At 54.0% G+C, this 129,873-nt stretch overlaps 6 protein-coding genes across 8 annotated transcripts; 2 read left to right on the forward strand and 4 right to left on the reverse strand.

Annotated features, from left to right (window-relative positions):
- Positions 1 to 13,463: 13,463 nt before the first annotated feature.
- Positions 13,464 to 26,313, forward strand: GZF1 (GDNF inducible zinc finger protein 1). The gene is made up of 14 exons (XM_050314400.1): positions 13,464 to 14,761; positions 15,392 to 16,273; positions 17,027 to 17,121; positions 17,523 to 17,690; positions 18,340 to 18,497; positions 18,980 to 19,215; positions 19,551 to 19,675; positions 20,486 to 20,512; positions 20,709 to 21,161; positions 21,206 to 22,040; positions 23,308 to 23,402; positions 23,863 to 24,030; positions 24,383 to 24,540; positions 24,657 to 26,313. The coding sequence occupies exons 1-14, from the start codon at positions 13,464 to 13,466 to the stop codon at positions 24,897 to 24,899; spliced, it is 4,941 nt and encodes a 1,646-aa protein (XP_050170357.1). The 3' UTR covers positions 24,900 to 26,313.
- A 489-nt stretch (positions 26,314 to 26,802) lies between these two features.
- NAPB (NSF attachment protein beta) lies at positions 26,803 to 36,029 on the reverse strand. Its single transcript, XM_050314933.1, has 11 exons — positions 35,863 to 36,029; positions 33,623 to 33,702; positions 33,222 to 33,338; positions 32,334 to 32,380; positions 32,134 to 32,211; positions 31,366 to 31,421; positions 31,073 to 31,157; positions 30,364 to 30,468; positions 30,047 to 30,115; positions 29,802 to 29,852; positions 26,803 to 28,532 (listed from the first exon to the last, which is right to left on the reverse strand). The coding sequence occupies exons 1-11, from the start codon at positions 35,958 to 35,960 to the stop codon at positions 28,428 to 28,430; spliced, it is 891 nt and encodes a 296-aa protein (XP_050170890.1). The 5' UTR covers positions 35,961 to 36,029; the 3' UTR covers positions 26,803 to 28,427.
- A 9,437-nt stretch (positions 36,030 to 45,466) lies between these two features.
- On the reverse strand, positions 45,467 to 59,013 carry ZC3H6 (zinc finger CCCH-type containing 6). The gene is made up of 12 exons (XM_050314901.1): positions 58,432 to 59,013; positions 54,494 to 54,674; positions 53,885 to 54,010; positions 53,330 to 53,585; positions 52,974 to 53,095; positions 52,765 to 52,881; positions 51,839 to 51,952; positions 51,208 to 51,315; positions 50,534 to 50,787; positions 49,307 to 49,809; positions 48,710 to 48,949; positions 45,467 to 47,888 (listed from the first exon to the last, which is right to left on the reverse strand). Exons 1-12 carry the CDS (start codon positions 58,521 to 58,523, stop codon positions 46,390 to 46,392), a joined length of 3,612 nt encoding a protein of 1,203 aa, XP_050170858.1. The 5' UTR covers positions 58,524 to 59,013; the 3' UTR covers positions 45,467 to 46,389.
- A 973-nt stretch (positions 59,014 to 59,986) lies between these two features.
- FBLN7 (fibulin 7) lies at positions 59,987 to 67,681 on the reverse strand. 2 transcript variants are annotated; one of them, XR_007628877.1, is made up of 8 exons: positions 66,179 to 67,513; positions 65,713 to 65,883; positions 65,265 to 65,390; positions 65,054 to 65,191; positions 64,280 to 64,417; positions 63,237 to 63,375; positions 61,124 to 63,123; positions 59,987 to 60,996 (listed from the first exon to the last, which is right to left on the reverse strand). XR_007628877.1 is itself a non-coding variant. In XM_050314932.1 (8 exons), the coding sequence occupies exons 2-8, from the start codon at positions 66,294 to 66,296 to the stop codon at positions 62,751 to 62,753; spliced, it is 1,203 nt and encodes a 400-aa protein (XP_050170889.1). In that variant the 5' UTR covers positions 66,297 to 66,338; positions 67,594 to 67,681; the 3' UTR covers positions 59,987 to 62,750. The 2 variants fall into 2 exon arrangements, 1 of the variants encoding a protein (XP_050170889.1); XM_050314932.1 differs by adding an exon at positions 67,594 to 67,681 and having other exon boundaries at positions 59,987 to 63,123; positions 66,179 to 66,338.
- A 1,180-nt stretch (positions 67,682 to 68,861) lies between these two features.
- MERTK (MER proto-oncogene, tyrosine kinase) lies at positions 68,862 to 86,891 on the reverse strand. The gene is given in 20 exon segments (XM_050314904.1): positions 68,862 to 69,278; positions 69,281 to 69,392; positions 70,527 to 70,663; positions 70,955 to 71,114; positions 71,259 to 71,368; positions 71,599 to 71,717; positions 71,835 to 71,927; positions 72,191 to 72,271; positions 72,618 to 72,713; positions 72,807 to 72,892; positions 73,996 to 74,149; positions 74,462 to 74,615; positions 76,851 to 77,002; positions 77,230 to 77,413; positions 79,774 to 79,889; positions 80,515 to 80,601; positions 81,845 to 82,018; positions 82,171 to 82,271; positions 82,498 to 82,822; positions 86,616 to 86,891. Coding segments are annotated over 20 exon segments (2,871 nt in total). The 5' UTR covers positions 86,686 to 86,891; the 3' UTR covers positions 68,862 to 68,918.
- A 5,310-nt stretch (positions 86,892 to 92,201) lies between these two features.
- ANAPC1 (anaphase promoting complex subunit 1) lies at positions 92,202 to 116,815 on the forward strand. Of its 2 annotated transcripts, XM_050314899.1 has the most exons (47): positions 92,203 to 92,487; positions 93,224 to 93,385; positions 93,487 to 93,538; positions 94,130 to 94,239; positions 94,437 to 94,519; positions 95,261 to 95,334; positions 95,588 to 95,733; positions 96,122 to 96,342; positions 97,006 to 97,215; positions 97,474 to 97,569; positions 97,811 to 97,901; positions 98,018 to 98,083; positions 98,227 to 98,364; positions 98,578 to 98,718; positions 98,965 to 99,025; positions 99,336 to 99,523; positions 100,035 to 100,109; positions 100,495 to 100,760; positions 101,005 to 101,096; positions 101,755 to 101,903; positions 102,879 to 102,957; positions 103,037 to 103,073; positions 103,173 to 103,243; positions 103,351 to 103,529; positions 105,106 to 105,332; positions 106,509 to 106,627; positions 107,045 to 107,316; positions 107,711 to 107,945; positions 108,416 to 108,507; positions 108,665 to 108,799; positions 108,928 to 109,010; positions 109,127 to 109,205; positions 109,764 to 109,838; positions 110,047 to 110,123; positions 110,387 to 110,477; positions 110,586 to 110,639; positions 110,887 to 111,080; positions 111,348 to 111,434; positions 111,567 to 111,684; positions 112,209 to 112,286; positions 112,649 to 112,716; positions 114,167 to 114,305; positions 114,615 to 114,701; positions 115,034 to 115,129; positions 115,268 to 115,466; positions 115,917 to 116,051; positions 116,585 to 116,815. In XM_050314899.1, exons 1-47 carry the CDS (start codon positions 92,272 to 92,274, stop codon positions 116,698 to 116,700), a joined length of 5,859 nt encoding a protein of 1,952 aa, XP_050170856.1. In that variant the 5' UTR covers positions 92,203 to 92,271; the 3' UTR covers positions 116,701 to 116,815. The 2 variants fall into 2 exon arrangements, with proteins under 2 accessions (XP_050170855.1, XP_050170856.1); XM_050314898.1 differs by lacking the exon at positions 116,585 to 116,815 and having other exon boundaries at positions 92,202 to 92,487; positions 115,917 to 116,573.
- Positions 116,816 to 129,873: the final 13,058 nt, after the last annotated feature.

Here is a 129,873-nt window from a genome sequence, read left to right on the forward strand (position 1 = left end):
TGCCTTTTGGGATCAAGTGGAAATGCTGTGCCAAGGTCGGGCTTTCCATTAACTGCTCCCGCTGGAGCTGATTCATTTCTCTGTTAAACAGCTCGTTCTGGGAGGTTTGGCGTGGTTTCCCGAAAATTCTCAGGAAAAGCTGGAAAAGCCTTATCAGGCAGCTCTGTCTCTGGCATTTGTGACACCCTGGTAGGACAGCAGGAGCCAGGGACTCTGGACAGAGGGATTATCCCTAGGGAAGTGGGAAGCAGGTTGTACCACGCATCCCCTGTAAATGGGGCAGCTTGGAAAATAAAGAGGATGTCATTCCCATCCTGCAAAGAAACAGAGGGAAACGTTACTTCCCCAAATAGATGGGATTATTGCTGGCATTCCTGCAGAATCCATGGCTCCCTTTCCCACCCGTGCTCACCCCTCTGTTATCATGGATGTGGGAATCCCCCTCAGCTGAGCTCTCCTTTTTAATGCCATTTCTGCACTGGCACGATTTAAAACAGGCACCGTTTCCGTGACTTTTAAGAGGAAGGGGTGGAAAAGTGGCATCCCGCTGTTTTTGTGGTTGCAGGAATGTGTGGGGCTGGCACCATCCTCCCTCGGAGCTCTTCCCAGCCCTCCCTCATTTACCCTCAGCAAATTCCCATCATGGCCACAGGATGGGATTCCTGCAGCCCCCCACCCCTGGCCACAAATCCCCGGATGCAACGTGGCGCTGCGGCCGGAATGTGGGATGTGGGATCCTCCTCGGACGCGTGTTCTGCGAGCACGGAGCATTCCGGGCTGGCCTCCTGTGGAATTCGGGCTATAAATTTCCCCGGCAGTTCTGGCACGGAGCGGGAATGACGGTGTTGGAGCTCCCACCTGGCTTTAGAAAAGAATTTGGCTGTGATTAAACGCTAAGGGTGGAGAATCCGCCCCATCCCAGGGTGATCCATCCTGGATCAAACAGCCACGGCTCCGGCAGGGGGATGAGGAATGAGGGTATCCTTTAGGTGGGATCAGTTTGGGTCTCCAGGTGTTGCAGCTGCTCTCTGGGAGCACCGCTATGTGTGTTTGGGAATTGCTGGAGCTACGCAGCCGCTCATTCTTCCCATTCCTGTGGGATTTTAGGGACTGTCCTTCCCTCCTCATTCCCTGAGACTGAGCTGGTGGAAGATCACGAGTCTGCTCTGTAGCTCTTGGTGTCAAACTGGGGAGACCAAACCCCTCCGTGGGAACAGCCTCTCTGGAATGAACCCAGAGCTGCTGGAAAAACACCATGTCCTGGTCCTGGCTCTGTTACCATGGTAATGAGCACTTGGATTGCATCAGCAGAGAGGATGGGGTCATTCCTGGTTTGCCAGCCCGTCCAAGGAGCTCCCGTTGGTGACAACCAGGACTCCAGCAAGGACAAGGCCCCTCTTCTGTGCCTCCCCATGGCCTGCATCCCTCCTCATCCTCCTTTTCCATGGAGGAATGCCTGAGGAGCTGTGCCAGCCTCTGATGCTGGACACGGTGGGATCTGCTGGTCATTCCCTGCCTGGGCTGGGATGGCAGGGCAGACCTGGAGCAGCTTTTTGGGAAAAGCTCCTTTTTTTCCAGGGGATTAGAGGGAGCAGCCTCTTTCCCTCACAGAAACAGCGTGAACGCATGACCCTAATTCCTGCAAACATTTCAGACCGGGAACAGTTTGAAAGGATTACAGAAAGCAGGGAACACGGATCCCCATGAGGGTGTTGGAGGCAGGAGGCTGCCCTGCTCCGTCACAGAGTGCATGATGCCTCCGTCATTCCCGCCTGGATGTGACTTTGGGCTTACTAAGGAGTGAAGCAGTGCGTTGGCAGCGCGTGTGTGTCACGGACGGGAACCCCTGGGGTGGGATGCCTTGGCTGATTTCCATGTACAGAGCGTTGACATCCAGCTGGGATGAACTTTATTTTTCCAGGCCCTGGATAAGCAGGGTTATCCCGGGTCGTGTGTAGCTGTGGGGCCGGGGCCGGGCAGCCCCTTCGGAAGGAGCGTGGTTTTCGTGTCGATGCACCATTAGTCCCCAGGCACTGGTGTCTTCGCGCCTCCAGCTGCATTTTTGGGACAGTTTCCCTAAAAAAAAAAAAGCAGCCCCAGACCTCCCCAGGGAGGTGATGGACATGATGTGCCTGCAGCACGCGGGGGTCACAGCGAGCCCGGCGGGCGTTGCGGGTGGATCAGACGAGGAAACTCCACCCCAGGGCAGCACATCCCTGCCAAAACAAACAGGCGGGGGTGCTCCGCTGCCCCAAGGCTCCGGGACAAAGAATTCCCACCCTTGTCTTTGGGATCGGAGTGTTCGTGCTGCTGCTGAGGGTCCTCCGGGAGGGCACCCCCCAGAACAGCCCTTGCTGAGTGTGATGCTGTTTTTCCCAAGGGAAAACGCATCCCATGCACACCAGGAGTGTTTCTTGGCTCTTCCCAAGGGACACTTGGAGCAAGGTGTGAAGACACTCTTGGGTTTACCTTTGTGTTTCCCAGCAAAATAACCCAGGCGACTTTTTCAACTTGGAAAGTTTGGAGGGAAGGAGCGGAGCGTGCCGAGCCACCTTCCTCTGCTCCGTTCCTCCTTGTCCTGGGAACAAAAGGACGATGTTCCTGCTTCACAGAGAAGGTGGGATGTTCCTTCCCACGCACTCACATTTTCCAGAGGAACACAACTCCCACCCTGACCCCTGTGGCTCAGCCCGCAGTGACGGGCATGGCGTGACTTTGCGCACCTTTGTCCCAGCTCCGGAAAAAAGGCAGGAAAGCTCGGCACAGCCCCGCGGTTGGCATTTTGACGTGGGAATTCTGGGCCTAGAAACGGCTCTTTGCTCATATCTCGGCTCTAGGTGTGTGTCTTGAACTCTCAACCTTTTGCTTTGGACAGGGAAGTGCTATTTGTGGAGTCACGGATCCACTCCGAAACTTTTCCATAACCTCCGTGTGTTCCCTTCAGAAGTTTGCAGTGTCACATTGTGCATCTCCTGGCAGCACGGGGTGAGGGAAGCAGTCAGTCAGCTCCCTGGCTCCAGAGTCCATCCAGGAGGGACAGATGTAAAAATCCCATTGAAGTAATTTGGGATCTTTTTCTGCTTCCTTTCGGCTTCTGACTCCTTCCAAGGCGTTTATGTCTCTGCCAGATTTTTCTCTGACACTTTAAGGATCCAGCCTGTTTTCCTTTTATTATTCTTTTTTTAAGGGTGGATATTCTTGTCTTCACATGTCTGGGAGGGAGGCAGGGCTTAAAAATATAGACCTGTCATATTTTGGGATGTTGTCTCCAACACAAGCCTGGGCTTGGCGGTCCCACCTGCGGAATGCCAGCTGCAGCCAGAGCAGCACCATCCCGGTGTTCCCAACCACTCAGGCTGATTTCTGGGATAAACAGTGCTCTGGAAATCTGTTGCCAGCCCTTTCACAGAAGTGCAGTCAGGATGCTTGGGCACATCCATAATAAATATCCCACTGGCACCGATGACCTGGTTAATCTTCATTACATTTCAGCGTGTGAGCTGAACATTTTCATCCTCTCCATAAAAAACGTGTTTAATGCACTCGGAGAGGCTCCTGAAGCAGGAGCAGCACAGCTCCAGGGGAGGTTTGTCATTCGTGGAGGTGCCTCCCATTCCCAGCTTGACCACAGCTCCACGAAGCCTGGGGAGGGTGTGCCTCTGAAGCTGAGATGCACAAAATGTCACCTGATTCTTTTGTCACCTTTGGGGTATTGTAAATTTTAGAGGTAATTAGGTGGCATTTCACACCTGCTTTGCTCTGCAAACCAGTAAAATCCTCTCCCCCCTCCCCCACCCCCAGTAGGTTTCTCATGTTCAGCCTCTTTATTTTCCCCATCTCTGAGGGTGCTGAGAAATAAACCAAGCGGAGGTTTTTGCTTGTTCTAATTCCTTTCTCCCCATGGAAATAATTCCTATTTCCCTTTCTGTCTGAGGAGAGTGAGGTGGAAGGATGGCCAGAGGTCAGATCCATCCCTTCAGGCACTGCAGTTCATCTTGCCTGTGCCTATCCCAGAAAAATTCAGCCTCACCCGGAGCCTTCTCCGTGTTTGCAGCAACATTTCCTGCAATCCTGGCTTATAATCCCATAAAGGATAATGATGGAGCACGATGTTCTGGGATTTTAATTGAGGTGCAGCACAGCTTTTATAAACCCCAGCTCAGTCCAAAGGGATACTTTATCCACTCTGGCATTTCTACAGCTCTTGAATTTGTGCCTTTCTGGCTCTTTGCAGTCAGTCCTTCAGCACCCCAGAGTAAAAGCAGATGCTTCTAACAAAAGTCACAGCTGCTTTTCCAAGGGGTGTCTGGGCATTCCTAACCCCCATGCTCTCTAGGAATATTGGTACTTTAGTGCTAGTTGGGAAAATATCCTTTCAAAGCTGAGCTGTTCACCTGGAAACACTTCTGTATGTTCATTTTTGTATTTTTAAAGGGCAAGGTGGCCACGGTTCTAAAAACCACCCCCGAGATTCTGTATAATTATTAGGAATAAGCACAAAGCTGGTAATTTATTGGGGGAAAAGCTCTTCAAACCCTCCTCCTTCAGCTGGAGTCCATCAAGCCCCTCGCCTCAGAGGTGGATTATTTCTGACTTTAGGGATGTGCAGAGGCGGAGCTTGACAAAATCAGATCACAGAATCACCTCAGTTGGAAAAGATCTCCAAGGTCATCAGGTCCAGCCTTTAGATGTAAAAAGCAGGTTTTGGTTCAAGGTGTGGTTCTGCCTGCTCAGCCCACGAATTCCTGCACAGGCAGAGCCACATTTCCCTGAGGCTTTCTTGATCCCCTTGGCTTGTCATTATTTTTTTTGGATAATTTTTATTAATTTTCCAGTGCTCAGGTGGTGCCATCTCACAGAAGGATGGCAAGCAGGGGGAAGCCCTTACCCAGGTAAGTGATGTTCGCTGACCTGGGAGTTAATCAGTTCCACAGCCAAGGATATGAGCTGTAAAAATAACTGGAAAAGAGGTAGAATGACACAGATCTCAGGGAGCTGAACAGCCAGAAATCCCTAATGCTCTCCTTTATCCCCAAGGCTGGCATAACCCTGAGCTCCACGTGGGCACCGCGACCACAGGAGGCACATCCAAGCCTCATTCCAGTTGTTTGGGCTTTAAGATTTTCTTGGAATTCCAGGAAGATTAGAATCTCTGATGGCTTCAGTTTTTATGCTGATTAATGTCTGTAAGAGTGATTAGCCCTGTGGGCTCTGAGGTGCAGCAAAGGAGCGGCCCTGCCCATTCCCACCTCCCAGGCGAGCCCGACCACCTCAACAACAACTCCTTGGTTCTCCTTGGTTTCCTTTACTCTTTGTTGTTATTCTACAAGGGAAATAATGAATTATTTCCCCTCCAAACCGGGCAAGGAGGGCTTGGGGGAAAAGCCAAACTTTGGGAGGAGTCCAAAAATAACCCATTTGTTCACTTCCAGCACGGAACCTCCCTCCCCACTCCTCCTCTGTGCTTAATGACCGTGCTAGGAACAAATATTGATGGCTAAAAGGGGATTAATTGGGCTCTTAATGAGCTTGAACTGCAGCTTGATGTGCCTTGTGATGAGACCACGATGTTCCACTGGCACTCAGGGTGACGGGGACAGATCTCAGACTGGCCCTTTTCCAAGCAGGACAGCTGAAAGGAGCAGGCAGAGATGGAAGGAGAGATGAAAGCAGACGGGAATGTTTTCATGGAATGGGTTGTTCAGCGTCAGGAGGTGGTGGATTCATCACCCCTGGAGGTGATCAGGGAATGACTGGACGTGGCACTCAGCGCTCCTGTCTGGTTGGTGATGGGTCTGACAGGTTGGACTCGATGATCTTGGAGGTCTTTTCCAACCTTAATGATTCCATGGGGCCGTGTGTGACCCCCGAGCCGCGCAGCTGGGACCGACCTTGCCCAACACGCAGACGGTGACTAAGAGTGAAATTCCGCCAAAATGTTTTGCCAGGTGTTTGTTTCTCCAGGCAGCTGCTCCTCGCATGTTTAGTCACCCCAAGCCAAGACTCCACGCCCGAGCTGGGGATAAAAAAGGGCATTTTCTCATCCCTGCAACAGCACCTGGAGGTGGGAATACGCCCACGGAATGATGCCCAAAGGCAGATCACGACTCCCTGGAGTCACTCAGGTTCAGGATGCACAGGGAGACCAGATATAAACCTAAATTCTCATCGTTTTTCCCCAAATAATTTGGATTTTCAGATCATGGTGAGCACTCTAAGGAAAATAATCACTGGGGAAAAATATTATTGCTCTGCAGACAGATGTTTACATTAAAAAAAAACAAAACAACAACACCTGGGCTAATTCCAGTGTCCAAAAGTCAAGAGGCTTCTGTAGGATGACATGAGGTTTGGGGGCTTGGGAGGCAACGCTGCTTTCCGGGGAAAAAGGAAAAACACAGCAGCCCGTTGCCAAAATACCACTTAGTCCAGTGTATTCAGACCCATTTTCTTTAAAGCTGTCCCCGGTTAACAGCTGGGATCAGGTGGAGTTTGTCTGGCAGCACCTCCATCAAACCAGCAGCTATTTTAACCGGGGCCTTGGCCGATAAGATCAGCGAGGCTGGGACTGTAAACCTGGCAAGGAATCGCTCTTTTCTTGCCATCAGGAATAACTTTGGGGGTTTGTTTTGCTCTGTTGCTTTTGGCTGGGAGCAAGGTGCTAATGTTAATTTATTCTCTGTGATCCCCTGCAATCCGTATGGCCTTAGCACAGAATGGCCTGACTTGGAAGGGACCCAGTGGAGGAGAGGAGAAAAAAAAAAAAAAAAAAGGGTGTTTTTTTCCCCCCTCCTTTTGCTGATTGAATATTTGTTTTATATTGAAGTGCCTGTAGCTAAACAGGAGGAGGTTGTTTCCAAGAAGAGAAAGCATTAACATCCTGTCCCTTAGATTGAGACTAAACATCATCCACCTGCTTTTCTAGATCCTTGATGGAGAAACAGGATCTTTATGGTCTCTATGAACCCCCAGACTCAACTATTAAAAATTCAGCTATTTAAAACTCAATTAAAACTATTTAAAGATGAGCTTGACTTTGACTTAACTATTTAAAACTGTTTAAAGATAGGCTTAACTGGTAGAGTTCAGGAGTTAAAAAAAAAAAAAAAGGAGGGAAATGCTGTCTGAGAGCTGTAGCAGACCTTCAGGATTCCCTGGAATGGGATAGAAAATCAGGCACTTCCACAGGTAACTGTTGGGTTCCATGCCTCAGGTTTAGCAGGGGTTAAAATATTTTTGTTTCTCTGGAAGAAGGAGAAGAAAAAGAAGTTTACAATGTGCCAATGGCTTAAAAATGTGCAATAAACAAGGGCACATAGCAAAATGAGCTGTGCAAAGGATTTATTTAGTAACAAGAGGAAGCCATCACTGATACACTCCCTAAATTTGGGTTTCCATCGCCCTAACACGCCACTTGTCACGAGTGGGGGTCAGGATGGGAGCGAATTAACCCAAAAACAGCCCTGCCCCCCTTCCCCGAAGCTGTGGGAATACATCCTATCACAGGCAGGAATGAGCCACCAAGAAAAACGAGATGGGAAAAGCAGCAATCCATGGGCCAGAGCCAAAATCCCGGGCGCCTCAGTGCCCAGGGTGCTGCTGACCTGGCTCCAGAGAGACCCTCTCGAGTGAGGGTCTGGACCTCGGTGGGAGCCCTTCCAGTGACTTTTGGATGTGTCCCTGGAGCAGGAACATGAAAATGGGATCAAAACTGCTGACTCGAGGGCACAAGGGAACAACAAGGGTTGAAAAGAGCTTATAACTTAAGTTTTAACCACACTGGTTAAAGTAAATCACAGAAGGGAATGGGCACTGATGGTCCACATCAGGAAGGTGACAAGAAACATGGAGACAGACTATTTACAAGGGCCTGGAGTGACAGGACAAGGGGCAATGGCCACAAACTGAAAGAGAGTAGCTTTAGGTTGGGCATTAGGGGAAAATTCTTGCCTGTGAGGGTGGGCAGGCCCTGGCACAGTTTTCCCAGGGAAGCAGTGGCTGCCCCATCCCTGGGAGCGTCCATGGCCAGGTTGGACAGGGCTTGGAGCAACCTGGGATAGTGGAAGATGTCCCTGCCCATGGCAGGGGGTGGAAGGAGATGATCTTTAAGGTCTCTTCCAACCCAAACCATTCCACAGTTTCATGATCTTGGACTTTGATGGTGGGACTTAAGCATTCTCCACCAAAACAGATTGTACTTTGCTGTAAATAAAGTTTTGCTTCTCTTAAGTATTTTAATATCTCCTTTTAAGACAAAACACAAGGATTTTTATCAATTTCCGTGTTTTTTTAAGTGACACAAGGATTTTGGAATTTTTTTGGCCAGAATACACATAACTCCTGGTTTTTGAGACTGACCATAGAACAGCACGAGGGGGAGTATTTGTGGGACATTTGATTTGTAGAACAATCACATGCCAAAATTTATTATGCAGAATAGCAGGAGAGCCTAAGCAGAGCTGACACACGGAGCAAGGGCCTGCTGTTTGCTTTCCATCAGGAGTTCGTCTGGAATTTGCATTTTTAGACTATGCTGAAAGCTCTGTCTCTGTTTGGGGGACAACCCAGAGGTTTGCTGAGTGCTGGCTTGGCTCCCACCCAGGAGAGCTTCGGGAAAAGGCTTTTTGAAGCCCTCCCTGCACTTCCATGGTGGGATTCTTCCCGATGCAAAGATCAGCTGAGCAGCAAGAGATAGGAATTGTCCACCAAGGGAAGCTACTTGTACCAGCCTCTTTCTATCCTCCCCAGGATATCCTCACTCCAGGATCCTTAACTGCTTAACTCAGGTTGATTCCATGCATTTCCTAGTGCATGTAAAGAGGTCCAGGTTGTGCCAGCGAGCCACTGGACACGGACCTCTGAATGCTGGAAGGGATGAGCAGGGCTGCACTCCAGGCTGCTCTTTCCAAAGTCTGCAGCATCCTCTGGTGGAGCTGTAAGGAAGGGAGAGCCATCCATGGAAGAGGCACAATGAGGTTTCTCATTTGGGGTCTCCAAAGACATACACCAGTCTGGCTCAAAGTCACCAGTGCCCCGATGCCAAGCAGGTGATGCTGTGTAGGGAAAGCTTCCCTCCACCTCCTGCTCTTAGTCACCACCATCAGAGCCAGGGGTATTTCTTCACTCCCAACCAAAGGAAATGCTCAGATAAAATCTGAGTTCTCAGCCTGTGATTCTTTCCTGGATTTTGTTGTGTTTTGGCTTAAGGGGCAAAACAAGTTGCTTCATTACGACATCCCTGTGCCTGGAATGTTTGACCCACCACAGGGCACCCGGGTTCGGTGTCTTCCTCAGAGTGAGAGGGTTCAGACACCTCTTGGCTTCCTCCCACCCATTTTCATCCCTCCTGTTGTAACTCCAAAGAAGCATTAATGACCTAGAGAGAGCAACTATGACACCCTTTCTCCCTCTTCCCACACAGCAACCGGGATGCTCAAGGGAGATGTGGGGAGTGTGGAGACCTCCTCCTGTTCTAGGAAGCTCCTGAAGTGCATGAGAGAGGACGGAACATTTGGAGAATCAAGTGAATCTCCTGAGAAACAAAGACTGGTGGACGAGGGCAGCGTGAAAGCCAGCCTGGAGCCACGCAGCAATTCCAGAACCCCTTCTGGGCCGCTCGGCAAAGATTGACACGCGGACACGACCCGGCGCTGCCAACTTCTCCAGCAATTCACTCAATCCTTGCGAAAGCAGGACTAAATTGGCCGGCAGCCTTCACTTCATCTTCCCTCCCAACTCCTCTGGGTGAGAGCTGTTGAGCAGACCAGGTTTCTGATAAAGTAAAAGCAAACACCATTCCCTCGCGCTGAGATACAGGAATATTATCCTGACATTTCAGCGCGGATCACTCATATTGCTGCTCGTTCTCCCTGCTCCGAGAGCCATGTCTCGACAATAGAAACATTCCCCGACTACAAACAAAATAATCAGGGTTGAAAACCAAATTCAGGGTGGAAACATTCCCTCCTCCGTGGGAGTGATCCATCAGGCTGGATTTACCTCTCAGGCTCTCACAGTCCAAGCAAATTGAGTTGGCATAAGTTATTTCCATCTAAAATATTTTGATTTGCAATATTTTTATTCTGTCTTTCCTATAGTAGTCTTGTTTTCAGAGAAATGCACAAACAGTTTCTAATATCAGGCCAAAAGCCTGATAATTACAGGGTCAAGGCTCAAATCTGTGTGATAGAAGTGGGGAAAAAAAAAAAAAAAGGTAAACAGCATAGATGTCAGCCCCTTCCTGATTTATTTTTATGAAGGAATTTCTTTTACATTTCCTCAAGGAATTACAATCATTCAACATTTTTTACAAGCCATTAAAATTTTAAGATTAAATCTGCACTTAGGTTAGGGGGGGGAAAAAAAAAAATGCACCAAAGGAGGAATTTATCTTGGAAACAAGACTGGTGTGTTGAAGTACAGATTTGTCCCATACGTCGGCCGTTTAAAATGATTTTATGTGATAAAAAGCAGGGATGTGGGATCACCAGTGGGAAATAGCAGTTCGTGCTTCTCCTAAGGCCGGATTTACCCCATCAGAGTTCAGAGCTGGTTTGTATGAACATCTCTCTTAACGCGGCCAGGGTTTTATCTCCCAGCGTGCAGAGGGGATGTTCCGGTACCCACACCGGGACACGGCAGAGAGCTGGACGCGGCTCGCACAGCCCCACTGCACTGCGAGTAATTCACACGAGGAACACACACACACGCCCGGGGCCATTGAAACTGACCCAACACCCAGACGCGGCGCTCGGAAAGCGCGAAAACTAATTTTTATTTTATTTCATTTTATTTGTGTTGACTGGGGGTGCGGTTTTTTTTGCGGGTCCGGGGTGGGTTTTTTCCCCCCCGGCTCTGCCGGACCCGCCCTGCCCTCACCCAAGATGGCGGCGGGGCCGGGGCCATAAGGCGGCGGCGGCCATGTTGGCTGCGGGCGGGCAGGGCGGCGGTGGCGGCGGGTGAGGGACCCCCGGGATGCACCCCCGGGAGCGATCCCGGCTCCTCCTGCCCGGCGGGAGGGAGACCCCCGGGCCTCGCCGCCTCAGGGCCCGGCGGGGGGCTGTGCCCCGTGCAGGTGGCAGGTGCCCCCGCCGCCTCCCTTCGTGCCCCCGCGCCCTGAGGCGGCTCCCGCCGGTGCCCGGCGCTGGCATAAACATTCCCGCTCTCCGGTTTCCTTGCAGGATTTCACGCACTCATAGAAATCTGCCGTTTTCACTTAATAAATGAAAGCGCAGAAGATGAGCCCAGCTGTGCCGGCGGCACGGGGAGCAGCGCGGCGCGGGATCCCTCCCGTGGGATGCTGAGCCTGGGTCCCATTCCAGCCGGGAAGCGGGCGCGGCCTGGATTTCCTCGTGGGAGGAGCCTTTCCAAGGGGGAGCGAAGGTAATTGAAGGGCTGCGTGTCTTAAAACAAACAAACAAAAAAAGTTTAAGACTTTTGGAGGAATTTGGCCAGCAGTGTGCTGCGGGATGGATGGGAGATACTGTTCTGGAGGATAAATGGAGATTTTTCTGGGGGATAAATAACTGGAGGTTTTTCTGGAGGGTGAATGGGGATGCTCCGGAGGGTAAATGGAAATTCTCAATAAGATAAATGGAGATTTTTGTGGGGCACAAATGGAACATAAGTGCAGCTGCTCTGGATGTTCCTCGGCTTATCCAGAAATCCCCAAACAGGTTGGAAACCTGTTACTATTTGCTCAGTGTCCTGACCTACCTAACTTTATGTACCTGCATCCTGTGGGAATTCCTGTGAGGAATTTTCCAGGGGATTAACATAGTGGAGCAGCTCCGGCTTTTATTTATCTCCTGGTGATACTGTTTCTTACCTGTTACCTTGTTGTCTCACTGCTATAAATATATTTTTATTATTACAATCCATCTTTAAGGCTCTTCTGGTTGTTTACCCTGTCAATATTCCAGGGATTCTCATTTTGATCCCTGTTGGAGCCCTTTATTGTTTGTGCACATGCAGGTACTGAGAGTTTAAAGGAATCCTTCCTGGAAAGATAATAAATTAAGGAAAAACTTCCTCATCCCCTCTCTAAAGAGAAACTTAAGATGTAATTGGAAAGATTTGAAGGAAAAGCAGGGTGGATTTATGTGGATAATGGGAATTTATTTTGGGAATATTTATATTACAAAAATATAAATATATAAATATAAATATTTAGATTATATATATATAAATATAAATATCTTCTTGGACATTGGGAGCCACTGTTGGGCTTTATTTTTCAAAACAGTTGCACTAATTCCACTTGTACCAATTCCAGTTGCACTTATTCCAGTTCCTTATCAGGAGTTGTAATTGAATTGAAATATGGTTTGAGTTTTGCATCAGTTCTGGCAAAATTAAAGTGCTTTTGCAATTAATCTGTTGGAAGAAATATGTTTTCTGCAAATCTTGCACACATGCACATTCTTTAAAGTATTTATTTGCTTATTGCCAGGCTGGAAAGAAGTTACAAACAAATCCATAAAATATGTGGAAAAATATTGTTGTCATTTAAATTCTTGAAGTGAGTGTTTTGGAGACACAGAGACTCAGCAGCCCTTTGGGAAACTGAAGATCAGTTCCCAAATTGGGAACTAAACCCCTAAGCCTCATTTTTTTTTTTATGAAGGGAAAAATGGTGGGAATGGATTAATTTGTGGGATTTTTCATTGGAAAGACACTTCAGCCAACAGTGTCTGGGGTGGTTTAATCCAGAACCAGATGAACTAAGAGATGATCTTGGAATGTATCTCTCCCATCTGGCTTTGTATCAGATCCTGGTGTTAGCAGAGCTCCGGTGGGAGCGCGGATCGGGATCTTATCATGGATGGGGATCTTACAGAGGAGCAGCAGGAAATTAGCACGTGCTGTGCTCATTGATTTCTTTAAGCTCCACAGCCCCGGGGTCAGCACAGAAACCAAGGATATCCTGTTGGAAAACATTAAGGGAGCAGATTAAGTGGGAGCTTTTGTGGATTTGTGGGCCGAACCTCCGGACCTGCACTTCTTTCTGCAGCTTCCAAGAGTGTCGGAGGAGCTAGGGAGGGGGTTGTGTCTCCACGTGGGGAGTAGTTGGGAGTGTTGCAAAGATCCCTGCTGGCTGTGGGAATGACACGGTCTGAGTCTGGATGTGAGGAGTCCTTTTCCAGTAGAATTTAGACAATTTTGTTTTGCCCCTGTCCCCTCAATTTGCAGCTTCTGGGGGATGGTTTTGTTGCCACGGTGGTGATCCATCAAAGGTTGGACTCAGTGATCCTGGAGGTCTTTTCCATATAATTTTTCCATAAATAAGCCAAATGCATTTGCTGATGGTGGTTGTGTTGACAGGGATAACCTCAAGGTTTTCACCGCGTCTCGCAAGGAGGAATTAGAGTATGGAATTCTACTGGGCTTTCTGATGTCATACTGGAATGGAAAACTGGGAAAGCGGGGGCCCATTCAAACATTTGCCTGTTTCTTCTGGCAGGATGGAGAAGAAGAAAATCCTGATGAAGTCCAAGGTCGCTGCTCCCAACCTCCTGAGGGCCCTGCACTCCCTGTACCAGTTCGGGCACCTGTGTGACGTGACGGTTCACACCCAGCACCTGGGAATTCGGGAGGAGTTCCTGGTTCACAAAGCCGTCCTGGCAGCTTCCAGCAACTATTTCAAGGGGCTCTTCCTGCACGAGGAGATGCTGGACACCAAGACCTGCACGGTGACCCTGCAGGACATCTACACAGAGGAGTTCACCTCCTTCCTGGAGTTTGTGTACACGGCGGAAGTGGAGATCGAAGCGGAAAAGCTCCAGCGGATGAAGGAGATAGCCGAGAGACTGGAATGCAAGGATTTGCTCGACATCTGTGAAGAAGTGAAAGCAGAGGGCAGGAAGGGCTTGGATTTGAGCCTCCACCTGAAGGGACAGAGCGGTGAAAGTGGTGGGTCCCAGTGGCCTCACATCCAGCACGAGGAGAACCCCAGCCCGAGGAACTCTTCCCAGGTCGTGGCAATCCCTGTGCAGAGGAAACTTTGGGACAGGCAGAAACATAAGAAGTTGCTGGCGGGCTATGAGCTCATTGGAGGCCAAGCAGCAGGTCTGGAGCAAGAGGACACTGCTTTTCCAGACCCAAAGCCCAGGACAGCAAGGCTGCTGAAATGTAGCGAGCCAGATTCCACAAACACCCTCGGTGTGGACATCGTTAGTCTGGAAGACGAGGATAGTCACTCCCTCCTAAGTCAGCCTGAGGCACAGGGAGCCTGTGTCGTGATTAGGAGCGCTCTGCCTGAGCAGTGGGAAGATGGAAAGAGTTTAATTTCCCAGTTTCCCACTGAGACAGGACGCAGGAAATCACCGCGGCCCGCGGTGAAAATCCCCGCGCCGGTGGCGCGCGGGAAGCGCGATGAACCCTTCCGCGTCCCGGAGCGGTACCGGGAGCGTGTGGAGCTCCAGCACGACGCCGGCCTGGCCCTCAGGCCCCGCTGCGAGGGGTGCGGGCAGCGATCCCCAGCCCCGCGGAACCTGCGGCAGCACCGCCCGCGCGCCCACGGCCACGAGCGCGGCTCCTCCCGCCGCGCCAGGCTGGCACCCCGCAGGGACGCGGCCCAGCGCGTCCGCAGGGCGCCCGACGGGAAGCGGGAACGCCGGGCCTGCCCCTGCTGCGACAAGGCGGGAGGCTCCAAGCGCGGCCTCTCCGGCCACGTCCGGGCGCACGGCGGGGAGAGGCCCTACAAGTGCGAGCGCTGCCCCGCCAGCTTTGCCCACAGGTCTGCCTACAGCACCCACCTCAGGTACAGCACCCTCGGGAATGTACGGGGATAAAGGCATTGCCAAAGCCCTCCCTGCTCCAGGTCCGGAATTCCTTGGATCTGACATGGAGTGTGTTGAAACTGGGACTGGTTTTTTCAGTTAGCTTCACTGAGCTTGCAGTGCAGATGACTGGGTTGAGGTCTCCCAGACGGGGAATTCAGGGAATTTCCCGTTGAATTAAAGGGGACTTGTGCAACCAGACCCAGGAAGCCTCAGACTTGGGTTTTCAATAAGAATTTTGTGTCTCCATATTGGCATTTAATCTTTATTTCCCTTGGTTTAAGTCTGTAATTTCTTATCCCATCGACCATTCCGTTGAAGGAAAATTTACAGTCCATCCTACGTTCCCAGTCAGGTGACAAATATAGATTCTTGATGAACTGAGACATCTTAATTGCCTTTAATAACCTGGTCCAACTCTACCCAAAGTTTCCCTATTTTTGGGCTTTCCAAATACCCTGTGAATTTCTTAAATGGTGCAAAGAGCGATTCAGAGGAAATGACTCTTCCCCCAGAGCCAACATGTCTGAATTGAAACAATTAAACAATTAATTTTAATTGAGTCTCGTTTAAACACATTGAAGTTGCGCTCTGTTTGTTTATTTTAACAGGAAAATCCACGAGTCTGGGCAAGAGAGGAAACTCCTGCCTGTCTATTGGATGGTGGTTCCACCTGCAGCTGGACCAAACGCCGCAAGCTGTGACAAAGATCCCGACAGAGAGCCTTGGGATGGGACATCTGAGGCCACGAGGAGTGAGGAGGAACCCGGGGGTTCACCCACTGCTGAAACAGAACGGAGCACAGAGCAAGAGGAACAGGATGGGAAACACAAGGAAGCTGAAGCAAGGAGCGAAGAAGGGAATGAAGATGAAGGTGAGATGAGCGTGAAGGGCGAGGAGGAGGGAGATTACGAGGTGGGATACTCGGAAGTTGAAGGAGGTGCAGCCAAAGAGGTGCATCCCGAGGAGGGTGGCCAACACCCACACGAGAAGGACGGCGAAGAACACGAATCAGACGAGGAGTCCCAACTACAGAAGGCCAGTAAAAGCGGGGCCAGCAAGAACCCCCGCTACGTGATCCGGTGTGACAAGTGCCACGAGCAGTTCGTGTCCCGCAAGAGGTACGTGGATCACTGCCGGGACGCGCACCAGTGCCTGCCCGGCAAGGTGTACCGGTGCGACGTGTGCGGCAAGCGCTTCGCCAGCTACACCAGCTGGAAGGAGCACCGGGCGTGCGTGCACACGGAGGAGCGGCGCTTCTCCTGCCCCCTGTGCAGCGCCACCTTCAAGCGGCAGCGGGACGTGCGGACCCACTCCGTGCGGAAGCACGAGGGCCGCGCCAAGCGGCCCCTCTGCTCCGTGTGCGGGAAGATCCTCAGCTCCCGCACGGCGCTGGTGTTCCACATGCGGACGCACACCGGGGAGAAGCCCTACGAGTGCAGCATCTGCCACGCCAGGTTTGCACAGCCCTCCCAGCTGAAGATCCACACCAGGTCAGCCTCCGGTCTCCCCTTCCCCCTCCCTGCATGCACAGGGTCCTGTCAGCACCTTTTTCCTCTCCTGGCTTCCCAGCTGTGAGTCGCTCTCCTTAGAGCGGGAACACCGGGATATCACTTGGATTGTAGGATCAGTGATTAATCCTTTTACGCAAAGGCTTCGCTTCCGGGGGTTGTTGCGTTGCCCGTGGTCGGGATTTCAACACGGATGCCCCGTCCAAACTTGCAGGCAGGAGCCAGTCATTTGGAGCCGGCTCTGAAATCCCATGGGATTCACTGATCGAGAGTAGTGTAGACTGAAGAGTGAGTCAGGGACCTCTGAGACCATCTCAGAGTGAGGAATTAGTGTGGGACTTTATGCAGCACAAAATCTGTGCTGCTCCTCAGGGCTCCTGCTGCACTCATGAGTTTGACAGGATGAGTTGCCCTCTGGTGGTGTCTGTGTCAGATGTGTCCTCTCCCAGGAGAGGGTGAATCATCCCATGGAAAATTTCCCATCTTTGCCTGAAAAGATTGCATAGCAGATGAATTATAAGCCTCTTGCTTGACAACTCAAAATTAGGAATGATTTTGCTTGGATTTCCTGTTTGGGTTGGAATAAGGGAAGTCAGCACAGTGTAAAGACCAAATCTCATGTCCTAAATAAGGGGATATCATGCCAGGTGAGGTCTGCAGGACACGAGGTACTGGGAAGGCCCACAGGCTCAAGACCTGATTTATCAATAATCATCTGTGTTCTGCCTCCTTCAGGTCCCACACGGGGGAGAAGCCGTATATTTGTGAGGACTGCGGGGCTTCCTTTGCCGACAAAGGAAAACTCACCGGCCACAAAAGGACACACACAGGTGGGCATTCAATACTCCACGTGGTCCCTCCTGTAGTTTTCCCTTTTCACTGCTAGGAATTGCTTGTTGGGGTGTGGGCAAAGTGCCCTTTGCTTTTTTGTAACTCACAGAGTAGACTCCAAGTAGCAGGAAGGAATCAGTAGGGATAGAAGCTCTTTTAGCCTGGAGAAAAGGAGGCTTGGGGAGGACTTTTTTGCTCTCCACAACTCCCTGACAGGAGGGGGGAGCCGCTGGGCATGGCACTCAGTGCTCTGGGCTGGGTGACAAGGTGGGGATCAGGCACAGGGTGGGGGGACTCGATGATCCTGGAGGGCTTTTCCAACCTCAGTGATTCTGTGCTTTGAAGACCAGCCTTTAGAGTACAAAACTCCTGCGCGAGAATCCCGTTCCTCTTCCCCCAGGAGAGCGCCTGTTCAAGTGTGACGTGTGTGGGAAGCACTTTGCCACCAAGGAGTACCTGAAGTGCCACAAGCGCTGCCACTTGGGCGCCAAGCCCTACAAGTGTGAGGTGTGTGGGAAAGCCTTCGGCCTCAGGGCCTCCCTGGCCCAGCACAGCAACGTCCACGCAGGTAATGGAACCGCCCCTTGGCGCTGGGAAAACAAATCCGTGGCTCCTGGTTTGGATGGGGGCATTTCATTCCACAGCTCCTTGAATTAGGTGATCACAGAGGGTGGAAGAGACCTCCAGGACCATCGAGTCAAACCTGTGAGTGAGCACTGCCTTGTCACTAGACCAGAGCACTGAGTGCCCCATCCAGGCATTCCCTGAACACCTCCAGGGATGGGGACTCCGTGGTGCTGGAAGCAGGGCTCATCCCCATCCTGGCTCGTTAAACGGAGCACAGGAACACCTTGTGTCATATCAGTGGTGTTTTCCCAAGAAAACTGAGGCCTGGTTTGTGCCAGGAGTAGAGAAAGGCTGTAAGTTCTCCCTGCAGGATCAGAGAGCTGATTTTAGGGTTTCTTGGCAGCGGAGAAATATTTATCATGGAAGCAAAAAATCCCAGACTGGCTTGGGCTGTGAGGGACTTTAAAGATGGGACACCTTCCATATCCCAGGTTGCCCATCCAACCTGGCCTGGAGCACTGCCAGGGATGGGACAGCCACACCCCCTTTATCGATACTTTAAAATCCTTTTTTTTTTTTTTTTTTTTTTCTGATGGGGGCCAAAGAGCCCCTCTCCTAACGCCGTGTCCCCCGGGATTGGTTGTTCCCAGAGACCCGCCCCTATTTCTGCGAGCAGTGCGGGAAGACCTTCACGCAGCAGGGCGCCCTGCGGCGGCATCAGCGCATCCACACCGGGGAGAAGCCCTACAAGTGCCGGGCCTGCGAGAGGACCTTCACCGACATGTCCACGCTGCGCAGACACGTGGCGGTACGGCATCCCTCGGCATCCTCCCGGCCCTCGGGGTCACCTCGTGGGGTGGGATGGGGATATCAACTGCGGCCGCGCCTTCCCGGCCTCCGGGAGCGTGGAATTTTCCTCCGGCGACGGCACAGCAGCTCCCACTGCTGGCTGCAGAACCCAGGCGTCTCCCGGCTTTGGGAGAAGAGGCAGCATCCCGGGAGGCGTTCGGGGAATGGCCACACATGGCATTTAGTCATCGGTCAGAGCTTGGACTCCGTGATTTCGGAGGTCTCTTCCAGCCTAAAAAATTCGAGGAAGGACTCGGGATTCTGGGTGCCTATTATGAATTTAACTACAGAGTCCCCAGCCTTTTAATCCCCGTAACACGATGGCTTATACGACCCCAGGAATGCGGTTTTACATATTTGAAGTGATTTTAGTTAAAAATCAGATGTAATTGTTCTCCTGTCCCCCTCCCTTTTTTTTTTTTTTTTTATCTTTTTCCCCAGATTCACGATCGGAATGCTCACTGGCGAAGTTTCCTGATCGATCTCACCCCCAAAAAGGACCATAACTGGTCCAAAATAGAGACATTTGGGGAAGCCCATGCGGGAGGAGGCTCCGCCCCGGAGGGTTGGTCGGTGGACCAGGGGAAACTTTACAAACCAGAAGGTGCCAAAACAGCAGCGCGGGCGGCCCCTGGTGCTGGGGACACCGGGGGCACCGACCGCTCCCTCTTGTACTTGTAAGGTCAGTTCTGGCCCCAGAAATACGCGGAATGGGGGAAAATCATCCCTCAGAACGGGGGGGGGGGAGTTATCCCCAGCGCCGCAGCTGGATTCCAGGTGGAGGAGGGGTGTGTAACCCCTCCCGAGGGTATTCATTGCGGCGAGACGTTTAGATCTGCCCCAAGCGTTTTATTTTCCAGACGCGCGGATGCAGCTCAGAGCATCCCCTCGGCAAGGGGCGGGGCCGGGAGAGCCTGTGTGTGTGTATATGTGTGTGTGTGTGTTTATCGGGGCGCGGCCGCTGTACATCTCCCGTTTCTCTTCACTCAATAAAGGCGTGGGTTCCGCCCAGCCCGTCTCCGCTCCCCCCGTTCCACGCGCGTCACTTCCCGCGCGCCGCGGCCGCGCTCGGGGCGGGCGGGCCCGTGGAGCGTCAGCAATTCCGGCCGCGCCCGGCGCTGCGCGGGAGAGCGGTCGGTGAGTGCGGGCATCCCTGCCCCGTGCCCCCCTCATTGCCCCTCCAACCCCCGCTGTTCTTCCCTCATCCCGCCTCCTCTCCCTCTCTCTCATTTCCTCCCCTTCTTCCCCCACCACTCCGCTGGGATGCGCTCCCAGCTTCCCCTTGTGATCCAGAATCCTTCCCGAAAGGGATTGGAAGCAGGAGCGGAGCGCTCATAACTCCATCGCCTGCCCCAGCTCCCTGGGAATCCTCTCCCTGCTGCCCTTAAGGGGCTCCTGGCCAGAGCTTTTTGTCTCTTTCCAGCTGGATTTTTTGCCGTCTGGAAAGGGGACATATTCCCAGAGATGGGCGGTGCTCAAACGGGAATTGGGTGAATGGTTGTGAAATAACACGATAAGTGGTTAAAAATCATTTTATTGGGGTAAAAAAGCGACGTTTTGGTGACATTAGTTGTTTAGGCATTCGGTGGGTAGTTCTTAAATTCCTAGGAAAGGGAAAGGAATTCCCCAGATTCCAGCAGGCATTAAAGGGTTAAACTCAGCAGGTCACTCAGAGCCTCTTCAAACCCAGAGAAATGTGGTTGGTACACAGTTCTTTTGTTTTCGGGGTTTCGGTGTGTGGATGTGATTATCCATCATGCCTGGGTCGGTGAAGCACTTGGAATTTCATCTGGGAATGCTGTTAAGGCAGTGCTTTTTAGAATCGCAGTGAATTCTGCTTAATTTTATTTTCTATTGCCTGCTGAGGAGAGGAACCATTCCTTAACTCCATGTACCTTAACCAGAACATGCCCTCGATCCCTCTCTGTTGCTCCATCCCTGTTCCAGGTTCTGATAGTCCCAAGGGGGTCTCAGGTAAAATTACAGGTGGGATTCAGGCTAAAATTTACTCCGTGGTGTGGTGGAGATCAGTCCAAGGTTGGACTCAATCCCAAGAGCTCTTTTCCCAACCTGGCTGGAACACCCAAAACCCTGGCGGTGGCTTCCGGCCGCTGGGAACCCTCGGGAGTTCCGCTGGCTAACGCGGGCTGTCATCGATGGCTTCTTGCAGGGGGAAGAAAGATGGAAAGCCCTCCGGTCCTGCTGGAATCCAAGTCCTCTCCCATCAACCTGCTGAACGAGATGCACCAGCTGCGCCTGCTGGGCCACCTGTGCGACGTGACGGTGAGCGTGGAGTACCAGGGCGTCCGCGCCGAGTTCGTGGCCCACAAGGCCGTGCTGGCGGCCACCAGCAAGTTCTTCAAGGAGGTTTTCCTCAACGAGAAGGCCGTGGACGGGCCCCGGAGCAACGTGTTCCTCAACGAGGTGCAGGTGGCGGATTTCGCCTCCTTCCTGGAGTTCGTCTACACGGCCCGGGTGGAGGTGGAGGAGGACAGGGTGCAGCGCATGCTGGAGATGGCCGAGAAGCTCAAGTGCCTGGACCTCTCGGAGACCTGCTTCCAGCTGAAGAAGCAGATGCTGGAGTCGGTGCTGCTGGAGCTGCAGAACTTCTCGGAATCGCAGAGCTCCGAGGAGGAAGGCGCTGCCCACCCAGACGTCCCGCCTGAGCCCAAAGCCGTGGCGGAAGCCGAGCGGGATTCCTCGGATTCCCCCGCAGCCAGGCCCGGCCACGGAGCGTCCCCGGAGGTACCGGCTGCCAAATCGAAGGAGAAGGTGGACAAGAAGAAGGAAGTGCTGAAGGCTCCTTATGCCAAAATCCGGAGGGCGAGCGGGAGGCTGGCCGGGAGGAAGGTGTTTGTGGAAATCCCGAAGAAGAAGTACACCAGGAGGCTGAGGGAGCAGCAGAAGAGCGCGGAGGTGGCTGCCGGAGACGACAGATATCCCGAGGAGGAGGAGCCGTGCGAGCCGGAGGGAGAGGAGGAGCGGGGGAGAGCGCCGTCCAACCGGAGGGCACGGAGCACGACGACGGCCGCCCTGGAGAGAACCGCCCGAAGGCCGGCGAGGACAGAAAGAAGCGAGGCAGCAACTTCAAGTGCGGCACGTGCGAGAAGGAGTTCCTGTACGAGAAGAGCTTCCTGAAGCACATCCAGCACAGCCACGGCATCGCGGCCGAGCTGGTGCTGCGCTGCGAGACGTGCGGGCAGACCTTTGCCAACCGCTGCAACCTGCGGAGCCACCAGCGGCACGTGCACAGCAGCGAGCGCCGCTTCCCCTGTGAGCTCTGCGGTAAGAAGTTCAAGAGGAAGAAGGACGTCAAGAGGCACATTCTCCAGGTTCATGAGGGTGGTGGGGAGCGCCATCAGTGCCAGCAGTGCGGAAAGGGGCTGAGCTCCAGGACCGCCCTGAGGCTCCATGAAAGGACGCACACGGGCCACAAGCCTTATGGGTGCCCCGAGTGTGAGGCTAAGTTTTCCCAGCCTTCGGCACTAAAAACCCACATGAGGTACGAACGGCCTTCCCTGGCCTCGGGAGATCTGGGGGGGGAAATGAGCACAATCCCCTGGAGCCTGTCCCTGTTTCCCTTTTTCCCCCCTGCTTTGCCTCACTAGAAGGTCACAGGTCGAGCGCTGCTGCTGCTGCTGCTGCTGCTGCTGCTGCTGCTGCTGCTGCTGCTGGAGAGCTTCTCCCAGGGGATAAATCAGGACGGGAATTACTCCGGCTCATTTGCTGCCTCCTTATGGCCAAGACAATAATGAAGCGTGGAATTATTTGGGAAAGGCTTGGCCGGCTTTTAAATGGGAGAACACCAGATTTGGGGGGCTAAGGAGCGGGAAAAAATGAGGTGGGAATAGAAACAAGTGACAGATCATAGGGCAAAAATCCTCTCTGAGGGGTTTTACCTGATTTTCTCTCTGAGGGGTTTATAGCCTGATTTTACCAGTTATTTTGTCTGTCTCGGGGTGATTTTGTGAGGGTAAAAGTCATCTCTGAAGGGTTAAATCTCATTGTATCAATTCTTGTGTCTCTCTGGGAAGAGATGTTTTTATCAAGGCAAAAATTGTCTCTTGAGGGGTTGAACCTGATTTTATAATTTATTTTATCTGCCTCGGGGCATTTTTATGAGGGCAAAAATAATCTCTGAGGGATTTAACCTGATTTTATCCCTTGTTTTATCTGTCTGAGGGAAGAGGCATTTTTAGCAGGTCAAAAATCAACTGTGCAGGCCTTGGTCCTGAATTTACCCCTTAATTTATGTGTTTGATGGCAGAGACATTTTTATGAGGGGAAAAAAATCACCTCTTAGGGGGGTAGAACCTGATTTGATCTGTCTCAGGGCACCTTCATGAGGGGAAAAAATTATCTCTGAGAGATTTAACCAGATTTTATCCATTATTTCATTTCTGTTAGGTCAGAGACTTTTTTTATCAGGGGAAAAAAGTCATCTCTGGAGGGTTGAACCTGAATTCATCATTCTTTTCATCTGTCTCAGGGCATTTTTACGAGGGGAAAAAATCGTCCCTGAGGGGCTTTAACCTGATTTTATCAGTTCCCAGAGCTTCACCTGCCCTTCCCTAGCCCAAGGAAATGAGTTGATCTGCTTAAATGCTGTCATACCTTAAAAAAATACCTTTAAGCATTCGTGTTTACCCTGAAATTCCTGGCTTTGGGCGTTGATCCGGCGCTGCACCAGCCCCGAACGCCCCCAGCCCAGGTTGTTCCATGGAAGGAAGAGCCGGGCCTGGTGTTTGACCATTCCTTTCTCCTTTCAGAATCCACACGGGGGAAAAGCCCTTTGTCTGTGATGAGTGTGGGGCCCGGTTCACTCAGAACCACATGCTCATCTATCACAGACGCTGCCACACAGGTGAGGAGCCGTCGGGACCCGGGGCGGAGGAGGCTCGGAAACCAGGGGATAAAAAAACCCAAACAAGCCGTCCCAGGAAAGCTGGAAACCGCTTGCTTTCAGAAAATGCTTTTTTGTTGTTGGTTTTTTGTTATATCAAATGGGATGCTGTCGTCTCTGGATGTAGTTTTGCTGAGAAAACTAAAAATAGCCGATACCTTGGGATATCCTGTGATTTTAAGCTGAAGGAAGGTTTATTTAAATTAGGTATTGGGGAGAAATTCCTCCCTCTGAGGGTGGTGAGGCTAAGTGGAAGGTATCCCTGCCCATGGCAGGATTTGGGACTGGGTGACCTTTAAAGGTCCCCTCAGATCCTGGAGGGATGACACGCTCCGTAAGGTCCCTCAGTTTTGGCTGGGATGTTTAAGAGCATTCCCAAAGCGCTGTTGGCTTAATTCTCCTTTTCCCCCTTTTTTTTTAGGGGAAAGGCCTTTCATGTGTGAAACGTGTGGGAAGAGCTTTGCCTCTAAGGAATACCTGAAGCACCACAACCGGATCCACACGGGATCCAAACCCTTCAAGTGCGAGGTTTGCTTCCGGACCTTCGCCCAGAGGAACTCCCTGTACCAGCACATCAAAGTCCACACAGGTAGGACGAGCTCCTTATGTTTGACACGCACCACTGCAATATTCCAGCGAGGAATTCCCCAGCCAAGGGGGGGAATTCTGGCTTGAATTCTGACCCTGCATGCACTGGCTTTGTCCTTGATGCCAGCACTGCTCCTGCTTCTCCCTGAGCGCTGGCAGTTCCCTGGAGTACTTCCAAGGGCTGTGGAGGTGTTGTTAATAACCAGCCGGGGTAATCAGCGTCCAAGAACACTGGTTGAGCTCCGAGCTCCTGCCCTGGCCGGGGAAGGAGGAAAGCAGGATTTTTTTCCCGAAGGGAGGGTTTTTGGTGTTTGTGGGAGGTGCTGGGGCTCTAAGGCGGCGCTGTGTGGCAGGGGAGCGGCCGTACTGCTGCGACCAGTGCGGGAAGCAGTTCACGCAGCTCAACGCGCTGCAGCGGCACCACCGCATCCACACCGGCGAGAAGCCCTTCATGTGCAACGCCTGCGGCAGGACCTTCACCGACAAGTCCACGCTGCGCCGGCACACCTCGGTACGGAGCCCCAAACCGTTCCCCGATCCTAAAAACTCAATTTTCTGCCACCGTCAGACTTTTTTCCTTGCCATCTTGTGTGTCCAACCTTCTCTTTCCCGCTTCTTCGTTTCCAGATCCACGACAAGAACACCCCCTGGAAGTCCTTCCTTGTCATCGTGGAGGGGCATCGAAGAGCGACGACGGTCACAAGACGGAGCTTCCCGACGAGGAGTACGCCGTGTCCCCCAAAATCCCGGAGAAGCTGCTGTCCTTCCCTGAGAGCAGCCCCTACCAGAGCCTGGCGGCCGTCCCGGGTGGCGGCACCGCCGGCACGGACTGTAAGTCACCCGGAGGGCCGGGCTCGCAGGGAGCCCTGATGGGAAGCGCGCTGAGCGAGCTCACGGTGCTCCACGCGCAGCAGGACTCCATCCAGCCGCAGCTCCACGCTCTGGTGAACATGGAATAACGCAGGATTCACTGTGACTCCTTAAGCTGCACCCCTTGTATAGCCCTTTGCCTGAGGGAAGCTGGTAGTGGGAAGCAGGTGGGAGTGGATTTTCCCCGGATTCCTCTGAAAATTCATTCCACAGCTCCATCTCCTGGAGGTCGGCAGGGTGACACTTCAGTCGCTCCTCCCTGGAAGTTGATTCCCTGGGAGCGGAGAGGGTGGCTCAGGTACCATGTTTGGGTGGGTTATGAAGGTGGTGCAGGTTTGTTTTCCAGGTGATTTTGATGCCACGTGGACAATCAGGAGAACCGAGGTTGTGTTTCTCCGTGTCATTCACTGCATTTTCCCGGCAGGAATTCATCCAGGAGATAAGTCTGGCTAAATTGCTTTTCAGGAAACCTTGGTTTCTCTCTGCTTTTGCCAAAGACCCCAGCAGTGAGCCAGCTCACTCCTTGGGAATACGAGTGGGAGCTTTGGAGTTTCTTTCCAGGAGTTTTGAGTCTCTTAAATAGCAGGTGGGAGCCAAGTGCTGGTTCGTGTTTCCACAATTCCATGAAAACTGGAGCAGTCTGGCACTCTAGTCTCCACCTTCCAACTGCTCCAGCTCACATGGAATTGGGCACTTAGAGACCAAAACATCTCTTGGAAAAATGTCTGGGAAAACCAGCCATTCTGGAAAAGGTTCAATTCAGAGGCTTTTCCTGGTCAGCACCTCCCGCTCCATTTTATTGGAATAGGATTTGGGATGTTTTCCCTGGGTGGTGGGGAAGGAGCCTTTGAGAGTTGTCATCTGACTGGGGATGACTCTTTTTTTGGGAGCAGCAGCTCCCTGCTGTGGTTTAACGCTTCAAAACTCGGGATCAGCTTCCCAGATGCCACTGTGTAAAAACCCACATCTTTTCCAGTTAAATTTTCCCGTTCCTTTGCCTGTTACTGTAGTATTCCCACAGAAACTTTCTCAGCTGGAGCTGTGAGCAGAACTTTGGGAAAGGTAAGCACAATCCAGCCTGGTGAGGGCCTGTTGTCCAGCAATAAACACCCCCCACCCGTGGCACAGAGCTATTTTTTTGGTCCTAAAGGGATGCTGGAGGTGTTGCCATGGAATTCTAACATAGAAAAAAGGGAATTTTTTTTTTTTTTAAAGAGAACGTTTCCAAGAGGTTATATTTGAAATATTTATTCCTGGTGAAGCTCAGTTGTCCCCGGTGACCGATGGAAAGAGGCTGTAGATATATTTAAATCCTGAGCATCTGGAACTGGAGCCAGGGAAGTTTTGTACTCTGGGAATGTATGGAAGTGAGTTACTGTTCAACTGTTCTTATTAAAATATGGGAATATGGAGACCCTTCTGGTGACTGGATGATCTGATCAGGGGGGACACTTTGGGACAGGGACAGGCTGGAAACCTTCAGCCTGGAGAGGGTTCCAGGGAAACCTCAGAGCAGCTTTCCAGGATCCGAAGGTGCCTACAAGGAAGCTGGAGAGGGGCTGGACTAGAGGTAATGACTCAGGACAAGAGGTAATGGCTTCAAACTGAAAAAGGGGAAATTTAGGTTGGATATTGGGAAGACATTCCTCCCTGTGAGGGGGGGAGACCCCAGCAGTTTCCCCAGGGAAGCTTTGGCTGCCTGGAAGGGTTGAAGGTCAGGTTGGACAGGGCTTGGAGCAACCTGGGATAATGGAAAGGGGGTGGATCTGGATGGGCTTTCAGGTCCCTTCCAACCCAGCCCATCCTGTGATTCCAAGCAGGGATTGAAGGAAACACAACACCTACTCATCATCACACCAGGCTCCAGCCTTCTGCCCTTTCCAGAAAAACCACTTCTCCTTCCTTACATCCATGATTTTCACTTTATTCATGTACAGAGTCACACAAAACATGATATTCCTGCTAAGGCCATTTCATTAATAAGTTTTTCCGAGTAAGAGAGTGATGGAAGTGGAGGGGGAAGGGGGGAATACAGCAGAGTAGTGGTGGATTGTCACCTGGAAACCGTCACAGTTCACCATGGATACACCGGAGGACATGCTGAGCCTACTCACACACAACTAACAGGTGTAGGGGTGGTAGCAACAGACCCTCCTGCTCCACCTGCGTCCTACAGCCCCTGTGCTTAATACTGACAACGGGGAAAGGGAACGGAACAAGGCCTAAAAAAAAAAACACTGGGAAAAGTGGAGCCTCCTGGCCCCTAATCCTGGCTCCCCCTAATCCCGGCTCCGACAGTGCTGGACACAACAAAGCCATTGCTAAGGGTGGGAGAAAATTAACTACACTGAGCTGGGAGAGCACCCACCCCCCGCCCTCCTAAACCCGGGCTTTCCCATCCCCTTGGGATTACACAACAGCCTGTGGAAGATAAGGGAGAGGGGAGGAAGGGAAACATCACAACAATAATAATTTGGCATGGATCAGGTTTTTTTTTTGGTTTTCAGAAGCTCGTGGCACAGACCAAGTACCACTTCCTGGAGTGACACCCACCAAGCCAAGCCCTGCTCTATCCCAGTACCGAAACTCCTACCAAAGCAAAGTGCAGACCACCCCCAAAATTGTCCCTTTTTCCAGAGAAACGAGGGGCTGGGGCTGCCTGGACCCACCACAACAGCCCTTAATGAATGACTTCCTCACTCTTGGAACAGACAGATTGCACAGACTCCCATATATCCATGAAAAAAAGAGGCAGCTCGATCCTCTCTCCTTCCCCACGTGGTTCCAAACACACCTCTAAATTCCAGCAGGAATTTTTTCAACGCGTCTCCCACCTTTCCAAAGCGAAACTGTGCTCACCTGGCACCCACGTTCCAGCAAGGAACGCGGAGAGAAAGGTAGAAAAATAGATTATTACTCGTGTGGAGTTATTTTGGGGGTGGAGGGACGGGATACACCACAAAATAGAGTGGGAAATCCATCCACCCTACGCTGGACATTTGAGATACAAACCAACCCTGAACTGGGGCTCTGTGAGGGTCAACAGCGATCCCGGCGCTCCTGTTCCCGAGCCTTGGAATGCCTCCGGCACTAGGGCAGCATGTTGGGGGTGTGTAGGAGTTCCCAAATCCCAAAGCCTCTCACTAGCACCGGGGAAGAAAAAGCTTAAAGGACCCCAAATCCAAGTGTATCCAACAGAGGGCCACCGAGAACCGGAAAATGGGAACAACACAACGGGTCGGAAGCGATTACTTGTGCTGTGCTGGCCTGGACCAAAGGTGTTACATGCTGGAATCAGGAGAACAGCGGGAAAACCGGGAGCTGCGAGTGCGGAGCAGCACCAGAGCCGAGGAGGAAGCGGCTCCCGCCTCGGATCCGCCGGAGCCGCCCGGCCTCACCACGACGAGCGGGAGCTAAAGGAGCACACGGGGCGCTGGGAGTGGGAAGCGACGGGATAAAGCGGGAAGGGGGGAATGGGCCAGGTATCCCATAATAGTCCTCGGCCGGGCGGGGAGGATCCCGCGGGCGTCACTTGAGGTCCCCGTCCCCTTCCCCCTGGATGGTTTTCTTGATGCGCAGCAGCATCGTGGTGAGCCACTGGTCCAGCCGGGAGATGGAGTCGAACTCCTTCACCTGGAGCGGAGGGAAACCGGGATCAGGGACACGCGGCCCGGGAGCGAGGCTGGAATGGCAGCGGCACGCTCCGGGTCTTCCGGGAAATAAGGAGAATGGAAAAAGGGGGGGAAAAGGAGTGGGAATGGGGGGAATAAGGCGGGGAAAATAGGAGTGGAAAAATAAGGGGGGCGAAAAGAGGGAGGGGGAAAAAGGGAAGGGAGGAAATAAGGGAAGGGAAAATAAAGGGGTGAGAAACTGGGTGGAAAAAAAGAGGGGAAAATAGAGGGAAAAGGGGGGTAAAGCAAGGGGAATAAGGGGGGGATAAGAGGGGGAAGTAGGAGGGGAGAAAGGGAGGAAAAGGAAATAAGAGGGTAGCAAAAAAGGGCTGGAGAAAGAGGGGGGAAATAAGAGGGTGAAATAAAGAGGGGAAAAAGGGCAGGGAAAAAAACGGGAAAGGAAGAGAGTAAAGGAGGGGACAAGGGGGTGAAAAAAGAGGGGGGAAATAAGGGGAGAATAAAGGGGAGAAAAACGACATGGGAAAAAGGAAAGGAGAAGAATAAAGGGAGGGATGAGGGGGTGAAAAAAGTGGGGAAAAGGGGGGGAAATAAGGGGAGAATAAAGGGGAGAAAAAAGTGGGTGGGAAAGGAGGGGAAGGGAAAGAATGAGAATAAACGGGAAAAGTGGGGGAAAAGGGGGAGAAAAAAGAGGAAGATAAATGGGAGGGAAAGGGGGAGGGAAATAAGGAGGTGAAATAAAGGGGGGGGGAAAGGGGGAGGAAAAGGGTGGGGAAAAAGGGAGGAAGGGGAAAATATAGGGGTGGAAAAAAAGAAGGAAAAAAAGGAGGGGAAAAAAGAGTGGGAAAAGGGAAAAGGGGGAGCATAAAGAGGGGGAAGAGGGGAGAAAATATGGGGGGGTGGAAATGGCAGAAAAAATGGGGAGGGAATGGAGGGAAAAAAAGGGGAAAGGGGAAGAAAAAAGGAGAAGGAGGGAAAAAAAGGAGAGGAGGGACAAAAGTGGGAAGAGGGGAAAAAAAAGGGAAAAGGCACAGGGAAAAGCCTCTCCAAGCCCCTGTCAAACACCAAAGGAGCCAGAGCAAACCCAGGTGGGATCTGTACTTGACTCTCCACAAAAAACTGGGAATTCTGAAGTAGAAAGCTGGGGCCTTGCTGGAGCAGCTCTGCTCCCAGCCCCTCTCCACAGGTTCCCTGGCCTGGAACAGGGCACACACATCCCAAAAGAAAGAGGAGGAAGGAGCCACCATTCCCAAGGGAATCCACGCCCACTTACTGCCTCGGTGTAGGCCTCGCTGTTCTGCTCCTCGTGGGCTTCCAGCAGTTTCTAGGAAAACACCGGGGAAAAATGAGGAACTGCTCTGTCAGTGCATGTTCCCACTCCAGCACCTCATCCCAGGGAACGGGGAAAACACACAGGTCAGGGCCCAGCCCAGGGCACAGCGAGGCTGATGCCCTCTGAAATGTTGGGAGAAGTGAGAAAAATCATGGAGAAGTGTACAAGCACCCTGGTTTACTCACTTTCAATAGCTTGCATTCCCGGGAATCTGTGAATGCCGGGAACATTTCTTCGTATTTCTCCAGTGCGAGCTGGAAGAGAGAAGAGAACCCTTCACGCACAATTCCCGTTTTTTGGGATTTGCCTTCCCATCCTCAAACTTGGGAAAGGATCCACCAGAATTCCAAGGGCTGTCAAGATTCCACCCATGTGACAGCCACACAAATCCCTGAGAAGGAGGGATCGGGGCTTTTGGGATGAGGGCCGTGATCCCACTGAGCGTCTCCCAGCCGGCCAAGCTTCCTGAGGGGGGGGGATCAGGAATTCTGGGATAACTGACCTTGGCATTCAGCTCGTCCACGATGAAGTGGCAAAGGGCGGCTTTGAAGAAATATTCCTTGGCGCTGTACTTGAGCAGAGGGTTATCCATCGTGTTTGTCCCCACCTGGACACAAAAAGAAAAGGGTTGGGAAAGGGAAGCCTGGATTAAAACCAGGGCAGCCAATTAAAATTCCACCCGGCTGCGAATGAAACACGCGGGAAAAACGCCGGTGGCTGTCGGGAATCAGGGAGGTTTTAACTCATCCCGAGGGAAGTCGGATCCCACCAGGCTGGGGGGTGTATCCTGGCTGAGGAGGAAAGGGGAAAACAAGTCCATTTGGGAAAAAGCTGCTGCGATATAAACCCTCTGGAAGCAGGAAGGCAGCACTGTGGGTATTCCCGGGGAAATATCCGACACAAAGGCAGAGTTGATAAATCTGGGGCGGGGGGGTGGAATTTGCTGCCGAATGGACTCGTAAATACCATCCAAAGTGGAATTTTTACAGCCATCTCCCAGCCTTCTGCTGGATACAACAGCAAAAATGGTGGATGTGGCACCTGGGGGACACGGGGCAGGGGGAACAGTTGGACTCCGATCTCAGAGGGCTTTCCCAACCCAAACGATTCCACGATTCCAGGCCTCGGCAACTTTGCGAGCCCTGCCCACTGAGCCGCTTTCCCTTGGGAGCAGGTTTTGTATCCCATGGGATGGAGCAGCTGATCCTCACCTGCTCGTAGATCTCGATGGCCTTCTGGTACTGCTCCAGCTGCGCTGCGTAGGCTGCCACCTTCAGCAGACACTTGTTGGCTGAGCTGCAAATCCACATCCCAGAAATCACTCCCCGTGTCCCGGGAATACACCAGCCCACGCCCCAGCACCACCTCTGCCCCTCCACGTAGGGAAAACTGGGAGCCAGCAGCTGGGATTTAGAGGAATTCCCTTTGTAACAGCCCCCCTTGGTTCTGGGATGCCCGGGATGGATCCCTGCTCCAGCCCTTCCCACTGATCCCGACCACTTGCCTGTTGGACTCCTCTCCTTTGTAATAATCCGCGGCCTGTTCGTAGTGAGCGATGGCCTGGGGACAGAAACACCAGGATCAGTATTCCTGGGATCAATCATCCTAGGACCAGTCACCCCAGGGGACAGCCCTGGAGAGGCAGCACTGGCATCCATGGAGATAAATGGGATCCAGCAGAGTGGAGCCGAGGAAACAAATCATTCCCCAGAAAATAACACCTAAATCCCCTGATTTTTATCCAGCAAACTTCCAGCAGGAGATTTCCAGTGGGATTCCTGCTCAGGTTGCTTGGGAATGGCAGTGGGGGAGTCAGTGCTCCACTGTGAGCTGGAAGTGACAGAAAGTAGCTCTAAAACTGCCCCACAACACTCCCAAAGCATTTTTCCGACAACAAACACAGTTTCAGTCATGTGGATTCCCACTGGAGCAGCAGCACTGGCACAGGAGAGGCTCGGCATTGCTCGGTTAAATGCCCTGTGCTGGGAAAACCACTGACTCCAAGGCATGGCTGGACTGCACCTACCTGAGGAATCCCAGTGCCAGATGCTGGGAATTATTGGCTGTGCTGAGCTCAGGGCAAGGATCATACAATCCTGGAATGGTTTGGGCTGGGACACCTTCCACTATCCCAGGCTGCTCCAAGCTCCGCCCAGCCCGGCGGACTGGACACCCCTGGACGCTTCCAGGGATGGGGAATCCACAAACTCTCAGGGAAGGCTGTGCCAGGGCCACCTCCCCTCCCCTACACGGACAGCAGCACCGCCCTCACCTTCTCGATGTCGACCAGCTCGGCCTCGTAGATCTCGGCGATGGTGATGTGGTGCTTGGCGGCGATGGTGAAGCGTCCCTAGGGAAGGGAGGGGAAGGGAGGGGAAGGGAGGGGAAGGGGCGGGAGAGGGAGGGAAGGGGCTGTGAGGCGGGATCATCGGCGGTGGCCCCGCTCAGTGCCAGGGTGTGGGGGGCCCTTACCATGTCGGTGTAGATGTCGATGGCTGCGTTTAAGCAGTTGATGGCCTCTGCAGCGTGTGCGGAGAGACAACAGCGTCAGCCGGCCCTGCCCACGCCTCCCGGCCCCATTCCCAGCCGGAACGGCCCTCCAGCCTGCCCAGGGAGCACCCCATGGCACCCCTGTGCCTGCACCTCCTGCCTGCAGCCCCCGACCCACGGCCCTGCCCGCCCCCATCCACTCTGCCAGCCAGCAATTCCCAAGGGGAACGCTCAAACAGCGGGATGGGCCAGCCACAGACCAGCTGCATCCCGGGTTTGTCGCTCCAGCGGAGCACCAATCCTGGGGGCTGCCATTCCCTTGGGAATTCAGGGGGTTTTCTGCCATAAGAGGGTTTTACCCGCTCTGAGTTTGTTCCGTCGGCCCCAGCAGAGGAAAACAGGGATAATGATGGGGGAAGGTGGGGGGTTTTGCTTCCACACCCTGAGCTAGGGAGAGGGGAATCGCAGCCCTTCCCAAAAAGCACAACCCTGCTCTTTGCAGCCAGCTTTAAGGAATCCCAGATCCTTTATTCTCCTCATGCCATCAAAGGTCAGGAGCAGGGAAAGCCCCAGGGACAAGGCAGGGATCCCGCTTGGATCCAGCCCAGCCACCTGCCTGAAGCATTCCAAGAAGCCACTGCTTCCCTCAAGCCAAGCCAAACCAGGATGGAAACTGCCGAGGGGCAGCACTTCCCAACCAACAGGGCATCCCAAATCCCGGCAAAGCTTTGGCACAGCCAAGAGGAGATGCCAGGACCTGCTGGCATCACCCCAAAGCCTCTTCCAGAGAGGCAGGAGCGCTCCTCCGCTGCCACTGAGCGCCTGGCTGGGAACAATCCCGGATTCCGCTCCCAGATCCCGCTCCCTTACCTTGCGGATCCGCTTTCTTGTAGGCGTTCCCGGCATCCACGAAGCTGGTGGCCGAGTCGTGCTTGCTCTGCAGCTGCATGTGGAGCTTGGCTGCCTGGCAGAAGGCGTTCCCTGCCGCTGGGAGAGGAGGGACACGGATCCCGTGAGCCCCTGGAATGAACGGGATCACGCCGCTTCCAGGCCCTGGGGGCTCTAGGAACATGGGCTTCCCAGCAGGATTAGCGGCTTAAAATTCATTGAAGACCCCTCAGGATGCCCACCCTCCCAGTATTTAAACAGGAGGAATTGCAGAGAGCCCATTCCCCATGGGAACAGCCTGGGATAACTCCCAGGAAGGCACTCGGTGCTCACGGCTCATCCCGGGATGAGTGACCCCCCCTTCCCCCAGGGACTGGACTCACCACTCCAGTTTTTGGCGATCTTGAACATGTTGGCAGCCCTGGTGTACATCTCACAGGCCTCCTCCACGCGGGTGTTGCCCCTGGAATGCAGTGGGAATATCCCTGAGGCCGGGACAGGAAGGAACGCCGGCCCCAGAGCTGAAATCGGGATGGGGGATTTGGCCCCTCTGGGCTCAGGGAGGCCCATCCCCCCACGTTAAAATGTGCTGCTGGCAGGGGAATCCTGGGTTTGGGGCCTGTCCCCAAATTCCAAGGTGCCAGGCAGAGAAGGTCAATCTTTTTGTTAAGGAAATGCAGATTTCCTCCTGGAATCCTGGAGAGAAGGAGGCTCAGGGGGGAGGACCTTCTGACAACTGCCTGACAGGAGGGTGGAACCAGGTGGGAGGCTCTGCTCCCAGGGAACAATCCCAGAATCCTTAAGGTGGGAAAACCCCCCTGAGAATACCAAGTCCAACATCCCAAAGCCACCCAACCCCTGTCCCCAAGTGCCGAATCCACAAGGTTCTTAAATCCCTCCGTGCCCCAGCTCACAACACGGATTATTTCCTTTTTTTTTTTCCATCCCTCTGGAATTCTGGCCTTTTTTTTTTCCCCTCCCTCCCTCCCTCCCTCTGGCAGCCGACCACGGTTCATTTCAAAGCACAGGCGGGATTTTTGGATCATTCCTTGCCCTTGAAAGCTGCCTCTGGAATGAGCCAAAGCCAAGGGAGGCGGCACCACCAGGTAACGCTACACCAGCGAGGCCTCCAAAACCCAGCCTTTTAAATCCCCCAAAAAACAAAAATAAAGGAGCAAAAACACTTATGTAAAGAGAATGGAGCAATTCCAGGAAGAGCCCTGGTGCAGAGAAGGTGTTTTCCAGGACACCAGCAGGCCTGGACACCCCATTTCCCGGGAAGATGCCAAGGGCCGAGTCACCCCCCACCACCTTTCCCTCCTCTTTAATTTTTCCTGCGTCTATTTTTAGCCACGAAAAATTAAAAATTCCCCCTCTCTCGAAATCTCTGCCGGTTCGCTCCAAGGATTTTCAGGAATTTGCCGCCCGGATTATGCCCCTGGAGCGGGCCCTGCCTGATTAATCTGCCGGGAGGCCGGGCCGGAATTTCTATTTAAAACTTGCGGTTTCAGGGCTGCTGCAGCCGATTTTTCCAGGCCCACGGAGAGAAACCTTCCAGGCCTTCACGGAGCATCCTCTCCAGGAATGCTCTTTCCTTAAAATCTGAGTCCGAGGTGGCCAAAACCACCACCCTGCTTCCAGGAATAGCGCCAGGAGCAGGGAAGAGGCAGCCCTGCCATTTTCTCCAGCCGCGGCAGCCGGAGCAGAGCCGGTGCCACCCGGGATTTTGGGAGAGCCCGGCCTCGCCAGGGTGAATCCCGGTGACGTGGTGGCCGGGAGATGATTCCCCCCCGGGGTAAAGCTGGGATGAGGGAGACCCTCACCCCCACCCTGGGGGGCAGGGATTGGGAAAAGGGGATGGAGATGGGGAGAGAGGGGGATGTAGGAAATGGGAAGGCGGGGGGGGTCCATCCCTTGGCGAGGGTTCAAGAGATGGGAACAGAGGGAATGGTGGATACAGGGGCTGGGAAGGGGAAAAGGAGATGGGAAGAGGGTGGCAGCATCTGGGAAAGGCGGGGGATACAGGAGATGGGAATGGGAGGCGGGAGATGGGGACGGGGGACAGAAAATGCGGAGAGTGGGATACAGGAGATGGGGGGGGCAGGAGATGCAGAGGGGAGGGACACAGAAGCTGGGGAGGAGGGATACAGGAGCTGGGAAAAGGGGGGATCCTGGACCTGGAGGGGGGGGGTTTAGGAGCTAGAGAGGGGGGAAGGAGATGGCGGGGGGCGGGCAGGAGATGGAGAGGGGGATACAGGAGTTGGGGGAATGCAGTAACCGGGAGAAGGATGGATGCAGGAATTGGGAGGGAGGGGATGCAGGAGCCGGGAGGATGCAGGAACCGGGAGAGGGGGGGATGCAGGAGTAGGGAGAGGGGGGATGCAGGAACCGGGAAAGGAGGGATACAGGAGTCGGGAGAGGGGGGGATGCAGGAGCAGGAAAAGGGGTGATGCAGGAGCAGGGAAAGGAGGGATACAGGAGCCGGGAGAGGGGGGGAAGCAGGAGCCGGGAGAGGGGGGGATGCAGGAGCAGGAGAGGGGGGGATGCAGGAGCCGGGAAAGGGGTGATGCAGGAGCAGGGAAAGGAGGGGATGCAGGAGCCGGGGCTCCCCCGGCGCGCTCACCCGAAGAGTCCCCTGAGGAAGGAGTGCGAGCCCTTCACCCGCTTCTCGGCCTCGGCCATGAGCTGCACGGCCTCCCGCTCCTTCCCCGCGCTGTCCATCGCTCCCGATGTTCTTCTTCCTCCTCTTCCTCCTCCTCCGCGGCACCCGGAGCGCGGCGGGCGCGTGCGCGGGGCGGGGCGCGCGCAGGATGCGGGATCCGGGATGCGGGATGGATCCCGGATGGATCCCCGGCTGCGCCCCGCACGTGGGAGACACCGGCTCGGCCCGGGGCGGGGGATGTGAAAGCTGGGACTCCTTTAGTCGTTCCCGAAGGTGGATTCCTTCGGGAGCTCTCAGCGCGGAACTCCCGGGCAGTGGGAGCGGGATCCGGCGCTGCCGGATCTGGGTCAGCTCGATCCCGGAGGTGTTTTCCTGCAGCTCCGATGCTGCTTTCGTTTGTGCCACTCTCCAGGTCTCCAGGGAATTAGCTCACCCGCGAGGCAGGACAGCTGAAGCTCAGGATCCAGGGAGGAGGGCTGCCCTTTCCTGGGAATATCCCGCCTAAAGGAAAAAAGCAGGAGAAGGGGCAGAAAACGGGTCTCGCTCGCACCTCTGTCCTGCCCCCGTTGCCTGAGCACAGGGGGCTGATCAGCAACGTCCCTGCGCGGGGGAAACTGGGACACTCCTGCCCGATCCTTCCCTGGGATGAGGGAATTCCATAACCCTGAGCAGCCCCTCGGGACTACAACTCCCGGCGTGCCCCGCGCCCCGCGCGCGGAGATGACGTCACTCCCAGCGACACGCCGTCTCCATGGCGACGCTGTCGCGTCCCGGTGGCCGCTCCCACGGGAACGTCCCGGGCCGGGAACACCGGCAAGAGCCCCTGGGGATGGAAGAGCCCGCGATTCCCCCGGCCCCGCTGCCCCGGGAACACCCTGCGACCCCCCGGGATCCCAGGAAATGCAGGTGACTGGCTGTTTTAGGGCTGGGAGAAACTAAACCGGGAGCCTTTCCCGAGCCGGGAGCTGCCATCCGCATCCAAGCTCGCTGGTAAAACTGGGAGTTATTCCACACCCGAACCCAAACAATCCCGAGTTTTGTTTCACTTTTCCAGGCAGGACAACGTGGAGCCTTTTCCTCTCTCCGAGCTCGGACTCCCAGCAGAAAACAAAGCTATCCAGGGAATCCTCTGCCCCATGGCTGTGGAGCTCTGCCATCTGCTCCTGGCCCTGGAACGGGAAGGTGGGATTTGTGAGGCCTTTCCCAATTTAGGGGAGAAGGCGGCAAAGCTGGCCAAGGCCCTGGAAGAACTCACTGCTGTGGCAGGAAGGTGAGCTGGGTGGGAGGCTCAGGGGCATGGGAGTCTCCCGGGTGGATTTGGGGGCTGGGAAGAGATGAAAATGCTGGCAGGGAGCCTGCATCCTCAGGAAGAGGTGGGATCGGGAATGGGGAATACAACTGGGAAGGAAAAGCAGGGACACGGCAAAGCAACACCTCAGCAAACCATGTTTAAAGATAAACACATCCCAAAGGAACAAACAGTGCTGCGGATTTAAGGAATGCTTTGGCAAACCCAGAGCCCAAATTCACAGATCCCGGCAGGCAGCACGCACCTGGCCAGAGGCAGATCCCATGGATCTCAGCAGCCCTGGTGTGGGGAAAGGTTGGGATAACAGTTCCCATCTGCGCCGCTTCCCAGAGCGCTGAGCCCATCCCTCCCATTCCAGGCTGGCACAGGAATCCAGCGAGGAGGGGACCACGGAGATGTGTCCCATGGCCAAATCCCTGGAGCAGGCCGGGAGGGATGTGCTGCTGGCAGCGCTCCGGCTCCAGGAGCATCCGGAGAGCCCTGGGCTCCGGGAGCACCTGGCAGTGGCTGCCAGGAGAGTCCTCACGGAGACAGCCAAGGTGAGCGGGAAGGTGGGAAGGGACGCCAGGTGGGGAAGCTCCAGCAGATCTGTGGAGCAAACCACACCTTCTCCCCCCCCACAGGATAAACCGGGATGGGAATTCCTGACTGGGCTTTGTGCCTTGTTCCCCGGTCAGGTCCTTCAGCGGGAAGAGGCCGCAGGGATGAGGCGGATCGCCCGGGCTGCCGGCCGGCTCCAGGAGTGCCTGTGTGCGCTGCGGGATGCCCGGGACACGCCGGGGCTCCGGGCAGCATTCCAGGCCTTCTCCGAGGCCCTGCTCCTGCTGAACTGTCTGACAGCCAAGCACCTCCAGGAACTCGGGGCTGGTCCTGCACGGAAGAGCTTGGCCCACACCCTGCAGCTCCTCCACCAGTGCGTTCCTCTGCTCCACGGAGCCGTCACACATCCCAGGGACCTCTCCGGAGACGACGCTTTCCAGCTGACAGAGGGCACTATCAGGGAGCTCCTCTCCCTGCTCACAGAGCCCCAGGACAGGAGCGGGATCTTCTCCCAGCAGGTGAATGTGCTGCTGGATCTCCTCTCCCACCCGGACCGGCTGCGCCTCTCTGAGGGTGGGCTCAGTTCCCACGTGGAAGTGGTCGTTCTCCATGGAATGCTGCTGGCAGACTCCTGCAGGCCGGATCTGCAGCTGGAGCTGGTGGAACGCTGCTGGGTCCTGCTACGGCTGAGCAAGAGCATCTGCAGCCGTGTGAGCCAGTTGGAAGGATGTCCAGGACAGGGCCAGGGACAACATGAATTGGAGCAGGAATGTCACAGCATGAGGGAGGAGCTGGAAAACCTGGACAGGACTGTGCTCAGAGCCACTCTGTGCCAAATCCTCGAGGGATTCTTCGAGGAGAAGGAGCCCCTGAGGCAGTTGGTTGAAGGTGCCCTCGCTCTTGCTGGTTCAGGATGTTTTCCAGCAGGACCAGGAGGAATTTTAAGGAAGCTCCAGCCCCTCATTGCTGCCCTCTTCGCTCAGGCCCAGCAGATGCTCCGGGCGGCTGATATGGTTCTGACCCAGTGCACCAAATCCCAAACTGCCAGGGAAATCCGGGAGGGGGTGGAGCACCTGCGGAGCCTCCTGGGCAGCCTCCCTTCCCTGCTGCTGGAAAGGAATGGGAACAGCACAGAGCAGCTCCAGGCCCTGTGCCATGCCTGGGCTGGAGCCACCAGCAGCCTCCTGCGCTGCTTCGAGGAGACGGTCGGCACACGGGAATTCCTGGAGCTGTCTGTCCTGGAGATGGCCAAGCACCGGGAGCGGTGTGAGGCGGCACTGGCACGCCGGGATCCCGAGGGATTCTCCTGGCACGCCGCTCGCCTCACCGGCTGGGCACGCTGGGTGGTCGGAGCCACCACCCGGCACGTGGACAGGGCCACGGATCCCATCTTCAGGAATGGTTTGCTGGTGTGGGTGGAGCAACTGGCCAATTCCATCCTGCAGCTGAGGGCAGTGCCAGCCCAGTGCCTCCAATCCCGGGATGCCTTCTCCCAGGCAGCGAGCTGCCTGATGGACGCTGCTCTCCGTGTCCAAGCCGGGCTGGACGGGTCCAACCACCCGGATCTCCTCAGCCCGCTCCGGCAGCGAGTGCGGAGCACCGAGGGGGCAAGGGGCCGGAGCTCAGCCCATCCCACACTGGGATACAAACCGGTCCGGATGAGGCCGCACTCCAGGGAGACATCCCAAGTCCTCCATCTTCGCCACCAGGCCCCTTCCAGCGGGATGTGCTGTGGGCAGGGGGTGCACACCCTGCCGTCACGGCTCTCCTGGCAGCATCCCGAGCCCGGGACGCGGCCACTGCCGGTGCCGCCGGCTCTGCCTTGCTGGAGCTCTCCGACGGCTGCGTGGATGCGGCACGGGAAGCGCTGCCCGTGGCCAGGCCCCCCCAGCTCCAGATGCTGGGACAGCACGGGGACATCGCAGCGCTGACCCCAAGGATTATCAGCCTGGCCATGGAAACATCTCCAAGCCAGCTCCGCGCTCCAGGCAGGCTGATCCACATGGCACTCAGGCTTTCAGGAAGGATCCAGGACACCCAGCAGTGCCTGGCAGCCATTGCAGGCTCTTGGAATAGTCTGTCCCAGCAGGTGCTTGGGTTTATCTCGTCAGGTGACTTTCCAAGAGGGAAGCAGGTTTTGGATGAAGCCATGCTGGCTTTAGCAGGAGCAGTGCAGCTGGCAGGAGACATTGCAAGCACAGCCTGTAATAAGGAAAATCCCACTGCCTCCCAAGTTTGGGATAGCTTTCTGCAGGTCCAAGCCAAGTTTTCCCGTGCTCAGCTGAACACCAAAGTGTTCCTGGAGAAGGCAGCATCCTTCGGGGGCTCCTGTGAGGTGGAAAAGGCCATCCTGGAGCTGCACGGTGTCCGGTGGGCCGTGGGCACGTGTGTCCTGCTGCAGGCCATGGATCGGTTCGTGGGAAGGGATGTGCTGTTCCTGAGGGAGCTCAGCAGGGCCGTGAGGAGCAAGGTTGGCTCACGGAGCCTCCTGGCTGCCGTGGCCGAGAATTCCCTGAGGCTGCAGGAGGCTGCCCGGCTCTCTTACCTGTCCTGTCCTGGAGACCCTGGTGCCAGGGAAATCCTGGCGCTCCAGCAGGAGATCCAGGTACTCATGGAAGCGCTGCTGGACGTCTCCAACACCCTCCTGGTCTCCCCGCTGCCTTCAGCCAGCCTGTCCATCCGCTTCGAGCTCCTGCAGAGGGACGTGGCCCTCAGGGCCAGGGCGTTACTGCTGCACCTGGAGAGGGTCAACGCGGAGCAGCTGCACCTCATCCACAAGGTGGTCGGAGCAGCCCTGCCCGGCCTCTCCCTCCAGGAGAGAGACAGCAGCAAGGAGGCCTTCGAGGAGAAGGCGAGTCAGCTCATGGCTGACGTCCAGTGGGTCAGGAACGCCCTCCGGGATTCTCCAGAGGCTGGAGCTCAACTGCCCCCGTGGGACAACCTGCTCTCCACGGCGGAGCACCTCCTGCTGCTCACAGCCCACGCCGTGGGCAGCGCCCGACGGAGCCTCCGGGACACCAGGCACACCCACCTGGACACCTGGGATGCTCACCAGGACACAGGGGATGCCCACCAGGACACAGGGGATGCCCAGCTGGACAGCGTGGTGTGGCACTGGTCGGCCCAGGCCCACTACCTCATTACACAGCTCCGGGCCGCCCCCGCCATCGGCACAGACACCCTGCGGCACGTCACGGAATGCCTGCAGCGGGACCGGGCACTCCCAGGACAGTGCAACGGCCCAGCCCAGCTCTGCCCAGCCCCACAGCCCACTGAGGCGGCAGCAAATCGCCCACTCGGGAGCAGAGCAGCGAGTGGAGCTGCACAGGGAGCAGGTGAAATGGTACAGTAGCTCTTTTCCCTGTCAGCTCTTCCCGCAGGGTGATGGTCCGTCACTCCTGGTGCTCCCAGCGTGCGCTGGGAATGCGAGGGATGCTGGCAGGCCCTCTGCAGGTCAGCAGGCTGACCCTGGGCAGCTCAGGTTGCTGGCAGACCTGGAGTCCTGATATCCGATCGGCATCAGCAAACCCATCCCAAACTCTGCCATTCCAGAGGGGCAGGGGCTGTACACCACTCTCCCTCACCTCCCCACAAGCTCCCTCTGGGAACACCAGCAATTTCACCCCCACAGCCAACACTGCTGGGTGTTGGGAGCTGGGAAAGGCTTTGGCACACAACCCAGGTCCCTCAGGAGAAGTGTTTCAGTTGTGCTCTGAACTGTGCACTGTCAGCTCACGTGATGGCTGCTCCCGTTTGGAGCTGGCTCCAGGGGCTTTGGATCTGGGAAGAAGGGCTGGTGGGGAGTTGGAACAGACACAGCAGGGTCCCCACCTCTCCCACCAGTTTTACTCACCAAACTCTGTTTCAGAAGCAGGCAGGTGGAGGAGGCCGCTCGGCATCGCTGTGTCCGCGCACTCCGGACCTGGAAGCTGTTCCGTCGCTGTCTGGACAGCAGCGGGATGGCCCTTCCAGCATCGCCCCTGCAAAGCACCAGAGAGGGAACTGTGACACACAGCAGGGGGGCCCCAGCAAGGTGTCCCAGGTCATCCAGGACATGGCAATGAGGATGCTCCACATGGCTCAGTTCCTGAGGAAGAAGGGCCCCATTGCGGTACGCAGCATTCCACCCCTCCCCTTTTCCCTCAGGATCACAAAGCCCATCCCAAATCCCTGTGTCACCCCATTCTTGGGAGAGACACCAGCTCTGTTTATGCCAAATCCTCAAAATTCCCTCCTCTTGGTTAGATGTGAGCTTGCCATCCCATCCCTTCCTTGTTCCAGGATGCATCCTGGCCTCATGTATCCTGCCCTGTCCTGCTAGAAAAGCTTTTTTCTCCTTCCCTTCCCAGCCCCATTATTTTTATCCCATTTTAGAGCAAGGAGCAGTTCGTTGCCTGTGCCAGACAAATCGCTTCGGACGGGCAGGCGGTTGTCAGATTTGGGCACATCCTTGCCAAGCAGTGCCCGGACCAGAGATGCTCCTCGGAGCTGCTCCACGCCTCCGAGCACACCCACACCCTCAGCAGCCAGCTCAGCATCGTGGCCAGGTGAGCTGCCAGGCCCAGGGATCATCTCTCCTGGGCTCATCCCAAGGCCTCGGAGAGGGAATGTGCACGGTGGCCCTCACAGGCCCTTGTGGGCGGCGGGAGGTCAGACCCCATTTGGAGGGTTCCCTCTCCTCCCCGGCTTTCCCTGCTCTGTTTGGAGCAATGGCACTGCGGGATGTCCAATGCCCTTCCAGTAAAATCCTCTGGGATGTCTTTCCAGGGTGAAAGCAGTGACTGGGGAGAGCAAGGCTTCCTGGGAGCTGCTCCTGAGCAACGCGCAGAACGTGGTGCGGGCCGTGCGGCACCTCCTGAGGGCGGCCGAGGCGGCCTCTGTCAAAGTGAGTGAGCCTCGGGATCAGCCACGGAATCAGGGAATGCTCGGGATGGGAAGGGCTGCTCCAAGCCCTGGGTGCTGTGGGACTCCAGGTGGAGCAAACGTTGCTCCTGGGAGGTTTTTTAGTTTGTGCCTTTCTGTCTTGTTTCCCAAGCCTGCCATACCCCTTCCCACCTATTGTCCTTGGAGTCACCTTTAGCTGGAAATAGTCCCTGCCCGTCCCCTTTATTCCCAAAAGCCAAACTCCCACGAGCTTTCCGTGCAGCTGCCATCAACAGCCAATGGATCCAACTGGAAACAGTCTGTGGGAGCAGATTTTACCTGAAAACACTTGGAAAACAAGTGCAAGCACCACCAGCCTGTCCTGAGGCAGCCTTTCCAGCTGAGTCCCATCCTCCCCTACAATCTTATGACTTTTTTTGGGATCAGCCTGTCTTTTTGAAGGAGACAGCTTTTTAGAATCCCATTCACTGTATAATCAGCCCCAAGGGGGGTCACAAAGCTCCTCCTGTGTTATTTAATTGCCCAAACTTAAAACTTCCTATATTTGTCCATTTTTCACTTTGCTGATTCCAGCCTGGATTAATCAATTAATTAATCCTGACTGTCTAGATTCCAAAGTCCTTTATGACCTGGAAATCTCCCTTTGGAAATTTCCCTGCTTCTCAAGAAACTGCACTCCTTTTCTCTCCCTGTAAGCACCTTTTTGAGCATTTTTAAGCATTGTGAGCACTAAGAGGTAGAAATCCCACATGGATCAGCTCACCTCCAGACTTTCCTGTCATTTAGGACGTATAGGGATAATTAAAGCAGTTATTTCGTCCAACAGGGTTTGGGACAACCCTCACCTGACCCTGAAGCAGAAGAAGTTGCTGCTTTTTGCCTGCAGTGGAAGAAAAACCTGTCGTGGCACAGAGCCAAGGAGGCTTTGAATTCCAAGAGGGATGAGTTAGGGCTCCGCAAGACTCGGGAAGCAAAGGCGGAGCCCACCCTGATGGCTCTGGTGCAAGAACCACCCCCTCAGAGCAGGAATATCCCAAAGCATCCCAGTCCTAGGAAAGGACACACAGCTATGGACAGACACCTATAAAACCACAGAGGGGCTCCTCATCCTGATGGCATTGGAATATTTGCAAGATGAAGGGTTCGTGCTGGAGCTTTTCCATCGTGGCAGGAAAATCTTGGAAGAGGCTCCGTGGGGAGGCCAGGAATCTTCTGGTGAGTGTTTTACCCACAGGGCAGCAAACCCCAGGTGGTGACACAGGTTGGATGGGGCTTGGAGCGACCTGCTCCAGGGGGAGGTGTCCCTGCCCATGGCAGGGGTGGGGTGGGATGAGTTTAAGGTCCCCTCCTACCCAAACCATTCCAGGATTTTATGATCCAGAGTTGCTCAGTCTTTCTGCACTGCAGAGAGCAGACAAGGTCACAGACCACATATCCAGGGATACAGCATTTTTATTGTGTCCCTGATCCTGCAGATTTGCTCCCCAAATCCCCCTCAGCCCCAGGATTTTCTCCTAACCAAGTAAAATGTTTGGTCCTGAGCATCACCCACCTCAGAGCTTCCAGAGGATCCCAGACTGGTGACATTGGCTGCTCCTGCATCTCTGGCTCTCCACATCCATCCCTCACAGCCTCAGGGGAAGGGGCTGCAGGTGTCCCATGGAAACGCTGATCCATGCCGGAATACTGCACGTGCAGGAGGGCTGGAAACAAACCTTCCCTGTGGAATTCACAATCCACACAGCAGATCACAACTGGCTGGATGCACAGCCCATTCCAACCCACCTTGGTGTCCCCACCTGCCTCTCTGTCACGTTCCCCGCAGCTGGAATTCCGTTACTTGGGCGGTCACAAGGAATCTCCTCCATGTTCCAAGGGAGAGCTGCGGGCACACCGGAGAGTCTGGGAAGCAATCTGCAATGGATAAAGCAGGGAGCACGGGTGGATGGAGGAGCAGAGCAGCCAGAGGTGCTGGGAGGGTCCATGGGGACCTGCTGGATTGGGGGAGAGGAAGGAAGGCAGGGAGGGAGGCAGGAAAGAAGGAGAGAGTTACAGAGTTACCCATGGAGACAACAGGCTGTGAGGACTTGCTGGCTTTTGTATCCACATCCTATTTCCACACCATTTTTCCCTGCTGGCTTGGTTTTTTTGAGGAAAACCTCGACCAGCCACGCTTGTCACTACCTGAAGATGTAATTACACAGGACTAATGGATTACTCCAAAATAACAACCGAGCTCTGTGTCCCTTACCCAGTTTTCCTACTCAGAAGACCATAAAATTAATGGAGTTTACACTCTGGGAAATTAGGAAGGCAAACTGAAACCGCAATTGCCTTTGGAGATGTCTCCTCTGCCATGAAGGAATTACCAGCTTCCTTGGTTCATCCCTGCAAAAAATCAAAACCTCAGAATTTGGGATAAACTTGACTGTCCCAGTGGGAGCATCACCTGGGCCAACCAAGAAAGAAGAGGAAAAGCAGCACCAAGGAAGAGAATTAATGCAAAGAAACATTCCCAAGGGACAGGAAGCAGGTGGTGACCGAGAAGCCGGCAAGTTTTTATTGGAAAGGCAGCTGGGCTAGGAATGACCACATCTCCTCTGGAGAAAAAGCAACCCAAAAGGCAGGATAGGAGGCTTGGAGGACACCGGTGTTCTCCCATGGAAATCAAAGACATGCAGGACGTTTCGCACTGGAAAATGGCCACTCCCACCAAGAGAGGCCTTGGAACCAGGTCCATGGTTATGTTAAGGACCCACAAACCATCCCACTGTGCTATCCCACAGCTTTATCCCCCTCAGCCCAGTGTCCCCACGGAGTCAGCACCAGGGATTAACGGTACCCTTTTTAATTGTTTTGTTAAAAATGTCGCCGAGACACCATGAATACAAGTACTGCGGTTACAGCCATACAAAAAAAGCAATACAAATTAAGCAGCTGAATACAAAAATACGTTGAAATACATGAACACCACAATGGAACTCGGAGCACTAAATCCCAATCGTGTAGGTGTGGAAAAAAAAAATTAAATAAAAACCTTTTTTTCTTCTCGTATTAGACAACGTAGTTCTCTCCACTTTGAACAGTTACTTCTCCTAGTTATGTACTTCACAATTTTCTTCTATGTACAGCATAGAATAAAATACTTTGAAAAGATATGACATTTTTTTCATCCTCAATATGCGATAAGAGTCTCTTTTACACTAATATCGACTGCAGGAATAAAAACTGTCCGTGTCTTACATCAATGCATCGGAAAAGGAGGAGCGACGGCTTCCTTGCAATTCATTTACGCAGGTTGTCCATCGGTTCGGGGGTTTGGCAGTCCTGGAACGGCGTCTCTCCCGGGAATTCATGTACATAATATTGCTTGGATCTATACAAATGTGGCAATCGGATCTAAGTGGTGGTTGGGAAGAGGCAGCTCACACATATACAGCTCTGGGGATTTTCCATGACTTATTTACAATGAAAGTGCTTTTCTCAGCTCTAACACGATCCGGGGGGATTGGTTTCCTTTCTACAGGTCAATTATTAGTCTCCCTGAAATTGGAAAAAAAAAGGATTCTCTAGAAAATACCACAGCTTTGCAAACACTCGAGCGCACTGGAGAACTGCGTGTGGTTCGGGATTAGCAGCTGAAAAGTGGTGGGAATTATAATTTAAAAATAAATAAAGCCAAAAGAGGTAACCCAGGTACAAAACAGCAGAGAACTGCAATATCCACAACGGTAAAAAGGCTCCCAAGCCATCTGCTAACAAAACGGGGAAGCGGTTGGATCGAAAGTCTTGAAAACATCTTTCAAGGATTTATCATCCGACTCCCCGTTGGGATCGTTCTCCGGGGTCTGCGTTACCTGTCCGGGCTGCCTCACCTGCCTGGGGTCGCTGTACTGCGGCCGGATTAATCCCGACAAAGCCTGGATCGGGAGATTATGCACGGCAGGAGCAGCGCTGGAGTGTTTAGCCTGAGATTTACTGGTGCTGTTCGCTTTGTCCGAAGCAGCTTCCGCTGATCCTTCCGCAGTTTTTTCTGCGGTGGAGGCGGCTTTCTGCAGGGACGCGTCTTCCGCCAGGCTGGGCTCGCTTTTACTGGAATTTTTCAAAATACTCTTTTTCTGGTTCTCCCCGTTCTCTCCCGAGCTGGTTGGAGCCGTGTCCGAGGCGGAGCTGTGATCCCTGGGATCGTACAAACTGATCCCGCTCAGGATGGAGCCGGGCGTTCCCAGCCTGACGCCGCTGGACGATAATTTGGGCGCGTAGGGAGGCAGAGCATCGGGGTCGGGTTTCGGAGCCGCAGCTTCCGAGGGCTGGGACGAGCTGGCAGCAGCTCTGGCGAGCCGGGGGTCAAACTTGGGAGGGTGGGAATCCTTCCCGACTCCGTGGTGCGTGTCAGCACTCGACAGTCTGTGGAGTCGGGGATCCACGTTTTTTTGCAAGCGGGGATCGCCCAGTTTGCTGGAGCTACTGGTGTGGGAATCTGCAGCTGGATCCAAGTAGCCGCTCCGGCCCGCCAGGCTGTTCTTGGCCTTGGCAGCGAGCCGGGGGTCGGCCGGCATCGCGTTCGGATGCGGATCGTTCTTCAGATTCCGCAGCTTGTTCAGTCTCTGGTCGGCAATGAGCGGAGGGAGAGGCAAATTGATGGAAGAGACGGGGTCGGGCTTAGGCAAAGGGATTGGGAGCAAGTCCTCGGGAGCCCAGACGATGTGCTTGGCAAAGTTGGGTTTCATCAGGGTCACATCCATCTTGATGTGGCTGAACTGCCGGAGCTGGGAGCGGGGATCCCTTAACGTGACGCCTGGCAAAGGTTCCAAGGGGATGAGGAAAGCCCGTTCCCTCAGCTCTCTTTCCGAGTCCTCCTCGTCGTCGTCCATCCCTTTCTGCTTGACTTTGACTCCGGGGTGCGCGTGGTGCAGATCCAGCTTGGCTGCCCCCAGGGAGGAGCCGGAGTGGCCCTCACTCACCTTGTGCATCCGCGGATCGCGGGCCAGCCGGGGGTCCAAGGACGCGGAATCCGAGGGTTTCCTGGGATTGGGCCTGGGAGAGGCCCGAAGTCTCGGGTCAGCAGTCTGAGGCCCCATACCTTTGTCCTTGGCCAGCCTGGGATCCGTAGGCATTCCCAGCATGTGCTGCTCCGTGGAATGTTGTTGCCGATTCCTAAAGTTTTCGCTTTGTTTCTTTAAGGTTTTGAGGATTGATTTAACACTGCTCCCCTCTTCCTCCTCGCTACTGGAATACCAGTTGACATTGTCATCTAGAAACCAAAGAAATTCCAAAGAACTTTGATTATTCGAGCAATTAATCCCCAGAGAATCTGAGACATTTACTCCATAATGGGAAACTTCTCAGTGAAATCAGGCTGAAAAGATCCGATATTAAATCATCACTCCCTGTGTTTTATAAAAACAGTATCTGAAATGACAAAACTCCATCTAACCAAAGAACTGACATACCAAAAAATCCTGTATCCATCAATATTAATTTGGGAAAATAACCTGCTTCCCAACAAGTCTAACAGTATTGGTGAAAAAATCCCCACATCTAAAATCTGAGTCCTCATAGGAGAATGAAAATTAAAATGGTGCCTTATAACCAGATAAATGAAAAATCTGCTGCATTACTATAACCCAAATCCCAAAGTTTGGGGGAGAAGTCAAGATTCAGGATGGGAAGAAATAAGAATATTTAAAAGATATCACAGAGGAAAAAATACTGCTCTAGAAAAAAAAAAATCAAGAGGTAGAACTGAAAAACCAGGATCCAGGATGAACCTGCATTCCTGGCAGCGAGAGACCCTTCTGGTTCAATCAGGGATTTTCAGAAGTAAACTATCAACCACAGAACCTTTTGAAAGTGCAAACTAGATCCATGAATTATCCACGGATCTTTTTCCTGGGAGCTAGGATGAAGCACCTAAGCCTGTACTAAAATCCTAGAAGAAGCTGGGAAGAAGAGCTGAAAATACCGAGTGGCTGCTTGTACATCCCCAGTAACGCGAACGGTGATGCAAATTGATGTCAGCGCATTTACTCCCAGCCAAGAGCTGGGTTGAGAATTCCGACAAACCCCCCTCACCTTCATCTTTGCTCATGGCCCTCTGGCCCTGGCTGCTGGCAGAGTCTCCATCGCGCTGGTGCTTCTGGCTGAGTCTGGCGTACAGGGCCTTCTGCATGGCGGGCAGGAAGTCGGGCACGTTGAGGGCCTGGTTGTGGCCCATGTGGCCGCTCATGCATTCCGACTCGCTCCCGCCCGGATGCGACTCCTGAGCCATGAGGTGAGCCTGGTGGTCTGGAAACTCTCCATGCCACGTTCCATCTGCAGGAGAACAAAGCTCTGGTTTGCACCTACCCCTGGTTTCAGTTGGAAGGGACCTTAAAGGTGTAGTACCAACCCCTGCCATGGGCAGGGATATCTTCCACTAGCCCAGGCTGCTCCAAGCCCTATCCACCCAGCCTTGAACACTTCCAAGGACAAGCCACAGCTTCTCTGGCAACCTGTGCCAATACCTCACCACCCTCACAGGGAACAATTTTTTCCCAATGTCCCATTCTAAACCTAAAGCAAACCAGGACTTATACAGCACAACTGGACACCATCAGCTGGAAAAGCCGGAACACTGACAACATTCCAGGAGGTGTCTCTCCCAGTTTCTTCCCCAGCAGGTGTGCTTACCTCCGGAATTATTGGCTGGCTGGAAGTTGTGCACAGCTTGGTGGGAATAGTAGTTGTCGTAGAAGTCGGCGGGGTTCTGCATGGACTCGTATTCCCCGGGCATCTGCTGGTACTGCGGCCCCGGGGGACAGTGGTTGTCCCTGGGCATGTTCACCATGTGTCCCTGCACTCCGGGGGAGTTGTAGGACCCGCCCATCCCTGGCGGGGTGAGGGGCGGCCCGCCCTGCTGCCCCTGCATGGGCATTCCAGTCTGGTTCTGCGGGCCCATGTAGCCCGGGGGCACCCCCTGCATGGGGGGGCTCTGCGGCATTCCCGGCCCTGGGGGCCCCCCGCAGGGATGGTGCCCGGGAGAGCCGGGGTGCATGGGAGGCCCGTTGTGCCCCTGGGACATGCCGGGGCCCGGCCCCGGGCTGGAGCCCGGGTTGTACATGTGCTGGGAGTGCGGGTCGTTGCCCTGGAACGGCGGCCTCGGGGGCGACGCGCTGTTGTAGAAGGTTGGCGGCCTGCAAGGGAAGAAAATGAAGGAGTCAGATTTTGGATCTACAAAGGCCGACAGCCCACTGGCTCTCTCCTCCCCCTCCCCACTCTTACTTGCATTTAAACTGGATAAAAATCCCAAAGGAGCAGAATTATTTTCCAAGAGAGTTAACTACGCCCATTCCATACATCACAGAATCACATGGAATCATTTAGGCTGGAAAAGACCCCTGAGATCATCAAGCCCAACCTCTGCCTAGTTACTAGACCAGAGCCCTGAGTGCCACTTCCAGTCCTTCCTTGAACACCTCGAGGGATGGGGACTCCACCACCTCCCTGGGCAGCCCCCTCCAGTGCCTGACAACCCTTTCCATGAAGAAATTCCTGCTGCCCCTCCCCTGGTGGAGCTCAAGGCCGTGTCCTCTTGTCCTGAATGACAGCAGAGTTTGGCTGGAAGCAGTTTTTTCAATACTGGCTCATCTCCATCAGTTTCCCTCAAGAAAAAGCCAACTGCAAAAAGACTGGAGCAGGGAGTGAACTGCTCCAGCTGCAGATGGAGATGCCAAACCAAGAGCCAACCGAGTGACCTTCTGGAAGGTCAAGCCTTTCCATGGAATGCATCAAATAACTCTGCTATCAAGTACCTGGCAGATCCTTAACTTATCCCAGAATCCTGACAGGAACAAAGCCAATGATTAAATATTAAATGAGAAATATTCAGAGAGTTCTACCCAGAATTCCAACACCTACTTCTTCCCAATTTTGTGTGCCAAATCCACGGTGGGCTTCACGACTATTTCGAAAAGAGACGGGATTTTCTTGTAATCTCCTGAAGGATCTTGATAATTTTCCATGTCGGACTCGGAGAAGGGATATTGCTCCGGAGGGGTTGGCAGGAGCCCAACGCCTGGAGGGGGTTTGGGAAGAGGAACTATGCCCCGCTTCCGGAGCTCCTCCAGCTCCTTCTCATCTTCATTCTGGGGCTCCTCCTCATTATTCAAAACCTGGAACAAAGCCACGGAGCAATCATTCCAGCAATTTAGTCTCGCACCTCCCATTTAAATATTATTTACATATTTAAATAAACAACCTTCCCGTTACCTGCTCCAAAACTACTGGGTATTGACATCCCACTCAGAGGAATTATAAACCCCTTTCTGGGGGGGTTGTTTTGCAGGACACCAATTCCCAAGGTCAGAAGAAAAGTACTCCCAGTAGCCAGGAAGGGACAATTTCCCACAAGTCCACTTCCTTCAGACAGGAATTTTACATGAGAGGAGGAGTTATTCAAAGATTCCTGATGTTTCTAGTGTTGGATTCACCCCCCCACTCCTTTTCTGTTAAGGCCTGTTGGGCAGTGACTGGAGAGAGAGAGGAAAATCCTGCGTGAACCAGAGGTCAGGATTAGTGCCTGGATCCCTCACCTTATCCAGCAGCTCCTTTGTTTCCGCAGTCAGGGGAGCGTGAGAGAATTTGCACTTATCTCCTTGATAGCACTTGGCTCCTGTGTGGTAGAACTTGCAGGGGAATTCATGTAATTCAAGGAATTAAGGATTCCTAACAGTTTGGGAAGGTCAGAAAATCCAGCTGGATCCTTCCCCAGGAATTCATCTTTCCAATGCCCCACGTTATGAATTTTGGAAGCTAAAAACCAACTTACCTCTCACTTCCACTTAAAAACCTCCTAATAATTACATTTCTGTGGCCCTTTTAAAGTTGTGATTACAAAGGAGAAGGAAAACACAGAACAACAATAATTAGGAACAGATCAAAGGTTAAAAAAATATGTGGATAAAGGTATCTGAACTTCAAGGAGTTTTATCTTTAAAAATGCTAAAAATCCTTAAAATTGACAAAAAACCCCAGTAATTTTATACTTATTTTTTCCTCTTAACTATTTGAAGAAAAAACTCATCTTGTATCAAATCTACAGAGTCTTTGGTAGAGTCTCTTCAGGAAAGAAAGAGCCACACTTAAAAATCACTTACATCACAATAAACAGAAATAAACAGAAATATAAACTTCCAGACGAATTTCCAAGTGTTTTCAAAGGATATTGTGCAAGTAAATGCAGTTCTCTCCTTTGGTGCAGTAACCCTGGATGTAAAACTTGCAGATTTCCTTTTTCTTTTCAATCTCCGCATCGTGATCGAATTTACACTGTTCCCCCTATAAATAAATCAAAAAACAAGGGAAAGCCATTAGCCATGTGAACTGCACCTTGGAATTTGCATTGAAAAGGCACTGAAGCAAACATTTTCCTGAATTATTTTCCATGCATCCTGTTATCCATCAGGATTATTTTGCTGGGCAGGAGGGTTGTGTATCTTTTTAGGATTTATTTTCATGACAAGACACCAAGTGTTCTTTCAGCCCCTTTTAAAACTGAAGGTGGCAGCAAACACTCGTCTCGCTGAGCCAAACATTTAAAGGCAGCAAGAAATACAGTATTTCCAATAATTTTCACCTTTCTTTTGACCATTTGAGAAACAAACAGAAAATATTCCACTTCCAAATCCTGAGGAACCAAAGGAAAGTGAGTCACTCGCTGAACAAGCATCCAGTGGTTTAAGGGTGTGTTTTATAAGAATCCCACTTTTTAGGGAGAGAAATCACTAAGAAATCAATGTTTCCAAATTAGCAAGGAACAAACAATTTAATATATTCAGGAATTCTTGCCTATTTAGGTTCCATGTTTGTGAGATGTATCATATGATAAAAAAAAAATAATTTTTTTCTTATGGTATTTACATACAATGCATTGTCAGGGTAAGTTTATGATGCTGTCATGGATGCTTTTATTGTATATATTAACAAAAATACAATACTTAGAATTAATAAATTAAATAGAATTTAACAAATAATTCTGTTGGATTTATCAATAAATCCTCAAAACGTCAGGAAACAAAACATTGAGTTGCAACACCCAAGTTTTCTTTAAATCAGCTAAGAATGAAGTTAAGAAAGGATTAAAAATGTACCTTAATGCACCTGCCTTCGAGGAAATATTTACAGATCTGTTTGCCCTTGTGCTCCACCGTGTGCTGGTTGATGAACTCCTGGCTCATATTCACCCATTTCTTCACTGGTTTGCCGTCCTGGAAAACAAACAAATCCACCTCTTTGTGATGCTGCACAAATCCCAGTTCCTGCCTGGAGCACTGGGAATGAGGGCTGTAATTCCAGGTACCTCATGGAAGCCATCAGATCCTTTATTGCCTCCTCGTCCCCTTCCACGGTCTTTACGCTTCAGTTTCTTTTGCATCCCACGCCCTCGGCCCACGTTGTAATTGTTGCCTCGTTGGGAAATGCCTGGAAAACGGGAATGACCTCTTTAAGACGATGAAATTAAGGGAAAGTGGTTCTCTAGTGACATCAGAGAACAAATGAACTCGCTCTCTGTTTGCTGTTGGAAATGTAATTTCTCACCAGCCCAAGTGCTTGAAATACTTGGTGGCAGGAAAGCCAACCCCAGAAGTTTCCCTCATCCAGGTCTCCATCCCAGAATGATCCACAGCACAGCTGCTGCCCCCAGAATTCCCTCACCTTTCTGGATCCCTTTCATCCCCTGTTTCTTCACCGGCTCCTTCGGGAATGGAGGTCCCAAATCACCGCTGGAGGTCTCCTTAGCCTGTCTGTACTGTTTCAGCTGGTCAGCAAAATCCTCATCCTTTTCTTCCTCGTTGTAATTCCCGAAGTTTTCATCGCTGTAGTGACTGTAGTCGTCATATTCCTTACTTTTGACATTTTTTTTGTGCTGCATCTTCTGGGAACTCATGTAATTCCCTGACACGTGTCCATGCTGTGGGAAAGGGACTGCATTAGGAAGTAACTCTGTGTTTCCAAATCCCACATTCCCAACTGTTCTAAAAACTCATTTTTGGGGCCATTTTATTCCCAGATTTGCCCCCAAAAAGCATCAGTAATACAAAGAAAATCAGTTATTCATTAAAAGGGAGATGAGAACCAGATGAAATCTAGTGAAATCTGGGAGAATGGGCACCAGGATCGAGCCAGAATTCCCAAACCACAGCTTTTTTGCCTTTCTGAAATGACACCTCAATAAAGACCTGACGAGAAATCCCTTGAAAAACTTCCTACCTGACTGAAGGACGAATCATAATCCCTGTAGGAAGAGCTGCTGCTCTTCTTGTGGGGCCTTTCCGGGCGCTCCATGTCGGAGTCGTGGCTGTAGTCGGAACTGTCATCGCTGGAAGGGGAATTATGCTGGAAAAAAGCAAAAAGAGCTGTGGAACTGCTGAGAATTTCAAGGGATCCATATGAGAACACTCTGTTTTAAAAAAAGGACCAGCAGGTTTCATTTTCCAGGATCAACTTTTATTCATCTCTTGCACTGAGGTTGGTTAAAATCTCCATTAGCTACATCGTCCCAGTGAATTTTCCTGGAGAATTCACTCAACGTGCCTGAAATCTTTTCTTTCCATAAATAATCAGCACAAAAGCGAAACTCATGAACTTACATTTTCGCCTCTTATCCTAAAAACTCTCAGATCCCTGTGGTTCAGCTTCCAGTACTGCTCTCAGTGGTCAGGGCTTAACTTAAACCACTGCTTAAGATTTAAAACCAGTTTAAGTCTTAACTCTGATGACACCATTGTAGTTCCCTTCTCCAGTTCCCTGGATCCTTGTCTAAACCTGGAACCCTGCAATTCCAATCAGCACCTCCAACACTCGGGGTTTTTTCCTCACCTTATGCTTGTCCCGTCTTCTCCTCTTGGATTTCTTCTTCTCCTTCTCTTTTTTGCGTTTTTTCCGGGATTTCCGGTGGCCTTTGTCGGTTTTCTGTTTGTCATCCCCTTTTGTGCTGTGCTCCTTCACGTCCTCGTAGGCAGCGTCATCTATTTCCCCGTCTTCCAGCTCTCCATCTTCTCTGTAGGAGGAAAAACAGCAGGACAATAAAATTCCATGTCACCACCCGGCTCGTTATCACTGGAAAAAAAAAAAAAAAGGTTAAGAAGTTTGAAGCAACCCCAAGCTGTGATTTTTGGGATAAATGGATATGCCAGGGAGAAGACATGACTAGAATATGATCTCCTACGGCCTGGAATGACTTGGAATTACAGTAAAGTGAAACTGGAGCATAAGTATTCCTGAAACACCTGCAGCTATCCCCAAAACCCCAATTCTATTCTGACAACATCGGCTAAAGTCGTTCCCTGAAGGATCAATTAATTTATCCTCCTAAAATACCCACTGAAAATGCTCTTTGGGAACAAGGTCGTTCCCATTTCCCAGTTCCCTTGGGAATTGCACTCATAGATTTCCACTTCTGGGACACATCCAGGACTGGAGTAACTTTCCAGGTAAAACAATCTCCGTAATACAATCCTTTGGATTGCATGTCAGAGGGAAGATAACACAAGTCCTCTAATCCCTAAATTCTTTCCACAACATCCCAGCATTTTCCAAGCTCTGAGCTTCAAGGAAGTGACAGGGCAGGAATTCTCATCTGTTTCAGAGGGTTTTTATTCCCATTTAAATCCCAAGCTGGAGCTGTGCACTAGGAAGGCAGAGCAGAGCCTCCCCCTCTTCCACACTCTCCAGCTACTCAGAACTCCTTGGATAAGTGAAAACAATCCCAGAAACATTCCCACTGTCCCGAGGGGATTCTTAGTCACACAAATATCAGGGAAGGGAAACCCAAAATCCACACCTCTGGGCAGGGGTGGAAAAATCCAACCTCACACCTCAAATAACTCCCCCAAATTCTTTGGTGCTTTAACTTCATTTAACTTCAAAGCTGGGGTCTGAACTCCCCTTCCTTGACCTCATTCCGGGTCAGTTGTAAAAATAGAATTCCTTATGCCCAAAGAAGATTTACACCCCAAGCTCCTTAAGTGCAAGATCCAAAGCCAGGATGCATTTTCCTCAAATATTACAGGGATTCTCGAGCCTCAAACATTAATTAAGCCTCTAAATTTTAGGTTTGATTCAGGGCCGAGGAAAGGTCTGATTTAAAAACAATTATAACAATTAAACCACTCAAGTGTTTGGGACACTGGTCCAGAATAATTTAAAGAAAAAAAACACAAACCCTCCCTCCCAGTGCTCTCAACATGTTTATAAAATGATAAAGAGCTCAGGAATGAAAATAGTAATTATTTCAATAGTGAAATATTATTGTGTGAGAACTCCATGCCTAAAATAAGACATTAGAGGGCTAAAATTCCCCAAATTTTGATACTAGGGTGCTGCTAGGCTAAGGAAATTAGGAATTAATAAGGAGAGTACCTCCAAATAACACAGAAAAATCAAATAAAACCTGAGGGGCAGCTGGGAGGACAAAAAAAAGCGAAAGTCAATGAACTCCAAGGGATTTCCTAAAGTTCCTGGGAAAGCTGGCAATGATTTATGTGTTTATTTACTGGAACTGAGTTTGCCTCCAACTTCCTCCTCACCCACAGAACCCAGAAATCCTCACTAAATCCTCACCTTGCAGGAAAAACCTTTCCAAGATCCCTGTATTTGAAGGCCCAGACCCTTCATCACCAAAACAACATCACCAAGAGGAGTTAACTAAAAACATTTAAAGAATTACAAACAATTTGGCTGGAGAAAACAAAAAGACTAAAACAACCTTCCAACTTGGAATGTTCAAACTGTGAACAGACAGGGCTTTTTTTACTGTTTTCTCCTGCTCAAAAGCAGTAACAAAATCAAAGGCTCTGGATTAAAGCAGGATTAAAGCAACCTCCTAGCTGGGAATATTTAAGAGTGTGGCCAGGCAGGGTTTTGGACTGAGCAGCTTCTTGGTAACTCAACAGATCAGCTGAAATCAAACTCTGTTTGCTGCACAAACTGACGGAATCTCTGAGGCTCCCAGTATGGGTGTTCCCTGCAGTGAACTGGTTCTGCTGGTCCTACATCTGCACACCTGCTGTCACACACCAAAAAAAACTTGGGAGTTGGGGCTTTCCTGCAGTGAATGAAGAACATATTTTACCAAAAACATGATCTCCCAGGTGGTGTTTCTTGTTGCTCTTTGGGAATGAGAGTATTGTAAAGCAACGCTTATAAATTGCAATTAATTAAGAGTATTAGGGGGCACTTAATGGTTCTGTTGCACAATTTACCAGTGTCACAACTGGCTGTACTGGTGGGAATGGCTGCTTTCCAAGCTGGAGAAGCTCTGCTCCCAGCAGAACCCGGAGCCACTCAGGCTTGTCCTCCAGGAGGACCTGGAAACATGGGAGATTTTCAATCCCTGAAACAGTAACAAAGCACAGCCTGACCCCAGGAACTCCCCAGCACAGCTCTGTCCCAGCTCCAGCAATCCCAGCGGATTCCTGGGCTGCTCAGGGCACAGCTCATGGAACACGGAGTTCGACACGACTTCCACCCTTTCCCAAGGACAAGTGGGAAGGGGGAAACAAGACCCAGCAGCTCTGGGCTCTTCCCTGAACCTGGCACTAAATCCCAGGATTGTTTTGGTCCCACTTCCCAATTTCTAATGACAAGCAGGAAGGGGACAACAAGACCCAGCAGCTCTGACCCTTTCCCTAAATCCCAGGACTATTTTGGGACCACTTCCCAAAGACAAGCAGGCAGGGGAAAACAAGAATCAGCAGCTCTGGGCTCTGCCCTGACCCTTTCCCTAAATCCCAGGACTATTTTGGGACCAATTCCCACTTTTGCACATGGAATCAGGGACTCTTTCTCCAGCGAGCAAACTGTTGCATTTGCTCACGAGCCCCTTTTTTTTTTTTTCTGTCTGTCTGTTTTTCCCAGTGTTTTCCAGCCCTCTGAAGTACCACAAAGGGTTGTGGAGCTGTGTGGGGGGAGGCCAAGCTCAGGGAACTCCAAAAACCCAGCGTTTTTAACTCCTGCAGCTGGAGGAGTTAACTCCAGGCAGGAATGCTCTGAGTAGGTGTAGGCTGAAGGACGGGTAGTTCCCACCCTGGCACAGTATTTTTGGAACTAGTTAGGAAGGCCAGGGCTGCCTGGAGAAAGGATTTGAATTTCCAGCAGCTGCAGGAGAGAAAGGGAGGGAGGGAGGGAGTGAAGGAGGGAGGAACAGAGGTCCTTTCACCAGGAACAGGACTCTGGTTTCTGCGCATGGGGATTGAGAGGTGGCAAAGATAACGTCAGTCAGCCCTTAATCTGCATAAAAAAAGATCCAGTTAAATGTGTAAGGTGGAATCTGGCAAGAAAATGACGTTAAATATGGCTCTAGTGAGAGATTGTGGTATCAACAAAAACAGCCAAAAATAAAAAACCCGCCCAAGTCGGAGCACCCTTTCCTGCCTGAGACAGAGAACAATGGTGACATTCAACAGACACCCCCTGGAAAGTGCAATTTATGGAAAGAATGGAAAACAGACCCCCTTCCCAGCCAGAATAAATCAATGAAGATGTAAAAACGCATGCATTCCGTAAGGAAAAATTAAAACCTTGCTAAAAAAATGCACTTTTTAATGCAGTGACACCCCCCCTCCCCTCCTTGCATTCCCCACCACCACCACCCCGGTCCAGCCTGAAGGTGACCTGCCCCCCCAAAAACATCGTTAACCCCCTCAGGCACATTAACAGAGCATCATCATCAGCATCAGCATCATCATCATTACCAGCATCACCCCACTAAGTACCACCATTATGAGAAGCGGAGAGAGAGAAGAATGTTACTCGACCTTTCGTCCCCTGCATGTTGCCTGTCAGAGTCGGGCATGTTTGGGTCAAGAACTGGGTTTGGGGGTTTGGAGAACAGGCTTTCAAAGGCCATTGTGCCTGGCTGTGGTGTGGTGAGGAGGAGGAGGAGGAGGGAGGTGGAGGAAGGCAGGGCCCCGCCGCTGCCCGCGGTGCGGAGCGGCGGGAGGAGGCGGCGGCGGCGGCGCGCACGGCCGCGCTGGGGGCGGCTCGGTGAGGAGGAGGAGGAGGGCCGGGCCCCTCAGTGAGGAGAGATGATGAAGGTTTGCACTCACGGTTACTTAGTGAGACACTAACGGGCACTCAGCGCCCGGGCCCGGCCGCCCCGCGCGGGCGCTGCGGGCAGGCGGCGGCGGCGGCGGCGGCTCGAGCGGCAGCCCCGGGGCACAGGAGAGCGGGAGGACACACACACGGGGGGAGGGAGGTGCTGCTGGCCGGAGATGGCGGCCCTAATTCTTCCTTACAAACATGGCGCCCGCGCGAGGCACTCGCACAAAATGGCGGCGGCGGCTGAGAAGGGAGGAGGAGGAGGAGGTGGTGGTGGTGGAGGAGGAGGAGGACGAACGGCGGCGGCGGCAGCAGCAGCAGCAGCGGCGGCGGCAGCAGCGGCCCCCCCGGCGCTTTGCCCGCACACGCTCGCTTAAGCGCCCGCGGCCCGCACGCGCCGCCGCCGCCGCCGCCACAGCGTCTTCTGCGCCCGCCGGGGCCGCGATGGCGCCGCGCTCCCCTCACGCCGCCGCCGCCGCCGCCGCCCCGCCGCGCTCCTCCCCGCCCCTCCTCCGCCGCCCCGCCCCGGACCGCCCCCCGCCCGCCGCCATTGGCCGCGGACGCGCCGCCTCGCCAGCCCATTGGCGCGTCCGCACGCCCGTCAAACCCCGGAGCGGCGTCACGCGCGGGCCACGCCCCCCCTCCGCCCCGTCCCCTCGGCCGCCGCCGCCGTGCGCGCGCGGAGGGGGCGGGGCCTCGCGGCGCGCGGCGTCACGTGCCCCCCTCCGTGCGTGTGTGTGTCCTCCCCTCCGCCCGTCACGTGACGGCGGCGCCATCCGGGACGCGTTTTCCCCGCTGGAATTGGGGCGGGGGTGTGAGGTGGGGGAAAGAGAAGGAAAAGGGAGGGAAAAAGGAGGGGAAAAAAAGAGAGGAAAAGGGAGGCGGCTTCCGGCCCGCGAGAACCGGGACGAGGAGCGGCGACGGGGCCGCCGCTGCTGCTGCTGCGTCATGGCCGCTCCCCCCCCCCGGCGCTGAGGGCGGCGCCCCCTGGCGGCGGTGCGTGAGAGGGGGAGCCGGCCCCGCGGGCTTCATTAGCGGCATTAATAATAATAATAATAATTAATAATAAAATTTGCGTCCCCGGGGCGGCCGCGGCGCCGCCGCCGGGATTAAAGTGTTTCCCTGGAATCGCGGTTCGGCGTCAGGGCGCGGCGAAAAAAAGTGGTTACAATGAAGTAATAACGCGCGAAGGGAAGATGCGGCATCGGAGTCACCGCGATGTTTTTTAATAAAAATTCCCCCCCCCCCCAAAGTTACATTTTTCTTTTCCAGTCTTGTCTGCCTGCCTCGCGAGGCTTTTCAGGACACGGACTCAATTTTTCCAGTGCCAGGAATCCAAAGGGAAAATACGGAAAAAAAAAAAAAAAAAGAGGGAGGAGTCAAATGTATTCCCACGGGTTCCCATTGGGAAAAGCCTCAGGTCCATGAGGGGAGAACCATCTCTGTGTGGCCAAGCTGGACTAAGGGTCCAAGTCGTCATAGAGATGAGGCAAATCCAAGGAAATAACTGGAAAATGGCATTCCAGCAGCGCTGGGACTGACACGGGGCTCTGTGGAGGTGCTGGTGGCTGGGGAGCGTCATTGGGGCTCATTAGGACTAATTAGTCCCATCATGCTCACTAATTAACCCCATGGTGCCCACAGGGCTCAGCACCATCTCCCCAGGCTATAGAGAAGGGAAAAAAAAGGGATTTCAAATTCGGAATAAAAGGAAAAATCCTTAAATTTTGGTTAAATATTCCGATTTCAACCTGTAGTTGACAGTAACTTCATGTTCTCTGTGTGTGTAATAATTATCATTCTTTTAACTGTAGCTCAGGGGGAGGAGAAGCTCAGGGGTGCTCCGGACTTGGGATGTTCAGCTGGGAAAGGTCCATGAGGAATGGATTTTGGGAAGTGGAGGATGATGAGAAAATGGGATGGGATGTCATAGTTACCTCCCACTGCCCTGAGCGTGGGGCTTGTCCCTCCTCATGGAATAAGGAGGACAGAGAATGCTTTCCCATTCCAGTCTCCCAAATTCCAAGGCACTGGATTTCTCTCTCTCCTTCATCCTTTGCATTTTTCCCCTGAGCCACTTGGGGTGAGAAATGGTGATTTTTGGGGGCAGTGCATCTGGAGCCAGCTGTGCCCACCCAAAGGGGAGCTGAAGCATCCCAGCTCTTTTCTTTTCCGGCTCCAAAATATTGTTATCCCAAAGAAAAGTTGTATTTGAGGGCTGGAAGAGCCTCTCTCCGCACATTCCAGCCTCAGGAAGTCTGAAAGGTGCCGGAGCAGCCACTCTGGGAAGGGAAAAATCTCCTTGAGTCAGCTGGAATGGCAGCCAGGGGTTTGCAGCCTGGACCTGAGAGAAAGTTTAAGAGCTGACCTTAAACTTTTCCAGGGCTGGAAAGGGAGAAACCAGCTCACCCTGGCCTTGGGAATTAGGAAAATGTTGTCAGCTTGGAATTGTGCCGCAAGGAAAAGCCTCCGGAGCGCGGTCCAGGCGCCCGTCTCCAGCTGTGCTATCCAGTGAAAGCAGCACATGGAAACTATTCTGCCCCATCAGGAGCTCGTCCTCTCCCAGATTCCTGGTTCTTGGCTCCCAGATCTTGTTATCATCCCAAAATACGGTCACGGCCTGCTGTAGGAGCACATCCAGCCAGGCTGGGAACTGCCAGGGAATGGGAGGAGAAGGAAAAGGAGAAATAGAAGAGCAGCCATGCTCCCAGAAAAGCCTCTTTTTTTTTAGATTTTGGGGTTTTTTAAGGAAGTTTTCCCCTTCCCTCCCCCAGCACAACCCTGGGATGCATTTCCCTGCCTGGCTCCACATCCATCCGGAGCTCCCGCCAAGCCAAACATCCTCCATCCGCCGGCAGCAGCCCTGAATGTCCCTCCTTGTTCTGCCGGGAGAGACCTGACCCCATCCCAACTCCCATGGAAAGGCTCTACCCCCAGAAAATCCGGGAGCTCAATCCCCCGAAGGATGCAAAGATCCATCTCCCCCTCAGAAGACAGATCCCTCTTGGGAAGTCTTTGTCCGTGGGGCAAGGACTGGGAAGCTCAGCAGGATGCTCACGGCTGAGCATCCCAAGCAATGTAAGGCAGGAAAGTAAAACTGTGGATAACAGGTCCTTGCCCCACCAGACCCAGAGCTCTCCTGGATGGCTCCAGATGAGCATTCCCACCATCCACACATCCACTGGGTGCTCCACTCCAGTGCCATCCTTTATAGCATCCTTTAATTGTACTGAATCCAGCGGAATGTGGGAACATGCAGAATGTCAGGAGAACATGCACAAGCAGGGGGGGTGAATCCCCCTGGGAAGAGCCGAATGCCAGCTCTTCCCAGCACTCCTCCACCGGGATGGCTGATGGAGCAGGGAATATTCCCACCTCCACACGCAGCCGGGAGATCCATGAGGGATTCCCACTGGGGAGGTTTAAGGAGCAGGGATAGCACTGGGATTCCTCCTTTGCCCAGTTTCCCAAGGAAGGCACCGGGAGCCAGTGGGATGGACGATCATGGAGTTTTCCAGCCCTGATCAATCCCAGGGGATTAAGGCCCTGGACCTCAATCCCCCAGCAGGCTCCAGGGAGATTCTGAGGATGAAAAGGGAAGCAGAGGCCTGTTTTTGTGGAGCTGGGTTCCAAGCAATCCCAGGCCAGCAGGGAGGAGAGTGGGAAAGGCCAGGAGCCTCCCTCCTCCCACATGCTCGGCTTCACTGCCTTCCTAAAGGAAAAAGCAGGAATCCCGAGGAAAGCAGGTGGTTGTAGGACCTCATCCCTCCGGAGCTGGGCGTGAGGACGGTGCCCCACTTCCCGCTCCTTTTCCTCCTCATTTGGGTTTTCCTCCTGCACACAGGCGGGTGTCAATCCACCTGGGAAGAACCTCGGGACAGAGGGGGAGGCTGGCTGGCTCCGGAGCGGGATATCCCCGGGAGCAGGAGCGGGATATCCCCGGGAGCAGGAGCGGGATGTCCCCGGGAGCAGGAGCGGGATATCCCCAGGACCAGGATGCCGAGCAGGGACCGGGAGCTGCCGCCACCCCCTCGCCCTAAAACTCATAGGGCGAGACAAAGAGGGTGATTTTGGACACGTGCTTGGCCTGGAAGACCCGGTCCAGGTACTCGGACATGTCTACGTCCACCTGGATGGTCTGGGGGCCCCGCAGGCTCTGCACCAGGATGAGCTCCCCGGTGTGCCGGTCCGAGCGCTGCACCACGAAGTGCCCGCGGCTCTTGCCGCCCGCGATGCCGAAGCGGAGGCTGTCGGGGCCCGGCCGGCCCGGAGCCGCCGCCGTGGCCATGCGGAACAGCGGCGTGGGAGCCGGGAGCCGGGAGGGCAGCGGCAGGTAGTGGAAGGAGATGGTTTTGGGAGCGTGGTGGCACGACCGGCTCTCCATCGGGCAGGGGTTGCGCTCGCACTGGCTGCGGAGGGAAAAACGGGGAGAGGTTTTTGGGGGACGCGGGATCCGCGTCGTGCCCCCCACCTCGATGTTGGATCCACGCCGTGGGTGGATTTCGTGCCAAAGCACACTTACAAAGGGGAGGTTTTGACGTAGGAGACGTTCCCGGCGGGCGGGGGGCACTGGGGGGTGACGCACTGGAACCCCCCCCCGGTGTTGATGCAGGTGCTCCCGCCCGTGCAGTTATCCTGGGAGAGGGAACACTCGTCGATGTCTGGAAAACAGGGGCGGGCAGCGGGTCAGGGCCCTGGGAAACTCCAGCCAACCTCGCTTTTAGGTCCCTTCCGGTGGGAAATAGGCAAAACCACCTTGAAATGGGTCAAGTAGGTTTCAAAAAGTATGGGAGTGTGGCTGGGAGCATCCCAAAATCCCATCTCCTCTCCCCAGGCTCTGCCCTGGGCCAGCAAGGGTTAATGGCAGCAGGAGGGCAGCTGTTTTTCCAAACTTTCTGCTCAGTTGTTTGGACACACAATCCCCTTCTATTTACTAAACACCCCTGGGACACCTGGAGGAGCTGGAATGCAGAGGGTTTGCTGGGAGCAATAACAAGATGCCATGGAACACATAGAAATCAGGGAGAAAAGGGGAAATCAGGATTTTTCTCACCCTGAACTGCAGCAATCAATACTTTCCAGTGGAAAAATTCCCTATTTTTCAGGAGGAGACTTTCGGCAGTTCTGGCCTCCCACAATTCCCACCTGCTTCCCAACTTCCCCCATCCCCATTTTCAGGGAGGTGCAGCCCCAAAGCATCGCTCCATCATCTTCCCCCCCCTCTCGAAGGGGAAGGGAAGAGAGGGGAAGGAGAAAGGGGAGAAGGGAAAGAGATAAAGGGAAAGGAGGGAGAGGAGCTTCTAGAAAAGCATTTTCTTTTAATTTTGGGTTTTTTTTTGGTTGGAGTTTTCCCTTCCCTCCCCCAGCACAACCCTGGGATGCATTTCCCTGCCCAGCTCCCCATCCAGCCGGAGCTCCCGCCAACCCAAACATCCTCCATCCGCCTCCATCCCCCAAAACATCACTCCATCCTCACCCTCCCCTCCGCACCATCCCCTCTGTGCCAACCCCCTCAGATTTCTGTGTGTGGAAATGGAGAGAAAAGCGGATTCCAGCCCCACTCACCCTCGCAGCTCTTGCCGTCTCCCAGGAGGACGTATCCGGAGGGGCAGAAGCAGCGGAAGGAGCCGGGAAGGTTGACACAGGAATGGGCACAGAGCCGGGGCCCCCCGTCCCGCTGGAACACCTCGCACTCGTTGAGGTCTGTGGAGACAGGGATTCAGCCAGGATCCCACGGCATCCTCCTGGGAAAACTCGGCAAGAGTGGGCACTGAGGTGGGTTAGGAACTGGCTCGTGGCAGATCCCAGGGGATCGGGATCAGCAGCACAGGATCCCCCAAGGGTTGATATTGGGCCCCATTTTAACTCATCCATCCAGGACTTGGATGAAGCGAGGTCCCTGCCAACACAAAACTGGGAATAGTGGCTGATCTCCCAGGGTGCTGTGCAGCCCTCTGGAAGGACATGGGCAGGCTGGAAAGGAGCTGTCTGGAATTTCATAGTGGCAAATGCAGGTCCTGCACCTCGGGAGGAACAACTGAGAGGGGCCCATGTTTATCAGTATCCAAAGGGAAGTGCCAGAGGCTGGACCAGGCTCTGCTCAGGGGGGCCCAGCAACAGGACAAGAGGGAATGGGCAGAAAGTGATGCCCAGGAATGAACCCTGGAGCAGATTGCCCAGGGAGGGCGTGGATGCTCCATCCCTGGAGATATTCCAGAGCCACGTGGGCACAACCCCGTGCCATGTGCTGACCCACTGTGGTCCTTCCACCCCTCGCCGTGCTGTGACTCCGCGAGGGCCCCGCGTCCCTCCCGCGTCCCAGTTCCCAGCGTGGCTCACCCTGGCAGAGCCCGTTGGCGGCCGTCCCGTTCATGTGGAAGCCGGGATCGCAGCTGCACTGCTGGGCCTGGGCCACCTGGGCACAGCGGGGCTGGCGGCTGAAGGCGGGATCGTCCCTCACACTCCAGGCGGGAGGAGCTGGGGGGGACACGCCGGGGTGAGGAGGGGGCACGGAGCACCCCCAGGTCAACCCCCAGGGAGGGTCACCCACCCGTCTGTGCCCGGTGCTGGCAGGTGGCCCCAGTCCACTGCTGGGGACAGAGGCACCTGAACTGGTTGAGCCCCTCCAGGCACGTCCCACCGTTCTGGCAGGGGCTGCTCGAGCACTCGCTGATCTCTGCGGGAAAAGCAGAGCACATTCCATGTTACTTTCCTTTGGGAACGCCACCCACACCGGGATGCTTCGGACCCCACAGTGCCTCCATGCTTTTTGCCCTCATCTCTGCTGTTGAGCTGCTGGGCAGGCTCCAGCTGTAATTCCCAGTTTTCCTCGAGGACGAGAAACCCCAAAGCACTGGAGCTGCAGCTCCCCTGGGACACTGGGATGCAGCTGCGATCCCTCCCCACTGGGTGATCCCCCAAAGCCCCCCATACTCAAATAAGGCCACAGTACATCCAGCCCCTCCCAGCGCCATTCCCGGGCAGGGAAGGGGCAGTACCTTCACAGCGGGGCTCCTGCCCGCTCCAGGTGCCGTTGGCCTGGCACAGCCGTGTGCTGGAGCCCAGCAGCTGGAAACCCGGGTCGCAGGTGAAGTGAACCTCGTGCTCCACCGAATACTTGGTGCCGAACTTCCTCCCGTCCGTGGGGGCTTGGAGGGCAGGACAGGAGACTGCGAGACCACAGGGAGAGGGGTCAGCTTTGGGGGGGGCCTTATCCTTGCCATCTCCAAACTCACCCAGACCCTCCAAGCCTCCCTTCACCTGTTATTTTCCTGGAATATTGTCCCGCTGACAACATCAAGCCCCGCAAGGAATGTCTGGCAGGGATGTTGGGGCTGGCAGGTGATACCTTGGAGTTTTGATGTTTTGATTTGGCATTTTCCACCTGTCCCACCCCTGAGCATCCCGAGCTGCCTGTGCCCACCCCAGGTGCTCCGAGGCCGTGGGAGGCTGGGAAGGACTCACCGGTGGGTGCCTCTGGAGTTGCCTTGGCCAGGGTGGAGTGGAGGGAGCTGAGCCGGCTCCTCATGGCGCGGAGCCCCTCGGAAAAACGCGTCTCCTGCCCCTTCAGCAGCTGCTGCATCTGCCGGATGGCGGCCAGGAGCTGCTGCCTGCTGAAGCAGCTCTGTGGGAACAGGGATGGGGACAGGGATGGGGATCCCACTCCAGTCCCAGTGCTGCTGGGCCAGCCAGGATCCAACTGCTGCCCGCAGGAGGAGGCTTGTGCAGGAGCTCCACAGCATCAAATGAGATCCCTGATTTCATATTTCCCCCTTCCCCCTATTTGTGAAGATTCAGGAGTTTTTTCCACCTGGGCAAGAAATCCTCAGCCCAGGCTTCCTCCCTGGAATGTACCCGGGTGACGCCGCGCTCCGGGCAGAGCTGGGATCGCTTTGTCAGCCCTGGGAGAGATGCTATAACTCATGTTTCATCCTGCTGGAGCTCCAGAGCCCTGTCCCGCTGCCACATGACAAAACAAGAGGAAAACAGCTGTCTTGTGAGCTCTGCCGGGGCCAGGAACGCTGGTGGGACTCCTGCCCGCAAACCGATCGCTCCCTCGGGACTGACTCATGCCGGAGACGGGCACCGTTATTATGGGATTCCTGTGGGATTGACTTCAAACCGAGGAAAAAGAGCAAAGCCGGAGCTCGGAGATCCAGGGAGCGCAGCGGGGAGACAGCACAGAGGGGCTGAGGGCTTTGGAGCTCTGGGAAAGCAGGCAGAGCCGGTGGGCTCTGACCCACCTGGCCCGAGGGATTCCTTCCCCCTCTTTCATAACCACACCGAAACGATTCCCGTTTCCAGAGCGGGAGGAAAAACACACCAGCCCAAGCAAAGAACGCACTGGGTGTCCTCTGGTTCCCTGGGAGCAGTTTCGGGGGTCCCGGGCTGCCGGTGGGGATGAGCCGGACCGCGCCGGCAGCTCTGGGATACCCCGATCCCAGAGGAAGGGAGGCAAAAGCAAATAGATGCTGGCGCGTCGCTGGCTTTAATAAACAGCTCTTTGTTAGGGCTGGGTTTAACTCCGGGAGCCAGCGCGAGCTCCGGCGGGATGCTGAGCCATCGCAAAGCCGTGAAGTCCCCGCCAAAAGCCCCAAACCGGGATACTTTGCTCCCGGTGTGCTCGGGGGCAGCTTCAGGTGTGGGGTAAGAGGGGGAAAAAGGTAGCCCGAAGGAAGCCGGGCGCGGTTATAAGCGCGGTTTCAGCGCGGTTTGGGACTTCGCCCACCTGTTTGCCGGGGCCCGGGGCAGGAGCGGGGATTGCACCGCAGGACTGCCGGGGCGCTCCGGCCCCGGGGAGGGGGCGGGAAGGGGAGAGAAGTCCTGTGCCCCCGCCCCATCCCCATAAAGCCCGTCCCGGGGTCCCGCTCCCCGCTCACCTGGGCGGCCGGCGCGGCCGGGAGCGGCAGCAGCAGCGGCAGCAGCAGCAGCAGCAGCGGCGGGAGGCGGCCCCGCGGCCCCGGCGCCCCCGGCATGGTGCGGTGCGGCCCCGCCGCTCTCCGGCACCGGCTGCCCCGCGCTCTCCCCGCCCCGCCCGCGCCGCCCCCGCGCTGCCCCGTGCAGGGGACGCGGCGCTTCCCCGCCCCGGCGCCGGCACGGCCCCGCACATCCATCCCACGGGACACCGGCACTGCCCCCCTCCATCCCATGGGATACCGGCACGGCCCCGCACATCCATTCCATGGGACACCGGCACGGCCCCGCACATCCATCCTCCGGGACACCGGCACAGCCCCACACATCCATTCCATGGGATACCGGCACAGTCCCACACATCCATCCCATGGGACACCGGCACAGCCCCACACATCCATCCAGTGGCCCGTCCCCACAGGGGTTTTTCCCCCTAGAAAAGCTGTTTCTGTCGCAGCCGGGTGCAGCGAGCACCGTGCGGGAAAGCCCCCGAAGGTCCCCCCACATACCTGGGCCAGGACCGCCCACCCGCTCCGAATCAAGACCTCTTTCCCAGCTCTGCACCTTCTCCCAGCCCAGTTATTCTCTTCTCCAGCCCCTTCACCCCCTTTCCCACCCCCTACAGCCCCTCCCCAGCCCGGCCCCCCCAGGAGAAGCGGGAGGTGCTGGACAGAGCACAGGGTCCAGCTCCAGTTGCTGCCTGAAGGGAAGCAGCAGAAATCCCCCCAAAATAGAGAATGGATAGCAGGGAAGGGTCAGGCTATGGCTGAGGGGCTCCAGCCCTCCCAGGACCCTCCTCACAGGCTCTCATTTACCCATTGTTGCAACAGGACCGGCACACGGATGGATGGAAACCTGCTCTCTGGGCGAAGGGAATGTGGGAGCACACACTGCTCCTGGTGGGGTTCCTGCTGCCATTTTCCCTGATTTCTTACAGCAGGTTCTGTAGCAAGAACCCAGACCATTCATAGGGCTGCCCATCCCCAAATCCTCAACACGTGGTGGAAAAGTGGGAAAACACCAGGCCCTGCAAAGCTGGCTGCCCCCTCTGAGCGTGGGGAGCTCCAGCCCCTCGGCACCATCCACCCCACCCTGCCATGGTCCTTCTGGAAAGAAAAATAATTATAGAAAAAATAATTACAGCGTTGATTCCAAACCCTCGGGACTTCAGCCCAGGAAAGAGCTCCTGGGAAGGGCCCGACTCCGCCAGGAAAACCGTGCAGGAGATAAGAAGTAAAAGAGACGACCGTTTATTAAAATACACCCTCTGCGTCCTTGTCCTGGTGCCCACTCACACCTTTCCCAGCGGCGCTTCCGAGTCCTCCCCGCGGCTCTCGGCCGGCGGCAGCTCCGGTGCCGGCAGAGTGCTGGCCTGGCTCCAGCGGCTCCCTGGCTCCGAGCCGTCCCCGGGCAGCAGCGGGACGTAGGGATCCTCGGCCGGGCCGCCCAGCTGCTCCTCCACCACGTACCTCGTCCCCCACGGCTCGCCGGGATGCACATCCACGGCCACCAGCGCCGCCTCCGCGCCGGGAGAGCCGGGCTCCGACACCTCCCCGGCCTCCAAGTCCGAGTCCGCCTGCGGGAAGCCCGAATCCTGGGTGGAGTCCAGGCTCTGCTCGGGCAGGCTGGTGTTGATGTAGATGGCCTCCCGGAGCCCTTGGAGCTGGGCAGGTTTTCCAGCAGCTTCTCCAGGTGGGCCTTGAGCTGGGAGAAGGTCGGGCGGGTGGCAGGGTCGGCTCTCCAGCACGCGGACATGACTTCATACCTGGGAATTGGAGAGGAGCGTGGTTACCTCAGAGGATCCTACAATCCCACAATCTCAGACTGGTTTGGGCTGGAAGGGACCTTAAAGCCCATCCAGTTCCATGGCAGGGACACCTTCCCCTATCCCAGGTTGCTCCAAGCCCTGTCCAACCTGGCCTTGGACATTCCCAGGGGTGGGGCAGCCACAGCTTCTCCAGCAGCCTGTATTTCTCTGGATTAAGGGAGATATGGGGTTAATTCCCAGCTTCCCTGCAAACTGGGCAAGCCTTGAGCTTTCCATTAAAACAAAACAAAAACAACTCCCTCTGCTCAGGCTGTTTCCAGGCTGATCAGCTCAAGCTGCTGTTACAAGTGTTACAAGTCTCTCCCAGCGCAGCCCTGGGATCTGTTCCCTGGGAACATCCCAGTTCTGAGTCAGGGATGGTCAGTCCTTCTCTTGGCAGGTGCCTGCTCCCAGGCTGGATGTCAGGGAGCACTGGGAGCTCCCAGCAGGTCCCAGCTGGGCACACGCTGCCTGTCCACCCTCGGGCAGGCGGGATTTAAAAGGTTCCTTTGCCACTTCCTTCAGGAACAGGCGCTGGAGAGGAGCCTTTTAGGAAACGTTGCACAACTCAGTTTATCCGGTTTGGATTCCTAGCCATGGGGGGATTAAACATTTTCAGCTCTAATGGCACCAGAGAAAACTCAGGAAGGAAAGTCAGGAGAAAAGCCTTTGCTGAGCTGCTCAGAAATCCAGGTTTGAGGTTTCCAGATTTATGGATTTGAGGCCATGAAGGGCCCTAGAGGGAGTTTTGTGGGGCACAGAGGAGCATCACCAGCCAGGACCTTCTGGCCAAAACTGATTTAACCAAAAAAATAAAGAAATAAAGCCCTAAAAAAATCCTGTCCCTGACTGCTCCTGGTGACCTCGGCACATCTGTGCAAACCCATCACTTCTCCCTGGGACACTTGTTGGGATTTTTGCCTGGAGTTCAGCTGCTTTTGCCTGCCTGGGTGACACACTGCTCTGCTCCAGGATGTGGCTTGCCTGAGGCACATCAAAACTCGGGACACTGTGCAAGTCCTACGGAGCTCATTCCCAGGATACTTCCAATCAGAACATGGTGGAGCCCAGGAGTAGGGCTCCGGTACTCACAGCTCATCCGAGCAATCCTCGGGCTTCTTGAGGCGCTGCCCGTGGAAGAGGAACTCGTAGATCTCGTGGTTCTGCACCCCCGGGTAGGGCGTCATCCCGCGCGTCGCGATCTCCCACATGGTGACGCCGAAGGCCCACTGAGGGGACAAAGGGAGAGGGCGGCGCTGAAAGGACGCTCCAAGGGGAATGAATGACCCTTTTCATGGGCAAAGGGCACTGCCCGTGGAGGCGTCCCGGGCACAGCGGGCAGAGCTGTCACCCTCCCGGAACCGGGAACAACGAGCACTGGCATGGCAGGGGCGAGCGGCCCACTCGACAAACACAGGGCGGCAGGGAAAGGTCACCCACAGCCTCCTGCTCCTCTGGCACTTCCAGGGAATGACAGCAACTGGAGCCAGGGTTTGGTTCCCAGCCTTGCCTCCACCTACCACGTCGCTCTTGGTGGTGTAGACGCGGTCAGCCAGGGACTCGATGGCGATCCACTTCACCGGCATCTTGGCTATCCGGCCCTGCCGGTAGTAATCCCCGCTGTAGATCTTCTTGGATAAGCCAAAGTCCGCCACGCACACCGTCATGTCATCCCGCAACCTGCCGGGGGAAACCAGGGAAGGCTCCAGCCTGGAGCACCAACCCCAGGCTGAGCCCTCCCCTCCCGGGTTTGATGGGAGGGAGCCCAGCTGGGCCGTAAATCCGCAGGGTTTCCCACTGGTGTTGGTGGCAGAGCACACTCACATGCAGTTCCGAGCCGCCAGGTCCCTGTGCAGAAAGTTCCGGCTGCTCAGGTACTCCATCCCCAGGGCGATGTCCACCATGAACTTCACCAGCGTCTGCAGCGGCACAAACTGGGAAAGGAGGGGAAGGGAAGGTGGGGATTAGGCAGTGGGAGGCCTTGGGGAAGCACGTGGGGGTTGATCCAAAAGGCTCCCCCCGTCCAGGGCTGCCAGCTGACATTCCAGACATTCATCCCTCAGACTGGGCCATTCCTTGAACCACAAGCCTGCAGGAGCTGCGGAGAAGGATTCCTTTCCCAAACCCCATCCCACCTTGCTCCTCTGCTCCGGGTGCTCCCTACCTGGGGGGCCATCTCCAGCCGGGAGCGGAGCAGGAAGCTGTGCAGGTCTCCGTATTTCATGAACGGCAGGATCACCATGGGCTTGGGGATCTGCTGGGAGCTCAGCTCGATGCACACTCCTGGGAAACACAGACAGCTTGGAAAAGGCACCACAGTCCCCCATGGATCCGTGCGGGATCCAGGCCAGGCTCCCCAGCCCAAATCCCAGCTGGAGGGCAGGAAGTGACATTCCATACCTAGGAGCTTGATGACATTGGGATGGTCAAAGTCCTTCATGCACGCTGCTTCGCTGAGGAACTCCTCTATCTCTCTCTGGGAGAAGTTATCCACTGGGAAGCAGAGAAAAAGAAGGAGGTTTAACACTCGGCATTGCTGCTGCCATCTCCCTCACAGCACAGCTCCTGCTTGGAAAAGGGATCCATGGCTGCACCATCCTTGGATGTCTGACATGAGTGTCCCCTCCTGATGGCAGCAGGAGCTGTGGCAGAGAGGCCACAAAGGGGTGCCAGGATGCTGTTCCTTGAGAGAGGTAGCGGGAATGTCGGCATACAGTGGGATAAACAAAGTCCTGGGAGGACAGGGAATGACTTACACTTCATGGTCTTCACAGCCACCTTCTGTGGGACACCTTCAGGCTGGCTGAGGCGTCCCTCCATCACTGATCCAAACTCCCCTGTGCCATGGGAAAGAAGAAATCCTTTTATCCACAGCCCAAAGGCCCACCCTTCAGGGTCCCTGAAAAGATGGAGGCCTCATCCCCAAAAAGGGAGGGCTTGTTCCTCGTCAGTGAGCACAAGGAGGACAACCTGGGCTCAGGGAAGGTTCTCTGCCCGTGGCAGGGATTTGGAACAAGACAAGTTTCAAGATCCCATCCAACCCAAACCATTCCAGGATTCTGTGATTCTGTGAACCCAGGGCACTCGGTTGCCGTGTCCCACCATGTCCCCACATCCCCTGGGCCTGGAGCTGGGGATGATGCAGGGAACAGTGGCAGCCCCATACCCCACATGTCCACTCACCCTCTCCCAGGACCTTCCCCAGGCTCAGGGCGTTTCTGTCCACGACCACATCCTGCAGCTTCTGCTGGAGTTCCCTGCTGACTCCCAGGCTTCCCACTGCAGGAGAGAGGGAACAGGAGCTCAGTGACCTCCAACCTGCTGCCCCATGCCCCTGAAGCCCCTTGCAGAGGGGTACCAAGTCCCCCTTACGCGTGAGTTCCACGGCTCTCCGGCAGTAGGACTTCTTGGCCGTGTAGTTCACCGCCAGCTCCAAGTCGTTCCCGCTGAAAGCGTTCCTGGGTGGGACAGAAACACATCCTGCTGGGGCACGCGTGGCTGCTTGCATGAGGGGATCAGCGTGGCTGGGACACCACGGCCACCCGTGGGATCCGCAGGGAAGGAGGAAATGCACGTTTTTCGTTTCCCTCTGGCCGGACCAGCTCCATCGCCCACAACGGCCCGGCAAAACACCCAGGCTCAAGTAAACAAGGCTCAAGCGTCAAGGAGTGAGTCACAGAGGGTTTGGGGAGGAAATAGAACACTCATTTCCTACTCCAGGAGCAGCCTGTACCGGCAGGAATGCTGCTGGAGATGCTGCACAGCCCCTCTGCTACAGGACCCTGCTGAGGTCCAGCTCTGGGAAGCAAAAACAGGGCAGGGAAAGAGTGACCAGTTCGGAAAGGGATCCTTACACACACTACCAGCTTCCAAACTGGGAGCACAGGGCGGTTAATGCCACTTGGGAAGTCACAAGGATGAGTGAGCAGTGTTGGCTCATTGTAGGAGAACACAGCCCTTTGTCTGTGTTATTTAAACAACACTGGGCCGTGGAACTGGAGCGTGGGATGGGGCAGGAGGGGTTTCTCTAGGCCACGGGATATTATAGAATCATGGAATACCCTGAGTTGGAAGGGACCCACAGGGATCAGCAGGTCCAGCTCCTGGCCCTGCACAGGACACCCCCTGTCCCTCAGAGTGCTGTCCAAACACTCCCTGAGCTCTGGCAGCCTTGGGGCTGTGCCCACTGCCCTGGGGAGCCTGTTCAGTGCCCAGCCACCCTCTGGGGGAGGAACCTTTTCCTTCAATCCAACCTGACCCTGCCCTGACACAGCTCCAGCTGTTCCCTCTGGTCACAGAGAGGACATCTCTGCTCTCTCACCTCCGTGTCAAAACCCCTCCCACGCCAAGTTGCACAAGTTCACTTCCCTTTAGAAATAGGAATAGCGAGCGAAAGGTGAAGTGCTGGGCAAGGAAGGGAAGGAAATACCATCCCTGCAGTAAAAGTACACTTAGTCCCTCACCATAGAAAATGCCACTTGTGGCAACACCACCAGTCCTTGACCCCAAATCTGCTGTCCATCCACCCACCTGGGAGCTGCCCGGTTTTCCCTCCCCTTACCCATATTTTGTTTCCACACATCGTTTCTGGATGACCACGGACAGGCAGAGGATGAGCCCGACAGCGACGGTCCCACAGATGAAGCCCAAGGCCACGACAAAGGAGTCAGCGTTCCCAGAGGCTGGAGCTGAAGAGGGGGCTGAGGTTATTGATCCTAAGAAAACATCCTGTTAATGGAGCCGGTGGGAGAGTCAGCCTGCAGCACCCAGGGCTCGGGGGAGGAATTCCCGGGAGCTGGACCCGGGCGAGGAGAAGGGTTACGTGGGAGGACAGGGAATGAGGAGCAAGGCTGCATGTGGAGAACAAGCTCTCCTGCTCCCAAGTGACAGTCCCTGATCCTTGGATGGCAGGAGAAGTGTCCGAATAGGGATGGAGGGACAGCTTGGCCGGGCACAGGGAGCACACCCTGCGTGCTTCCCATCATCCCACCCTGCTCCCCCCCGGGCAGGGATGGGCATCTCCTTACCCGTGTCGGGGATGAAGATGTCCACGGGAACGCTGAAGGGTCCCACGCCCCCCTTGGTGACGGCGGCCACGCGGACGGAGCAGGTGGCGTTGGTGGCCACCACGGGCAGCACGGCCACGCTGGAGTTCAGCCGCACCTCGGCAGCCACGTCCTGCTGGGCACAGGACACAGGGGAAACCCTGGGCTGGGGAACGCAGGGAGACCTGGCCATTTGCTGAGAATTGTCCCCTTGGCAACCTCTGGAATCGCTCTGCTTTCCCAGCCCGGAGGAAACGCAGCGCTGGGCTATTTAGGGAGAAGAATGGCCCTGTGTGCGAGGGCCGGATGGGATCGGGAAAGGAGCTGGGCAGCGTTTCCCGTTCAGTCCTCGTGGTTTTAGCCCTCTTTGCTTCTCAGCAGCAGCAGCACCGGCAGCCTGAGCCAGGAAAGAGGCAGGAAAGGGATCTGGCGAGGATTGTGACCCTCAGTCCTCCCTGTGGCCACCAGAGCCCCGTGAGCCTGGGCACCCACGGAGCCTCCGAGCTCCCCGCGCGCTCCCGGTGGGATTGTCCAAGTGCTCTGCCGCAGGAAGCAGATCTTAGGGCAGGTTTTTTTCTGCCTGTGGTTTTTGTGCTGAGCTAATTATATTTCCAGCTTTAAGGACCGTTTCCTTGCCTGGCGTCACGGTAGGAGGCAGCGTGTCCCATCGCACAGGCCCTGGGAAAACTACGGGAGCCCTTCCCTGCAAATTCCCTGGCACCTCCTGGTTGTTTTCAGCTCAGAGAGCGCTGCTGCTGCTGCTCTCTGCCGATTTCCAGCTGCAAAACAGCTGCCCAGCTGCAACCAAAACATCTGGCAGGCCGTGCCCAGCAGAGCCTGGCTCCTTCATGAACATCCCACAAAAAAGCAGGAGCCGAGAGGGATCAGTGGGAGAGCAGGAGGGAGTCAGGAGATGAGGGGGATCAGTGAGCAAGCAGGAGGGAATGGAGCCAAGGGGGATCTGTGGGAGAGGAGGAGGGAAGTAGGAGATGAGGGGCATAAAACACCCCAGATCCTTCCCTGTCCCTCCCTATGTCAGCTGAGGACAGACCCTGCTGATGTCACAGACAGTGAGCACAAAGCAGGGCAGACCTGCCAAATTCAATGTTTTTTTAGGAGTTTTGTGGTAGTTGAGGAATTCCTTCACATCCCAGATGCGGCAGCCTTGGCTCGAGCAAGAGCTGCTGGTTTAAGAGTAAAATAAACTGACTTTTTTGAGTTTTCCTGGTTGTGGAGAGACCTGCAGGTGGCCCTGTGACACAGAGATCCAGCTTCCCCATGGCTTTATCCTGCAAAACTCGTGGTTATTTTGGGGCAGTCCATATTTAGCCTGTCCAGGGCCAAAACTCAGGGACTGTGTGAAAATGATTCTGTGAAGTAAGAGTTGGAAATGATGTCAGAGATCATCGAGTCCAACCTTTGGAGGAGCTTTCCGAGGAGTCAAAGCTCCCTTGGACACAAGGCACGTTCCTCTCGTGCCTCAGACTCCCGGAAAAATTGAGAACTGGAGAAAATTTTATCCCCCATAAGCACTCGAGTGGGGAAAAGGATGAAAAAATAACAACAACAACAACAAAACCCAGTCTCCCAGGGCTTAAAGGGCAAGGCCTGGGCTTGGCCCTTGCTCTGGACAGACGACAAAGCCGTCAGCAGTTTTTTTCCGTGCTGGTCACAAGACCAGGATATTGTTCCCCTGCCTTCATTCAGGCTGCATCTATATGGGCTTGTCTTATTTTGTTGTTGTGTTTTTTTTTTTTCCAGAGGGGCAAAAGGAGAACAGAAAATGCAGCATCCTACAAAATTAGGGGGTGAGTCACCGTTTCCACGCCGGGTTCAGGCTGCCAGCCTGGGCCAGAGGAACCCAAACCGCAGCACAGAGGCGACAGCTGGGCACGTTATCCACAGGCTCCTGCCCTCTGGCAGAGCCTGCACTGAGGCTCTTGTGCCCACAGAGGCCAGGCCAACCTCGCCCTAGAAGATTCCTGCAGGCCGCTTCCCGAATCCCGGACAAGGCAAACGAGGGGTTGGCAGATGATTTCCCGCACTCACGGCCAGGGCTTTGGCCCAAAGCATTCCTTGAGCTCTGGGACTCTGTGCCGTGGGTTAATGCGTGGGATAAATCCCACCTGAGCAAGGAGCAGCTCAACATCCCGGGAATACACTGTCCCACACGCCTTGGGATTGATCATGAGTTACACAAACACACGAGAGGGATGGTGTGTGCGGCAGAAATCCGGAGGGAAGCAGGAGACAGCACAGATAGGCTCCAAAAAAATGTACGGATGGAAGCACCAAGACTGATCTGGACATCCCCACTGGGATTTTTTTCTGGGCTTCAGCCCTTCTTCCCCGTTTCCCCAGTGACACTTACCATCCCCTTGGAGCTCTGCCACCTGTACCAGACGTGGTAGCCCTGAAGCTCCCCGTGGATCCTCCCCAGGGGTGGCTTTGCCCAGCGGATCTCCAGCGAGGAGCTGGATTCGTTGAAGGACACCGTGACGTTCAGTGGTGCCATGGTCGGAGCTGCAGGGACCACGGGGAGAGGAGGTGAGGGGAGCAGCAGGGATGGGTGATGGAAAATCCCATGGGATTTCCTACATTCCGTGATGGCCCATGGGGAAGTTTCCTTTCCCACCCTGTGAGCCACCACGGCTCAGGAGCAGCATCTCATCCAGGGAGTCCTGCACGAAGCACAGCTGCTTTTCCCAGGGCAGGGAAACCCTTCCCAGGCTCCGCTCCTCATTTCCTACCTCCCTCGGTGGTGCTGGCGGATATCCAGGGGCTGAAGGCCGACCAGCCCACCTCGTTCCTGCAGGAAACGCGGATGTTGTAGCTCTCCATGGGCTGCAGCTGCTGGATGTGGTACCCGTGGGGGGGCACCAAGGTGCTGAAGAGCAGGAGGGAGACGTTGCCCCGTGGGACGGCTTCCTCGACCTTAATTGAACAATCAGCCCACAAACAGGGATTAGTCAGCGACAGCCTGCAGGGCAGCAGGAATCTCACGTGGGAAAACAGGATCTGGAGCCCTGCCTCCCATTGGGACCCTGCAGGGCTGTGCTCCTGCATGCTGGAAAGCTGAGGGCAGGTCCTGGTGGGACCCAGGGAGAGGGACCCAACACGCGTGGAGAAGACACCCCTGCAGCAGGGACATGGAAGAGATGTTGGGAAGGAGGAGGGAGGGAGCAAAAGGAACCCCAAATAAAATGACCAGGCAGCACCCACCAAATAAACAAAAGGAAGTCCTTTTTTTGTGCAGCATGTCACAGGAAAACAGGATTTAGCACCGTTGGATGCCATGGGATTAATCCCAGGCCTCGTCAGGCTCCATCGTTACATTCAGCAGCATGGATGAATTTAACATCCCAAAAACAAGTCCTGCTTTTCACAGGAAGGTAAATTGCTCCCTCCCCAAAGGCCTGGATGTTGAGCTCCCAAGGAATTGCCCACACAGCCCCTGCAGTGCTCCAGGATGCACCTGCTCGTGGGAAGCACTACCTGAGTGGGATGGTGGGAGGAAAGAGGGAAGAGCAAGAACAAGGGACACCAGTGAGAGTGAGATAGTTCACCCAGAAGACAGCCCAACCCACAGAATGTGTTTCAGTGTGGCCCATGGGCAGAAAGTCCTGCAGTCCTCTCAAAAGCCTCCATCCGTGGATTTGGGATGGCAGGAGACCTGCCCTTGTGCTTAAGCAACAAGAGACCCCTGTGGGTGTCCCAGGATGGCCTCAGCATCAGTGTTTTCCAGCCAAATTGAAAGGGAACAGCCTCCAGCCTCAGGTTGCCATGTCTTTCCATGGAGAGAAGCCCAGAAATGCTCCAAGTTGCTCTTTGCAAGCCAGGAGTTGCTGCAGCCACACACCTGTCCTGGTCAAACACTTCCCAGCCAAACAGCCTTTCCAGCGGGGTTTAGAGGGGCAGGATTCCCTCAGCTCCCAGCTCCTTACAAACACTGGGAAGGAGCTGAGGGGTTGCCTGTCTCCTGGGGAAGTCAGGGAATGCCACCTCCATGGGCAGAGCCGGTGAGGAGGTGCCCAAGCTGTCCCAAGGGAGGCGAGCAGTGACCAGGGGACACCCATGACGCCCCCGAAAGCACCGCCAGGCCCAGCTCTTGTCCTGAGCATCCTCAGCTTGTCCTCTGGGGAGAGCCCATCACATCCATGCATCTTTCTTTTAAAGAAAATCGGGATGCTGGCAAACTGAAAGAGCTGGAACTTGGCAGGTGGGACAGCCGGGAGTGAGTCACTCGGTCGGGGGGATTATCAAAGGGGACAGGAGCAAAAAAGGCTGAGTCACGGCTGTGTTTTCGCCAGAAATCAGCTCTTGTTTTCCAGTTTGAGAGGCTGTTTCCTACTGACAGACCATGAACGTTATGTCAGAGGAAATTCCTTGGCTCTCCACCCCGCTTCCCAAGCTGCAGCTGGAAGGCAGCAGCGGCTACCATGCTAATATTAGCTCTGGTACCTTCCCTCCCTGGAACTGCTTTCACTTTTACCTGCCCTCAAACACCTCCTCCAGCCACGTGTTACCTCAGCTGGAGTGGAGATCATCCAGGATGAAAACCATATCCATGACAGCAAGCAGTGGGCTTGAACTGGGAAACCAGCCACAGAGAGCAGGTGGAAAAGGCCTGCAGGGCATGGAAGTGGCAATTCCCTGGCTTGTCCGGGAGACAGGAACCCCTCAGCTCCTTCCCAGTGTTTGTAAGAAGTGGGGAGCTGAGGGAAACCTGCCTCTCCAAACCCCAGTGGGAATGCTGCTGGGTTGGGAAGTGTTTGAGCAGGACAAGCAAGTGGCTGCAGCAGCTCTAGGCTTCCCAAAAAGCCACTTGGAGCATTTCTGGGAGTTCTCTCCATGAAAACGACAACCTGACTGTCTTGCCCATGGGGAAAGGGACTCCAAGAGAGCTGGGGAGGGGCTTTGCACAAGGGCATGGAGTGAGGGGATGAGGGGGAGTGGCTTCCCACTGACAGAGGGCAGGGGTAGGTGGGATGTTGGGAAGAAATTATTCCCTGTGAGGCCCTGGCACAGGATGCCCAGAGAAGCTGTGGCTGCCCCATCCCTGGCAGTGTCCAAGGCCAGGTTGGATGGGGCTGGGAGCAACCTGGTCTTGTGGAAGGTGTCCCTGCCCATGGGACATGGGCATCACAAGATGATCCTAAAGGTCCCTTCCAACCCAAACCGTCCCAGGATTCTGGGAAACCCCTGCAGTTCGTGCCAAACACCACCGACTTCCACCTGCCTCGGAGCATCCGTGTGAGGGGGGCTGAGGGACAGGGGGAATTCTGGACGCTTACCTGGACCCTGCAGCTGTTGAGGGCAGAGAAGGCATCAAAGCCCGGCTCCCAGGATATCCCAATGCCGTGGGCTGTCCTGTTGAGGACACGCACGCTGGCAGGTGCGGATGGGATTCCTGCAGGGACAAAGCAAGGACACTCAGCTTAGGAGGCCTAAGCACACACGTGGCATGTGCTGGTTTTCCCTGGCAGCTCCCGGGGTTCAGGAATGACCCCCAGGTACAGCCCTGGCTCCGGCTGCTACGTCATCCTCCATGGGAGTCCTGCGGCCGTGCCGGACCGACGGACAGGGAAGCACAAAAAAGTCATTTTCAGGAACTATTTTGAGCACGTTCTATATTTGTGAGCGCTCTGGGTTGCTTAGAGGCAATGACCTATTTGGGGGAACACCTTCCTCGTATTGCCAGAGTGGCTCCCGTTAGGAATGTCAGCAATTTCCACCGTTTCCTGTGGAAAATTGTGAGCGTTTGTGAAGGGAAGGGAAAGAGTGATACGGCCCTTCCTAAACCCAGGGCTGACAGTTCTGCTTTCAGATGTGCTCTTTGGTGCTTCCTCCCCCAGCCTGGCATGACGGAGCTGATGGAGATCCCACTTTAAACACGGGATTAAAACAGGGAAAAATAAGTCTGGGAGTCCTAAATGGGATCTCGCTCAGCTTGTGTGGGGTGAGCACTTGGAAGGGTGGAGAGCTCCTGCTTGGACACAGGGGTTTAGCAGGGAAAGGGAGGTCCTGTGGCTGACCTTTGATGTTGACCTGGCCGGGGCTGGAGGCCGTGAGCCCTTTGCTGTTGTGGGCCTCGCAGCTGAACAGCGTCGTTTCGTTGATTCCTGCGGGGAGGAAACACATCCCTGTGCACTGGACACGCACCGAATCCCACCAGTGCCCCACCTGCTGCTCACCCAGAACCCTCCCGCCTTCCTCCCTGGGAATTCACTGTCCTGAGCGGCACAAAAGGCCGGGAATGAATTCACACGTGTGGCACTTGTGCCGGGGCTGCCTGGGGGTGACCCTGCGGTCCGGCTCACCCCGATCCACGCCGGGAACACGCGTGTGCCGCCGGAGCGGGGCCCGGCACGGCGCATCCCTACCGGGCCCTTGCACAACCTCCCGGGGAACAGCGTGCTCTGCCCTCAAAAGGGGAAAGGCAGAAAGCAGAAGAGCCCCTGGCCTGGGTCAGATGACTGATTACTTGTCAAAGATTGCTCAAATCTCCAGCTGATCACGGGCGAGGACCACTGGAAATACCCGGTGGTGGGGGGATGGCTGCTGGCTTCCCCCCCAGCTCAGCATTTCTGGTTCTTTTGCCAAGGATTTACTGGAGGTGCCTCCTGGTTGCTGCTGCCATGGACGTGCCGAGTGCTGGCTCATCCCGGTGCTCCGGGGCCAGGAGCAGGACTGTTCCAATGACCCAACCGAGCGGGTGCCAGCCGGATGCGAGGACATCCAAGAGGAGTGAGTCACTTCTTCCGGCTTTCGCTGCCCTTTAAAGGCCGCCTTTGGATGCCAAGACCAGTCAGTTATAGCCTGGTTGTTAATTAACCAGTGGCCTTCTCCTCATGAGCAAAGCAAAAAAATCCCCCTCTTTTGCCTCCGCACAGTGGGTTTTATGGGACACGAAGGATTTTTCTCCCTGTGCTCCACTGGTTGGAATGGAGAGACACTGTTGGGACCATCCCAAGCTCTTCCAGAGACACGGAAAGGGGACCACCAGTCAAGTAGCCCACGAGAGAGGCAGTTTCTTGTCGGCACAGCCACACACTGAAGGAAAAATCTGCTTCTTGCTCAGGCAAGGCTCATTGGGGTGTCTGCCTTTTCCAAGGAAGAAATTTCTGGCAGCAGCCAGAGGGGCTTGAGTGGGGTTTCCTGGGCCATTCACTTAAGAGTTGGACTCGATGATCTTTATGGGTCCCTTCCAACTCAGAATGTTCTGTGGTTTGAGAGCGGTCCCCAGGGCTGTGACACGAACACAAATACACTCTGCTCCTACAACAGGAGCTCGAGGCCAGCAGCACCTTCCCACCCTGCCCTTCCTGCCCCCCACCAGGGTGGGCAGGGCCCCTGTGGGCTCACCTGGCACGGTCAGCACGGAGGGGGACACGTGGGGCTGCTCATTGACACGCACGTTGTTGCGGAACCAGAAGATGTGCACGGGCTCCGGGGGCCCCACGGCCTGGCACGTCAGGTTGAAGGGGCTGCCCCTGCTCACGTTCAGCCTCTCCGGCTGCCGGATGAAGTGTGGGAGGCCTGTGCAGGGAAGGAGCTCTCAGTGCCAGAGGCACTGCCCGGGGCTGTGCCCAGCTGCAGCAACAGGCCCCTTCCCACCCAGGATTCCCCAGCTCCCAGCTCACGGCGCTCAGCCGGCACACAACGCTCCACACCTCCCTCCCCCTGCCCACCTTCCAGCTGCACCAGGATGGGATCCGACACCACCTCCACGCCGGAGACGTTGAGTTTGCAGATGTAGGAGCCGTTATCCGAGCGCTGGGCCGCCAGGATGCTGTGGAGAGAACGGACAGCACATCAGGGCTCTAGAGGGAAGGGCAATGCTCCAGCCTGGGGATGAGGTTTGTCCAGCACCAACCACCCCACAGCACACACTGCTATAACCTGGGCTTGCAAAGCCGGGCTTTGGGTACCCTAATCCCAGCCCCAAACCCCCTGCCAGTCATCTGGCCCCCCTCACCAGGCATCCCCCCTCGCCCAGCAAGGACAGCAGCGCTCACCTGAAGGTGGAGGTCATGGACACCTCCTCCTCGTCGGGAATCTCGAAGTGGCTGCTGGCGATGCGGTCCAGCACGTGCAGCTCCCTCCCGTCCTTCCACAGGGAGATGCCGGGGGCGTCCGGCCGGAGCAGCGCCTGAGGCACCTTGATGGAGCAGTTAAAGGTGACGTCCTTGTGCTCGTTGATCACGATGTGTGGCACCGTGGGGTTAAACCTCAGCTGCCCCAGGGAGCTGCTGGGGGGCTCCTCCCTGGGGCTCCGGTGAGGCCCGTGGTGGGAATCTGCCGACAGATCCAGCCTCACACCTGCAGTCGGGTCAGCATCGTCTGCGAGAGAAGACGTCAGGTTTGTCACCGCCAGGCAGCAAGTGGCCCCCTCCCAAACCCTGCTGAGCCCCTTCCAGGAGCGACTAAAAGCGGTTCATAGCCATTGCCAAAAATACAGCATCTCTCAGACCTCTCCCGGGAGCCCCAGGCAGGGAACGTGGAGCAGGGGGTTGTCCCAGGGCTGAGCACGTCCAAGCAGCACCTCCAAAAAAGCCCTTTTTAAAACAAACAGGAGCAGCCCAAGCTAAAGAAAACACTCAGCTACATCTTCTGGGGCAGGGCAGAGGCAGGAGCGATTCCTGCTGCGCTGCACCCCTGGGACTGGAGTATAAATGATCCCTGGGCAGCAGGAATTTGGGACTTTACTCCAGCAAGCCCCTTTCAGGGCCTCATCTCAAGCGTTTTCAGCTGGGGCAGAGGAAGAGCTCCCGACAGGAATTTCGCTGATTTTAGGCTCTGCTGGTGATGCCATTCCCTTCCCAGGACGGGGGAGCTGCTCCAGGAGAGGGACATGCTCTGAGTCAACTTTTGCTAAGTTAAGTGTCTCCACTCCACTGCCTTTCCTGGGAAAATAGCTGGAGAAATGCCTTTAGACAGTGTGTAGGAGCCAGCTGCTGTTTCGTGCTGCTCTTCCAGAGCCTTTTCCCACATTTTTTCCCAAGGGAAGGCTATTTACCAGCTTCATGCCCCCACCTACCAATCACCAAACAGTCCTGCAATGGTGTTTTCCCCCTCCCTCCCAGCACTTCCCACCCAGTTGCAGACAAAGTGAAAAGCAGGTCCATATAAAGGAATTCCCTCCCCAAAAATGTATATTTTTTAAAGAGATAAAATCCAGAGGATACCCCATGTGTGGGTGATTTTACTGGACCATTTCTGAGCTTCCCGAGGATTTCACAGCCATCACCATTCCCAGGCCGAGTGCTAGGTCTCCCTTTCAGCACACAAAGGCATTGTGCCAGACAGGAATTTCAACTAAACTAATATCCCTCTTCCAAGTTAAAAAATAAAAAACCCAACCCCAAGCAACTATTCACAGTTTAAAAGAGAAAGGAAGCACGACCCTTTTAATGAACCTGAGCCCGGGCCGAGTTTGGTTTGGGGCAGGTTTTAAAGACCTCAAACATCAAACAACAAGTTTTTAAAGCTACGTCACCGCTGCTGTGAGTAATGGGGTACGAGCCTGGTGTGTTTTCCCTGGAGCCAAGAAACACGACCCAATTTTGAGGCTGGATGTATCCCTTTGCTAAATGACCGTTTTTAACCCTCGAGAAGCGCTGCGTGAGGACAGAGAAAGCAGGGGAGGGTTTTTAAGTCCGGCAGGGTCTGCTGGTGCAGAGGGAAGGGGGAGGCTCCCCCTGGCTCCCCCACAACACAATGGGCTTCCCCCCGCGGGAAGAAAGGAAAAGACCCGAAGCTTTTCCAACCTGCTGCCTAAGCCTCACATCCCAACACAAACAAAGGCCATGTGACTGCTGCAAAACTGCAGCAGGCACTTCCAGGGACGTGCTCTGCAACAACCCCACCCCACCGGCAGCTCCCGAGGGATCTGCCAAATGCACACCAGGGAGCGACCCCGGATTCCCTTCCCTCCCCTGCTCCTCCCGGAGGTCGCTCAGGCTGGAGCCGCTCTCGCTGCCTGGCACAATCCAACCCCGAAGTGCTGTTTTCATGCTCCATTTGGAGCGTTCCAGCTCTGGCCAGAGCAGCTCTCCCGGCACAGACCCCTGGCCTGGGAGCACGTGGATGTGAGCCCTGGGATGAGTTCTGCTTCCCTGGGCAAAGAGGATCTCAGCCTTGTTTTTACACTAATTAAGTGGGAAGAGGTGTTTGCTGGCCCAGGAATGAAATACTTTCCCCTCTGACTCATGTAACACCAGGAATTTCTCATATCCAGCGCTGCCTTTGGGTATCCCTTCCATCCGCAGAAGTTTGGGATGTGGATGTCATGGCACCTCTGAAGGGATTCGCCCTGTGTGGCGGGACAGCCCTTCCCTGCATCTGGAGCAGTTAGGCTGGCTCCAGAGTCCCAGGCTGAAGCCAAGGAGCGGCGAGCCCGGCGTGCCTGCGTGGGTGCCGGAGCGGCTCCCGTCCTAACCACAGCCTGGCCTGAGGGAAAAGCTGGCGTGGAAATCCAACCACTCACAAGTGCAGCACTGCTCTCAGAACACCTGGGATCACAGCACAACCCAAGGGCCAACAAAGACACATCTCTCTGCACAGCCCAGAAGGTCCCATGTGCCCTTCTCCATTAATACCCTGAGGAATGCAGTTGTTAGCAGGAAAATCTGGCAGGATGCTTCCTTATGGATAAGAAGCAAGAAGCAGGGAGCTGCACACCCCAGGACTGACACAGCAAGGTCTTCTGCTGCCATAGCAGCATCCAGGTCTGCCAAAAAGCTGGCTGCATCCCTAGCCCTGGAATTCCCACTGCTGGAAGTAATTCACCGGCTGGCACAGCTTTCTGCTCAGGCACTTGTTGAGCAGAAAGAATGAGGAGCCCCTGCCCAGTGGGGTTTCCTGCTCCCCATCCCCTGGGAGCTCTGGGGGACCTGGCAGTGTCAGATTAATGGTTGGACTCTATGATCTTAAAGATCTTTTCCAAGCCAAACGATTCTACGATTATAAGAAGTGAACTTCCCCCAGGGCTACACCTGGAATCCAAAGAGACCCTCAGGATTTAAACACCTTTTGTGTAAACCAGCCCAGGATTCCTGGTGACATCCACACTGAGTTCCCCCTCCCCTCTGCAGGCTCCTGCTGTGACAGAGTCAGGGTTTTAACTCCCCCCTGCCCAAAGCAAACGCTTGCATTCCTGCCTTCCCTGCCAAATTCCATCTGCACAGCGACTCTGAGACCCTCCAGCATCCCTGAGCAGGGACTGTGGACCCCCACCAGCTCCCAGCTGTGCCCAAAGGTCAGGCAGCCCTGATCCCAGGGCTTCTGAAGTCCAAAAAACTGCTTTGTCTCCACATTTCTTTCTGCACGTGGAGCTGAAAAGCCACCAAACTGCCAGCACTGCAAAGCGCCACAACCTGGGGTGATTCCCCGATGATTTCTCCCAGCACTGCTACACAGCTGGCTCATGGCTAACGGGATAAATCCCAGACTGATCAGCCACAGTTTGTGGTCCCTGACTGTCGTGGTGTCCCCAGCAAGCAGAGGCACATCAGGCAGCAAAGTGCTGGGACAGGACCACGCTGCAGAGGCAGAGCTGTGTCCCAGAACAACCAAACCCGAATGTGCCGGGACAGCCAAATCCCACATCCCAGGACAGCCAGGCCCTGTGTGCCAGGACAGCCAGACCCCGTGTGCCAGGACAGCCAGACCTTGTGTCCTGGACAGCCAGACTCCGTGTGCCAGGACAGCCAGACCCTGTGCCCTGGGACAGCCAGACCCTGTGCCCTGGGACAGCCAGACCCTGTGCCCTGGGACAGCCAGACCCTGTGCCCTGGGACAGCCAGACCCAGTGAACCGGGACAGACAAACTCTGTTCTCCCAGGACAGCCAGACCCTGTGTGCCAGGACAGCCAGACCCACCCTGGTTTGCGATGCCGCCAGAAACCCGCAGGGACATCCCTGCGGAGCTTCTCCCCGGGGTCCAGCCGTGCCAGGACCCGCGGTGCCCACGGCACAGCCCGGCCGCCAGCTGAGCGCCCGGAGCAGCATCCGCGGCAAGAGTGCTGCCGCGTCCCGCGTAAAGACCCGTCCCCCATCCCGGGGCCGTGGTCCCGGGATCCCCTCGGGATGCCGTCGTGCCCCTCCACCCCCTCGGAATCCCCCCCGGACTCACCGGCCGCTCCGCGGGGCGGGCGCAGGGCCGCCAGCAGCGCCCAGAGCAGCGCCCAGCGCCCGGCGCCCATCGCCACCGCTCCGTCAGTGCCACCGCTCCGCCAGTGCCACCGCTCCGACAGTGCCACCGCTCCGTCAGTGCCACCGCTCCGACAGTGCCACCGCTCCGTCAGTGCCACCGCTCCGACAGTGCCACCGTCACCGGCCCCACGACCGGCCGCGCTCCGTCAGGGCCAGCGGGAGCGGCCCCGAGAGCGCTCCGCCCGCGGCCCCGGGCCGGGCAGCGGCACCGGCTGCTCTCCGCTCCGCTCCGCCGCGCCCGGGGGCCGCCAGCGCTGCCGCCCCGCCCCGGCCCGCCTCCCGCGGGGCCCGCCGGGGGAGGCACCGGCGCTGCGGGGCTCAAACCGCGCCCCCGAGCGCTGTCCCCACCGTGTCCCCAAGTGCCACATCCCCACGTCTGCTTAATCTCCCCCCGCCACCCCCAGGGATGGGGAGTCCAGGCTGTGCCAGGGATGGACAGCCCTGTGGGTGCAGGATTTTTTCGCAGTGTCCAACCTAAACCGCCCCCCGCACAGCTGGAGGACGTTTCCTCTTCACCTGTTGCTTGTTAACTGTGAGCAGAGCCCGACTCGTACCTGGCTCCAGTCTGCTTTGCCCCAACTCAACTAGTGTCCATGGCTGGGTTGGACGGGGCTTGGAGCAACCTGGGAGAGTGGAAGGTGTCCTTCTTCATGGCAGAAGGTTGGATAAGATGAGCTCTACGGTCCCTTCCAACCCAAACCACTCCATAATTCAGGGACTTGAGGAGAGCAAGAAGGTACCCCCTGAGCCTCCTTTTCTCCAGGCTGAGCCCCCCAGCTCCCACAGGGATTCCATGGCAAAACCTACATTTCCTTAACAAAAATATTGACCTTCTTTTTGTCTGGCATGGGAAGTTTCTGGGTATTCCCAACCTGCCCCAACACTGGCCTTGCCTGAAAACATTTGGGACCAAGCCATATTGAGGCCATGAGCATTCCCCCCTACCACAAATGGGAAGGGATTGGGATCTGGGGAACCAGGACTTGTTGTAACTGAAGTAATCCAGTTTGAAGCCTTTTCCAACTGGGAAGAAAAAACTTGTTAAGTTCATTGAAAAAAAAAAAAAAAAAGGAAGAAAAAGAACAAATAACTCCCAGACTTCTTTGACTTGCAAAGCTGCTTATTCACTGCACATTCCCAGGCATTGGTGACAGGGATTGAATTTTCCTCCTGACCAGCTTCCCACATCTTGAAGCCATCAGCAGCTGAGGAAGGGTGCGTGGCACTGGAGGCCCCAAGGAAAGGGGAGAAGGAAAAGCTGCTGCAAGGAGTCAGGGCATCCTCAGCAGTGCCCAAGATCCAGTGCCTCCCATGCAGCTCCGGCAGCAGATTTTGAACACATCCCCTGTGGATCCAGCATCACTCAGGGAGCGGGACAAGACCAGGGGACAGGTATTTGCCCCGTGCCTGCCATCTGTGGTCAGCCTTCACCACATGGGTGCACTCTGTCTGGCTGCATTCCTCACTGGCTTTGTGATTTTTTGGGAACAAAGCAATGGAAAAGCCTTTGGACTTTCCTGGATGCAGAGTGGAAACAGCCCCTTGCATTGGGATATTGTCATCCCACTAAGACAGGGTGAGGAAGAGAAGCAACTTCTGCAAAAAAAGGATTAATAAAATAAACAACAAGAACACCCGGGCAAGTAAAGAGGATTTAAGCAGCTCCCTAAAATCCCCGAATTTGGGTCACTTCTTTACAGCAGGTTGGTTTCTGCTCAGGGTTTGTTGCACAGCTTGATGGGAGGAAGAAGCCGGAAAGGAAAAAATAGGAGAAGCTCTTAGGTGAGGTCTGTGATAGGAAAAGCCTGGAAAAGCAGCTGGAAGGAAAAATAGGAGAAGCTCTCAGGTGAGGTTTGTGATAGGAAAAGCCTGGAAAAGCAGCTGGAAGGAGACAATCTGACCGCTCTGGCTCTTGGGTTGGTGATGTGCAGCTTCCACCTCACTGCCATCCCCCTGCTCCTTCCCTCAGCACATGGAATACAGGAGCAGATTCCCAACCTCAGAGCCCAAACTCAGCAGCTGCTGGGGGTCTCCGCACAAACTGCTCCTGGTTTTGGCCCCAAAGCACAGACTCACCATCCCCAAACAGCACCCCCTGCTCCCGCTGCCCGGGGCCGGGAATCACTTGGCATTTGGCCCTAGAAATACCTCCTGGGGTGGTGGGAGAGGGAAAAAGGCAACTGATGTCAAAGGAAGGAGAACTGGAATGGAGGGAGAACCTTTAATGGGAACAAAGGCTGCCTGTGTGAGCGCCAGAATGGACCCTGAACCAGCTAAACCAGTCGCTATCCGAGGTTATCCGATCCATCTCCTGGCCATCCCGGCAAGGAGGGGCCACGGTCCTTTGAAATCTGGGGTTTCCAGCTGTGTTGGTATTGTATGGACACTGTGTCCTGCTCCAGAGCTCAGAGCTGCCCATCCTTTTCCTCACGGGCTTCTCCTGCCCGGGTGAGGGGTTTAACCCTCTCCTGATCCCATCGGCAGCTCCACGGGTATCCTAAGCTTTCCCTTGGCAGGATCCCAGTGCTGCAGGTGCTCCTGGAGCGTTGTGGTGCTGGGCTGGAGCCTGAATTTGATCCTCTGGGGGCTTTTTGCCGTTTCACTTCAGAGCATCGACCCTGTTTCCTCACGAGACTATTTGGACACTTCGGAGTCAACACCGTCCTTGTGAAATCGGATGGTTTAGCAGAAATGGCCCTCAGCAACCGGGCTTGGGGATGTTATTTACCGAGTGTTTTTCCCCCTTTGCTATTTATGTGTTTTTATTTTCACTTTTTGCTAAATCCCTCTTTTATTTCTGCTTCCTCTTTGGGCGTGTTTTTTTATTTCGATTTGCGGGAGCTCCTGTTCTTTCAAATGCCAAACCCTTTTGGCAACACGTCTTTAGCCTAGGGCAGCTGCTCTGCTTGTGTTAAATGTTAAACCCCAGGCACAGGATGCAGCTCAATCTGCAGAGAAAACTGAACATTTTGTGATGCCACTAAAATGCCTTTTTTTTTTCTCGCACTGCTGCTTTGGGCACTGGGACATGTTACGCCTCTTACTGGGCACATCCTGTCCCTCGGCTCAGCTGGTTCTTCCAAGGACAATTTCTCCTGGTCTGCAAATCATTTTGCAAAAGCAGGAAGCCAACTCCAAACGTTGGACACTGGCTTTTTCTCATCAAACTTCTCCTTTCTGAGAAAACAGTCACCATTTGAGCCAAGGACTCCCCAAAACACGCACTGGATCCCCAGTTTCAAATACATTTTCGATTCTTCCGCAGCTTCTCCCTTCTCCTTTGATTATTGTGAAACTTATATCTTGAAAATAAATCATGCCCCTGAGAAACTGCACTTTCAGTTCCCACACAGGTTTTAGAGAGTAGGGTTGTTGGAATATTGGGAAGAAATCCTTCCCTGTGAGAGTGGGGAGGCCCTGGCACAGGGTGCCCAGAGAAGCTGTGGATGCCCCATCCCTGGAAGTGTCCAAAGCCAGGTTGGATGAGGCACAAGGCATATGAGGAGCAGCTGGAGGAGCTGGGAGGGCTCAGCCTGGAGAAAAGGAGGCTCAGGGGGGACCTTCTCGCTCTCTGCACCTCCCTGACAGGAGGGGGGAGCCAGGAGGGTCGGACTCTGCTCCCAGGGAACAAGGGACAGGATGAGAGGACACAGCCCCAAGTTGTGCCAGAGGAGAGTCTGGTTGGATATTGGAAAACATCTTTAAATGGAAAGGGTTTTAAAGCCCTGGCACTGACTGACCAGGGAAGTGGTGGGGTCACCATCCCTGGAAGTGTTCAAAAAAAGTGGATGTGGCACCTGGGACCACGGTTTAGTGGAGAACACAGTAGTGCTGGTTGAGGGTTGGACTTGATGTCATCTTAAAGGTCTTCTCCAATCTTAATGATTCTGTGATTCATTAGTCACAGATTTAAGGCATTGTTTAGGTGAGCAGTGCTAGAGGTGACGGGGAAATAAAAGAGGTAAATGAAATCCCCACGCATTGTGGGAACGGTTGAAGGCACCGCAGGACAGCCATGCTAGGTCTGGGTGGGACAGATGCCGAGGCTGGGTTTGGACTTGCAGAAACAAACCCCAAAACTCACAAAGACTATTGCAGCAGGTATGTTTATTCACAGCGCCGGGTGCGTGGGGGATAATTCCTCCAATCACGCACGCCCATTGCCTTTGTTCAGCCCCTTTTATGCAGAATAATGTTACATATGCATTAGTTTTATTACATATACATTAGGCGTGTTACATATGCATGAGCTGTGTCAGCAAATTGCAGAAAAGTGGGAGGGGAAATATTAGCATACACCACTCCTCTAACTCCGCCTTGGAACGCCCCCTTGGGGTTTTCTTTTGGGGGTCTTTTGGATAAAGTAAGAAGTCTTCCTCAGCTTGAACTCTTTACCTTTGCTAAGAATTGCTGAGTTGGCGCTGTCCAATTAACTCAAAACTGGTATCTTCTCCAGGAGCTTCTCTTTATCAACTTTCAAGGTCTCTTTCTCATGAGCTTTAAAGCCCCTTATCGAAACTCGAAGTTTTTCTGTCCCCGCTAAAGTCTTCCTTATAAAATTAACTATATCCTGTCTGTGAGTTAGCATAAGCAGGCAAGGCCCTATCCTAATTCTATCTAAAAATTAGCTAGTAAGCAACTAAGGCTACAGTCTTGTATTACTGCTTTATATTTTGATCACCCTTTATCGCAGCACAAAAGTGGGCTGGAACCAGGCCTGGTGGATTCTGTCTCTTTCTTTCTGTCTCTTTCTGTCTCTTTCTGTCTCTTTCTTTCTTCCCCTCTTTAACTCATCTCTTCCTTTCCCTCTTCCCTTTCCTTATCCTTTATCCGAGCCCCACTGCCATGTGCTTACACAGTAGCTCAGGGACTCACACACCGATTTCCATGCCAGAGTGTGTAATTTATTAATAAAACCTCTTGATTTTTTTTTTTTGGCGGATCCTCTGGCTTTCGCTTTTTTTCCTTTGGACGGAGGAAACTGAAGGGGGGAGCGTTCACGAACCCTTCCCTCCGAGGGTGGGACGCCACACTGTGCCGGCGCCTCGCCGCCCTCGCAGGGATGAATTCCTTCCACATATCCCCAGTCTAAACGCACTCTCCATCAGTTCAAAGCCAGCCGAGGACAATGGTTTGCTGGAGGACAATGGTTTGCTGGAGGACAATGGTTTGCTGGCTGCACTCGGGAGAGAACGGCGCCGAGCGCCAATTCCTGAGGAGCGAGGGCGCTCCACGCGGGCAGTGCCCGTGGGAGGCACCGGGTGTGTGGGGGGAGCAGCCACCCAACCACTCCGCTGCCCAGCGCTGGGCAAGCCTATGCCAAGGCTCAGCGTGACTGTGGGCGCTGGGAGGCCATCTGGGATGGGATTCCCGGCGGGACAGTGGGGAGCCTTCCCCTCAGGGAGGCGGCGGGGCTCGCCATGGCGGTCCCGGCGGCGCGCGCGGCGCGCGGGGCAGGGCGGGAGCGCCAAGATGGCCGCGCCCGTGTGAGGAGCCGGCGGCGCCGGCCCGCGCGTGTCCCGGAGCCCGCGGGAGCCGCCCGAGCGTCCCGGAAATAATGAGGATATCGGGGCCCCATGTCGGACCACTGTGACACTGAGAGGGCGACGATGATTGCGGCCGGCGACCTGCAGGAGTTCGCGCCGCGGGGCCGCGAGCGGAGCCGGCGGCACCCGAGCGCCCTGAGCCTGCAGCTGCGGCGGCTGCAGCCCGCCCCGGAGCTCTGCTCCTCCGACGGCGCCGCCGGGCTCGTGGGGTCCCTGCGGGAGGTCACCATCCACGACCGACACCGGGTACGGCAGCGCTCGCCTCGGGCGGGTGGGGAGGGAGCTCGGAGCTCGTCCATCTCGCCCCGTGCCGCGGGGACGTCCCGGGCACCGCCGGGCTCCGGGCTCCGAGCCGAGGGATGCGGCGGCCGCAGCTCCTCTGGGCAACCCGTGCCAGGGCTTCGCCGCCCAAACAGGGAAGGATTCTTCCCAGTGTCCCGTCTAACTATGCCCTCTGGCAGTGGGAAGCCGTTCCCCCTTGTCCTGTCCCTCCACCCCTTGTCCCAAGTCCCTCTGCAGCTCTCCTGGAGCCCTTTTAGGCACTGGAAGGGGCTCTAAGGTCTCCCTGGAGCCTTCTCTTCTCCAGGTGAGCACCCTCTCTGATGCAGACCGAGCACCCCAGCTGCTCTCTGAGAAGGAGTTTAGGAAAGAAAGGGATTCACTCTGAATATCATGACTCAACACAGGGTTTCTCTTATCTGTTCCTCCCTTTTACATCCCTGGCTTCCGTAAAAAATCACTCTAAATGGGTTCGGATTTGCCTTTATCTAGAATCACAGACTGGTTTGGGCTTAAGGGACCTTAAAGCCCATCTAGTTCCAGACTGGGTTGCTCCAAGCCCCATCCAACTTGGCCTTGGAGACTCCCAGGGATGGAGCATCCACAGCCTCCCCTGGCAGCCCGTGCCAGCACCTCGGAACCGGCCAGACTGATCCCGCAGGTGGGTCCTGTAGCCTCTCCTTACCAAGCCCCCGTTTTCCAGGAAAGCTGGCAGCTGAGGAAGGGCGTCAGCGACGTGGGAGAAGAGGTGGACTACGACGAGGAGCTGTACGTGGCCAGCAACGTGGTCATCTGGAGCAAGGGCAGCAGGGGCCAAGCGTCCGCCGTGTACAAGGCGTTCACCGTCGACAGCCCCGTCCTGCAGGTGGGGGAACCCGGGGAGAGGGAGGCTGAGTGAGTCCAGGCGGTGTTTGGGTCGGGGAGCATCAGCTCGCTGGGAGTTAATTGGTCTGCGTTGGGTTTCAGGCCTTGTGGTGTGACTTCACCGTCCCCCGGGAAAAATCCGAAAAAGCTGATGGTGAGTGTCCTGGGCAGATGCTTGGAGCTCAGCTCCCCTGGCTTGGAATCGTGGAATTGCTTGGGTTGGAAAAGTTCCCAAGGTCACCCAGTCCAACCGTTCCCCCAGCACTGCCAAGCCCCCCCAGGTGCCACATCCAGGGGGGGTTTAAACCCCTATCCAGGGATGGCGACTCCACCACTGCCCTGGGCAGCAGTGCTAGGGCTGGACAGCCCTTTTGGGGAGGAATTTTCCCAATATCCAACCTAAACCTCCACTGGCACAGCTTGAGGATATTACCTCTCACCTGTCCCATTTTCCCTGGGAGCAGAGCCCAGTCCCCACCTGGCTCCACCCTCCTGTCAGGGACTTGGAGAGAGTGAGAAGGTCCCCCTTGAGCCTCCTTTTGTCCAGGCTGAGCCTCCCAGCTCCCTCAGGGATTCCTTGTCCCCCAGACCCTTCCCCAGCTCCACTCTCCATCTCCAGACACACTGGAGAGCTCATTCACCAAGCCTTGCTCTGTTGAAAATTTACTTTTTGTGTATAAGGAGTGTCTGAAATAGGGATTAACTTCACTGTGTAATTGCTTTTTTCCTTTCTTTCCCCTCCCAGTTTCGGGTAGCGAGGAAACAGTAGAGAAATGTATCTGCATCTTGCAGAATTCCTGTATAAACGTGCACAGCATGGAGGGAAAGGATTACATTGCAGCTTTGCCTTTCCAGGTAAGTTCTGTCCTCCTTTTTTGTCCACAAGTGCACCATTTTGCTTCACAAATGGCTCTGATTTATGATGTTCTGCTCTCAAGAAAAAGCCTAAGCATCTTAATTTACTCTAAAATCCTCAAACATAACCGGTAGAGAAAACACTTGATTTTTTTTTTCCCCCCCTCACCATAAGCCTATTTATCATTATTTTATAGGTTGCAAACGTCTGGCCAACGAAATATGGTTTGTTGTTTGAGCGCAGCAGTTCTTCCCACGAGGTGCCTCCAAGCCCACCCAGGTATGGGGTGAGGGGTCTGGGTTGTTTCCTGATAGACTGTTGGATAATCCAATAAGGAATTGAAAGGAGCTTTGTGTTTGTCATGGGAAAAGGTGGAATCAGGTGAAAAAGGAGGAGGCTGTGGCTGCTCCATCCCTGGAAGTGTTCAGGGCTTGGCAGAGCTTTGAACAACCCGGAATAGTGGAAGGTGTCCTTTCCCATGGCAGGGGGTGGGACTGGATCATCTTCCCTTCCAACCCAAACCATTCTGGAATTCTGTTCATGTGATTCCTTCTGGGTTTTTATCCCTTCCCGGTGATGCTGAGTGAGAATGCCCAAAACTGAGTGTTAAGAATTGTTTGGGAGCGGTAGTCCTGGGAACAGGATCTGGGAGGCACAAATGTGGGTGTCACCAGCCTGATTTCAGTAAGGTTTGTCCTGGCAATTGATGGACGAGGGTGGATGTGATGGATGGGAAGATTCACTGAGGGATTGTCAGGATCCTGTTCCCTGTTGGATGAGGATCCCAGTCCCTGTGGAAGCCCTCTGTGGATCCCAGAGGAAGCAGCTGGACAGTGTGGGGTTTGTGTGTCCATCCCAGGCACTTGGGATTCTTTAGTACCCAGAAGAACTGGGATTAGAAATAGAGGCCCTGAAAATTGAGGAATTGAGTCTACTCAGTTAATCCAGCAAGCTTCTGGGAACGGAATAGGTGTCCCTGCTGTCGGATTCCAGGCTCTGATGTGTTTGGTTTCTCCCTAGGGAGCCCCTGCCCACGATGTTCAGCATGCTGCACCCCTTGGATGAGATCACTCCTCTCGTCTGGAAGTCTGGAGGTACAGTTTGCCCCTTCAGGGGTTGTCACCGGAGTGCCTCAGGGTAGGATCAAACCTTAGAGTGTGCCTTGAGGACTCTAGGAAAAGTGTGGAAATAATCACCTGCAAGTGAGAAGTTAAAGGTGCTTCATGAACAGGGAAGCTGTTAGGAACAAAACCCAGATCAGGGAGGGAAAAGGGCGTGGAAAATGCTCGGAATACCATTATAGCAACCATCCTTTTACCCTGACTGGAGCCAACTGCTGTTTCCCAGGTGTGTTTGGCTCTTCCCGAGTGCAGTACGTGGCTGACCACACCATGAGGATCGTGTTCCTCAGCCCTGACCCTTCCATTGTGATGACCTACGACACTGTGCAGAGCTTACACACGGTCTGGGCTCTCCGGAGAGTGAAGCCTGAGGTACCAATGCCACGGGGACTAAAGAGGATCACTGGAAAAAAACCCTGTGTGTTTCCATGTCCTGGTGGCTCTGGGTGTTAGAAACACCTGGTTTACTTGTGATTTATGGAATTTGTAAGCATAAGATATTTGTTGGGGGTGGTTGTTTTATTTTTTTTTAAGTGGTTTCTTGCATGGGTTTGCCTGGAGCACAGCCAGGGAAGTCACATGAGGGTGGTGGTCGTGGATCATACACTGCTTGACATGTTATTCCATACATTGCACCGGAAGGTTTGGGCTCCAAACTGTCGTGCTCTGTAAGAAAAGCGGGAAATAACCTAGTGGGAAGGCAGGAATTGACACCTAACTGATGGAAAAAGCTCCTCCTGCCTGTTGGTTTGTGTCCCAGGAGCAGAGCATGGTGCTGAAGTTCCCGGAGCAGGTGGGCACTCCCCAGCACGTGGCCACCAACAGCTCCCTGACCGCCCATCTCCGAAGCTTCTCCAAGGGAGACTCCCCCGGGGGCTCCCCCTTCCAGAACTACTCGTCCATCCACAGCCAGAGCAGATCCGGGTCCTCTCCCAGCCTGCAGTCCCGCTCCCCGACCATCTCCAACATGGCTGCCTTGAGGTGGGAAACGCACAGCGCTTCCCAAAGGATGGGAGCTGGGGAATTGCGTGGACATCTGGGTTTGCTGTTTGTCTTTCTCTGCCCTGGGAAGTCCCTCCTTCTAAGGTGCAGGTGCCTCTTTGTGTTGCAGCACCTGAAAACCCTCTTGGAATTCTCTTGCTGTGCCGTTATCCCGATAGCACAGCTGGAAAATCCTGTACAGGGGCCAGGGAGGCTGTTCTGTCACGACACAGACAGTCTGTTGTTGAGTCAGGGAACATCTGCAGGTCCCACGAGTGGGTTTGGGTCACTTTTCTAAAGAAAGCCACAGTTAGAGGGAAGAGATCGGGAGAGATTTTTCATGGAATGGACAATACAGCCGAAAATGTTGGGTTTCTTACTCCTGAAATCTCATCTACTGGATTCTGGCAGAGATGAGATTACTGGAAATTAACTGGAGAAACATTCTCCTGTGCTGGGATGTGTATTGGCAAAGGCATCTGACACTAAACTAGTGACTAGTTTAGGGTGGGGTTTGTTGCCTTTCAAAGTCAGGGTTTTGAGCTCCTTGGGATTCTGTCCCTGATATCACAAATCCACTCTCCAGCCATGTTCTGTGTCTTTCCTTCTGTCCCTAATTTTGAAGATCCTCTTCCCAACCGTGTCCCGTGTCTCCCCTCGCAGCCGCTCCCATTCCCCGGCCCTGGGAGTCCATTCCTTCTCGGGAGTGCAGAGGTTCAACTTCTCCAGCAGTGCCCAGTCCCCGAGGAGGCACAGCCTCACCCAGTCCCCGAGCAGCGCTTCCAACGACTCCTTCCTCGTGCCAGAGACAGAGCCCATCGTCCCCGAGCTGTGCATCGATCACCTGTGGACAGAAACGGTCACAAACGTCAGGTCAGCAGCTTGTGCTGGGCTGGGAGGAATTAAATAAAGGGAAATCACAGCTTGGTTTAGAGTGTTTTCTGCAGGTGGAGCCTCCTTAGGGTAGATTCATGGATTGTACTTCCTGGTTTTTTTTTTTTGGGAATGATGCTCCCTAAGTGCCTGGGCACTGGGAGAAGTTTTGCCTGGTTGTTCCAGGCCCTCTGAATGGTTTCCTGAGGTCTCTAAAGCCAAGCAGGTTCTAACCTGGTCCTTGTGTCTCTTTGACAGAGAGAAGAATTCCCAAGCATCCAAAGTGTTTATTTCCACTGACCTCTGTGGGCAGAAGTTCTTGTGCTTTTTAGTGGAATCCCAGCTCCAGCTGCGGTGAGCATTCCGACCTTGGGGACGGGGGAGCACTCTGGGAATCACCAGCTGGAAGTACAGCAGGGCTTTTAACTGGACTAGAACAGTGAAAACAAATTGACTTATCTGGGGCAAAGCAAGGGAAAAAGGAACCAGATATTCCACAACAAATTATCTGCGCTGTTTAAATTCTGTGGTTTCTTTCTGTAACAGCACCCAGGGCAATCTTTTTACGTTTCCTGTTGTTTTCCCTAATCCATAGGTGTGTAAAATTCCAAGAGAGCAACGATAAGTCGCAGCTGATCTTTGGGTCTGTCACCAACATTCCAGCAAAGGATGCGGCTCCGGTGCAGGTACGTCCCTCCCTGGGGACTGTTCCCCTTGGAATGTCCTGCTGGGACGCTTGTCACCCAACTGGAGTGTCCCTAATTAAATATGAGAAGCTGAATGTGCTGCTTGGTTGTTCCAGGGCATCGACACACTCCTGGTTCTGGAAGGCAGTGGAAATCTGGTGCTTTATTCTGGAGTGGTTCGGGTGAGCCACAGCGTTCCCATCCCTAATTTATGTGCAGTGCTGGGAAGGGAGTTCTGTAAAATCAGTGGCATAATTAAATCACCTTTTGGGTTTATTTTCAGCAACAAATTAACTATTTCTTTTCCTTTTTCCCCACCAAAAAGGTGGGGAAGGTGTTCATTCCTGGCCTTCCTGCTCCATCCCTGACCATGTCCAACCAAATGCCTCGGCCAAGCACTCCCCTGGACAGTGTCAGTACTCCATCCAAGCCTTTGAATAAGCACCTGGGGCCCCTGGAGGAGGTAAGGAGTGAGGAAATATTCCTTGGGAAGGATTCAGTTGTAACAGCTTCAAATGATTGGTTGATCTTTTAACTTCCAAGGAATCTTTTGGAGCTGAGTCTTTTCTTCTTGTTCTGTAAATCCCCTAAATAAACTGTGTTTAAAGAAAATCTATTTAGTGCTGTTTACCTGTTTATGATTTCCATAAACCCAATGATTTTTACCACTTTTCAGGGTGTGCTTTTGTCACCAGTTCCAGAACTGAGGGATTCTTCCAAGCTCCACGACTCGCCCTATGTCGAGGACTGTACTTTCCAGCAGCTTGGGACTTTTGTTCAAGCTCTCAGAGATCCTGTCCACAACAGAGTAACTCTAGTAGGTGTTTTCCTGTCATTTGAGGCCACACTTTTGTTAGCAGAGATTATTTCAAGGTAATTTCAGGCTCTGTTCCAAGTGTTCCACGGAGCTGGGGCACCTGAGGTTGCAGATCTTTGGTGCAGCAAACAGCCAGGATTTTGGGAATATCTTAACACACAAACTGATTCTGAGTTGGTAGAAAAGGGCTCTGCCTTTACTAGTCAAGTTTACCAATCTGACTCTTCCCCTGTGGATTTTTTTCAGGAGCTCAGCAATAACACCATGGTGCGGATCACTATCCCTGAGATCGCCACTTCGGAATTAGGTAGGACTCCAAAGCTTTGGGTTACTTTTTGCTCTCTGTTATTGTGTGTTTCATTCCTGGGGAAGAGCTGAAGTGCCATTTCACACGTTACTGGCTTCAGCAATGAGCAAAAAAGGGACATTTTCCCCTGGTTATTTCACCTTGAGGGTCTGTGCTCAGCCTCGGCAAAGGAACAGCTCTGGGAGGCTGTGTGGCTTTTACTGCGAGTTTCTGGAGAGTTCAAAGTAGCTCCAGTAAGAGGATGGACACGTGAGGGAGCGAATCCCAGGAAAACACAGCTGCATTGTTGTCTCCCTCTTTTCCCCCCCAGTGAAGAGGTGCCTGCAGGGGCTCAAAGCCATCCTGCCCAAGGAGACGGCCGTGCAGGTGCTGGTCAAGTGGTACAACGCCTACAACGCGCCGGGAGGACCCAGCTACCACTCCGAGTGGAGCCTGTTTGTCACCTGCCTCATGAACATGATGGGATACAACACGGACAGGCTGGCCTGGACACGGAACGTGAGCGAGTCCTGCTGCTTTACACTGAGCCTGCTGGTAGTTCCTCAGGGGCCCAGACGGCTCGGGAGAGGTGCTAGAGGCAGAAATGGGTCGTGGCTTGTCTTAAACCACAAAGTGCTGTAGAATTAAGTCTGAAATTTCTTATTTCAGCTCTCTTTTACTCTGTGAATTTATGAGGTGTTTGACTGACCGTGGCAGTTGGTTATAAATGCAAATGATGAAGGTTTGACCCCAGCTCACGCCCAACACCGACGCATTAAAGATTTGGCTCATCTAATCCATATTGAATTTACTCTCATTTTAAACACAGATCACAGCTCAGATTGTTGTTTCCTAAAGAGGAGTTTTGAATTCCAGTCTTTATGGGTTTTTTTCCCCAGCAAATCTAGAAGTACCTCAAGTTATGTCATGTTGTGCTTGGTTTGAATTCAGGTTTAATGATCAGTAATTCACTTATGAAACCTTGGGAATTTCACTGCTGAGCTGCTTTCACTCTTCTTATTTCTCGCAGCTTGATTTTGAAGGCTCCCTTTCACCAGTCATTGCTCCAAAGAAGGCAAGGCCCTCAGAAACGGGGTCAGATGAGGTAAGAAATGGTTCTCTCTTACAAATAAGAGGCAGGAGGGGTTTAATGTTGGCTTTTTTTTTTTAAAGGCAAACACACTTTGCATATGGAATTTCATCTGAGGTGGATTTGGGGGAGAAGAAAAGTTTTCTTTTCCAAAGCTGCATCGTGTGACGTTGCTTGTCAGGGTTCTCATTTCCAGGGGGAATTAGGATGGACTAAGGAATGAAAGCTTTGATTCTTTTATGGGAAGCATGAACTTTAATCATTGAATCTCTTGTGCAGCACATTTTCCATCCAACAGTCACATTGGGATCGATTTTTTGGGGGAAAAACTCCTCTGTAACAATGCTTTGGTGATACTTTGCTGTGATCTCTGCCTCTCTTCCCTGTTTCTTTGCTCTAGGACTGGGAATATCTCTTGAGCTCGGACTACCACAGGAATTTCGAGTCTCATCCCGTTGCCAAAGCTTTGCGGCTGGACCCTCTGGAAGTTTCCCCTTCCAAGGATGACTTTCCCCAGAACCTTAGTTTGGACTCCTCCACCCTCCTTTTCAGCCACATTCCTGCCATTTTCTTTGTTCTCCACCTCATCTACGAGGAGCTGAAGCTGAACAGTCTGATGGGAGAAGGGCTCCGCTCCCTCGTGGTTCTCCTGGTCCAACTGGCCAGGTATGTCCATCTGGAAAATCCCAGGGTTGGGCATCATGCCCTGGGTGTTCATTATTTACATGGGAAATCTGGGAATTGCACAAATTAGAGCGGACTTCCCACGTATTGAAGAAGATGAATGTTGAAAACCTTCATGTTTCCTATGGCTCCAGATCCTTCCCCAGTAGCACCTACTCCCAAAGGATTCCCATCCAGGAAGGTGCATTTTTTCCCCCCTCTGGGACTCACTTCTCTGTCATTCCAGGGATTTAAAACTGGAAGCTTATATGGATTATTACTACAGAGATTACCCAGCCCTGGTCAAAACCTCCAGACAGACCTGCATCATTGACCAAGGTGAGTTTAGGAGGACATTCAGGGATATCTGGAAATTCCCTTTGGTTTTGGTGGTCCCCCGAGGATTCTGGACTGAAATCAGCACAGGAGAGCCATGAATTGGTGCCTCCAGTGTTTCGTGGGAGCCTCCACAGAACAAAGAATGCTGCTCTCATCTTGGCAAAGCCCCAGCTCAGGCTGGCTGAGAAATCTTCAGCTGTGGAAAAAGCCTGGTGGTGAGAAGTGCCTCTCTCGTGGAAAGTATTGCTGGGCTGGCAGGCTCTCGGTTTCGAGTTCAGAAGAACCAAATCAGAGCTAAACCCACAAAACCTGACATTAAAACCGGGTCACACGTTGTCTGTGTGTCTGCTTGGTGTCCTGCCAGCTGGATTTTACGGGTTGTGTAAGAAAAACTTACCCAAAAAAAAAATCTCCTGGAGTTGCTCAGGCTTTGCTGCTCGTGTCTGTGGACGAGGAAGGCAGAGAGGTTGTAGCTCAGCTCAGTGTTGTTAACTTCCAAGACTGTTCCCTATGGCAGGAGGGAGAAATCTGGAAAGTTTTGAGGGAAATGCTGGGGGTTTGTTGCTCAAGGAAGTTCTGTAGGGCTTTCTTTGGGAATAATGGGGAATTATTGTGCCTCTGCCCTGAACTCACTGGCCTTGCTGTTCCTGTGGTTAAGTCCAAACAGGTTTCATGCTCCATCCCTCCTTTTTCTCTGCTGAGCCTCCAAGCATCTTCCAGTGGCTGAGTTCCTGCCTGAAGGGAGAGGGAGTTCAGCCTTATCCCTATTTACCTGGGATCTGTGAACGGAGCAAACTGGTGGTACTGGTACGTACTGGGGCGCAGTGAGCTCTATTCTGTCAGCACAGCAGCCCTGTGGGCAAGGCTTGCTCCAGCTGGGACTGAAATATCCCTCAGGGAAGCTGAAATAACACTGGATGTGAAACAACTGGGACATGCTGGGTGGGTGTGGATCAGTAACTCTGTACCAAAGGCTTCATCTCCCTGCCTGACATCCCCCTGCAATGCCTCCACAGGGAAATAAATCCCTGCAAGTCCCCTCTCCTGCTAAATTCCATTGGCTGGAGGCTGTGGATGGGTTTTGCAGGTGGGAGGAGCTGTTTGAGGGGAAGGAGAGCTGCTGAGGGCAGAGTAGTTTTTTTTGTGGTTTGTGCAAAGTAATAATGGAACTCCAAGTTAACCTTCCAGCTGGGAACAGAGCTCTTGATCCTGAGGGGAAAAACAAGGAAAAGAGACTCTTATTTTCTCCCTCCTCTGCCTGACTTGCCTGTGCAGAGCTCAGAGTTGGAAGCTCTTCATAAAAAAAGCACAAAATCTTCATCTGAGTGTGATTTTTTTTTTTCCCAGCTTCTCTTGTCTGGGAGCATTAAAAAGTAAATGGGGGACTGATCCCTTGGATTTTGCTGGCTGGAAAGTTGGAGTGGGAACAACTTTTCACTTGGAGCCTCCATAATATCCAAGATGTGGAGGAAACCAAGTGGAAAACAGTGTCTTTAATAAACAATGTGTGTGTTCTGCTAGAGAAATGAGATGTGAGCGAGACAAGAAGGATGAGTGGGAACACATTTCCCACATGAGTGAGAAAATTCAGGATGTCTTTTTTCCCAAACCTTAAACCCTCAAAGTTTGCTGCTTGTTTCAACTGCTTCAGTCTCCTTTTACTAAAAATAAACCTACCCCACTGCTGAGGTTGCATTGCAGTTATTTCCTGCCTGTTTTGCTGGGAAGCAAAGCAATTCCAACTCCTAAAATGACTTGTTTTGGTGCCTCTTCCCTGTCCAGAGCGTGGCTCTCTATATCCTTGGGGATGAGAGCGCCGTGGCAAACGAAGCCTCCCATTACTTGTACAAGATCACATCAGGTGAGGATGCTTTGATGCCACCCTAGGAATTGGGATGTGCTTGGAAAATGTGGGATTAATGCAGCCTTGTCTTCCCTAGGCCCACGGAAGCAGCAAACAGAACAGGATGACAATCGGTACGAGGGGGTTTGGTGGTGTTTTGTTGAGTTCTTGGCTTTCTGCTGACTCCTGGACGAGCTTTGTCGGCTTCTCCTTAACTCTCCTCTGTTTTCCAGGTGCGGTTTCAAGCACAGCTCATCCGTTTCCAGCCTGGCTGAGAAATTAGTCCTTTGGATGACAAATGTTGGTAAGAGCGGGATGAAAACAGCTTTAAGTAACAACATGACATGAAATACCCTCTCTCCAGCTTCGGTGACACGGTCTGTGTGGGTTCTTTTCCTTGTTAACGTTAAGGTTTCACCTTAAGAGACCTGGAATCTCTTCCCTTTGGAGTGGCCCTTCCCATCAGGGATGCCATCTATCACTGCCGGGAGCAGCCGGCCTCGGACTGGCCAGAAGCTGTTTGTATCCTCATTGGGCGCCAGGATTTGTCCAAACAAGCCTGTGAAGGGAACCTGCACAAGGGAAAATCCGTGAGTAGGGGCACAGATGGATTTCACAGCCCTGGGGGTCTTGGCCAGAGCAGCCAGTTCAGGAATTTCGGGGCATCCCGAGGTGCGGAATCGCAACAAGATTGGGGGTGAACATCTTTTATTGGCAGCCAAGAATCCTGTTGAAGGCTGGCACAAAACCCCTTCAGGGCAGCAGGTTGTCCATAGCCTTGCCACAGTCAGGAAGAGGGATTTGTAATCTCAGATACGTCTGGGGCAAGATCATTTTTGTTGTCTTAGCTTTGAAGGGATACTAAAATTATTCCGGTTTTTATAACAGAGGCTTCACCAGTGATTTCATATTCAAAACCTCATTGATTTAGCAGAAAAGTAAATTAACTAGGTGTCCAAACTCCCATGTTAAAAGCCCTTTTTGTTTTCTGCTGGTGAAGCTCTGCCCAACCGAAACACTCACGGATCACAAAAATGATGATAAATTTGATTTTATCGCTCACTTTATAACAATGCCTCGAGTAGATGTTGCCTTAAAAGGATAAAGTGCTCTTCAAAACCCCAAATTGTTTGTCATTTCTCAGGAGGGCAGGGTGGAGTTTCCTGTTTCAGAACGGACGCTGGGTGGTGCAGTTATGAATTGAGATTTACTGTGTATTTATCAGAAGAAATTGGGTTTCATTCATCTGTTCCACATCTATTTGCCTTCCTGGGGTCATATGTTCCCAAAGAGCCACAGGCAGCCATTCTTTCTGGTCCTCTGCAGCACTTGGGTGATGAGAAGAAACGGGAGAGCAGAGTTTTAAGAGAGGATTTCTTAAATCTTGCGTGGAAAGGGGGTGTGCCAACAACTCTGGGGCTTTTCTGGTCACGTAGCTCCGGTGTGGGAGTTGTGGTGAAGCCCAGGTTGGCTGTCAGCAACAAACACTTGGAATTTTCTGCTGTACAGGCCGTTTGTTTTAATAGGTAACCTGCTTTTCCAAGGTTGTTGCAGAGAGAATCCAGATGAAAACTCTGATTGGTGAAAACATCGATGATTAGAAAAATAATGCAGGTTTCTGGGCAGCATCTGCAGAACAGAAGAGCTGACTGGGCTAATCCCAAACTGCGCTGATTGTGGAGGGGAAAATTCTTTCCAGTTGCTCTGAAACAAGAAAGAGTGTGGAAAAAACAAGAACTATGTCCCACATCACCTCCTCAAGCTCAGCCTGGTGGTCCTTGATGTATTTGAGGGGTCTCCTTCTCTTCTCCTGATAGTTCTTTATCCCATTTCCACGGGCAAAAGTACTCGATTTCCACGTCCAGAAATCCTCCTGGCTGGCCTTAGAATTCCTGTAGGGAGCATGTGGTTTTGGGAGTATTTCAGGTGTCTCCAAGTTAAGTAGGCCTGACCAATATATTTGAGCCTGAACCGAGCATTAAGTTAAACCTGAGTGCAGGACGCATAGAAAAGGGTTGGATTCCGTAATCCTGGTGGTGTTGACGATGCACAAGTGAGTCCCTTGTATTTACAGCCCTGTCTCTGGCTGTGCTGGGTGAGTTCAGCCCGTGGTGCTGGTGTTTCCAGCCCTGACATCGCATCCTTTCCTCCCCCTTTCCCTCGCAGTCCGTGGGCTCGGTGCTGCCCTCGGACATCCCCTCTGCAGCTGAGTCGGAGGAGGACGAGGATGGCATGAACGACATGAACGAGGAGGTGATGTCCCTGATCTGGAGCGAGGATCTGAGGGTGCAGGAGGTGAGGAGGCTCCTCCAGAGCGCCCGGCCCGTGCGGGTCAACGTGGTGCAGATGCCGGAGGCCAGCGACCACGAGTACATAGAGGAGAAGGAAAACAGGTAAAGGATGGTGGAATCGTGGAATGCCTTGGGCTGGGGGGGACCTTAAAGCTCATCTCCTTCCATCCCCCTTCCACTGGTCCAGGTTGCTCTCAGCCCAGTCCAACCTGGCCCTGGAACTCTCTCTGTTTCCAGCTGTTTCTCATTCATTTTGCTCTGAAAAGGTTGTCTGGGTGTTTTGAGTTGAGTGGATCTGAACAGGGCAATATTCTTCAGTCTGAACTGGGCATTAAATTAGGACTCAATAGAAAAGGGTTGGATTTCATAATCCAAGTCATTGGAGCTCCATGGACATCAAAGTTCTGCTGTGTTTGAGCTGGAGGAGCCCTTGGGATTGGAGCAGCAGTGAGTCTGAAACCCAAGTAGCTGGGATCAGTTGGGGGTTGAAAGCAGTTTGTAGCACTTTTTTTTCCACCTACAAAATGTGATGTATAAGCAGGACCTACTCTGTGGAGAACAAAACATCATCCATCCCCTGCCTAAAGCTGGAGGACACTTTGTTCAGGGCTGGTCTTGACTCAGGGGACCTCATTAATTCTACACAAAACCACTCCTGTGCCCAGTGGCCTTGTGATAGTCCCCATCCTGCTTCTTTATTCACTAGTTTTGGGGGTGTTAAAAGTATCTTCTTTAAAAAAAAAAAAAACAACAGAGGAAAAAAAAGTGAATTTCAGGACACCCTTAACACGTAAAACCCTCTACAGGAGTAGGAATGTGTCAAATTATCGTGTGACCTACCAAGCTGAGTAATCTGACAAGTCTAGAAAGTGTTTCCAGAGTAAATCATAGAGAACCGTGGTCAGAGTTCTTGGAAGCACCTTATGAACTCTGTACACGGGTTTTACACCAGTCATAGCAGGATTCCCACCAGCTCTGCTTGACTTTCTCCTGTCACCTCCCCTCTGATGTGGCTGGGAAATGTCCTGGGAAATGGCACAGGTTGATTTTACCAGCTTTAAGGAAAATTAGCGTCACGTTCCAACGAGGTGTCAGGAAAACATGTCTTTGAGATTAATCTGGTAAAGACCAAGGGGTGGGGGTCAAAAGAAAGAGGAAAGACTGGGGGGGAAAAGTGGTTGTGTCCCGTGCCTGTTGTCTTGGGGGTCCATTTTATGCCGTGTATTTGGAGAAGTTTTCCATGCTGAGCGCCAGGCTTTGGTCTCATGTCCCCACCAGGTTGCTGCAGCTGTGCCAGCGAACCATGGCGCTCCCAGTGGGACGAGGAATGTTCACCCTGTTCTCCTACCATCCGGTGCCCACGGAGCAGTTGCCCATCCCGAAGCTCAATCTCACCGGTACGTGGGGCAGTGGTTCCTTCCCAGCCAGTCCAGTGTGTGGGAGATGGGTGGAGTTCCTTTCAGTCATTATCCCATTTCCTTCTGAACTTACTGTCATTCTTGTAGCATCTTCTGTGCTTTACTGCAGAGAGTTCCATGGCTGAGGTGTGATTTTTGGGGATGTAGCAGCTCTTGGGGTTTGAATCTTTCCCCTCTTAGTTTCTTCCGGAGTGGTCACGGCCAGTGTCGTTATGAAACCCTGGGGCCTGACAGCAGGTGCCTCCTGAAAAGCAGAGGAGTCACAAAGGACAGAGATCCTGGGAAGCTGCTGGTTGATCTGGGCTGTCTGGAGGACCGGCTGGGATCAGAGCTGTCCTTCCCCCTGTGGCTGATTTGGGTGTTCCTGATCGCTGTGAATCGCTCTGTGCTCGGCAGGCCGTGCCCCTCCCAGGAACACCACGGTGGATCTGAACAGCGGGAACATCGACGTGCCCCCCAACATGGCCTGCTGGGCCAGCTTCCACAACGGGGTGGCCGCCGGGCTGAAGATCGCTCCCGCTTCCCAGATAGACTCCGCCTGGATCGTCTACAACAAGCCCAAAATCGCCGAGCTGGCCAACGAGTACGCAGGGTTCCTCATGGCCCTGGGCCTCAACGGGCACCTCACCAAGCTGGCCACGCTCAACATCCACGACTACTTGACAAAGGTGAGGCCCTTCTGCAGAAATCCCTGGGTGGGACTCTGGGTCCTTCCAGCAGAACAGGAAAGGGAAAATGGGAGGTTTCTCTGAACCACTGAGCTGGAAGTTTCCTGCTGTGGGAGAATGGCAAAGTTGCTGCATGTTAATGGTTGTGGTGCAGGGCCTGAGGATGGTTTGGGCTGGAAGGGACCCTTCCTCAACATGAGGAAGAACTTCTTTCCATGGAGGGAGCAGAGCACTGGGACAGCTGTCCAGGAAGGGCATGGAGTCTCCCCCTCTGCAGAGATTCCAAACCTACCTGGACTCATTCCGGTGTCACCTGCTCCAGGTGGCCCTGGACTGGGTGATCTCCAGGTGTTTTCCCACCTCTGAAGGCAGCATCCTCGTTCCCCTCCCGCAGGGCCACGAGATGACCAGCATCGGGCTGCTGCTCGGCGTCTCTGCCGCCAAGCTGGGCACCATGGACATGGCCATCACCCGCCTGCTGAGCATCCACATCCCTGCCCTGCTGCCCCCCACCTCCACGGAGCTGGACGTGCCCCACAACGTGCAGGTGGCCGCCGTCATCGGGATAGGCCTGGTGTACCAGGGCACGGCTCACAGGCACACGGCCGAGGTGCTGCTGGCAGAGATAGGTGGGTGCTGACCACCTGTGAGGGACTGTGTTGTCCTCCTGTGCATGTTGTGATTTTCATTTGTGGCAGCCCTTACCCGTGTGTTTACCTGGAACTTTACTGAGAGGCTCTCTGGTGTGTTAAACAGGGAATGGGATAAGTTTGAAGGGTAAAATTGTTATGTTTTTGGTAATTGGGGATGTGCAACCTCTTTTAGCAACAGCATTTGGGTAAGTTCAGGGATCTTAAAGCACTGACCTTCTCACCACGTCTCTGAACTGCAGCCACAGCATTTAGGAGGGAGTTGCCATTTAGGGATGGATGGATGGATGGATGGATGGATGAAGTGCCAGTTCCTTGGAATTCCACTGGGGACTTTCCTGAGAAGGGACAGATATTTTTTTCCCTCCTTTCCTTAGTAGCTCTTAATTAAACCGTGTTTGCTAAGCTGGCATTTTAAAAGGTGGGTTTTGCTGGTTTGTTTTCTCCAGGGCGTCCCCCCGGGCCAGAAATGGAATATTGCACCGACAGGGAGTCCTATTCCCTGGCATCTGGGCTGGCCCTGGGCATGGTGTGCCTCGGGGTAAGTCGGCTGCAATCAGCAGAACACTGGTTATCCATTGGGATGGGATTATAGGAGCTGTTTCACCCGTGGCTCCCGGCTGCCTCGGGCCAAAAGCAGGGGGTTTCTCCTCGAGGAAGGCACTTCCATGTTTTTCCTTCTCCTTTCCACTCGCTAGCATGGCAGTAACCTGATAGGGATGTCAGACCTCAACGTTCCCGAACAGCTCTACCAGTACATGGTGGGGGGCCACCGGCGATTCCAGGCGGGAATGCACAGGGAGAAGCACAAGTCTCCCAGTTACCAAATCAAGGTACGTGCTGCCCATTTTGGTGGAAGTCTGAGAGGAAGTGTCTCCATGCCCTGGGTGACCTCGGGAGCCTACACACCTGCCTGGGGTCATTCCCTTCCCACCTGGAGGTGCTCCCTGTGTTTCCACAGGAAGGCGACACCATCAACGTGGACGTGACGTGTCCCGGTGCCACCCTCGCCCTTGCCATGATCTACCTAAAGACCAACAACAGGTAGGGACCCTGGAGTTGCTGCAGGAGCCTGGCACAGCAGTTTAAGCTGCTGTGGGGGTGGCTCTGCTGTTTGGGAATGGCTGGGATGTGACCTGTTCCTTTGGCACGCCCTGCAGATCCATCGCTGACTGGCTCAAAGCTCCGGACACCATGTACCTGCTGGACTTTGTAAAGCCAGAATTCCTTTTGCTGAGGGTAAGATTTGCTGGGGTTTTGTTTCTCAGTCCTTTGGACTGATGGTTTTTAATTCCAGCCCACGTTCCCGTCACCCAGAATCCCCTTGGATCGCTGGTCTCCCTGTTGCTCTCCAGCCCAACTCACCCCTTCCAACAATTCCTCCTTGTACTGAGGCAGCTTCCTTGTCATCCAGCACAGAATTCATGGAGAAAGATTTGGAAGGCACATTTTATGTGCAACATGAAATGAAGTTTTTGGGTGCATTTCTATAGCTTTTCCTGATGTTACAGACAAATGGAGTTATGGGAATAACTCCATAGGGAATTTTCATCTTGCCCTTGCAAGGATTTTTTTTCTGGGGTTTCTTTTGTTCTGGAAGCAGAATATGCACATCTTAATGTAAAAGCTGTTTTCTCATTTCTGATAATGAAGAATGAAAAAAAAACCAAACCTGTGGAAAGCGGGCAGCTGGATTGTCTGTTTTTTTGGGATGCAGTAAGGACATGAAAAAATACCATTGCTGTTTGTGTGGTGGGGTTTTTCTTCCCTATGTTTTGGATTTCTCCCTCTTTTCAGACCTTGGCTCGCTGCCTGATTTTGTGGGATGACATCCTGCCCAATTCCAAGTGGGTCAACAGCAACGTGCCTCAAGTAGGTGTTTGGTTACATTTGGTGTCTTTGCTTCCCAGTTTTCCACCTTCCCTGGATTGTTCTGGGTGGGAACAGTTCCTGGGAGGAAAAAACCCACCAGCTTTTACATGCCTGTGCCACAGACTTGTTTTCTATCCCTTTGATGGCCAGGATTTCAATTAAAAGTCAGTTTTTGCCTGGGTGAACTTCTCCCTTATGCTTTTTATAGATCATAAGGGAGAACATCATCTCCCTCCATGCCACAGAGCTGCCTTCCTCTGAGGACCTGAGCTTGGAAACGCTGGCGTGAGTAACACCCACAAAACTCTTCCCTAAAAAAAAAAAAACAAACTGCAGCTAAATTCTTCTCCTGCAAAAAAACCAAGAAAACAAAAAAACTCTTAAGGAATTTTCCTGCCTCGTAAAGGAAAGTGCTGTTTTATGGGATATCCTTCTATAAGGGATGAGTTTTCCCTTTCGATTTTCCCCTTTCACTGATGGAGGAGCCTGTGTATTCCGAGGAGGAGTAGAGGGGTATGGAGTCATTTCCTGTTGATGTTATTCCTTAGGCAAGCCCACGTCTACATCATCGCCGGAGCCTGTTTATCCCTGGGATTTCGCTTCGCTGGCTCGGAGAACCTGGCAGCATTTCAGTGCTTGGTAAGGAGGGGCAGTTATCTATTCTCCTTCCATCTCCACAGACCTTTCACTTCTCCTTAGGATCTGTATTTAGGGTGTGTGTTTAGGGTGCATTTCTTTGCTTTCCAGTACAAATATGCCACAGATTTCCTGAAGTGTTTGTCAGCTCCGACGGCATCCATAGTAAGTCCTTCCTCACTTTCCTCTCACTTTATGTGGCACACTCTGATAGCCCTCAGCAAAACCTGGATGGAAACACACCCAGCCCTTTTACCCATTAATTGTAGGGTGGGAATTACAGGCTGGGAGTCATTCTGGAGGGCTTTGCTGCTTCTCCCCTTTGCTGTGGGTTGTGGTTTCCAAGCTCCGGGGTAGAAAGCAGCGGATCAGCCCGACCACAGAAGGAATAAAACCTCTGTTCTGCCCCCAGACAGGTCACTATAACCTGGAGACGTGCCTGAGTGTCCTGCTCCTGGCTCTGGCCATGGTCATGGCGGGCTCTGGGAACCTCCAGGTCCTTCAGCTCTGCCGTTTCATGCACAAGAAGACAGGAGGAGAGATGAACTACGGCTTCCACCTGGCTCACCACATGGCTCTGGGGCTCCTCTTCCTGGGAGGAGGAAGGTGATTTGCCATTTCCAAAGGCAGGGCTCGTCCCTTCTTCCAATTTCCTTCATTTTCCTTTTTTTTTTTCTGACATGCTGGTGCATGAACACACCTTCTGTTGCAAAGGGAAGTCTGGTTGTCTTGTAGGTACTGAAATGCCACGGGAATTGTTTCTGACTCGCAAACTCCTTTCCTCATCCCTGGGAACACCAAAATATTTTGAACCCCTGTGATTTTTAGCAGGGAAACTGAAAGATAATGTTGGGGGTTTTTTTTTCCCTGCAGATACTCACTGAGCACTTCAAACTCTTCAATTGCTGCTCTCCTTTGTGCCCTGTACCCTCACTTCCCTGTCCACAGCACGGACAACCGGTAAGGCTTTGCTGGGGATCCCGCGTTTCTCCTTGGTTTCACCACCAGCTGGATTTGGCTGTGGAGCCAGGCGTGGTTTGGCATTCAGGGACCATTCCCTGCCTGTGCTGAGCTCCTGATTCCCACCCCCAGGTACCACCTGCAGGCCCTGCGTCACCTGTACGTGCTGGCGGCAGAGCCGAGGCTCCTCACCCCGGTGGACGTGGATTCCAACACTCCTTGTTACGCCCTCATAGAGGTGACCTACAAGGTAACGTGGCTGGGAGGCCCTGGGGAAGGGGTGGGAGATGCCTGAGCGCTGGGATTTACCCCAGTTTTCATCGGTGTGGCCTCCAGTCTTGGGTTGTTTCAAGCTGTGCTAAAGGGATTCCCTGCAAACAACTGACGGGTTTGTGCTCAGCCCACTCCCAGCTCCCGTGTGCTTTGAGGGCACCTGGAGGGCAGAAGGAGAGTTACCACAGTGTCCTCTGACAGTCAGGGGTGTCATGACTGACCCAGGTTCTCCTGGATTTGCGGGTGGTTCTGGCAAAGAGTTCTCCACGTTCACAGCAAACTTTACTTCCCAGGCTTGCCCGTTTCAGCCTTGCCCACGGTGTTGATCCATCCGTGGGAAAGTGGCTTTACTCATGTTTCCTGTGCCCAGTTCCAAGTCCTGTATTTTACTCAGGACTCGGGCACAGAAACCCCCCCAAACTGTTGCCAGGGGAGCTGTTCCCCATAAGATGCCCTTTTTCTTCCCTTTTTCTAACCTGGGAATCCTGTGGCATTTTGAAGGGCACCCAGTGGTACGCGGAGGCCACCGAGGAGCTGATGGCACCCACGCTTCTTCCAGAGCTTCATTTACTGAAACAGGTAAAGGAACTCTCCATTCCAATGGAAATCCACCCAGTTTTGTGTCACAAATAGTGCAGGAACAGAGATTTAGGGATTTTTTGATTCCCTGCCCTACCTTAGCCTGACTCTGGGCAATGCTGTGCTGTTGCAGTGACTCCTGAGACTTAAATTATGCCACGTGCTTCTCTTTGGTCTTGACCAAGATCTTCCAAGATCTGATGGGACAGGGAGTTCCCTGTACCAGAAATTTCACTGCAGGAGACACAAAGCTCCTCCTTCTGAATTCTCTGGCTGAGCAGCAGAAAAAAGGGCCCAGAAAAAAAAACCTTAATTTAATGCTTCTGGTTCTATTTAATAAAAAAACCTGCTTCTCTTGACAGATCAGAGTGAAGGGACCACGATACTGGGAATTATTAATAGATTTAAGCAAGGGAACCAATCACCTCCAGTAAGTATTTTTAGTGCTTCACCAAATAACAAGCTTGTAGTAGTTTTTACTGAATGTTTGGGGTTTTTTTAACCCCTCCTACGGGTTAGAAAGAAGCCTGGCTTTGCTCAGGTCGCTGCTGTGCATTTGGCAGCACTTTTTTTTGGCGGGGGGGGAGGAGGGAGGAAGAGGAGGAAAGAAAGAAACTGCGTAGTTGGTTTCACCTATTGATGTGAATAATTCATGCAAAAAAAACAGGGCAGGGGAAAACCTGATAGTAAAAAACCACAGAAATTGGCAGTGGGATGGAGCAGCCCCAGAAAGCAGCTCCAGCTCATGGTTTTGGTTTGGTTTTGAGTGGCTGTGATGTCACGTTTCCCAGACTGCTGGGGCTGTTGCTGCTCTGGGAGGTGCTGTTTTGCTGGCGGTACAAAGCGCTCGCCGTGTTTTCGGCGCGCTCAGAGCGCGTCGGGCAGCTGTGGGAACCGGAGATTTTACCGGAACACAGGATTTGGGGTGAAATTGCACTTACAAGGAGTGGTAGAAGAAACCGGCTGAGTCTTTGAGCTCAGCTCAAACTTCTCTTAGTTCACTGGAAAGCCATCAATGAATAACTGAATCGGGGAGGCTGGAAAAGCCCTCCGAGATCACTGAGTCCAACCACCCTGTCAGCAGGGAAGATTAAATTAGGCACAGCCCATTAGTGCAGCATCCCGGTTCATCCCATCAGGAGGCGAATCCTGAGCCACCTCCTGCTCCAGAGCTTTGGTTTTCCTGGGCTGAGCCTCCACCGCTTGTTTGCTGCAGCAGGAACCTGAAGGAACTCGCTGCCTTTGGGATTTACCTGCTCCCTGGGTCTCCAGGAGCTTTGAGTCCATCAGCTCTTGTGTCACAACGTGTCTTTCAGGCCTTTAAGATGGCAGGGACCAGGAAAGAATTTTCCCTGTCTTCCTAGATGGGCACTGCTGGATTTTAGTTTGCAAAGCAGTTTCCATACCTGTAAATCAGTTATTTTAAGCATGCCCAGTGCAGCTGATGCTCTAAATGGGGTGAACTTCAGACCTCTGCACGCTCCTGTTTGTAGGATTGGGCAGGAATAGTGGTGGTTTGATGGGGTTTGGGATTTTTACACAGTGAAAGGAGCGTTTGGGGCTGGGAGCTCATCTGAGAAGAGTCATAGAATAATAGAGTGGTTTGGGTTAGAAGGGGCCTTAAAGCCCATCTCATCCCACTGTTCCATGGGCAGGGACACCTTCCACTATCCCAGGTTGCTCCAAGCCCCATCCAACCTGTTCCTGAACACTTCCAGGGATGGGGCAGCCACAGCTTCTCTGGGTAGGCTTTAAACAAATTAGGACAAAGCCTGCAAAGGAACATTATTGCCTGGGAGCTGTGGGAGCTGCCCTTCCTCTCCAGGCTGCCCCTCTGTGTCCCCGTATCCACGGAAACAAGCCCCATTGTGCTGTTCCAGGTCGATCCTCTCCAAGGGTGGCATCCTGTACGTGAAGCTCAGAGCTGGGCAGCTCTCCTACAAGGAGGATCCCATGGGATGGCGCAGCCTCCTGGCCCAGACTGTCACTCACCGCAGCTCCGAAGCACGGGCCTTCAAGGTACTGCTCCTGGAAGGGTCTCCTGCCAGGGATACTCCTGTCCCCAGCGTGCTTGGTCATGGAATCATTTAGGCTGGATCATGGAGTCCAACCTTTAGATCATGGATCCAACCTTTAGATCATGGAATCCAACTTTCAGATCGTGGAGTCCCAACCCTTAGGTCACGGATTCCAACCCTTGATGTGGGTTACAGTCTCCTCACTCGTGTTTTGGAAGGTTTGGTTATCAATTGCTGCTGCCTTTGTGCACCAAACCCAAAAAGTTCATTTAAAGAGTGTGTTTTAATATGTTTTTTTTTTTTTTTCCAGCCAGAAGCGATCTCCGCTTTCACTTCTGACCCCGCTCTCTTTTCCTTCGCTGATTATTTCTGCAAGCCAACTGTGGACATGGGCCAGGTAGGGTGTGTTGGTGGGCACCAGCACTTCTGGCGTGGATAAAAGGTGGGGGAAACCTGCATTAAACTCTGGAGCAGAGTCCAGCCCTCCAAGCAGCGGGAACAGGGAATGTTCTGCAGGATGTTTTGTAATACAGAGGTGTAAAGGGGTGGTGACCCTCTAATTTTTGTTGGTTTGGTGTTGGGGTTTTTACCCCCTTCCTTGAGGAACGTGTTAAACAGATCCAAAGAACCCTGCTCAGTGTCCTGAGGCATTTAGGGGAAGTCGGGGAGAGGTTTGAGTGCTGTGCTTGGAACCTGAATAAATCACACCTAACGCATGTCCTTGATCAGAAACAGGAAATCCTGGATCTTTTCTCCTCCATCCTTTATGAGTGCGTCACCCAGGAGAACCCAGAGATGCTGCCCACGTACATCGCCATCGACCAGGTGCAGTCAGCTCCTAGTTCTGTTCTAAGCAACACTTTGGGCCTTTTCTTGGGGGGGGGCAGAGTGTTCCCTGCGCTGTCTGAGTGTCCCTGGCATTGATTGTTCCTCCTCCCTCACGCTGTGTTTCCCCTCTCCCAGGCCGTGAGGAGGCTGGAAAGGGGGGAGATGTCGGAGACCTTCGAGCTGTGGCAGATCAAGCTGGTGCTGGAGTTCTTCAGCTCCCGGAGCCACCAGGAGAGGATGAGCAGGAACCCCAACCGAGGGCTCTTCATGAACTCAGAGTTCCTGCCCGTCATGAAGTGCACTATAGACAACACTTTGGATCAGTGGCTGCAAGGTAGACAGGGGAGGGATCTTTCATCCAGCTCTTCATGGAATTCCAGACCGGTTTGGGTTGGAAGGGACCTTACAGACCATTCCACCCCCTGCCCTGGGACAGGGACACCTCCCACCAGACCGGGTTGCTCCCCTGGTTCTTGTCTCGCCGATCCAGGTTGGCAAGGGAAAGGCAGGCACTTGGATAAACCAACTTGTTTTCAGTTTGGAGCGGAATTCTGTAGTGCTGGGAGGTTTAGTTGGTGTTTTCCAGAGAAAATGCCTTCCTAATCCTGCACTGGGAGAGTTTTCTGGGAGGGGTGACCACAGCAGGGAACAGGGTGTGTAGGATGGCCATGGCAGAAGGAAGGAGGTTGGAAAACAAGCATTCTGTGGGGAGATGGAGATTTTGCTGTAGAAATCCTCCCTGGAATGCTTCCTGAGTTTCCCTGGTGTGCCTTGTGTCTCGCAGCTGGAGGGGATGTGTCCCTGCATTCCTACCTGAGCGGGCAGCCCCCAGAGGAATGCCAGCTGAGCATGCTGGCCTGCTTCCTGATCTACCACTCTGTGCCCACACCAGCCCAGCTGGCAGCTGGAGGCTTGGAAGGTGAGTCTGGAGCTGGGATCCAGGGAAACCCCAGCCCCTTTCACTGGGCAGCTCTTCCTCCATGGGCCCAGCCTGGCATCCACCAGTGCTCTGCTCCCCTGAGGAGGCTCAGCTGCACTGCAGCTTTGGGAGCTCTGTGCCCTGCTTAGGGCTGTGACAGGAATGTCACCCCCTCCGTGGGGAGAGGGATCTGGGGCTGGAGGCTCCCCAGGGAGTGCCCATCCCAGGAATGCTGTGCTGGCCACGGCACTGAGCGTATGGATTCCTGTGTCTGGACTTGGATGACTCCAATCCAGTGCCTGCTACACACCTCTCCTCTGGGCATTCTCTTTGCGTTCTTCTTGCTGATGGAATGTGGGATTTCTGACAGTTTTCATGTAAAAACTGACCTTTTATCCAGCGTTTGCAACCGTGGGATCGCTGGGAAAACGCCTCCGGAGCTCCCCCCTGCTCTGCTCCCTCTATCACAGCTCTACTTGGGCCAAACCCCACCCCGTTTTTACCTCGTTTTCTTGGTCTTGGATGTCTTTTAGGGAGCAGGAACTTCTCGGAGCTGCTGTTGAAGTTCAGGCGGCTGCACATCCCGGTGCGGGCGCTGCTCCGGCTGGCGCCGCTGCTCCTGGGGAACCCCCAGGCCATGGTGCTGTAGGACCACCAGGACCACCCAGAATCTGCTTTATTTTGTACCTTTCTCGACCACCAAACTCACCCCCCGGCTGTGGAGACGGACAGGAGTTATTTATAAATTGTTACCACGAGTGGGAGGGAAAAAAAAAAAAAAAGAATTATAAAAGTGAGGTCATAATAAATTTACTTTTGTAACGAAGGGTTGTTTACAAATAATGCCTTTTTTTGTGGGGAATTCTGAGGGGCCTTGGCTGGGAGCTGGGCCTTGTCCTTGTTTTTATAACCGCTTTGCTCGTGATGTATCTCAATCCACTTCCACGAGGTCCTGGAGGGTGGAGGTAACTTGGAAGGTGCCAAACCTGGTTTCCCTGGAGCGCTGAACTGGGAGCAGGGCTGGGTCCATGCTGGTTCTGGTGCTTAATTTGGGAATTCCTCCAAATTAATTGGAGGTGGAATTCCTCCAGAAAAAGCAGCCAGAGGTCGAGTGATTCTTCAGCCAGAGGCAAGGGGTTGGATCCTGCTTATTCTGGTTTCAAATTGGATCATACTCCGTGGGGTTTGTGCTGGTCTCTCCCTGTTTTATCCCAAACCCTCGAGGAGGGGAGCAAAAGGGATTTTGCAGGTGGACAAAGGGAGACAACCAGGAGTCATTAAAAAGAGAATAAAAGTAGAAGAATTAGACAAACCACACTATTATTACTAAGAATGTGTTTGATGTGTATTAACTGAGGTTTTCCAGTTGCTTGAGACATCCTGAAGGAAGCAGAGACAAATTCCAGCCAGAAATTCCCAGTAGACCAGGTTGCTCCAAGCCCCCATCCAACACCTCCAGGGTAGGGGAATGGGATTTCCCCCTGACTTTTCCCAGGGCAAAAATTTTTTTTAGGCCTCCTCAAGCCCCTTCCCCAACCCCAGAATGAGTCTCTTGCTTTATCTCAGTTGGAAAAAGGGCAGAAAACACAAATGCTGCATTTGGGGTGAAAAGCTGGGAAAGCTGCAGGTGTCCTAACACTTCTGGCTCTCCTGCTGGATCCGTGGGGTTTATCCCACTTTCCAAAGCACCGGGGACAGGATGCTGCTGGAAGGTGAAGATGCACTTGGCCACAAACAGGATGAAAAAAAGGTGAGTGAGATGAATAAAAAAAGGTAAATAAAACGGAGCAAACCAGCTGTGGCAGATCCCCCCGAGGAGCTGGTGGGTCAGGATGCTCCCAGCTCCCTCTGGATGCCGGGAACACGCCATTCCCGGGGGGCTGGGGGTGGGAGGCGAGCGCGTGGGCGCCGCGAGAGCCTCTGGTGAAAGAGCTCTGGGGCTTCCTGTTTCCTTTTGAAGCTCGAGCAGAATTTGAAAGCAGCGGCTGCCGTGACCTGGACCAATGATCGGGGCAGAGCTCGGCGCAGTTTCGGCGCCCGTTACGAATGCCAGGGCTGCGCTTCCAGCGGCTCCGCTTCCAGAGGCTCCTCATCCAGCGGCTCCGCTCCCGGCGCCTTCGCATCCCGGCTCCACGTGGAGCTCCCCGTGTGCTCCCCCATCCCATGGGGGCTTCCTGCTCCTCGACACCCCCCGGCATGCAGGGTAAGGTGATATTCCCTTTGCCAGACCTTTGCACCGCCGGTCCCTTTGGCTGCTGCCGGGAATGGCAAAAAACAACCATGGAGTGGTTTGCAATTCCTCAGGGGGGATATTTTGGATTTTGCGCTGGCTGCGGGGTGGGTTTGGGGTTTTGCTTGTCCCGCAGCTACCCTGGAGCAGGATCTGCCCTCGGGGCTGCTGGGGGGGCTCTGACTGCAGTGGGATCTGGGGGGGATTGAGGGATACCCCGGGAGCCGCAGGGAGGGAGCAGCTCTGCGCAGGCACGGGGATGGGGGGACACGGGATGTGGAGATTCCTCCTCCCACCCCGGGGTCCTACACCCGGATAACGAGATTCCCCATCCCTGGAAGTGTTCCTGGCCAGGCTGGACGGGGCTTGGAGCAACCTGGGATAGCGGAAGGTGTCCTTGGCCATGGCAGAGGATGGAACGGGATGAGCTTTAAAATGCCTGCCACCCAAACTATTCCGGGATTCCATGATAAATCCCGGCGGGAGCGGCACAGGCAGGGACGGAGCCCGGGCTCCGCTGTTGTCACGCCTCGTACCCAGACTGCTTAGTCACCTGAGGGGGTGGATTTTCTGCTGCGCCCACGAGCTGTTTCCGCGCTCTCCCCTGGGCTTCGGGCTGGGAAAGGCAGCCGCGAGTTCTCCTCCTGCCGCTCCACCCAGGACCCGCCAGGTTTTCCCCTGGGAAGCGGATACATCCCTTGCTTTGGGGCTGCTCGTGTTTCCCCCGGCCGTCCTGGAGCCGTGTGGCTTCCCTGAGGGGTCCAACAGCCCTGGGCCGCCTCCTTTTCCTGCCCTACCTCGGCTTTTGGCCTCGGGGCCATCCCGCGGCAGCGCATTCCCGGCCCTTTCCCTTGCTCCTCGTTATTTTTATGCTTTAATCTCAGCTGCTCGGCACCTTGGGGGTCCCGCCGCGGCTGGCGGGGGGAGAGCGCGGCTTCTCCAGCCCATCCCATGGATCACGATGGGATCTCAGCTGCCCGGCGCATCCCCCGCAATTTTCCACTTGATCCCCGTTCCTTGGAACGCCGCTCCTGTTCCAACTCGGGCCCCATCGCCCCCTTTCCCCCTCACACCGAGTTCCTTTTTTTGGCTGGGACGCCCAAATTTTCGGCAACAGTGACCTCTGTCGGCACCGGCGAGGGGCCCGATGGCACCGGCCTGGCCCCGCTGTCACCCGGCTGCGTCCCACGCATCTGCCACCGCCGGCACCCACCGCCTCGCTCCTCATTCCACCAACGGGACTCGTTTTTTGGGAGCCCATCCTGCCCTCCCGGCTGCTCCACAGTCCCGACTCCGGCGTTTCGGCAAGCGCCGGTGCCAGGAGGCGGCTGCCGGCTCTGCTCAGAACCTGTGACAACTTACCGAAAGGTCTCCCGGGGACAACCCCAAAGCCGGGAACCTGAAAATTCGGGGTTTGAATCGGCGCGGCCAGACCCCCGTGACTCACGGCAACAGAGGCGCTGCCGCCCGTGACTAATCCCGGGAGCACTTTGTGGCGGTGCTTGGGCTCCGGCCGCCTTTCTAACGAGTGTTTTTTTCACAATTCAGTAACGACAGTAAAAAAAAATCCAGGTGTGAGCAGAGCAAAGAGGGGAAGGAGGTGCTTTGGGTGCCGCCGGCTGGGGGCTGACAGGTCCGTTTTAGGTGTGACCTCAGCTGCTCCATCCGTGCCTGTGCGCACTCAGAGCGCCTTTCCCTGCTGGAAAACGCTTCCAGCACCGCTGGAGCAGCCTGATTCCGAGCGCGGACCGGCAGCTCCCGGCCGGCTGCAGGTGGCGGCGAGTTCTGGATGCTGTGGGGCCGTGGCGGCGGCCGGGGGAGTGACTCAGAGGCGCTTTGGGGCTCTGTGGTTTTGCTTTCATGGTTTTGCTGTGACTTAGCAACTTGTTTTTTCGCTCTGCGGGAAGGCAGGTGCCGGCATGCCCGGCAGAGCCACCGGCCCGCAGCATCCCGGACATCCCGCGCCATCCCGGACATCCCGCACCATCCCGGCCACCGCCGTGGGGCTTTGGGGTGCTGGGCGTGGATTCCTGCAGCTCAGCCCCGGGGGGATGCGGGCGGCGATCCCTCGGGACCTGCATCCCCTGGGGCACCGCCGGCAGCTCCATCCCAAAATCCGGCAGCTGGTGCCTGCCCGGCGTCCAGCTGGAACAGCTTCCACCCCTTCAGGGCTTATTAATTTCTTTCTAGAAGGAAAAGTGGAAAATTGTGTTTGTGACAGCGACTCTGGCATTGCCCAAACCTCGCGGCCGCGCTCCGGAGAGCTCCGGGCATTTCTGGCCAGATGGGTTTGGAAGCTGGGCCAGCAAACTGGCTTTTTCCAGGGAAATGCTGACGACTGCCAGCATGGTTTCCAGTGTTGTCACAATACTGGGAGGAAGAGAGGTGGGAAGGAGCAGGTTGAGTGTTTTCCCACCGCAACGTGACATCCCTCCTTCTTCTCCTCCTCCTCCTCCCCCTCCTCCTCCTCCTCCTCTTCCTCTTTCTCCTTCCCATGAGAAGCTCTTGGGGTGATTCCTTCCTCTGTCCTTCCAGGCAGGACATTTCCCACCAACTTGTGCTCTGCTGGGCTGAGCTCCAGGGGTGTCCCTGGGAAGCACCGGGCAAAGAGGAGCATCCATCTCCTGGATTTTTTGGAGGAATATCCAAGCATGAGATGCCAATGTAGCTGGTGTTGGGCTCCAACACCTCCCGAGTTGTGCACCTCCTGGGTTCCTTTGTGATCCTTCAAATTCCAACCAGGGGAGCAGCTGCCGATGTATTGGATGGGAATGGGTGAAAGCCATGGATGAGGGGACAGCTTTGGTTGGTTTTCCCTGGCTCTCAGCTGAGCCAGAGCATCCATCACCCATCCCACGGCAGCTCCCTCGGGCACTGCCAGGATTGTCCCAACTCTGTGGGTTGTCACCGACGCGGCTGTGGCACAGCCAGGTCAGGAGCTGGAAGGGTTAAAGCCACCAGGTCGAGGGATTGAGGCTGGAATGCTCAGCTGGACACAGGCACAGCCTTGGAGCACCCAGTGCCAAACCCCTCCGGATCTGAGGCACCTCTCTGGTGCCATAAATCCAAGTTCCCCCGAGTCACCCGCTCCCAGCCCCCCCTTCCCGCTGCGTCAGCCCCTCCCGGGGCTGCTCGTGCCGACTGAGTCATCCCTGAACTCCGGCTGAATCCGGGAGCACGGACCTTCCCACAAGCCACGTGTGGGGCACATTGTTTTCCCGAAACACAGCACAACCCTGCCCCTCCGAAATCACGCAAAGAGGGAATGGAGAGGGAAAAACCCGGAGCGGGGACACAGGCAGGGTGACAACCACCCCCCTGCAGCGGGAGGGAGGGAAAGGGTCCCTTGGGTGGGAGGGAAAGGGCTCGCAGTGGGGTGAATATCTTGGATGTGCTTGCTGGAGCCGTTCCCTGGGGAATGGGGATGGTTTCCATCGCCCATGCAGAGCCAGAGCCTTTCCCGCGGGGTTTGTGGGGAGCTCACGGCTCCTTTTAGATGGGGATGGGGGGGAAAACCGGGGGGACAGACTGGAATAGTATCCAGGAGCCCAAGAGCTTGGGAATGCATCACCTGGGTGAGAGAGAGGAGAGTGGGCGATCCCTCAGTCCCTTCCCAGCCCCCTCTGCCCCTCTGTCCCCACGGATTTGGCTCCAGGTCCTGGGAAACAAGACCTTTCCCAGCAAAGGCTCTTTCTGATGAGAAAAACTCCCCGATCCTTTCCCGAGGCGTGTAACCCCGGGCAAGTGGGAGAGCCCATCAGCCGTGGGAAAATCTCCTTCCCTGCATCCCAACGGGGGGGACGGGGCCATATAAACACCCGGCACGTCCCGGGCTGGGAGCTGCGGTGAGGAGAGGCCAGGTAGGATATGGGGTGGGTTTGCTCCGGTCTGAGATCCGTGGAGGGATCCCACTGCAGGGAATCCACAGGTGCCTTTGAAATCTAGTGGCAGGGGGGGTTTCTCTGGGACGCTGGGGGGTTCTGAGCTGAGGGAATGCCAGAACCTGGCAAAGCAAGACTCTGGAATCGATACCATTCCTACAGTTTTCCCTGGCTGGTGGATTTTTTATCTACCCTAAGGACATTTGCTGTGCCTCGCCCAGTCTGGATCACTCCCACAGCCCATGGATGTGGAGCCAGGCTTCCCTCTGTCATCCCAACATTCCCCCCAGTTATTCCCATTAATACAGAAGTGTTAATGGCATTCCAGCAGAAGGTGTGCAGATTGGGACTGAGCGTTTCCCAGGGAAGCTGATCCTAACCCTCTGCAATAAAGTGCCTGTAGAATGGGAAGTGTGGGAAGCAAAGGGATGAATCCCTGTGGTGGAGCATCCCACAAGGTGCCACAAAGCCCTGGAGGATTCCCATCCTGTGGCACAAAACCCACCAGGACAAACCTGGAGCAAAGAGGTTCTGCTCCTGCCTCCAGAATTCCCGGTGCTGCCTCCTCGCTGGGTGATTCCCCTGTTCCTCCACAGGTGATTCCCTGGCCCAGCACTGCAACACAAGAAGCAGAGGAGTTTTTTTTTAAGCAGCATAAATTTCAAAAATCCCATTTTCTCCCATTTTTCCCCAGGGAAACCAACAGGGCGAGTCAACAGGAGCACGGACAGCTGTCCCACTGGGATTACAACTGGAAGGGGGGACCTTTTCCCTCCCCCACCACATTATTTCGGACACCGCCTGACGGTGGGAAACGAGTGACATTTGTGCAGTCAGTTTTTCCCGTGGAAACCTACCCAGGCCTGACGCCTCCTCTCCCGTGGCAGGACGTGGGCTCGGGTGAGTGTCCCCGTGGGATGGACGGCGGAACGGCTTTGGGATGAGCTGCTTGGGGTGCCAAGCACGGAGCCGGGGGGACCCATCCCCGGGTGCCAGGGGGAGGCTGTGGGTGCCACCGGCACCCCGAGTGTCACCAGCACCCCGAGTGTCACCAGTCCGGCTCTCCGGCTGCAGATTGGGGGTTTGGGAGGCTCAGCAGCAGTTCCAGTAAGTGGAGGGGCCGCGTCATGGGGGGTGTTGGTAATTCGGGGCCTCTTTGACGAGGAAGGAAAGGGAAAACCCCACAGAGCCGCCGCGGGAGGGGCTGGAGCCCCAGGGGCTCCCCCAGAATGAGTCAGCGGCGAGTGCTGTGGCTGCTGGGCTTACTGGGGCTGCTGGGGTTACTGGGCTGCTCCTACTGGGGCTACTGGGGAGGGGCAGGTGGCGAGGAGGGTGATGGTACTGGGGCTGCTGGTGGTGCTGGTGGTACTGGGGCTGGCTGTGTGGGTGCTCCTGATGCTGCTGGTGATGCTGATAGTGGTCCTGGGGGCTGCTGGTGGTGCTGCTGGTGCTGGTTGTGCTGGTGGTACTGGTGCTGCTGGGGGTCCTGGTGATGCTGCTGGTACTGGTGTTACTGGTATTGCTGGTGCTGGTTGTGCTGGTGGTACTGGTGCTGCTGGGGGTCCTGGTGGTGCTGCTGGTACTGGTGTTACTGGTGCTGCTGGTGCTGGTTGTGCTGCTGATGCTGTTGGTGGTCTTGGTGCTGCTGGTACTGGCGTATAATTCTGTAAATATTTATATATTTGCGTACAGATAAATTTGTTTCCACTGAAATAAAGCTGTTGAACGTGTATTTACATGAGCAAAATGTTTCTATTGAATTTTTCCTCTTATTCCTGCTGAATAACATGGTCATTAACAAATACATAGAAATACAATTTATGTTCATTAAATAGAATGGAATAAGAGAATTTGATAGAAAAATGGAATAGAATATGGGTGATAGGATAATAGAATATATTTAATAAAATATATAATAGATATTATTATACAATATTTCATTATTATGTTCTTAATTATTATATATTTTATAATATATAATGATTATTATATATGGATTAGTAAAATATAATAGGATATTATATCATATATCATCAATATATCATAATAATATCCTTATTGCTGGAGGCATAAATTAAGCCAGTTGAGGGGGTTAATTAGAAAAAAAAAGGTGGGAAAATGGAGTATTTTAATAATAAAATGAACAATAAAACAGATCCACTTTGGGTGTATTCCCAGGATGTTGGGGATGTGGATGCAGCAGGAACAGCAGGATGTGGGATGGGTGCTGGGGGGTGAGTTGGAGGCCACTGAGCTGCAGTTCCACAGCTAAGAGTTCTGGCATTTCAGGAGCAAAGAATTTGGTGTTTACAGACAAATACAGGCTTTGGAAATAAAGAGCAAGGCTTGGGAAGAAATTGAAGCACTGGGAATAAATGCAAGGATTGGGAATAAATGAGATTAATTCTTAAAGGCAAATTCTCAACCCCTGGGAAAGGCCTGTATGATTTTCCAGGTGGGTTTCTTGATATTGAATTTTACAGCTTAATTCTTAGAGGCAAATCCCACCCCCTATGAAATTCCTATAGGATTTCTCAGGCGGGTTTCTTGATGCTTCATTTTCCAGACTAATTTTCAGAGGCAAATTCCCAGCCCCTGGCAAAGGCCTGTCTGATTTTCCTCATGGGTTTCTCAGTATTTATTTTTCCAACTTAATTCCTAGAGGCAAATCCTGATTCCTGGGAAAATCCTGTCTGATTTTCCAGTGGGGTTTCATTTCCAAGCCAAACGTTCCTTCCCATTTTTCCGGGATGAAACCCATCCCTCCTAGGCCGGAGTGATCCCCCCTCAGAGGGGGATCCCTTATGGCAGAGCAAACTCAGACTGACCACAAATTCCCTTTTCCCCCTCGTTTTCCATCCCAGCTGCCCACGGGATGCTCGGGGAGCACCGTTGGCCTGGGGGCAGCTGCAGCCCTTGGATGCCCAGAAATGCTGGGAGTTGGAATCGTGGGATATCCTGAGTTGAAATGGACCCACAAGGAGCATCAAAATCCATCTCCTGGCCCTGAAATCGTCCAAAATTCTGGTGCAGTGGGAGAAGCCTGGTGATTTGGGGTACTCCCAGTGTTTCAGTCCTTCCACACGAGTCAAACCAAATGGGGTTTGTCTCGATTTTAGGTGTGGGCTGAACACTGCTCTCTGCCTGCCAGCGAATATTCCCAGCTTGTTCAATCCCCAAAGCCCCAAATTTATCCAGCCTCTCACATTTTTGCCCCCTTTTGACTCTGGTTTAATCGATGACGTGGAGGAGGAGGAGGGGAGTGGGGGGGGGAGCGTTTGACTCGAACAGCAGCGAGACCGAAATAGCGAAGTGGAAATTCACCTCAGCTCGAGATTTGAAACGAAGTAACAGCTTGAAATCAAAGAGTTCATGCCTTGTTGAGGGAATTCCAACCTGACTCCATCCTCTGTCTGGGGAGGGGACAGTGTGGGAAAGGGGGCAGGGCTCTGGGGGTTTTTTTTTGGGGTGCTTTTGGTCATTATTTCTCGGCGCTAAATAGAGGAAGAATAAGTTTCAAGCGAAGCGTGTTTTGTTTTGTCACAGGAAGTGGAGAGAGCTTTGGGAGAGCCCTGAGACATTGCCTTTAAAGTATAGATTTGAGCGTTTTCCTGGCCAAAACAATAGGATGGATTGTAAATAGGTGTAAACAGGGGGATGATTTGGAGGCGGGGAGCAGGGTGGTGGGACCCCCGTGCTCAGCGATCCTAAGGGGAAGAGGTTTGGGGCTGCGGGGGTCCGGGGGAGGAAGGTAGCCCTTCCCAGGGGAGCAGCCAGCCGTCATTCCCTGTGCCAGGGAGCCCGAAATTGTGGGGGACGAGGGGCGAGGGCCGAGTGGCCCTGGGGAACCTCGGCTTTGGGAAACCGTTTGAGCTGTTTTTCGGGCAGGCTTTGGGCTCCGGCGCCTCCGGCAGCGGCAGCCTCAGGAAAAGGAGCTGGGTTTCACAATGGCTCAGTCCTCCCCCAGCCGGGCTGCCCCCGCCGAGCCGCCTCATCCTCGGAAAAACCCCGAATTGGTTATTTCGGAGCCGGGTGTTCGGCGGGGACGCGGCGCCGGCGCTTCCCTCTCCGGCCAGCCCGGAGAGCATCGCGGGGCTGCGGCGGCACCGAGCCCAGCCCGGCGGGGCCGCGGCTCCCAACCTTTCCCAGCAGCCCGGCCAGCCCCAAAAATCACCCCCGTGTCACCCCCCTGCTCCCCCAGGGCCGGTGGGGGCCGAAATCGCCTCCACGCTGAGCCCGTCGTGCACTCGATGACCTTCACTGAGCTTTTACAACCAAATTGCAGAATTCCTCCTCGTCCTGCGGTATTAATTTGCTTTTTGGTTTCGTTATTAATATCGAATCTGTAAGAGGTCGGCGGCGTTGGCTTTCGGTGGTAATTCACAGCTCGAGTGATTTAATCCACGTTACGCTCCCAGAAGGAGGGCTCAGCCGGCGTGGCTGGGACGGATCCACGCTGCTGGATGGGGAAACACAGTGGGAAACTGTTTGGGAAATTATTTGGGATCGGGAAAAATCCACCGGGTCACACAGGCGGGGGTTTGGCTTCTCCTGCGCTGGGGAACTGGAAATAATTCCAGCTAAAGTGAGGATGCCCAGGGGGGTGGGCTGGGCTGGCTTGGGGTTTGTCCATCACTGCCCTGGGATTCGTCCCCGCCTCGGGCATCCAAATGTGGCCAAAGAGGGATTTGGGGGTTAAATGTGCCCTTTTTCTCGTTGTGCTGCGGCTCTGCTCTGCCTGTCCTCGAGGCTGTACCCTCACTGAAAGGTTGCAAACAGTTTTGGGAACACGCTGTCTGCCTGAAACATGACAGAATCGGCCACAAATTGCAGATGAGACTGATAACAAAAGCCAACAACAGAAAATAGGTAGAAAAACAACACGGTAAAGGCTGCGAGACCACTGAAGGGCTTTTTTGTGTGTTTTTTTTAACCAGTTCTCTCACGATGGAAGTGAAAACACATGAAAAGAGAAATGTCTTTTGTTCTCCCACTCAAATTAAGATGCCCCAGCACCAAACCAGGCTTGAACTCAGTGGCTGGAGCTGCTGCCCAGCCCGATCACTCTTAAATCAGCATTTTTGCAGCCAGCAAAGGTGGTTAGTTGTGTTTTTTGGGGAGGTTATTATATCTTTTGAACCCTAAATTTCTTCCCCACGCAGCACACCAGCGACTCAGTTCATTTTCTCAAGCCAGCCTGTTGTACCTGAACGTCTCTGCTTGAATAAATCAGGCTTGAGCTCAGAAATTAGGATGAGGCTTTTGTTTTCGTTCTACTTATTTCATCTTTGTTTTTATAAATAAATACAAATCACTCAAACTGAAACTCGATGGCTTTGGTGATAATCAAAGAGCAGCCCTGGGGAAATTTTTCTTCATTACCATGTTCTTTCACAGCCCACACTCGGGGTTTCGGGAGGAAAACTGTTTAACCTTTGCAGCAGCAGAGCCCGACGCTTTTTGAAGTCCCGTCACGCTCAAACTCGGGGTTCACGTCGAGGAGCTGCTTGGCATCACCTGCATTTTAGGGGCCATAACTACAGAAGGAACCCTCTCATCCCCCAGCCCTTTCTCCCCTCAATTCACCCCTTTGAAATAACATAACCCCCCCCGAGGAAATGTTCAAACCCACCCCCCCACCACCACTGCTTCGTTTTTGTTGTTGTTTTTTCGGTTCTGTGGGGCAGCTCTGTTCTCTACCAGCTTTGTACAACGTGTTTTAGTATTTGCAGCTCACTTCCTGTATGAGGTTAGTTTGTTTATCACAAAACCCCTATTTTTAAACCCATTTCTGCCAATAAGTCATTTGAATGGTAGTGGCAGGCGCTCGTGGCTGTCCCCGGGCTCGTGAGGGGACTCCGCTGCTGCTCCCGGCTCTGGGAGGGTTGGATGCTGGAATCCCACTCGTGGTGAGGCCTGAGGGTCTCAGCACCCCCACAGCTCCTCTCTTGATCCTCAGGAGGTTTATTTGTGAGGTTCAGACCCCAAAATCAATGGGATTCATGGAAATCCTGGCATTTTCAGCCTGGGATGCCGCGCCGTGGCCGGGGCTGCGGTGAGGCGGAGAGGCGACGCTCAGCGCCCTTTCCCTCCCTCGGGAAGGGCCAGCCTGCCACCTTCCAGCTTTATTTCCCCTAATTAATAACCAAGACAACTGTGGGATTGTCAGACGATTGTTTGCTTGGCCCACGGTGTCCAGAATTGCACCGGGGCGGTTCAATTACCGGCCAACGCGGCCGGGAAGCGCCGGCTCCCGGGGTGTCCCCCCGGGAAAAGGGACGGACGAGCCTGTCAAAAACCCAGCGAGGAGAAATCCATCAAACCAGGCAAGAAAAGGCCCCGTATCCCCACGAGGGCTGTGGGAGGTTCCCAAGGCTGCCCAGGACCGGCCTGTGCCGGCACGGCGGTGTCACCGCCAGGGATAACCCGCTGTCTTCCTTTCCTGGGGATGCAGCTCTTCATTTTTTCAAAACTCCACAGGAAAGAGCCAGAATAGGTTTGGGATGCTCAGCAAGGGCAGTAGGAAAGTCCTCATGTTCCAACCATCCTCAGGCTTGTCTTACACCTTATAAAAGCCCTGTTAGAGCATCTGTAATGAGCATCCTTTACTGCTTCCAGGGGCCTCCCGGTATCCAGCTGCTTCCCATCCCTGTCCCCACGTGGGTTTGGCCCCAGGAGAGGTGGCCCATCCAAGACCCCGCCAGAAACACGAGCGAACCCGCTGGAAACAGTGAGCTTTGTTGCGATATGAAAATCAGATGCAAAGCTCGGGGGGTATTTTTAGCTGTTTAAGGCCGAACAGGTGTTTGAAAGGTCAGCGGCGAGTCATTGGAAAAAAAATAAACATACACCTATACATGTGGATGTTGAGGGCCTGGCAGTGCCCAGGGGCCGCTCCCGTGGCACTGGTTGGCCGCCATCTCATGCCAGGCTTTGGCTGCTCGGCATTCCCGAGGCCGGCAGGGGCTGAGGGATGTGGGAACATCCCTGCCTGGCACCTTGTGTGTCCTCAAAGCAGCCACGAGAGCATCCATCTGCCAACGGGGTGCTGCGGTTTTTCCCACGAATAAAATCCGGGTGGGGTCGGGGTTCCTAACTTCTATTCCTTTCTGTGGGATAAAGGCAGTTTGGCATCCTTAAGGCGAAGTCGCACGTGGGTTTTGGTAGTTCCTGAAGGAAAACGGAGGGCACAGGAAGGGCCCTTGGGGAGCAGCCAGGCGGTGTGTGCCTGGTGGCACCACCTTGGACTTGGCCATGGCCAAGGGAGACTGTGACAGCCTGGGCTGTGGCCACCTTCCACCTGTCCCTGACCACCCTGGGCCATGGCCACAGCCAACCCAGCCCTGAATGTGGCCAAGCACGTGCCCAGAGGGAGATCCCACTGGTGGGGATCTCTCCTCGCTTCCTCTGGGGGGGATCTGCCCTCGCTTCCTCTTCCCAAGGTCACCAGGTTGGGGCAGGCCATGAGCTCCCTCCAGCATTCCCGAGCTCCTTCCAAGGAAAGCCAAGCAGGGTCGTGTCCCAGGTGTGACAACCCACAGGCTCCCAAATTCCACCGGGACCAGAGAGCCACGGGACCAGCAGCTGCCACAGCCTCGGCTGGGCAACACAAGCCCCTTTTCTTTTCTTTTCTTTTTTTTTCTTTTTTTTTTTTTTTGAGTTAAAGAAGCCCCCGAAATAGCACCTGAAACCAATAAACTTCCCTTTCAGG

The sequence above is a fragment of the Myiozetetes cayanensis genome, unplaced genomic scaffold (assembly GCF_022539395.1).
Source record: "Myiozetetes cayanensis isolate MyiCay16 unplaced genomic scaffold, myiCay2020 scf2-11, whole genome shotgun sequence".
Lineage (NCBI taxonomy): Eukaryota > Metazoa > Chordata > Aves > Passeriformes > Tyrannidae > Myiozetetes > Myiozetetes cayanensis.

Excerpts from the sequence above, each read along its gene's own strand:
- ZC3H6 (XM_050314901.1), bottom strand. The coding sequence starts at position 58,523 with ATGGCCTTTGAAAGCCTGTTCTCCAAACCCCCAAACCCAGTTCTTGAC. Across the intron at positions 54,011-54,493 it reads GAAGACGGGACAAGCATAAG|CATAATTCCCCTTCCAGCGA; the intron begins GTGAGGAAAAAA and ends GCTTTTTTCCAG. Across the intron at positions 53,586-53,884 it reads ATGATTCGTCCTTCAGTCAG|CATGGACACGTGTCAGGGAA; the intron begins GTAGGAAGTTTT and ends CCTTTCCCACAG.
- ANAPC1 (XM_050314898.1), top strand. The coding sequence starts at position 92,272 with ATGTCGGACCACTGTGACACTGAGAGGGCGACGATGATTGCGGCCGGC. Across the intron at positions 101,904-102,878 it reads GGAGCAAACTGGTGGTACTG|AGCGTGGCTCTCTATATCCT; the intron begins GTACGTACTGGG and ends TTCCCTGTCCAG. Across the intron at positions 109,011-109,126 it reads TACCTAAAGACCAACAACAG|ATCCATCGCTGACTGGCTCA; the intron begins GTAGGGACCCTG and ends CACGCCCTGCAG.
- NAPB (XM_050314933.1), bottom strand. The coding sequence starts at position 35,960 with ATGGACAGCGCGGGGAAGGAGCGGGAGGCCGTGCAGCTCATGGCCGAG. Across the intron at positions 31,158-31,365 it reads AAAGGAGAGGAGTCCAACAG|CTCAGCCAACAAGTGTCTGC; the intron begins GCAAGTGGTCGG and ends GTGGATTTGCAG. Across the intron at positions 28,533-29,801 it reads GCGAGGCCTACACCGAGGCA|GTGAAGGAGTTCGACTCCAT; the intron begins GTAAGTGGGCGT and ends CCTCCGCTCCAG.
- GZF1 (XM_050314400.1), top strand. The coding sequence starts at position 13,464 with ATGGAGAAGAAGAAAATCCTGATGAAGTCCAAGGTCGCTGCTCCCAAC. Across the intron at positions 18,498-18,979 it reads CGCTGCGCAGACACGTGGCG|ATTCACGATCGGAATGCTCA; the intron begins GTACGGCATCCC and ends CTTTTTCCCCAG. Across the intron at positions 24,541-24,656 it reads CGCTGCGCCGGCACACCTCG|ATCCACGACAAGAACACCCC; the intron begins GTACGGAGCCCC and ends CTTCGTTTCCAG.
- FBLN7 (XM_050314932.1), bottom strand. The coding sequence starts at position 66,296 with ATGCAGCAGCTGCTGAAGGGGCAGGAGACGCGTTTTTCCGAGGGGCTC. Across the intron at positions 65,192-65,264 it reads CCAGCACCGGGCACAGACGG|CTCCTCCCGCCTGGAGTGTG; the intron begins GTGGGTGACCCT and ends TGTCCCCCCCAG. Across the intron at positions 63,124-63,236 it reads TACGTCAAAACCTCCCCTTT|CCAGTGCGAGCGCAACCCCT; the intron begins GTAAGTGTGCTT and ends TTCCCTCCGCAG.